This window comes from Melanaphis sacchari, unplaced genomic scaffold (assembly GCF_002803265.2).
Source record: "Melanaphis sacchari strain LSU unplaced genomic scaffold, SCAv2.0 Contig74_pilon_pilon, whole genome shotgun sequence".
In the NCBI taxonomy this organism is placed as follows: domain Eukaryota; kingdom Metazoa; phylum Arthropoda; class Insecta; order Hemiptera; family Aphididae; genus Melanaphis; species Melanaphis sacchari.
The window spans coordinates 929,968-1,074,146 of NW_020271531.1; the positions used below are offsets into that span (position 1 = coordinate 929,968).

The window sequence follows — 144,179 nt, forward strand, 5'->3', positions numbered from 1 at the left end:
GTCTCTGTCTTACTAACATACATCATAACAAATTTGGGTTCAGCAAAACATATTTTGTGATGTTAACTTTAATATTAAAGTAAATTTACCCATTATCAAATTTAAAGGTAAGAATATTATCTAGAAAATGACAAATACTCAATAAATCTAATATCAATAAAAAATTATATCATTTTCTAGATAATATTCTTACTTTTAAATTTTATATTATTTATTATTATTATAATTATGATAAATATTTAAATAAAAATAATTTAAAAGAACATAAATAAATAGTGAATTAAAATTTTAAATTAATTTTTTTTATTTCGTAATTCAAATTTAAAACAACAGTTTAGATAATTCACTACAACTCTTTCCAACAGTATGTATTACACTTTCTTTATCAATTTCAAAATTTCTTTCAATATTCATCAATAACAATGCTTCCATTGTTTTTTTGGAAAATAGTTTGTCTTAATTTTGTTTTGATATTTTTAATTTTTAAAATGTTCTTTTACAAGAAACATGGTATTCATTTTACAAGTACATGGTAACGTTAATATACATTTATATGCATAATATATATATATATTATAACAACCTGACTGAGTTTTAAACTATTTTATGTAATTTATTAAAGGCACGCCGTAAACAGTTATTATTAGGGTTCGGAATTTGTAGCAAATGCTTCTTTTGAGGGAAGTGTAATAGAAAGATAATTATTAATTATTATATATAAATACGTTTTGAATCGTTCAAACCAAACACGTTTGGTATAAGAAATAGAATTTAGTTTGAAGCGCAGGGGGGGCACTTCCCCCTGCACCACCCACACTACACTCATGAGTTATTACATGTTTTATTTACAATTATTGGATGAATCAACAAATGATGCTTAGTCTTGGTCTAAATCTAATTCATGTTTATAAATAGGAGGTTGAAACTCTTCAATTAAAAATATGAATGTGTCTTTAAAAGTCTTGGTAATAGAATTAAATTGTAAAGCGAATTGTTGTAATTCATATGATAGTATATTTCTATCAATAGTTGTTAGGTTAGGTTAGGTGAAAGTTTTAGTAATGCATTTGCAGATACTTCATTTTTTATAGAACTATAATTTTTTGGATCTAAACAAATGCAATCACTAAGTAATTTTCAAATAATTATAAATCGTTTATCTAAGCTATTTGCACAAATATCATATATATAATTAAAAGATTCAATTTTAAATCTATCAGTTAATGAAATATTTGGCCGTTCTTTTGTTGTGAACGAATCGTAGACACAAATCGATAAACAGTGTATTAAATAATATAATTTTAATATCATAATATTTTCTTGATAAAAGCAGCTGTCTACTTAACCTTATCGAGACCTAATATTAATTTATTTTATAAATTTAAAAATCAATAAAAAACCTTTAAAAATGTTACTAAAACATAGGTAATATATTTAATTTTAAAATATGAACATTAAGTCTGAGGACCCAAATTAGCCAAAGACCCAATCTGCGACTGTGAACCTGCGGTCCTAGCTAGTCCGACCCTGAACTTGTATGTCTCCATAAACCCTAACTAACCATGTAATTTAAGTTTGGGATGTACAGAAAACTCTCTTTTTGTTAATACATTTTATCTCACGCATTTACATGAATTATCTATCCATATCATTCCACCCCGTGTTTTAAAAACTTTAACCATAACATTCTGTTATTGTGCTGTCGAGTTTATAGTGTTAGATTATTTTATTAGAATATTGAGATATATGTATCGTATTCGTGACGATAACCATTTACCAACACTTCCAGAATTTGTTACACCGGGGTAAGTGATAACATTTTAATGTTAAATTATATTGATTCCTGTATATATTTTAATTTATACAATAGGATAGATGAGTCAACTGAAAATAATAAAGATTCTCCCGTAAGTCTACATCCAGTTAAGACAAGCACCTGATGAAAGAATAAGAGACTTGACTTTTCGCATGAGAACACTTTCGCGATAAATTAATATAGAATTTAGAGTAATGGTTATGCTGTTGCGTGATTGTGATTATAATCGCTGAATTCCGGAAGATGAGGCCATAGTAAGATTAAACACAAATTTAGAAAAAAAATTTTGAATAATATGAAAAGATTCACTAAAATCAGTTATTATTTCATTTTCATAGATATAGATGCTTTTATATGAATTATTGAGCTTCGAAAATAAATCTGTCGGCGTATCCAATATTATGTGATTATGCAAATATTGTATGCTCTTAGGAAAATTGAAGTGATAGAGTTTGAACAAATAAGATAAAACAGGCAAATTAATTGGATAATAATTGCGTTAACTACATTAAAATATTTAGGTTTTGACTTTGATTCCGTGCATTTTATATTAAATAGAATTTCTATCTAGCTTAATATCGTGAAAAATATTTAATAAAATAATATTATTATCGTTCAAATAAATATTTTCTTTATTATTAAAATTGAACAATTCTTCAAGTACCTGAGGTTTGTCAATAACGTAAGATTTATAGTTTGACGGTATCTATTTTTCAAAAGGTTTCATTGAATGGATATAATACGTAAACAGTAAACGTACAATGGTCATACGAAGATGTAATGTCTTTAGAAATTATAGGGCTTACATCAAGCCCATTTTGAATTTGACTCACTGTGCGTTCAACTGTTCCTACATGTGAGTACATTTTATTTTATATTATATTCTAAGAAATTTAATTAATTTTTATCAATATTTATTAAATTAAAGAAGTATTAGAGCTACTTATCGAGAAATCATCAAATGGTCATTTGGAGCCTGTTTATATTATGATAATGGAAACAGGAAATAATTGTAGAGTATTAGATTTATGTTTAGAATGTAAGATAGTGAAGAAATCATTTTAGAAAAATTATCATTTAATTAATAGTGCAAGGTAGTTCAGTATAATAAGCCGCAAATTTAATAGATGTGAACAAGAATGGTTGGGGTTTTATTGATTCCGCCGGCTATCGATTCCGCCTGATATTTGTATATATTGATTCCGCCGACTATCGACTCCACCGAACTTTTTTACATTTATTATCGTCAACTTTGAAAAAATATAATACAGTGAAGAATTAAAATATTATTGTATAATAATACAGTTGGTAAATTGCGTCCCGCAAAAAAGGTCATAGTTATATACTGTGTAAATTGCGGCTCGGGATATTCCGATTTCTGGTCGGTTGGTTAGGTTAGGTTAAATTATCTTTAATATTGATTGATAAGGATATCACTTGATACTTATATAATATTACTAGCCGCCAGTGTGCATTTGATCGAAATATTTTGCACGAGTTTTTACATTGGTCTACACTGTCTACAGTATTTACAGTATTTGTATTTTTTTTAAATTTAATAACAATTCTTAATGTAATTTACATAACAATGATAAATATTTAAGTAGGCAAATATATTAAAATATAACGGGATCGCAATTTACGTATGTATAAAATATACCCGGGCCGCAATTTACATAAAAAATTTGAAACGGGACGCAATTTACAGCGACCCCAATATACAAATAGGTACATATTGGAATTGTTTTCTTATCTTATATTTGGTTATTGAAAAGATTACTAATTAAGGTCACATTTAAAATTTTATTAAAATATTATTTAAACATTTTGTAACAGGCCACATGTGACCCGCGAGCTGCGGGATGGGCATCATTGTTCTAGAGAGTAGCATCAGTAGAAAAGGACTGATGAGAGATTAAAATGACGGCAAAATGGACCGAGAACCTAAAATAAAAAATGTATGTCTATAATAAACTCACATATTGCACTGAACTAAATTGGTGTTTAATTAAGTCGTATACGATAAATAGGTCGAAATATAAATTCTGTTATTTTTTTTTTTTTTTTTTTTTTATTATTTTAATTTAAGTCATTCCTAGCCAAGAGAAGGCTATCTATATCTAGAGATAATATATACAATTTTTACTTTTGGCATTTATAATAGGATAACGATAAAAAAAAAAATTAAGAAAAATAGATAATAAGATTATTAACAGTTAATTATGTACGTAGTATACCATATATGGAATAATGAAAAGTACAGGCTTAGCTTAAGTGTAAATCCCTGTCAATTTGTACATTGTGGAATGTCTTTGGTAGGTTTTCTAGGTTCAACTGATACAACGCAATGTAGTAGTCGATTTAAGGCATATATTTTTTTGGAAGCATTTGTCAGCAGAATTGTGACAATGGGTATAGAACACTTAAAACGGTTTTGTAAACGGGTTACGGATGTTACCTTAAAGTCAAGGTCTGATAGAGCTTCAAAAATTGACTTTTCTGAAATCGAGACTGGAAGATTTCTAATAATTAAAGATAATTGTTTGTCCATAGGAAATTGATAAGTATGGTATTGTATTTCTGTGTCATCGAATTTTTTTAGTGATGGATCTGTAATCGTCGATCGATGTTACATTTAATTTTAGTGCGTTTTTGGTGTGGTTAATTGTGAACTCGTCGGTAGTTATTGCGGATAATGATTTATAAAAGTTATCAAAGTCGGTTATATTATATACGTATATCGGCAGAATTTTTTGATTAATCTCGTCTTGTTGATTATCCTCACCTTCGCTGGAGGTGGTTAAGTCCATGTCAGAGTTGACGTTTGCGTTAAGTAGAGGAGAATAGCGATTTTTGGCTGTAACACAAGTAGAAAAGTAACAAGTAGAAAAGTTACTTGGGAGCCTCCTTCTTTTTGAGGTTCTGGAAGAAGTTTGGGTCCCAGAGGACCCAGCCCCGTTTCCGGGGGACATACGGATGTTGTTGATTTAATTGACGTGCGTGTATGGCGTAATAGTGAACTCGGAGAGACGTTAGACCTTGCGCGACGACTAAAATTCTGTTATTAATATATTTTGTTGAAATTATAACTAATTTTCTCGATTTAAAATGCAATTAATATTGAATTTCCGTTAAGTTAATAATTTTATAGATAGGTTTAAAGTCACATAATTGAATTCACTGAAGATATTTTATTTTTATTGATAATAATATCCACCATACATATAGGAGGCTTAGTACAGTAAGTATAATATAATATTATACTTATTAATTGATATTATTATTAAATATGTATAATTAATATTCATAAATAACAATACGATATAAAATTTATCATATATCTGTTCATAGTAAGATGAAGAGTATATATGTGGTTGAGACGGCATTTCAAAAATTAAAATACATTATTGAATAACCTACATTTAAAAATATTTTTTAAATATTAATAAGAGTAATGCAATCATCATTTTTCGTAAGTATTAATTTATCAATAAATTCAAATTTAACAGGTTATAGGTAATGATAGTACTCAACTATAACGAGGCACACTATTGACACCAATGTCACCTACTGTATAACACTACAGTTGTTACCTTCTATTCCCCTTTTTTAATATTAGAGTTAAAAATTCTCAGTTCGCAAACATCCTGCTCCAATTAACTTTAGTACCAGCTTTAGTGTATGTTTTTTATTTATAAAATGAATGAATTTGTCGTTTACCGCCATCTTTGTGAAAATTTGACTATTAGATTATTATAAATTACAAATGTGTATATAAATAAGTGCAATAATGTACATATTATATATATATAAACATTTTCATTGTTAAAAAATAGGTAAAAGCACAGAACGGACAAAATATTATGTGATAAACTCACAATAATTCTCTCAAAAAATGGTAGATATTGACTTCACCTAAATAAATAGTGTTGTTTTAGTTGGTTAAAAACTTGGCATAAATATCAAATACGCCTATAAATGACTCACTAACACTTTGAGAATTCACGTGTGTTTTTTTTTTTTTTTTTGTGAATATTTCTATATTAGAATATTAGATATTTGAATTGTTAGTTACTAAAATTCTTAAATACAAATTAAGATAAGTATCGTTTAGGTAGTATAAAATGTTATAGTGCTATTGAGTTGCATATTATTCCATAATATATTATTGGCATATATATTATAATATATAAGGTACCTCCTATAAGATATTAATGTATTATAATACACAGTTAATGCGAATTTAGATTTTCTAGAAAACACGTTTTGAAATGTAAATTACGTATGTACACACATGTGACGTAGGTATTAGGTGTGTACTTTGGTGTGTTTTTTTTCTAATATGTATGTGTACGTTTGGAGTTTTTATTTATTTTAGGTAAACTAGGTGACGCCTTCATAATAAAATTATTGTCCTTTCATAAAGCCACACGAGTGTTACTATATGGATTCTGCACTTAAACATTTCATTTGTATACCTACTGTGTAAAATTGTATGCAGATATTTTTATTTTTAAAATTCTTTTTACAATACCAATTTTTATATTAAACCGTATACACGAGTTTGATCCCGACTATAAGCTTATTATTCGAATTGGCTACATCGTAAAAAAACAATATATTGAAGCATACACGCGCGTGGTGCAGGGTGGGCGTGTGAAGCGTGTAAATAGTAAAAAAAAAAAACCCATATTGTTTATTGTCTGGTAAACATTGCGCATCGCGGTTGCCAAAAAAACTGTCGAGGCGCGTACATATTATTTTTAAACGTACGATGATGTATAATAATACCATAACATAATCGAAAATGTAGAGCTCGGCGCGCGCGCGTCACCGTCGCCGCCGTCGTCGCCGCCGCGCCGTGCCGAGATCGAGGATCGCGGCGGCCGCCGACACGAACGCCGGTGGAGCGGGTGACCCCATCGCGCGGCCGTCGTCGTGCAGCGCGGCGCGCGAAAAGGGTCTTTTCGTCGTCGGCTTTGATTTTATTTTTTTGGCGCGCGCTGACCATCTGCCATCCGCGGCGGCCACCGCCGTTTTACAGTCGGCCACCGTCGTCGCGCGGCTCAAGGTCGTCGTCGCCACGTCATTTACGTATTTTCGCCTCCTCCGCATCCGCGCCCACGTCTTTTTCCCACCACCGACCGGCCGCCGGCGGATGACTGCTCGACGCCGCCGCCGCCGCCGTGGCCGAGCCATTGCGGCGGTGTCACGTTTCCGAGACGCGTTTCGCTCGTGCGTTGTGTATCACCGCAACAGCTCTCGACGCCGCCGAGCGTGATTAGTGAAACGATCGCGTCCACCGCGGCGTTGCTTCGACCTGATATAATCATATCGCCGCGCGTGACGGAAGCACGGCGATCGCAGATTCCGCCGGTTATTATGCGTTGTGGTCGCGATGGAACAAGTGGTCGCGCTCGTTTACAACAACGGTCCGGAACTGCAGCAGCAACAACAGCAGCAGCGGCCGCCGAGTCCCGTCGTTGTTCCTCCGCTGCCTCCGCCGCCGCCGCCGCAGCAGCAGCAGCAACCGCCGAGGATGACGGAAGAAGAAGACGGCGAGGATCGCAGCAGCGCCGCGTTCTTCTGTAACACCGAGTACAGGTCTGTGCGTTTATTCATGTTGTATAACACGTACCCATCATATTAAATAGTATGTCATAAGAAGTGTGCAACGCTTTTCAAGTGTTTGGTGTGCAGAGTCCTACGGAACACCGAAGACCAATGGTGATCCGCAAGGACGAACACGTTTTGTGGGGAGGGTTTCGAAGAGCTTACGTTTCGACGAGTTTTTCGATAGCTATACTATTGTATAGCTTTAGTGGGTAATAGGTATACATACTCATATCTACTATGTTCGTTGTTAGAGACTTAATAAAAGTCAATACACGTCGTATTGTTATATAGTAATAATTTTAAAATAAGTGCTCACGGGGGACGATTTTAAACACTAATTCGGTTTCGAAAGTCGAAAGAAAACAGATAGGTAGGTAGGTATCATACAACGTAGGTATCCGTTTACAATTATACAGTTGTAGGTATACATACACCTTGACGACGATGACGACGACGTATACTTTATTAACCATAATATTATTATCATGTAAAAACAGTCAGGGACAAGTTGTTTAGTCAGTCACGACATTTTTGCCGTGTATTATTCTGACGTTGTTGCCGATATATTAAATTCACGACTTTCGGATCGTCCCACGCCGTATGCCAACCGCCGCGCAAGCTAGTCATTTGAACACATGTATATATGATGCCACGATGTGTTTCTATTTTTTTTCGATTTTATGCCCCCACCCAAAAATACTTAATAAAATCGCAACATAATATTTAAAATCTCATTCCAATAAAATAAAAGTATATCATATTATCTTTCGTACTACGCACACGACAGATAATTAATCATTTATTTTTTTTTATTTTGGTACGAATAAATAAAAATTATGCTTTTGTATATATTTTGACAGGATATGTTACATCAGTTCTATGCGTTAAAAGATTATATTTACTATACGATTTAATAATGGATATTAGTTTTTATCATTTATCCATCAGTACGATTAAGATCTGATCATCGTTATGCATGCCATCATATAGGTAAAAACATTTGGCTTAGATATGTTTTTTAGTTAACTAAAAATGTGCTTCGTATAGGAAATACTTATTTATTCATAAACGCTTAAATGGACAAAGATGTGTAAAATGTGCAAAAATAACTGAACATAAATGTAACAATGATTACTTTATATTATTAGAATAATAATATATTGCGATTTCGTGAGTCATTGTAATATTTTACAGAGGAAAATAGCAAATTTAAATATGTGGGTGTTGATGCATTAATAATTAATGCCATTTTGATTTAAAGATTGTCTACTATTAAAATAAAATTTAGCTTAAGGTGTTATAAAAAATAATACTCACAATAGTCAATGACTGTGTAAAGGTATTAGGTGTAGTTGATATCTATATAGGTACATTTGTTTCAAATTATAAATTTTTATTTTTTTAAATTTGGCTTCAATAGCAAATGGCCATTGTATATAGTTATATAACATATTTAAAAGGATAAAGTTTCATTATTATGTCAATACATCAATGGTTTAATTGATGTGAATATGATATATCATAAATTAAAAACTAACTATATTGGAAATCTGCAAGATAATTCATAATTACGCACGTAGCTTATAGTTTTGCCGTCTGTGTGCTACAAAAAATAAAGAAAAATTGTTATTTCGTATTGTTATTTCATGTATTAGTAGTATTTTTCAATATCGTTTGAGTTTTTTTAGTATATTTGTAATTTTTTTTTATTAACATGAGTTTTATTTTTTAATGGACTATTTTAGATTATGTAAAAATAAAATTAGTTACTTTAGCTATGTTTGTTTTTATAACACTGCGCTTTAAAAAAGAATATAGAAATGCAACTTGCATTACTGTCAGTCGTAGGTCATCAAAACCAGTGACCTAGCCAACATATTTTGTTAAATGTATGATTCTCTTGATATTTTCATAAAACTGTGTGATATTATAAATTGTATCATATAAATATTAAATGAATTACGGTTAAAATTATATGAAAATAACTTAAGTTTGAAAATTTGGTTTTATGAAAATTATATAAGCATATAAATATTAAATATACAGGAAAAAAGTTGATGTAAGTAGTAATAATGACAAACATAATATTATTACAAAAGAATAATTTAGTTATGTATGTTTTATTTATTTAATATAATTGTCGATTAAACGCATAAAATTCATCTTAGACAGCTAGGTATATAATTAAATGTATATTTTTGTATACACTTTTTTGAATAACACAACTTTTGTGTAATTTTTTCTTTGGCGTGTAAATTTACATATTTTTTAGCGTACAACAAAATAAATAATGTAAGAATATACTTGTAGAATGCATAAAAAATGAGAAACTATTAATTTTAAATTACTGTGGTGTTATAATTTATATATGTTATTAATGATTCATGAATTTTAGTCTAACACAATACATTATTATACAGTATATACGATTTAAGTCTAAATAATTTATAAGAAGAATTTCAAAAGTTATTAAACGTCAAACTTAAGCACATTTTTTTTTTGTAAGAACGTGATAATTACAACTTTTTATGATTTAGTTATCTGAATTACAAAATAAATTCTGTTGGTAATTTTTAGTAGAAATTGTTTTTATGAATATCCTGATTGGCTTAAATTTTATAGTTTAATTTAATGGTAAAATTTATCCATTTTGTCTACACTTTACACATACATAAATTATTATTAAATAGCTTAGTAAATAGATTTATTACATTAGGTTATGTTGATTAATAGAATTATTAATCAAAGTTAAAATAATATTTTTTTTAATCATGCTGGTATAGCTTTATCACTAATTTTCATAAATTATTATTTTTGTTTCCTAAATTAAAGCATTAAACAATTGATTGATGAAGTATTTGAGTACATTCATAACTAATATTAAATTATTTTGTTTGTTGAAATTAATAACATTATTAGATAAGATACGAGCATCTAGTATTCTAGTTCAACCAATAAGAAAAGCATATAGAAATATATTATATTCTTACAAACCTCATTTAAAAAATAAAAATAAAAATTATATTTTATGTAGCTAACTGGATATTATTTAAAATTAATTTTCTGAATATTATTTTAAATATAATATTTTTTTATTTATATTAAGTTTATAACTTACTGTTAATGCAAAAAATAAAATTTTGGAAATAGTTCAAAATTTGTCAATGTATGCAACGTTAATTAAATATAACATCTTTCTGCATATATATTATGCCATTAATATTTTAATGTTATGTTTTAAAACATCACATCATTAAAATGTGCACTTTGTATATTGTAGTACGTACAATAATACATATAACTTATATAAGTACATAGTAAACTTTACTTGTCTAGTTTTCTGTTGTTAATTACACTGAACAGATCATTTTGTGGCTTTTATTCAAATAATAGTGTTAAATTTATGTAAATTATAAGAAGTAGGTACAGGGTGTCCTCAGAGGGTTTACTAATATTTATACAATGAGATATATATGAATAAACCAGTATAATATACATGTATTATATTAGGTAAATACATTAAACATTGTTGTTATGACATACTATAATGCGTAGTTATTAACCAATAACTAGTTAGTTTTAACTTTTATAACTTACAATTATATATACGTAAGTAGTTATAATAATTTTTGTTTTACAGTTTTATCCATTACAATTATCAAACAAATAGTTATGTGCAATATGACGTCAAACCACAAAATGATATTACATTACAAGAAGGATTTCAGGACGATATATCTCAAAGTTCATTCAGTAATGACACTCCACCGGATCAATCGGATACCAAAAGACATTATTGCGAATTCACTGGGTGCAAAAGAACGTACAGCACCGTGGGAAATCTCCGTACTCATATGAAGACACATAAAGGTGTGTAATTATTAGTACTATGTAAACAAAATGTACTATTTACGCTTAATAGAAAATATTTTATTTAGCGATTACATAAACATATATAAAATTTATTACACACAGTATATTATAACATCAATAGTACGTGGTAATAAATGTTTATTAAAGTAAATTATTTTTAAATTTAGCATTCAATATTTCATTTTATAGATAATCAAAGATTGTATTTCATAAAATTATTATTTGCTTTATAGTAAAAAATAAAAAATAAAAACTTAATACTTTATTTAACTTAATTATATGATTATATAGTAAATTTTCAGTTTTTAGTTTTTATATATGATGATAGATATTAGTATTATCTCAGGTCTGGTATAGTAGAATTAATGGTAAAATATTGGCATGTATTTCTATACATTTTTTTTGTATCCATGTAATTTATTTAATCTCAAAAATTAATTTTCGTTAATTTTTTGCTGCCGTTTAATATATACACATATACATAATTAAATTATAAAATAACTAAAACTGAAAAATTAAATCAAAATTTTTTTTTTGACAACTTATATTAAATTTAAAAAGATACCTAACTAGTGTAATTATATTATCATATATTTTAACGAAAATATTCCATTTTTATACTTAAAATAGTTGGAAGAACAAGAACCTATTATTTTAATAATGTATGCTTTTTTAAGAAGTACAAAAATTAAAATGTGTTTAATTTATGTGATTATGCAGTACCGTTATAAACTATTAATTAAATTCCGATTGGTAGTTATACTTAGTATTAATCAAATTAAAAAGTATTGTGAATGAATGTTGAAGACATTAACCATATTTAGATAAAATAAGCCCAATCATCAGAATGATTTTTTCTAAACAATGTATTATTAAGGTTTAAATGTCTAATTAATTTTATTTTATACGTTAATTTATTACAATATGAACTGATTAATTATTTAATATTAGGTGAATACCGGTTCAAGTGTAATATAATTGACTGCGGTAAACCGTTTTTGACGTCGTATAGTTTGAAAATTCATGAACGTGTGCATACGAAACAAAAACCATTTGTCTGTACCAAGGAGGAATGTCAAAAAGCTTTTAACACCGTTTACAGGTAAAGATTTCGATTATCTTATTCAAGTTATTTCACTAATCTTTAAGAAAAATAACGGACCTACGGTTATTTGTAGTACAGGCTACGAGCTCATCAACGTTTGCACACTGGTGATACTTTCGACTGTATACAAGCAGGCTGTGGCAAGTGTTTTACGACTTTTAGTGATTTAAAGAAGCATTATAGAACACACACGCAAGAACGACCGTACAAGTAATATACAATATTATCAATTAATAAGCAATTACCACGTTGATTTTGACATCTTGTCAAGTGTCAACAACATAGGATTATTATTATTATCAGAAAAGAGTTTTTACTATATAAGTTTACACGATATTACCTACTATAATATTTTAATAATTAAAACATATGTAGAAAGCTATTAACAGCAATCTTGAACAAATTATGAGCATTTTATTTGTTTTATAACACGTATCCGGTTATTATCATTATTTTCAGATGCGCAGAAGAAGGTTGCGGTCGAGCGTTTACGGCCAGCCATCATCTAAAAACACACAAGCGGACGCATTCGGCTGACAAACTGTATACGTGCGACCGACCAAAATGCAACAAGTCGTTCCCAGGAAAGGCTAGTCTCAAAACGCACCAGCGAAGTCATGATATTTGGGACGATTCAGAGACTTTATCAGATTTCGCCGACGATTTGCTTCAGCATTTCGACAGTGAAACAAACAGCACGACTTCGGAATTCTTAAAATACCAAAGTACGCGCTTTTCGATTGTTTAAAATCAATGGCACAACTAGGATTGATTTTTATATGAATGAGTGAGTGAGAGACTGGAGTGGGGTGAGATAAAAATCTTATCTCAACAGGTGTTTGAGCTTATGAGTAAAATCTAGGTGGTAGTGTATTCGTCCTACATGAACGTAAATTTAATGACATCATAACCAAGTCGGGGTTACAACTTACAAGTTTGAATAATGTATTGTATAATTATAATATAAATTATGCAAATATGCGTGTTGAGTAGAACTTAAATTTCACATTTTCAGAGCATTGGGTTATCACCCCTCCCTTTTCCTCCCTTAAAAAGCCCTAGTTGCCTAACTGTTTAGAATATTATACACTATATTAACGAGTCAAGATTTAATATTATTGATGCGATTGTTGTTCGCAGGTCAACTAGTTATACCGCTGTCAAAGGCTAACATCGAAGCCCTAAAACAATGCGAAACGGCTGAGGTGGAGGTGGATGCATACCTTTCAGGCATTGCGATACGGACGTTCACGGGAGCGGGCCCGGATTCGAGCACGGCCACTGTTCAAAAGATGATCCTGGCCGAGCCGGACGACGGGATGCCGGTAAAGCTGTCGGTGGAATGCAATGTCGACGTGCAGAAGATTGGTCAGGACGCCAATGGTACGATCAGCCTGTGCGTGATGGACAACGGCGAGTTGATGTCCAGCCTACTAATGATGCCGATGATCAACGGCGCCAGTTACGAGACGGTGACGGAGGACGACTCGAGCCAGCCGCCAGTCATGTCCATAGCTACGGAAACGGTGCAGGAACTGCAGTTCGTCGACGAGCCCGTCCGGCAGACAGTGACGGCCGTCGAGCAGTCAGACGCCGAACCAGTGGGGACGGCCGTCGATCTCATACCGTTCGATGACATCTTAGTGTCCAAGCCGGACACGGATTTCGCGGTGTGCGAACCGCACCAAGGAGTCGCCGCGGACGAACCGCTGCAGGTGGCCGAAGAGTTCAGCGTCGAGGAACTCATACTCAGCTTGGCCGGCGACGCGAATCAGTGTCTCGACAGTTCGGTTGCTTCACTCATGGTAAGCCCGCAGCTGGAAGTGTTCGAGCCCACGTTTCCGGTACCGGCGCCCAGCCTCCCGCAACAGCAGGTGCACGAGTCCACTTTTTCGCCGGGCAGTAGCTGCACCGGTTCGGCCGCAATTTCTACTGCCACTGCCGCCACGACAATCGCCGGACATCCGGCCGCAGCGGCGTCTTGTTCGCTGACCGTGGCCTGCAACACTCGCAAACAGCTCAGAAAGGTGCTCGAACATAGACGGCCTGCAAGCATATCGCACTGAAGTCCTATGCGATACGCCGGAGACTAACGCACATGACGGTCGCTTAAACATTGTTTAGTGTTCCACGATCGGTGGCCCATTAATATGTGTTAGTAAACGATTAAATCAATAAATGTTTTATGCGACTTGGTGTAAACTACAATAGATGTTAAAAGTTAAAGTGCGATTATTTAAAACCGAGTAATGCTCGCTAGGAAAAGTACCGGTAATTTCTTACTACGAATTATATTTATTGTATATTTTTATTACTAAATTAATTTTATGTGGTTTTTTACTCGTTTATTATGTTTTTCATAGAATTGTCTAGAAAAAAAAATCTATATTCGAATTTTATGTATTTGGGACATCTGTTAGTCATAGAAAAGAAACATTTAGCCTATTACGTTACTCACTACGAATTCATATTTAATCTCTCAATATAGCATTTATTATTTAACTTTATTACATTCATTTCTCAACCTATTACATTTCTGTATTTTAACATGTAACAAGCTGTGATTCAATAATGATTATTTAGTACATTTTTTACTATATTCGTAATGACTTTACACATTTTTAGATAGTACATATGTATACGACTTAGTATTATTTTACCTATTCAACTACATATACGCAGTATATCTACAACATGCTAATATCTATAAGAAAGATTTTAGAGATAGGTAGACCAGGATAAGTTATATACATATTATAGGATAGGACTGATTGTTTGATATAATTTCACTCTAACACTCAATGAAATTAATGATTTACTTTACATAGGTACTATTGCATTTATAATCTAGTTTAATTTAAATATCATTTCTTTAGTATATATTATATCGTATTCATCATAGTTAGTAACGAAAATATAATATCTAAAAGATACGGTTCTGGGACACTATATTGAAATGACATAATACTATATTATAACTTTAACATATACTATATTATAACTTTAACATAATAATACTTTTATATTATAACTAGGTATGTATGATTTATTTTGAAAAACAACATGTTTGTGACGAGAAAAATTATTTTGTACTGTCAACTTTGTATGACTAACCATGTAATGATTATTTGATGTTTATTCATAAACTAAACTAAATGCAGTAAGTAATCAAAATCGGGACCGAGCTTACTATTATTTATAACCTCGAGTAGGCTTATTCTATTACAGTGCCAAATTATTTTTACCAGAACTATTTAACTCACGCAAAACGAAAGTGATACTTTAGTTTTGAACTCTTTATTTTTTTATTTTAATTATTGTTTAAAGTGAAAGTTTGTTATTTTTGTGTATTCATAAATGTATTTTTGTAGTCATACAAAATAATGTAATTTTGTTATACTGATATTTAATAGGTGTAGTCTACGTATTTTATTGTAGACGGATAATACCTCGCTCATTTAATTCATGTTTTTGTTTATACTTCATTTCAACATGTATATTTGTTGTTTTAAAATAAACAATATTGACTTACATTGAAAAAAAGCGTTTTATTTTATTTATTGTGATGTAGTATAAATAGAGTTTATGCACAAAATCGTAGGCATGAATTAATAACAAGTATTATTGACTACATATTATTACTTGGGTTGGTTTAAAGCCACTTGGGTGAGTTAATTATTTCTGAATATTTTTTTGAAGTATTCCTGTTGTCAATTAACTTTGAAGGATTGTACTGAAAAAAAAGTTAACAGTTATATGATACGCTTTAAATAGTAAATTTGATATGACTATAATAGGTATACTGTATTCGAGTACCGTCCATTATGCATATTGTAGTTATTGTAGGTCTTCTAATATAAAACTAAAAAATTGAAAATATTTAAGATACGATGCACAGGTACGTACTAAAAACTTTAGTTTGAATTGAAAATTAAAAATGTTTTGTTAATCTTTTGAACTTCAGAGTTTTTATGTAACATTAGATAACAACTGTTCTTTAAAAATAACTTTCATTTTTATGTACATACACGCGGGTAATATTATACGAGCGAATTCAGAGTAGAAACTATATAAGTAGCTTCGTTGTATAAACTTAAGCCGTTTTAGGAGTAATCTTCACTCTACAACATTAAATTAGCAATTAATATTTATTATAGAGCAAGATGTTCTTAAAAATAATAGTGTATTTAAAAACAACAACAAAAACTGAAAACACATAGTAGTTTATGCACTTCTATATAATATAATATTTCCGACTCGTATATATATGTATAGTAAATCGAACCAATGATAATATAATACATCGTAAATAATTAATGTTACAAATTATTTTTAAATAATATTTATTATATGTAGCATCGAAACAAATATATTATACGTATAATACTAATCGAATCAAATAGAATTAATCACGATTAAGTGACATACGTTACATGTCATATTATATTATACATTATAATATATTACAGGTACAGTATGTTGGCAAATATGTCATCTGCAGCGAAACACCTGGAATACATATTATTATTAAAATATTATTAATCATCCATTACGGAAAATGACATAAGAACGACGTTTATGTTCGCAGAACACATTTTTATTATGCATCATAAATTCATAAGGTATTAAGTTTTAAATATTTTCTATATAATATAATTGAATTTGGAAAGGGCGAGAAGAGTACAAAAACAAAAAAACAAAAATAAGAAACATATTAAAATAATTTTTTACCTACTTAAAGCTACATTGTTAACATAATAGTTGATAATAATTCGAAAAAACCGTATTCGTCGATAATTAATATCATAGAAAAATATATATTATCGATATATTAACAATAATATTATAAAATAAACAACGATATTATAATACGTATACGCAACGAGGCAATAACAATCGATATTTTAACATAAGATATCAATGATATCATATTAATTACATAAATTTTAAGTAGGTAAGGGTTGGCGTAGTGTGTGCGAATTATGGTGGAAATATAATTATACAAAGTCTTTCAGAGGGGCGGCAACCACGTCTTGGTCGCGGCCGGGAACAGATCTCTGAGCTGATCGTTGAGCTCTTCGTCCGGCACGGGCGACAGGCCGTCGCACGACCTGGCCACCTTCTTGCAGCATTTCAAGTACTCTCGAATCGTTTTGATGGCGGCCCGAGCCGAGCTCGTGTCGGACGGCGGCGACGACGCCGACCGGCGGGCGAACTGTTGCTGTTGTGGCGGCGGCGGCGGCGGCCGGATGCCGGTCCGCGATAACTGTCGCGGGGACGGCACGAACGGGAAAACCCGGACCCAGTCGCCCTCCGAGTCGACGGGCCTGCTCCAGTCTAGGCCGTTGCCCCAAATCGGCGACGAAAAAGGCGAGTTGCAAAGGTCGGCGGCCTCCGCCGCTTGGGCCGTGGTCGCGCCGCGCTGCTTGCCCGGGCCGTACAGTGTCGACTGCCGTGCAGACGATTGCGTCTGTGTGGTCGACGTCATCGCCGCCGCCGCACCGTCCTTCTTCGCGGCGTTGATGTTGTTGACGTGGTTGTTGTTGTTGCTGTTGTTGTTGGCGGCGGCGCTGTTGTTGTTGTTATTGTTCGTCTTGCGTTTCGACTTCCACTTTTCCGTGGCCGCGGCGGCCAACGCTGTCGGCCGTCCATCGCCGAACCGTGGCCCAGACGCCGACCTGCACGCCATCCGGAACAGTGACAGTCCGGTGTTGCACATCGGCAGCCCGAGTAGATCGAACATGTCGTGCAGCAACGGCTTTTTCACACGATTGTCCACGTCGCAATCGTTACCCAGAGCAGGACTGAGGTTCACCTGTAACATGCGTTTTTTAATAAAAAGTTTACCCGACATGATTGTCTAAACTCAATGTTATTACTTATGATTGACTTATATTCTTACAGGATTATATATATATATATATATATGCAGATATATTTTTTTGTTTCATAGTTAAAGTGAACAATGATGAAATAATATTAACGAAGGATGCGGGTCAAACTTAAGTTTTTTATAGACCTTGAACTTGAATTTTTTTCGAACTTTTGGACTTTTAATTAATTAACCATATTTTAAGTATAATAGTACTAAAATAATGTTAACATTTAAAAAATAAAAACTTTAAATTAATCTGCTGTTATTCTCGAACATTTTGAATTTGATTACCTATTCAAATTGAATTATTCGAGATGTTCAAATTCGATTTCTCGTGTTTTAAACTATTTGAGGTGCTTAAAATTTGAAGTGTTTGAATAACCCATTATTAATACTAAGTAGGTATATTTCAACATGGTTAACATACCTCTAGAAGCCAAGGCTTTAGATCAGAATCGACCAATATGTCAAAACCGTATAACTCGAAACAATTTGACGTGCTTGGTATGCTTGTACATTGGCTGGCCAACGTGAGGCTAACGAGAACTGATATCTTTTGCCACAATAGCCAATCATTGACTCCGGCTTGGCGTATGTGTTGTCGGAGCTGTTGGAACGTCCATTTGCATCCTGCACAAACGAAAAACGTGTGTTATATTATAATGATATGAACTAAAAAAATAACTGCGTTAGAAGTGGCTGTTTTTTCTTGATTGAAGCGTTATATTAAAATTTAAATTATAACTAATTGTTTCAGAAAAATGCATGCTTCAACTCTCCGCTAAAATATATAAATTAACTCCAATTTTTAGTGTAATAATTAAGTACCGAGTCCAATTTTTTCTTTGGTTTCCAAATAGTTTGGTCCTAGCTTGTTGATCGAACTATTAGTCAGGTGCGCAAAGTGGTTATCGAGATTATTCAGTGAATACTTGTCAGTACTGAATCGGGTTAGCCCCTCCCTGTAGATGTATATGGTGAGTGGATGGAAAGACGGCACTAGAACATATAGCCGCAAATCGTACTTGTATCCACCGATGAGCATAGGATTCTTCACGTACCTCTGGACCACGATGTTGGTGTCATAAACGAGTTCACCAATTTGCTGTGAACATATTAATATTATAATATTTCGTATACTATTAAAAAGTGGAAGTACTACAAATCAACGTTAAACAATTATATTATATTGTTTGTTGTGTTATCCATGATATTATTTTGATCTTGTTGCTTAATTTTCATATTATTATATTTTATGGATACGGAATAAGTCATTTTTGTATCAACTTTTCAATATAAATTATTAATGCATTATTGGTAGTATCTTCATAAATCAAAAATAGTATATTTTATACTATATATTATAATCTATTGTATTGTATACAATATATACGTACTATTACTATACAATATAAAAGAATATCCATTATGTTTATCTAAAATAATCTTCAAAACTATAAATTTTATTTTTACAATGACAGGGATTACAATACGTTATATGTAATGAGTACTTGTATTATTAATACTTTAGCCATACAGCTCATTTTTTTTTCTAGAATAAATATATTTTTATTATACACATAATACAACGCTTACCGAAATCAAAGATATTCCTTTTCCTTGACTTTGGCCAACAGGTTTGCATATCCAAATTGACTTTTCACCTACGTCGGTGTCGTGACTACATTCAGCAGCTAACTTTGTATATTCTAGTGGTAGATTGTAGGAGTCTGGGCTGATAGTTCATGAAAGGAGCAAAATCAAAAAAAAAAAAAAAATGAATAGTATTTAAATAGTATATTGACTCAAGAAAAAAAAAATTATTATAAATAAAAAATTATTTAAATACAGGACGGTTTTCGTGATGTGACAACATAACATAAGAAAAATACGCATTACACTATAGTCCGTAAATAGCTTTTAGTTTTCCTCCCTGATAGCACAATTTAGATAAAAATATATTATCAAGGGGCCAGCGACTTTCTAACCCTTTGTGATGGTAACAACCAGTCGTAAGTTTTATGACCGTTTAACATGTCACATAAAAATAAGATTGTACTATTGTGCTGTGTACAGAGGTCTAAAAAATAACGTGTATTATATATAATATTATATATGTTGTGTATGAAGAAATATATAAACAAACACCTGAATACAGATCGCGTGTGTAACATGTAGGGGATGATAATACTCACCCCTATCTGGGTAAATTTTCTCATTGAAGAAACCACCCTCACCTTTACATATATTAGGTAGTTAATGACTATGTTACCAGTGAAACCAATGGATACCAAAAACAAAACATTATTGCTATGATTTACTAATATATTATTATTGTATCTACTGTAACGGTGTTTTCTTTTATTTGTTAGATCTCTCAGAAATGCTTATAACCAATATGAATACATAATATCTAATTAAATAAAATTATACTTGATAATTAGCTGTGGACTTCTATATACCTACATACACTAAATATCTAAATGATCCTCAATTGAAAATTCTCTAATTTAATAAGTGATGATTATGATTCAATTTTAAAACATATTTAAATATAAACACATAGGTACATTCAGAAAACATTCAGTTCACAATACTCAATAATGTACCTAGTGTATAATTGGACATTAATATTATAATATAATGACCCACTTAATTTGTTTATGGAAACTTTGCACGTCAGTAGCTTTTAGTCACGACGTATTACAAAAGTGCTTGCATATTAATACTCTCGAGTAACTACTATGGTATTGTATGCTGCATACGCCATACAGTTTGTAGAATGCAGTATGTTAATATTTTATATAAATCTATTGCAGTTTATTTACCCAGGTACATACATTTTTATAGCTATAATAAGTTTTATATTTTCTTAACTTAAGTATAACCGCATAATTATAATATTATTTACAGAAGAAATAGTTAAAGATCTATTTCTTTTATTATTTTTAAATAAATAAATAAATTGTTCGCGAGTGAATTATTAATGCATAATAAGATTATTAACTATATTATATTATAATAAAATAATTTATTTTAATAACGTAGTTAAATGATATTGTGTTTATCTATCATTTATCTCATTTAAAATTATGAATAAAGTAATATTATACTAAGATGAAGTACCACCAAAAAAGCACCGTTGAAAAACCGTTTACATAATTTAATCATCAGGTTGATTATAAAAAAATAAATATTTTAAATAATAAATCATTAATTTGTGTCTTTTAAAAAATAAAATAAATAAATTTATAAAGCCAGAATAAAGCCTCATAAAAGAACTTATGACTTTTTACATAGTAAAGACTAAAAACCCATTGTGTATTAAACGATATAGTGTTTATTTATATGTTTAATATCGTACCACCCCATATAAAAACATAATATAACTTTATTATTTTATTTTTCAAAACACAAGGCATATCTCATATGCAATTTAAACACTTGCGTGCATACAATAATTGTATCTCATACTTACTACCTACCACCTACTTAACCTACCATATTGTACCTATATTATATTATTATATACTATTATGTTCTTAGTTTTTATTCTTTTTTATTATTGTTGCTTGTACTTTTGCCTCATACAAAACATTTCAATATTTTTTTATAAAAAATAAGCTATTTAAATGCTTATTACCTGAACCCAAATAGTGACGTGCCGAATACATTCTTCATACATTTTAGATACCGCCACAAGTTGTCTTTTCGACATAATGCTGATCCACTGGGTATATGATTGTTGAACTAATAGACAGCATAAGAAAAAAATACACCATTAGTTATTACGAATACGTACATTAACATTCAAGTATTGCGTTTAGTTTAAAATAATAATTTTATTCATGCTGAATCTATTGTAACCGTTATCTATAATTGTAGCCTAAGTGAAAACAATTATAAATGTACATATATTATCATACATAAATTTAAATCGATTATTATGAAATTGAATTCTAAGTGTAAGCTGCAATATGTTTATAATAACTATGCATATTTTTTATTCTCGTATATTCAAACTTTTGAAATATTTATAGATTGTTGAATTCAATGAAAATAAAATATACGCGATATTTAAAAGTGTATTGAATATAATATACTATTATTAATAAATTTTTTTTAATAATGATTTAATACAATTATTTACCTCTGAATTTTAAGAAAACTTTTTGTAAATTCTTTTGAACAAGAAAAAATATTATATTAATTACAATATTACATTATACATGCGTACTAGAATTATACTATAGTAATACTAGAATTTGATTTTTTAAAATACTAAATATTATTTTTTATTTTTATCATACTTTCACTTCATACAAACAAAAATATATACATCGTTTATAATATAAGGTAGAGATGTGTTTATATCGAATAGTAGGCAAGGTCTAGGTATCTGAAATAGTGGAAGGGGCTACATTTAAAAAAAAAAATACAAGGTAATACTTTAAGACTTTAGTATACAATTTAATAGATTACAGATAATATTAAAGATAAGATTTCATAATAATTTAATCAATTTTATTTATACTAAAAATTTATGAATTTAAAGATATATGAATTATTTATTAAATAAATAAATACTAAATATAAAACATTTACAAGGAGGGGGGAAATTTTTTAGACCCCTCCCCCAAAATCCACGTTTGCATACAAATACAAATTTTTTCGTTAAACTGAAAGTTGTGACGAGTTAAATAATAAAGAAAAAAAAATAGCGAATATACGATATGTATAATATCTAGCTATGTTCTTTATAATTTATATCAAAAAAAAATTAACCTAATTATAATTATTAGTATAGGGTACATTTAGGTATAATTGAATAACTTAGAAATAGGAATATTTTATTTTTTTTTTAGAATACGCGCATAAATGTGATGAACAATTGTTTAAAATTATTATCGCTACAGCGATATTAATACATTAATATACCATATAATTACGCGATCACGATGCACAAATAAGGTTTTACATTTTTTTTTTTTTTTGTACGAACGACATTATTACATAGTTAATTATACACACAATATAAGCGCAATATAAAACACCAAATTTAGTTTACAACTAAGAATTTCGGAGAAAAAAAAATCCTACGATCATGCCGTTTAATGATATTAGGTATGTCAATTAACTATCGTCAAGGAAGAATGAAGATTAATGTAAATTGGACTGTTAATATATATAGGATTACATTACAAGCAAATTAAAAAATCTGGACACTATGTACACATCGCCTGGCATTTTTGAGCAGTATGAATAATAACATTTACTGTATTTGATTGACGAGGCAATTTATTTAACAATTATTATTGTAAAATAACGTCTGATTCATGACGGACAACGTGAACGTCTTATAATGATCGAATTAAATACTATTAATTAGTATGTTTATACAACTTAATTATAGTGTCAAATTATATATGTATAATAATATAATATATAATATATCTTATTTTAATGTTTTTAATTTGCTTATATAATAAATATACAAAGATTATGTATTTATCATGTACCAATGTATTATGTAGTATGTTTATGATATGTTTATTTGTATATGTAATTTGAATATGAACAGAACCCGCATCGTTTAGTTTTTGGCGCAGAATCGTCAAAGACATCTGCGTTCAATCGATGCGTTAAAATAAATATATAAATATAGGTTCTGATGTTCACTCAGAATCAGGCCAACTTACGTGATCTTTGCGGACAATGTGTGGCAGCGAATAACGTTCACACACACCATATAAGAAATAATTAATTTATAAAAACACACACTTTTTATATCATATTATTCTGAACATACCTGCCATATTTTCTGCTGTTTATAGTGTGACAACGAGAATCCGGTCGATTTCCACCACAGGTTCCAATACTCGTCCGCCGGCACCGACCACGCGGAGTCGCCGCTCTTAGTTCCTTCGTATTCCTTCCAGCCACGTTCTTGGCACACCTGTGAGTGACAAAGCAAAATAAAAATATAACAATAAATACAATGAAAAAAAATTGTAAAAAAATATTATACAGGATAATTGAGTATAATCTGATTATTTATTGCACGTCCTGTGCAGTGTTTTCGCATTCCCCACGTTGTGGCGTGTAACCAGTAACTACTACTATCACCACTACCTCCACCACCACTCAATTAGACCCAATCGACTTCCGACCGACAGAAAATAAACACTGCGGTGCGTATATATCATACACGCAAACACCCTCCTGCTAACTTTTACATAATAATACACACTAATTGAAATGTTTAGACTGTAGTGCATTACCTCATCATCGTTATAATAATACATAGCTAGAAATACCTATAAATAATATTAATAATAATAGCAGTGACGTCAACAATCGGTGTTTTTTGCTAGTCGTATAAACACGTAGTAGCAGTGATAGGGGGGAAATCCATTCATTGTCGTTGGAATTAAAACATCATCGTAGAAAAAATATAAAGCAAGCAAACTTTCGGTATCATTACTATAATTTATATCAGAGCCGGTTTTACTTTTTCAGTACTTATTGGAAAAATATTATTTTAGCACTCCTCCTTCTGATCAAATTTTAATTTGACATCTCTTACGCGCCCTCTGATTTGGTGCCTTGTGCCAGCCCACGCATCAATCGTATCTAAATGTAGCCTTATTATATATATGACTCAGGATTTTAAGTAAATAAATGAATTAAGTAAATACATATTATATACACTTTTAATACTTAACTGACTTATTGAACAGTGAACTAATTAGACCACACCTTTTATTAATTATATATTATTATATAAAATATGCAATGTGCAATGTTATAATAAAAAAATTAATATATTCTTAAATAAAAAAATGTGGACAAGTTAACGCGTCTTTACAAGTGTATCCTGTACTGTTAGTTAGCTAGTGGCTCTAGTGATATTAATTATTTATAAATTATATGTGTGTGTTTATAATTTTGTATTTAAATTTTATTTACACTTGTTTTATAAAAATGTGACATTTTGTACGTAGAATTTAACAGTAAAGACAATACTGCACGGTCAGGCTTTGTTAAACGTGAAAATCAATTAATTATGATTGTACAAATATAAATATTTAACTATAGTAAATGAGTAATAGGTTTTAAAAACGATAGCCGCTGTATACAATAAACACACTAAAATAAAAGAAACATTTAAAATTATATATAATTACCTATATTTTATACTGCATAAGTACAAGTTTCAAATTGATAATACACTATTGATTATAATAATTATACAAAAATAGAACTTTTAATCAATGATAAATTATAATAATATTATAAACTATTATGAGAATCTTTAACATTTCGTAAAATTTCAAATCAAACAAATCGATAATCAATAATTTTGAATTATATATTTAACTTTTAACTTTAAAATAAATTGTAACACGATTTTTACTTATTACGATTATGCATTTGTGTTGTATATTATCATTGGAATATTATTATAAACTTATAGGATTTAAATTGCAAACTAATTTTAAATTAATTTGAATTTAGCTAGTAGGGAATATGTTTTACACATAATAATTACAGAATATGTACCATTTAAAAAAAATAAGGTAAATTATGTTGTGATAGATGGTTTGATTTTAAAAATTCTATAGCTTATACAGGAATATAACTACAATAGAAGTATAATAAGTGCACAATATATGATATATTTTAATATTTATGAGTATAATTATTAATTTTTTTTTTTATAAATATATATACTTTATAAATAATAATTAAGTTAACTATCTAATACATTTATATACAAAATTATATATTAAATTCTAATTTAACATTTTCCGTTATAATATAATATATGTCAGTTTCCATCAAATAATTTATAAGTATATAGTTAGTATAATAGAAGCATAAATTAAGTTAATTATATAATAGGCTTAAAATATGTTTCAAAAATCACTAAATTATACAGAAAATACAAAATTACTTTTCATTAAACTGATTTTTAATGATAATCCATTATATTATTTTATTGCACATAGTTTTTATTATACTGCTTAATATTCAAAAATGTATTAGGTAATTGTTCTTAACTTTTGTATTTGTTAATATAATTTAATACATATTATACTATTTTTAGTTACTGTGCTAAGGTGCTAAATTTAATATTTGAATTTTTCAACTATAAAAACAATACAATTAATTGAAATGTACAAAGTAAAAATGTAAAAATATATGAATAGGTACTAAATATGCGTTGAAAATAATTTAGAAATGAAAAATACAAGACGCAATGCTACTTAATAAACTAAATGTGTATTATGTGGCTTGTATATTTTTATTTTTTTGCTCGATGATTACAATTTTTCTATTTATAGTATATAACCATACACGTGGTCGATCTTAATTTAGTTTAAAAAAAATATGTTTTTTATTAAGTTTTTTTATCCTTGCTTGTGTATACGTAGTTTAAATGTACAAAAAGATATTGTTTTAGTCCAATCGACGATTTATTATTCAAAGCCACATTCGTATCTTATACCAAGGATAAATTTCCATTTATTGAAGTTGATTTAACAGTTAGATATAGGCTTTGTTTTTTCATATTAATTCTCTGTTGTAGCTTCATACGAAAATACGAAACCAAATGTTATATAATGAATAAGCCTTTTACAAATTTTTTAAATGACAAATTACGCCGGTCAAGGTTTATTCCACAGAAATGTTAACCAAATGTAGGGAACAATGTGCATGCCGTTCGTAAACAACAATCCAATAAGTTCCATTAATTATTTTTCTACTGAAGTAGTTATAACTTGCAAATATAGTAATTGCTATTACAATGTAATTAAGCTCGTGACATTTAATAAGAGAAAGAAACCTACAAGCAAATATATCGTTTGAATTTTCTTCAGAAAAATATTAGAACTAAATTAAAGAATAAAGCATTTGTTAAAAATTCAATGACAACGTATAATAGATGTATTATCGAGATAGAAGTTTTAGTGCGCTAAATTTCAAGTAGGTACCTATTTAGTTAATTTATTGTTTTTTGGGGCAACACCGAGGTTAGTGGAGCGTGGAAAAAATAACACTTCCAAACGCCAACGCCCTATGGATTTCCTATAAAATGGCCAACCGACTGAAAAATATTTTTAAAAAAGTAGGGGTTCCCAAAGGATAGATAGTATGTAATAAACGCTACCGAATTTTACCTGTATGAGCAGAACTGGGCCAGTGCCGTTTTCGTTGACTCGGAATATGAACGGTCGGTCTTCAGATCCAATGGATGACATATTATTGTTGATCTTCTGGAATCATGTAATTCTAATAATAATAAAACAGAACACATATCGGTATTCAAACATATATATTATATTAAATGAAAATAATGCAGTAGTGTATACGGCATACTGTATAACAGTATATTATTTATTAATTTGCAATAAGTATATAAATATATTGTTATATTGTAATTTGTTATAACTTGTAGGGAAATCATATTATAATTTATAATAACGAAACCTATGCGCGAATAACCGTTTCGGAGTTCGATCAACGGTGAAATGACCGGCTGGCTGACACTCGGACAGATGCACGGCGATGCGTGACGGTGAAAATCTTTGGTGGAAAAATAATAGTTGTAAAAAATAAAAATCATGTACGTTCTACGGATATAATATTTTAGCAAAGTTACTATATTATACTGTTATCAGTTATCTGTAGTAGCATAAATAGGCCAATGAAGGCAAAGTGACTGATTTAAGACTGTCAAGTCTAGAGGTGTGTTTCTTTACTGAATAATTTTTTTGGCTAATAGTAAAAATATTAATATGTTGAAAATTAAAAAGAAATCAATATTATGTTATATCATTATATTAGGTAATTAAAAATCTTGAAGAGTTAGTGTTACTGTCTTAAGTAATCTAATCGACATACCTATTTAATATTTAAAACTGTAATAAAAAATGCAATGAAAATATAATTAAGTTTAATGAGGAATAGGGTATATATGCAAGAATTCATATTTATTGTAAATTAAAAGAACTAAGTAAATAACTTAAAAATATTATTTTTATTTGTAGTTATATCCCGTTACTTTTACAAAACGATTCGAAATCAAGAACAATTTGAAGGCTGAAACTTTTTCTAGATCACTTGTCAAGATGTAATCGAAATCATCGATACTAATTAATTTTTACATAATATAAACCTTACTATTTAAAACTAAAAGAAAAAAGGAAAACTTGAAATATAGTGTTAGGCATTTTGCTTAATGAATAAACTATTCAAACCTTATCCAATTTTGGTTGAGTGGTTTGTAGAAAACGACTGTCAAAATTTGATGAATATAGTCTATAGGACACAATTATTACTTTAATCAAATCGAAAAATTATTCATTTTTTTAATACAGTTTATAATATTTAGGTATTAGATTTAAATCTATGGAATAAGTAATTAATTCATTTGACAGAATAAAACAAGATTAAAATTATAATAATATTTAGTATAACCTTGGACACAGCACTATATTTTATGACAAACATCAAACTTAGGAAAAGTATTTAAGTGTGTACTACAGATCTATAAAGATATGATTTTGATGTGGGTAGAGTAAATTTAACATCTTTTGTATATATTGTAATAAATAGTATATATTAATGTTTTATTCAGTTATATATATATCTCTGACTCTTTTATCTTCATTAATCATGTTTGTTTGCATGTTAACAGTATAGGTACCTACTTATTATTTGGTATGTATATTATATCAATTTATCGTAGCGATTCAATTAAAAGTCAACAGTTTGACAGGTTCAAAATCAAAACATAATGGCAGTAGTCGGTATGATTTAATTAAAAATAGATTTAAAAAATAATAGGTACTTATATTAATGTATATGTTAAAAACTAAAATATTATTTTCTAGAAAGAGTAAGTAAAAATAGGAAATAAAGTAATAATATTTATTCTTAATAGATATTTTTTAATGAAGTAAAATCGATTTTTATCAATGACATAATACGAAAAATGAATATTTTTACAAACAAAAAAAATAATATTTTACATGTTAGTTAAACATGCAATGTACTTGACTATAAAAAAATAATACACATAGATACGGCAACAATTCAAGAAAACACTCAAAGCTAAGTAAATTGTACAATATAGGTAAATACTTATTATCTTTTTACTATTATAAATAATTCCCGAGTATTTTTTTGTAGAAATTAATTTAGACAAAAAACATAAATGATTTTACACTTTAAACAATCTATTTAATTTTTAAATAAAATTGCAAAATCTTTATTCTCATAGTTAAATTAGATAAAAAAACATAAAAATAGTAATCTTAGTAATAATAGTAACTGGCAAAATTATTTCATGATAACATTAAATTTAATAAAATGTTAGTGATTAAAACTGTCAAAAAAAAAAAAAAAAAAAAAAAATGTATAAAAGTAACTCAATTTTATTTTTGTCGTAAAGAATTGTTTTTTTTTTATTTAACCATTATTAAAATATTTGAATTTTTAATAGAATATTATTAAGTTTGTAGAAAATTTACAACTAAAAACTTAAAAAGAATTGATCATTTTTTTATTTATTTGGCACTAAGTTACTTATACTTTATCTTTGTTATAATAGAATTAAATTCTACTTAAACATTTATTGTTAAATTTTAATATCATATTTATTTATAAGACTATTAATTTATTATCACTAAAATGAAAAAATCTATTTTAAATTAAAATAATATATTTTTAAATATAATAAGGATATTATATTATATTTTTTATTTATGAAATTGGAGAAGTTTTTCAAATATAGTAGATATTATTAAAGAGTTAGATTCAAATACATAGTATAATATTTTCAAATCCTTAAAAAGACGGCAATCTAATCTGACAGCACGTTAATACGTTGACATAAAACGAGCTCACATATTGTAGCAAACAGATCAATACAATCAACTTGGCGCAGCGTACGGATAGTGGATACATAGATTAAATCGCATCCAAAGAATATTCTTGTAAATTATAATTTACACCAAACTAATCGTCTGCAATGCGTAACCATTAATAGAAAAATATTTTGTTATACTTTTAAACAATAATTGTAGTTCATACAGTTTTTATAAATTAATGACTTAGTTAAAATAGAACAAGGATACATTTTTAATGTTGTATTAAGTTTATACCATTTATTACACAGTAGCACACCTATTGTGTTGGTGCGAAAGTAATTATTGTAAAATCCAATCAACAGTGATAATTAAAATTTAGTCGTAATTAACGTAGTGCAGGTATAATTATAGTATGACGTGATTTTAAGTAAGCGCAAGAAGATATATAATACGAAGAATGTAAAATGGGTCGCTTAAAAATATATAAGTGAGTAGAGAAGGTATACGTGTAAACGTTGTCGTTTGTTCGTCAACTCGAGTATGATAAACGATAATACATATAAATGTGGGTCATAAAAAAAACCAATGCCTATTATTTTTGAAGTCGGATAATATGGTTTAGTACTATAGTAGGTATGTTATAAATAAGTACGAAACACGAATGAACGTAATAACTGCAGCTATTGCCGCGGTGCCTAAACAATATTATTGGAACGGCATATGTAAATTTAAATTCAAAAAAAAAAAAAAAAAAGGGAAGAAAAACCAATAAATTCTTCACCTTCAACGACCAAGCTCGTGTTCCATAATTTGGGCAGTGTCTCACCGGGATATCCTGCGGACGAGTCTGCCGGCGACGACGATTATTGCTGTAGGTACTAGGTCTCACACGCAAATCGTCAACCGAACGGACATCGTCAGACCGAACCGAAAACAAAAACCGTTTCGCCCAAAATAATACCCATAAAGTACTACGCACGCAAACGGCGCTGGCGGACCGGACGGCGAGGCGCCTGCGACGGACGAAACGGATGGAGCGAACGAATGCGGTGTACGCGTGTGCGCGATGCGCCGCGTCGGCAACACGTGTGGCGACGGCGTCAGCGAACGCTGCCGATACCGACGGGCCCTGTTCGCGGTTCCGGCGGTATCGAGTGGTGTGCGCGCGCATAAGTAATAAGTATCGCTTGGCTGGCCGGGCGGAGCTGCCGGAACCGTTAAAAACGCGCGTTCCGGTCTCGCGGTCGCGGGTCCGCCGAGAAATCCCAGGCCCGATGGTTTCTCTATTAAATTGGCACCGACGACGTCCGCCCGGCGGCCCTCGCGGGTACGATGTATTACGTTGTCCCGGATAATGCTGTGTTATTGTAAAATAATATGATTTTTCTTTTTTTACTAGAGAGGGGATAGGAAATGTGTGCAAAAGTGTAAGTAAACCGATTTTTGCCGGCCGTATACCAGAAACAATATAGTGTTGCGAGATTGTAGGTCAAAAATAAGGTGCACTGATGTAGGGGAAATAAATATTTTCGAAAATTTAACGTTTTCCCGTAGAATGTGTAGGGAGCGGGAGGAAGAGAGTAGTGAATATTTCCTCAGCTCCACCGAAGATTTTTTTTATATTTTTTATATCCACTCTCAAGAGAACACCACATATCCTCATGACGAGTTGTTTTCATCTTTTAAATGTACAACGTAGCAAATATTTGATTGGTGAAGTTAAAACGTTTCCTGTGATCTATTGTTGGTTTTTTACCGTATTATAATTTTTAAGCGATTTATGAGTATTTTTATATTGTAATGTATAGGTAAGTGTATAACATATCCATAACTCGCTTAAAAATTAAAATATAGTAAATAACAAACGAGAGACACACAGATAATGTTCTCATATTGAAGTTCGATCATAATTCATAAGTCATTTCATTCTTATATTAAAGCTAACAAAATAAAATTAATTCTCCTTAACAAATTTACAATGTTCTACGTTTGTGAAATAGAGAAAATACATACGAATGTGGTTTTCTCTTGAGTCGCACAAATTTGTTTTGATTATTTTGGAAAAAATTATTTCAAAATTTGCATTTGAGGGCAGATGAAATGCATGTATATTTTATATGAAACTGCTTAGATGATAATTTCAGTTTTGTTCATAATGTGCAACATCAGTTGTGAATCCGGACGAAATCGCGTCCCGTGGTGTTGTTTCGATGCGTATAAATAATTTGAATCCCCGCACCGATTGGACCTATTTTGACCTGCCCCAGACAACTTATCATAACTTGTTACATCCGCCTTAATACAAGTCGATGGAGGAAATGGCGTTTGGCACTACAAAGGTCTTATTATTATTATTATTATTATACAACCTCTATGCTCATAATTGTATTTATTAATATTGATATGTATACGTTATAAGTATTTTAATTTATTGTACAAATATAGCTAATAAGTTAACTATCTTTATTATGAAATAAAGTTCCGGTTTGTGTCGAACTGTCTACATTGAATCAGCAAATATTATATTATACAATAACGCACGACGCACTCGGCTACGTTTAGATTCGAATATTTGACTATAACTAAGTTTTAAAGATAAAATCAGAAATAAAACATAAATAATCGGAAATGCAAAAATAAAATAAATGACAATAATAATATTATAATTTATCGTATTTTCTTCAATTATTATTATCTAGCCGTTACCATCGCCGCATTTAGGCCGTTTAATCCGATTTCGTTTAGCATATAAATATAGAATGCGTAGTACTTACGATTTGGGTCAAAACGCACAATCGAGTAGAAATAATAAATTACTTTACTTGTTTATAAAAAAAAAAAAGATTTTAAATTAAAATATAAATAGTTTTTATCATTTTAATTTTATATTTATATTATCGATGTTACCGTAGTAATTATAATATGAGTATAAAATAAATAATAGGCATTTAAATGTATATTATGTTTATGCATGTATTTTATTTTTCTGGTGTGATAGAAGTGGGGTAATGTCCTAGATTCAAATTTAATGAGTTGTGGGATTTAATGATGAATTTCTATAGTTTTATATGTCATTTAATTTAACATTTAAGTTTTAAGTTTTAAGTTTTTTAGTTTTTTACCTACTTCTAAAGGACAGGTCAGTCTATAAATAATATAATATTGTATAAGTTATAAAAACAATAAATCAAATTTTCATATGAACTAAAAAGCTTTTTAAAATCAATGTATATAATTATTTTAAATGATGAAGCTTTTTAGTAAAGAAACGCATGCTTTAATTTATTACTATTAATTAAATACTAATATGTTGTACACAATACATATACAATAGGTACATGATTTTTCATGAACTAAGTTAAATGTCTTGGCGTTTTAGGACTTTTAGGTACCTACCGATGGAGTAAAATGTCTAATGTGTAGATATCTAGTTATAATCTAGATAATTTCCAAAATATTTTAGATAATACATTAAATTTAATGTGGTAAAATTTAATAAAATTACCGTACAAGTATAATGATTATTAAGTAATATGGATAATATTATAATTGTTAACTATTGAGGTTAGAAAATCGATGGTTATGATATAAATAACATAAAAAAATAATTTGTTAGAGTAGTATCTGCCACTGTAAATAATATTGCGCACATCTATATTATGTTTTATGCATTATTAATAATTTGTTAAGAGTCCTTGGTGATTTAGAAATTGATAACTGGCTTAATTGTTAACTGTATTATTGTCTATCGAGTAATACTTGTAAACACACGTTATACTAAATTGTAATATTTTTATGAACCATATACCTATTCCGATTAATTAATGAATACGAATACACAATTTAGTTCGATTTAAAACAAAAGGTAATTCACATTTCATTTTAAGGACGTTTTGCCTGTCATGCGAGGTCACGAGTCACGACAGTCGTGCGTGGGACGCGACAAATACAAGACGGCCATGGGATAAGAAATGGCAGGTAAATTCAAAATATATTAATATGATAAAACTGTTATCTTTAGCAATGAATTCAAGATTGAATTCTACTGCAATTGATTTTTGCTATCATTGTGTTGATGTATATTATATACATTATATATTTATATAACATTATTAAGATTAAACGATTTAAACATTTTTTAATTTTTAAACAAAAATATGTAAGTAATCTGTAAATTATTTTTTTCTACAATTATTGTAGAGAGAACTTCTCTGAAAGGTGTAATATACTATTGCTAGCTAATTAAAATAGTCTCTCAGCGATGACAATTTTTTTAAACTTAATACTTAACTATGTGTATAAATCAATTAACAAAAAAAATATCTTACATATTTATTTATATTATATTATTATATTTTATTGTTAGTTTAGATTAAAGTTTAATAATGGAAACGAACTAAACACATTGCATCACTAAATGTGATATGACTGATATGATTTAAAATAACATCATTGGCAATTCATAAAAAACGCATAGATACGCACAATGTTAATCGAAAAGTAACTGTTATTATTTCCGTGACTTGGAGAATAAAAGTATATTATAATGTGAACGAATCACGACAAAAATTCACGTCACGTCATAAATATTGAGGCATATAACTATAATAGGACTAAGAGTTTCCGTTTGTAATACCTATATGTATTAAATCAATTCAAAACGGTTTACACAGAATAAACAAAATATTTCATTAAAATGCATAAAAAAATTATTTTAAGCTACTTTATAGTTTTTACTTTTATAGCTAGTTGAATAGGTAATAATATATTGCTATTTATTATTAACCAATGATCATTTATCTATTTTTATATAAGTTTATTTTTAAACAATAATGTTGTTTTATTGCATTAGTAAGTTATTATTTATGAGTACCTGTATGAAATTTTTAAATTTAATAAATTTTAGATAATATATTTATATATCTTATTCAGTATAAATAAAGTAATTTAACACAATATAGTATTTGTACCATCTATAAAGTAATATAATTTTAAGTTAATATTCACTAAAAAGTTAAATATATCCATAAGCTTTTTTGCGTAAAATAATAATTCGTATAAATCATAGAAGGCACGTTATTGTTGTTTACGAGCTAGTTATTATGTATTAATAACAATACTTATTTTTTAAACAAACAAATATTTTTAATAAATTGGTTACCATAATAATTATGAGAGAAATATTTATTTTTATATATTTTTTTATTGTTGGTTTTGAGGGCATATTTATTAAGAACCACGCAATTTATTATTATTATTATTTACTATACAAATTTCAATCAATGAATAAAATTATAAAAATAATTTAGTGGTTGCCGATTGGCCTATCATTATTTATTACAAATAACTATTAAAAACTGACATTCTTTTCAAATAATTTTGTATTATTTTAGAAAAGTTAAAAAAAAAAACTGATATATTAATTTAACGAATATTTATATTTTATTTATAATAATTAATAATATACAACGGGAAGACGAAAGAACCATAAAATTATACAAGAGAATCATATAAAGTACTAATTTTTAATACTCCATAGAAATAAATGATTAAATATTTAAATATGTGATTCACCATACATACTTACCCCGATTTGTTCTTAAACAATAAGTCTTTTTAAGTTTCGACTTTCAATTTCTAGGATATTTATACTTATACCATTCGAAGAATGTCAAATAATGATATCAATTCTTTTTTTTTAAATGAGCACCACTTTTTGTTCTGTAAATTTTTGAACAGATGGCTTTTTTTTTAATATTTAAGCATCTAACTTGAAATTTGAACAGGGAAGTTTTTAAATTATTTAATTTTGTGTATTTATATCTTATGTTAATAAACCTACGATAATTGATTTTGAAGACAAGGCTATTATGATGATTTAAAAATTAAAGTAATCAATTTAACTAATCTATTAACATTTTATAACTTGTAAAAATTATCTAAGTTATTAAGAATAATAAATATTATATTTAATGATACACTAATTTTATATTTTTATAAAATTATAATACAGAAACTACTAGTTTAAATTTTGATTTAGATATACTTAGGTATAGATATAGGTATATTAAAAAAAAAAAAAACATCTGCTTATATTTTACAATAAAACAAGGTAAGGTTAAGTTTTTTCATTTGAAAAAAGAAACGTGTTTCGTCACCAGATATTCCAAGTGGAAAAATGGAGGTGAACATACTAGATGTATCAGTATTATTGTGTATATCTATATCAAAAATATTTAAGTACGAGTATCTAAATAAAATTATAAAATTAAATTAAAAATGAAAACCAATATAGACAGTTTATAATTATAAAAAAAATTAAAACTAGTTGTTATTGGTAATTTGAAATCGGAATAAGTAAGTTATCTGCGATTTATGCAGCTATTTATAATCAATAATACGTATCTAGAGATGCGCATGTATAATTAAGGTTAGGTAAGATTTGGGGTAATTTGCGGAAAATTTAAAATTGATTTTTGATATCAAGAAGGAATAGTTAATTGCATAAAATAAAATATTGACTACAATGCACTCTAGAATGGTCAAAATGTCGAGGTTTAAAAACACTTGCACATATATTGAGTTTATTTTTAAACACATATTCAAATTTCAAACTATTTAAATGCATAAATTGATATATTATATTTGTGTATAAATCATAGTTAATGGTGGAATACCAAGTAATGTATACCTACACATTTCCCGAGAAATTGTATCCATGAATAATAACAAATTAATGTTATTTTTTTTTTTATAAAATTTGAAGTTCAATACATTAATAGGATAAAAAAGTATGTTTTGACCGCTGATCCTGCTGATCCACTGATCCGCCGCCGCCGTCGCCACCGGACCCTTCTGACCCGCCGCCGCAATCCCGATTCGCTCAACTTCTAACCTCGTTGGAGAAGATTCGAGCGGAATAAACCACGGAGGATACTGCGCACAATTGTCAATTGTCCGAATCTCGTGGGTACGAAGGGTCGAAATCATTAAACATTGGAGGCGATAAATTTGAAATGAGCATCACTTCAGATTCTATGAATAACTATAAAATAAAAATTAAATAAAAAAAAATTTAAAAATTTAAATTAAAAAAATAATTATTTCTACAAATGTTAAATTAAAGATTTACCTCTGGTGAGTTTTCTTCTTCTTTTAGTTCTTCGCTCCATCGTTGCGCCCAATGTTCGACTAATTGAGATGAAGCATACATATTTTTAAGTTGACTGATGAAACTCATGTCTTCTTTAGGAGTGGATCCAATAATTTTATCATCACTTAAATTTTTTATAAATGTGACCATTTCTTCGTTTGTTTTTGGCGGCGAATCAACTTTGGTGAATTCCCGATCAATATAATTACCGATCATCGCAAACTGATTTAAAACAACTGGTCGTATGATGGTTGACTTTCGAACGGCTGTTTTGATAATACACCATTCCAAATATTGCAATTTCATTAAATCTGTCCTATTTAGCAATACTCGACATCTGGCTTGTGTTTTTGATTCGATGACAAGCATATTTTCCCCTTGATACACCATACTATAGACAGCGAAATAATTTCGGTTTCCAGAAATAAATTTCGCTTATATTTTTGCGGTTGATCCAAAATAAACGACAGTATATTTCCCATCAGGGAAAATATACGTCTTAGAAAGTCGGCTGGCTTATTAATATACCGCGATGGTGTGATTATTTGCACTACGGTGTTGAATACGTCCGTAGGATCAAGTCCTACATTCAAAAACTTACGGCCGGTGAAGTCTAGTACCTATAAAATTACTGCAGTCGATGAGTTCTGCAGGCGGAGTCGGTGGCACGTATGTAAACTTCTTGTACACTGCAACCATTCTTTCAGTCGAACCAGCCATGATTACAAAAAATAATTTTTTTAAACACTTTTAAACACACTAAAATTTTTAAAGACGGACGAGTAAAAAATACGTGTACACTAGTTTAAGACAGTTGACGCACTAAACGGGTGCCGGCTCTTTCAGTCCGGTGACTGGAAATTAAATAGGTGGGAACATTTTTCAATATTAATGGATTTTGCTGGAATTGTAATTAATTAATTGAATAAGGAAATACCTACCAAAGAGTTGTAAGTATTCACGTGCATGCGATTAAATATTTAGTGGGTATTAAGAGTCTGCGACATTCTGGCGATTATTAAGCTATTAGACAGGTCAACAAAATAATTGTGATTTCTATACATTTCCGTGTTGGCAGATGTCTACCCCATTAAGCATCGATAGAAATTGTCATTTTACTAATATTGTTATTAATAGCTTTTCTATACATGTTCATGTTAGCGGATGTCTTAACGACTATCAATACAATATTCTATATAAATGTTAATGTCTTTCCAGTGGGAATGGGTTTTCTATACATTTTTATTATATATTATTTTCCAGGTATAAGTTGTTAAAATATTTTTATAATATACGTCTAAGTATACGGTAACGAAATAATATCATGCATATGATATGCGCGCGAAAAATAATAACTGATAACATATTATTTGATAACTAATAACGCTGCTCACGAGTCAGGAAGTTGGAGTCGGGAACGAAAAATGATAACATTTGTGATAACTGATTATGTTGCTCGTTATGTTGTCATATGCGTGTGCGCGAAAAAATATATCTCGGATACTTAGTGGACCCGACAGAGTCTGGATGGTGGTGAAGAGTGCTGCGAAGGGTGTGGGGCAGATAAATAAATAATTTATAACAATGATAACTGATATTGTGTGGCGGGATGTGGGGGTGGGGTGAATACGTCACACACGTAGCGGATCGGGCTGTGGCGGCGGTGGCGGCGACGGCGGATCAGCAGGATCAGCGGACAGAACATACTTTTTTATCCTACTGTGTGCAGTGTAGTACAATTCCATCAGAACAAGTCATGCAGATATCTATGTATACATTTGGGAACCTCATCATTTCTTGTCCGTCACCTCCCGAGGATTACGATCTGAGGGTGGCAAACGCACCATGGCGTGTTATCCATACCAATTATTTAAGTTCCTTAAAGGAATACTAACAAGTGCTAAAACTTTTTCCCATCTCATACTTATGAATGTAAATTGTTGACGATAAAAGTAAATGTTTTACATGTTGTATGATTTAATATGAAATAAATCTAACAAATAGAATGTCAAATAGTTATTAACTAAATTACATCAATTATTATACGGACTATCTAAATAAAAGTTAAACTTAAATTGTTTTTTTGTGTAGTTATTTTTTCTATCTACGTGATTTACAAGCATTAGCAACTTAATTTACTCAATTAATTATTAATATGTGCGGTATAATAACACTGATACCATCTTAACTCCCATTCGGATTATTTACCAATTTTAAATTAAGGCCATATACCTGGGAAATTGGCATACTGGTATACTACGCTATTTGTAATAATGTGAAACAATTAAGTGACGTACCTATTCTGAGTTTTATTTCAAGAGGAATAGGCCGATAAAAATAATAAATTATATCTATGTAATATGAATACATATTCGTATTAAAATAAAATATACTGACAAATTTAAAGAAAATAAATCACTACCTATAAAAATATAATATATTATTATATATTTCTATAGGATGATTTAAAAAATTTTAAATCAATTTTAGAAATATTGAATTTATAATTACCGGGTGATAATAAATAATAATAATTAATAATATCGCGTTAGTTAACTAAAATTTTTAACTTAAAATGATGTGTAAGTGTAACATCAATTTTTTTCATAAATGGCATTATATAATATGCTCTAATGGCTTACATTGGTACTGAAAATGTAAAAATAGCGTCACATAACTTGGAGGGGTGAACTTTTTTAATTTATTTGTGCATTGCTTTTGTTTCTTTATACTTAAGAGATTAAAGTTTGAATAGAGAACTTTTATTTGTGTTAGTGCACCTCTTTTTATTTTTTTAATAAAATTATAATTTAATTTATTATATATATATACACAATAAATCTGATAATGTATACATTTATTACAAAATGGTAGAAATTACAAAATTGATCATAATAAACAAAATTTGCAAATATTTTATGAAATATATTATATACATAGGTACAATAAACTTAATTATTGTTATATTATTCATAAAAAAATAAAATTTCTCTAAACCTATTTTTTTAAATTTATTAAACTGAGTATAATGATACGAATATCATTACTAGAGTCAACAATAATTCTACTCTGAAATAATGTCACAAAATTTTGTAATTTTATTTAATGGTTTAACATTATTAATTTATGACCTATTTTTAATGTTAAAATATAGTTGAGTAGATTAACAGTTAAAACCGGCGTCTTATGACTGTTTAGTTATAGTTTGCTACCAAATAAAGGGTATATACGATATACCTAGATAGCAGTATAATACTGACAGTTTAGGTATATTTTGATCTATTATTATTTATCGAGTAAAATTTTGATCTATTTCTTAGAAAAATAATAACGGATAAAATAATAGCAATATAGAAAAAAAATATTGTGATACAAATATAAAATTTTTAAAAATGTTTCCAGACATTTGGTGGGGGGGGGGATTCTATAGCCTTATTGACCATTTCCATAAATATGACCCTGATTTGCAGACTTGTAGTTAAATTGACTTAAAATGTGTTTTTAATATGGGTAATCATAGATTATAGATATATTTTTGTAGTTTACCTACGTGTGATGTAGTTTATAACCAGGTACCAAACATCTTTTACTTTTTTTTAAAAGTTAAGATTTATTTCTATCGTACAACTAATTATTTATAAACGGTATTATTAACTTATGAATTTACAAGCTAGATAATTTTTTGTTTCATTAAAAATTATAAGAAAAATTTAATATAAATTAATTTTGACGTGTATGTTCATTTTAAATTATCAATCACACATGTAATATTCTTTAGCACGTAGTTTTAATGTTATATAATAGTATTTTAAAAATTGAACGAACTATTAATATACACCGAATAATAGGTATTTTTAATTGTGATTCATAAGCATTTTATTTTTTCATTATATAGCTATTATATAACATTTTGCATACAATTAAACAACATTTACGTAAATTAGACCGATAGATAAATTATAAGTTATAACTATGTTAGTAATATTATAATTGAGATTATTTTATAGACCTTCGTAGCACATTCACATTTTTGAAAAATATAAAATTTGACTTACCTTAACTAGAATTTTATAAATTAGAATTGTACACAGTTAATATTTTGTAAATTTCAAAGGCATCACCTAAAATAAATTGTATTTTAATAAAATAATGTCTATATATAAAATTTAAAAAATGAAAGAGTATAAAGTTAAAATGGTTAGCAGAATTTGTTAACAGTTAATAATACGTATGTTGAACTGTGAATCCATATGAAAACTAAATAGCAAGTGGTATTTTTAGTGGCATTTAGTGCTATAGGTACCTACATAAATTTTATAATTTGACTCCAAATAAGTATACAATCGCATGTTATTGTTATGATATAACTTATATAATACGATAAATTACCTTGATTTATCTCAACAAAACTATTTTTAGTTGATGTATGTAGATAAAATGTACTTAATCATTGTTGGAAATTCCTTCAACAGCATTTAGATTAACAACATTGTAGTCGACTTAATCAGAAATAAAATAGTAATTTTTAAAACTTAATAGACTATAAATGTTGTACCTATTTTTTTTCTGTTTAAGAAGTCATCTAATTATTATTAACCACAATATTATAAACTATGATATTTTAGAGTCAATATAAATTCGGAATTACAGATCTTTCATTTATAAAAAAACATATACATTTACAAATTAACTAAACAAAATTTCAAATTTTTGTTTAAAAAATTGGCTATGATATTTGGTACTAAACACAGTATTTAAGTTTAAGAGTGTAGTTACAAATTAAATCAATTTTGAATTTTTTATTAGTGATTCTAGTGGGTTTTAAAATAATTATTTGTATTAATAAATTTAGAAAATTTTAAACTTTTAAAAATATTTTAGATTCATATTGTTAAAGATATACATAGAATTTTATCTTATGTACTTGGTATGCTTATTTAAATGATCATGAAATCTTGGTTTTTGTATAAGGTGACATCTACAAAATATTTGTGAAAAAGTTAATAATAATTATGTAATCTAATAAAATTATCATACTTTATAAATGTTTATATTATCATTTCCTTCATATGGTATACATTTTTAAATGTTTTGACCTTTTTTTGAGCTATTAAATTTATAGATATTTAACATTTTTAAATCCTAATTTAATTTTTTAGGCTTAGCAAAGTTTCATTTAAATTAGTATCATATATATTTAAAAAATATTAAGTATATATAAACATATTTCATTTATAAAAGTTCTTGAAAATTTGCCTGTGTTTTTTTATTTTAAATTTATAAAATATTCAGTTTTTATTGTTAAAGATTGACAATTTAATATAAGAGCCCTCATAAATAGTTCATATCGTAATCGTAAAATTATATAATCACAGATTTTTTTGGACATTTCTCATCAAGTTTATATTTAGAAAAGGAATGTGGACAAAAATTCAACATAGAATAATTAATAAAAAACTTAAAAACAATTGCATAAATAATCATATAATTCAACGTCTACATAATAATATTATATATATATTTAATAATAATTATACTTAGCACAAACTTCGACAAATTGATCGAATAATATTAAAAAATACATATCAAACAAATATCTAAGTATCATAATTTATAATTTATTATTGTCTTTAAGGGCACAATGTTTCAAATGGCAATAGCTTTTACACAAAAGTATAGTTCTTAGCAAAGTTTTATAATAGTTCAGCTATAATACAGTATATTGTAACTGCGCACCAATTAATTTTTTAATGTCTCTATATACTAAATTGACATTATTAATATAAATTTAATTTTAACAATAATAACAAATGTAAGCATAAGTAATTAATTCTATAGTGATAATTCATAAGTATATATTTAATAAGGTAGATAATAATAGTTTAGGATATGCAATAATATTATAATAACATTAAAATCTTACATTTGTAAGCTATTGAATGTATTTAAATAATAATAAAATAAATATATTCAACAAATTGGGTGATAATACTATAAACAATATTTATGAATATGAAATCTAAAAAGTGTGAAATTTGTTATAAGTGTCAAAGACTGATTCTCTAATGTCATTTTACTATATTACAGTATACACATTCGTAATTATTAATTGGGGATAGCAAATGTTGTTTATCAAAAATTAAGTTTGAATGTGATATGTTATATTTTAAATAGTTTTAAATGAAAATGGTTGTATACTTTATTGTGTATTTTACTTTGTGTAGATAGTTCAAAAATCTTTATCTAATGATTTTGTTTGTAAAAAAAAATATTAATCCAGAGTCAAATTGTCTAAATACAATACATTTATTTTCTATTCTATACTTTTAATGTATAGAAAACACACACACTAGCTAAAAACGTTATTACTCGTACGAACATATTATTTAAAAATAAAATTCTTAATAGAAAGTCAGTCTTTTACACTTTTGTCAATATTCACGTATTTTGATATAAATTTAAATAGCTGCGGAAAATGAAACTAAAGATAATACTAATTGTATGGATAATTATATAACACACACTCACTCCACTTATATAATTATGTAATATGTATCTATATTGTATAAATAAGGTAAACACATATATTTATGTTATTTTTTATTGTTATGAGTAAATTGAATATCGATATTAGGAATTTATTGTTTTCATAGGACCTTAAAAAAATAACATAATCATACTTAAATTATTAGAAAAAAAAATAATAATAATATATATGTATATATATATAAAATAACAATATGGTTTTGATACCTAATCAGTTGAAAAAAAAACTAACACACTGTAATGTTAAAAAATTATTTTTAATAGCCAACGTCATTCCCTCAATATTGTCCATATGGTAGTTACTTGTAACTTACTCATTTAAGCATTAACTGTTTGAATAGATATCACACCACCTGGTCCAGGCAATACAGATTGCTCCATGAGGAATGCGTCTACTTCTCTAGCTGCTTGACGTCCTTCAGATATTGCCCAAACTACTAATGACTGACCACGGCGGCAATCTAAATTAATAGTAAGAGTTGGTTATATTTCAATAATTGTATACAATTAATATTTATGTTTTAAATAAATTCATAAAAAAGTTGAATAAGTTTTATTCTTAAATTATTTATTTAAGTTACAAACCTCCAGCAGCAAATACTTTAGGAACGGATGTAGCATAACGACCAGAAGGTGTCTGATAATTAGATCTTGGATCAAGGGCTAATGATAATTCATTGACAATTGTACGTTCAGGACCAAGGAAACCCATCGCCAAAAGAACCATATCACATTTGAAAATCTAAATAATACATAGTTTTATTAAATAAATTAACTAATAGAAATTCTTAAAACAAAATTTTTAAATACCTGTTCAGAATCTGGTACTTCATCCATTTTCCACCGTCCAGCTTCGTCTTTAGTCCAATTCACTTTAACTGTTTTAATACCACTAACGTGACCATTACCATCATCAACAAACTCCTGCAAAATATTTTTTTTTGAATAAAAGGTCAAATTATTTTGATAAATTAATAAATGTTATAGATTACTGACCTTGCTCATGATGCAAAATTGCCTAGGGTCTCTGCCATACTTAATTTTAACTTCTTCATGACCATAATCTACTTTAAATACTCTAGGGTATTGTGGCCAAGGGTTATCTCGACTTCTAGTTGCTGGTGGCTCAGGAAGGATTTCAAATGATGTTATAGATCTTGCTCTCTAATATTATTTTATATTTGAGAAAAAGTAATTAATGTATGTCATTTATTAAATATTTAAATAGCAACAAACACTAACCTGTCTTAATGAAGTAGCAATACAATCGCAACCAGTATCACCACCACCAATCACTATTATATCTTTGTCTCTTGCTAACAGAGGTAAATCTGTTGGCCCACCTAGTTGTTTTTTTTGTGAAGATTCTAAGAAGTTCATAGCAAAGTAAATACCTTCTAGATGACGACCAGGTATTGGTAAATCTCTTGGCCATGTAGCACCAGTACATAATACAACGGCATCAAATTGATCCAAGAGCTCCTATCATAAATTATATTAATAATTTTTCTCAGTACTAATTATTAATGTATAGATTACTTTAGCTAAATAATCTTTTCCAACGCTGACATTTGTATGGAAAACCACTCCTTCATCTTCTAAAAGTTTGATTCGTCTTTGCACAACTTCTTTAGATAGTTTCATAGTTGGAATTCCATATTGTAATAATCCACCAACACGATCATTCCTCTCAAAAACTTTTACCAAATGTCCAGCCTAAAAAATTATTGATTGAATTCCATTTTTTTAGTTGTTAAAACATTAAGTATTAGAGTATTTAGTTATAATAATTTTTACCTTATTCAGTTGATGAGCAGTTGCTAGCCCTGATGGACCAGATCCAACAACAGCTACGGTTTTACCTGATCGAATCTTTGGTGGTTCAGGTTTAATCCAACCTTGTTCAAAAGCATGATCAATAATTGCACATTCTATGTTCTTAATAGTTACAGGAGGTTCATTAATACCCAAAACACATGCTCCTTCACAAGGAGCAGGACAAACACGTCCAGTAAATTCTAAATAAATACAAATTTAATAAATTTAATAACATACAACTATATCATTAAAAAATATCATCAATATGATTACCAGGGAAGTTATTAGTCTGTAAAAGTTGATTTAATGCTTCTTGCCAATTATTATTGAAAACTAGATCATTCCATTTTGGTATGATATTTCCCAAAGGACATCCATGTGAAGATTGACAGAATGGTACACCACATTCCATACATCTTGCAGCTTGAACTCTAAGTCCTTTCCTGACATGTTGGAAATTGTAAATTTCGTCCCAATCATTGAGTCTTTTTTCAGCAGGTCTATACATCATTGTTTCTCGTGAATATTTTACAAAACCTCGAGTTTTATCTAATATTTTTTCAAGTCTTTTTTTTTCAAAAGTTTGATCATTAATTGTTTCTTCAATGTCACGGACACTAGGCTCATTAACAGTTTCTATTGTATTTGTATGGCTTTGTGTTACTTTAGTTTCTTCAGCCAATTGTTTTAAAGCTCTTTGATATTCATAAGGGAATACTTTGATGAACTTGGAAGCGGAATGGGGCCAAGAATCTAATAATTTAGATGCAATAACTGATTCAGTTTTAAGAACAAATTCTTCTAAAAGAGATTGAACATAGTTTAGGTCTTCTTTGCGGTCAAGAGGAAGAAGTTCTACCATTTCTGTATTGCATTTGCTTTAAAATAAACATCAGACAAATATAAATATTTAAATTTTGAAAAAAAAGGTACTATAAATTATTTTTACCTTTTAAAAGATCCATCGACATCAAGAATATAAGCAATACCACCAGACATACCAGCAGCAAAATTACGTCCTGTTAGACCCAAAATTACTGCACAACCACCAGTCATATATTCACAACCATGATCACCAACTCCTTCAACAACTGTTATAGCACCAGAATTTCTGACTGAAAAACGTTCGGCTGCAATACCTCTGAAAAATGCTTTTCCACTAGTAGCTCCATACAAACAAACATTTCCAACTATTACATTGAGTTCAGACTGGAATGTTGACGATTTTGGTGGGAAAATCACTATTTCACCTCCAGAAAGACCCTAAAAATCACAAATTAGTATCTCTGAAGTAATGATATTTAATGAACATACTTTTCCAACATAATCATTAGCATCTCCTTCTAATGTAACATGTACTCCTTTAGTCATAAAAGCGCAGAAACTCTGTCCAGCAGAACCTTTCAATTTTATGTTTATACTATTATCTGGTAAACCTTCATCTCCATATTTCCTAAAATGAAACAAAATATTTAAGTTTACTTTGTTAATAGTTTATTTATAGATAATAAATATGAAACTTACATTGAGATATGGTAGCTTAGAGTTGAAATAAAAGCACGGCATTCATTATTAATGGTAAGTTCAATATTTACACTTTTTTGCAAACCATCTATTACTGGTTGTGCAGCAGTTAAAACAATATTGTCCATACGTTTTTCTAGTTGAAAGTCCTAAAAATAATACATTAGTAATGAAAGAAATAATACAAGTGAAATATATTTATTTATCTGTAATTATACTTGTGATTCTGATCCACCAATTATGTTAACACCAGGTCTCATATGCAAGGCATTACGTAGTACAGGACTAAGATTTAAAAACTTCGCTTTAGGGTTGTTGTTGCTATCTGTCATTTTGAGAAGGTCAGTACGTCCAATAAGATCTTGATACTTGGCAACACCAAGGTTAGCCATATGCTTTCGTACATCTTCAGCTAACATAAATAAGTAGTTGATAACATGTTCTGGTTTACCAGCAAATTTTTTTCTCAGAACAGGATCTTGAGTTGCAATGCCAACAGGACAAGTATTTAAATGGCATTTTCTCATCATGGTGCATCCTAGTACAATTAATGGTGCAGTACTCAAGCCAATTTCATCTGCACCCAACAAAGCAGCTACAATGACATCAAAACCTGTTCGTATTTGACCATCAGCTTGGACAACTACTCTGGATCTCAAGTTATTCAATACAAGAACTTGATGAGTTTCTGCTACACCAAGTTCCCAAGGAAGACCAGCATTTTTGATACCGGTCCATGAACTAGCTCCAGTACCGCCATCATGACCAGAAATTACAATGTGTTCAGCTTTTCCTTTAGCTACACCTGAAGCAACTACTCCTACACCAACTTCAGAAACTAATTTTACAGATATTCTTCCATTTGGATTAGCACACTTCAAATCATAAATAAGTTCAGCTAAATCTTCAATTGAATAGATATCATGATGAGGTGGTGGAGATATTAATCCTACACCTGGTACTGAATGTCTAGTGGCAGCAATATCTTTAGTCACTTTATAACCAGGCAATTCCCCTCCTTCACCAGGTTTAGCACCCTGAGCCATTTTAATTTGTATATCATCAGCGTGAGCTAAATATGAACTGGTCACACCAAATCGACCAGATGCTACTTGCTTAATAGCAGATCGTTTGTTATTCTCTGGATCTTGATTTAAATAGCGGTCAGCATTTTCACCTTAGTATTTATATGATAATTATAATACAATAACATAAATATAAATAAATAAATAAATAAATGAATACCTCCTTCTCCAGTATTTGATTTTCCTCCCAATTTATTCATGGCAATTGCTAAAGACGTATGTGCTTCAATAGAGATTGAACCAAGACTCATAGCACCTTAGTATAAAATAAATAAATAAAATCAATAGCCATTTTTTTAAAGTTTAATTATTAATATTTTACCTGTAGCAAATCTTTTTACAATATTAGCTGCTGGTTCAACTTCAGAAATATTTATTGATTTAGTGGTAGGAACTAATTCCAATTGACCTCTTAGGGTACAAGCACGTACACTTTCCATAGTTGATTCACAAAATTTATCATATGAATTTGTACTTTTGTTACTAGCTGCGTCCTACAAAATATTATGATCCATTATAGTATAGATACAAATAATATAAAATTGTTTATAAACTTACTTGTAGGTTAGCTATACTGATAGGGTCGTTTATGTGTTTTTCACCACCTGTACGCCAGTGGAAATAACCAGGATTCATCAAAACTAACATATCAGTGTTACGGGAAGAATAAGATAGGTAATGACGTTCATATGCTTCTTTGGCCAAACATTCAAAGTTGATACCACCAATACGGGACTGGGTGCCTTTGAAACACTTGTTTATTACTTCATCTGCCAAACCCACAGCCTCAAATATCTGAGCTCCTTTGTAAGATTGTAGTGTAGATATACCCATTTTTGCCATTACTTTAGAAATTCCTCTTTCCATTGCCTCGCAATAGTTCTAAAGATTTAATTAAAAATTATGAATATTAAATAAATTAAAATAATGTTTGATGCTAACCTCAAATAATATTTTATCAGTAAAAGATGAATCCAATACTCCTTCAGCACGTAAACTTTTTGCCATTTCAAATACTAGGTAAGGACATATACCATCAGCACCATAACCCAATAAAACACACATCTGGTGAACTTCTCTAGCTTCACCAGTCTCGACTATTAAACCAACTTTCATACGTAGTCTCTGATCAATCAAATGATGGTGTGTAGCTCCTAAGGCTAATAAAATACTAATAGGTATTCTGAAAAAAAAATCCACAAAGGTTTAGATTTTATTTTTATGCTTTTGTATTAATATTTTACCTTTCAGATCCAGCTGATCTATCTGACAATATAATGAGTTGATAGTTGCTATTAGCAGCTTCACTGGCTTCTTCACATATACGATCTAATGCTTTTGAAAAACCTGATGGCCCTTCTTCTTTATTAAATGTAACATCAATAACTTTTGTCTGTTAACATTTTTGTTATAATATACTGATTAATAATTAATATAGTTAAAATATGTATCAACATAATATATTCATTCAATGGTAGTATATTCAAGTATGTACCTAAATTTATTTAGAAAATTAATAATCTTAGTTTACCTTCCAGCCACGATGTACATTATTGCGTAGAACTTCTAGATCATAAAGTGATAGTATTGGGTTTGGTAAAAATAATCTATGACACTGTTTGGCACTTGGTATAAGAATATTGGCTTCAGGTCCAATTGGGCACATTAACGACATGACAATTTTTTCACGAAAAGGATCAATTGGTGGATTTGTTACTTGGGCAAATAACTGTTTGAAGTAAGAGTATATCAATGGTTGAAACAGAGATAGACAAGCAAGTGGAGCATCATTTCCCATAGAACCCAATGCTTCTTTCCTAAAATATTATAAGTAAGTACTTGTTAAGCTACTAAAATTTGTTTTATTTTAACGCACTTAGTTCTGATCATCGGAATAATCAACATGTTAATAGTTTCAATTGAGTAACTAAATAACAATAAACGTCTGTCTCCTCCCCAAATGCGAGTCATTTCTTGTTCTGGAATGTTTTCTCTAATTGTCTTTTTACGTTCGCCACTTATAAATTCTATTGATTTGGCACGCACTAAACCAAATCCTTTAGCAACAGCTTCTTCTCTCAAATCTTCAATAGTAATCTATAAATAGCATAAAATATATTATTTAACAAGAATATTTATGTTAAAAACAAAAAATTTGTAATTATATACAAACAAAATATTTAAAAAAAATATATACAAATGTCTTAACGCTATAAAAAAGTTGATAGGGGTAAGAAAATATTTTCAGTAGGTATGTTAATATAAAATTAGTAATATATATACATATTTATAATACATTAATCCATCACAGGAATAAAGTTAAGAATAAAAATATTATTAATCAATAGTGAATATTGATTAAAATACAGTAAATGTAAATAAAATCTTAGAAAACTAAATAGCTAGGCATTCTTATGAAATTCAGAATGGTAAGATGCGTAGGTTGCAGAAGCATAATTTTCAAACCTTTTATCAATACATATAACTCACCCTCTAAAGTCAGTACAGGAAACAATTTGCGGCATCGGATAAACAAACAAAATGTTTTATGATTTTAATTTTTTGTAAACAATAACTGTATTATTACATTTAAAAAATGATTGAAAAACATTATTTTTATATACCTGTTCTCTAAGCCAATCGGAATGTGGTCTACTCCTCGCTATATCCAATTTAAGTTGAACATCTTGTATGATGCGCTTCTCTTTGGTGTCGACTAACAACATACGACCCGGTTTCAAACGACTCTATAAGAAAATTATAATATTAAGTATGTGTATATTTTGTTCAATACAATATGAAACGAAAACAAAAAGGTAAATAAATAATTGTTGTCAGTTTTTTTTTACTTCACCTTCAGAGCTACATTGGCTGGATCTGTGTCGTACACTCCGACTTCAGATGCCATAACCATGATGTTATCTTTCAATACGTAGAACCGAGATGGTCTCAATCCGTTCCTAAATATCAAATTCATAATGAGTCCGGTGTTCAATTAAAAATCATAAAAAATTTACCTGTCCAGCAAAGCACCGACGTATCGTCCATCAGTAAACGTCAACAGTGCAGGACCATCCCAGGGTTCCATCGCGCATGCTGCCCAGTTGTAGAAGTCTCTTTTTTCGGAGGGCATAGTCTGATCGTTTTGCCAGGCCTCTGGGACCATGGTCATGACAGCTTCGGGTAACGAACACTCGCCCGCGTTAATCAGGAATTCCAAAACACAGTCGGCCGACCCAGAGTCTGATAGATTCGGTTCCACCACCGGGTATAGCTGTTTGATATCGTCAAAGTGCTTGCTTTCCATCACACCTTCCCGAGCAGTCATGAAGTTCACGTTACCGCGCACCGTGTTTATCTCACCGTTGTGCGCCAACACCCTAAAATGACGGAGAAGGAGACATATTATTAATTTATCATAATATTGAAATAAATCACGAAAACAATATTTTAGGTTTCATTTAATCATATATTTACCTCAGAGGGTGCGCTCTCTCCCAACTCGGGAAAGTGTTTGTCGAGAATCTGGTGTGAACGAGTGCTAAGTATGTTTCGTAATCCGGACTCTGTGAACGAGACAAAGACGAGTTATGACAGAATAATGATAGTAATACAATAATTATGGCGATTTTATGAAATCGAACGTTTCATAAAAACTGTGATATAATTAATAGATTTAATAAAAAAAAATGTATATATATATATATTTTTTATAATTTAATATAAGTATAATTATTTGATGGGAGTTCAATAATAATTCGTTTTCGTCGTTACGTATCTGAATATTTGATTTTAATCGAATTACCACCTACGATTGGCCGCACTTTATTATAGTCGTGTCAACCGATAAGTACATTCAACATATTATACGAAATATATTTCAAAGAATTTAAAACCTAGAATATTTTACACTAACATTTTTTACTCTCTATTGCTCTCGAGCCACTTCGGGCGTTCATTTAATTCGTCCGAACGAAACTTCATCGACCGCGGTCGGAGTTTTTATCGGAAGCGATGTTTGCAACACACTACGTGACGTTATGCATTGCATATACACGTTATAATGTTATGATTTTTATTACCTGTAAGTCGGTGAAGTACGCCCACAGCTGATCCGAAGTGAACTGGCCCTTGTACACGATAATGGTGTGCGACAGCGAGCAGATGTAAAACCTCCTGCCCGGCTTGGGTATAGTGTGCGTGGACCGCTTTCGGAGCGCGAACACGCGGCGCTTGAAGTCGTCCTCATTGTATTCGTCGGCCGCGTCCACCACGAACGCCTGGCGGATGAACGGCTCGCTGCTCCTGGCTACTTCGCCGATTTGATTGTTGCGCACTGGCACAGTCCTCCAACACAACACCTGCAATGATTGCCATAGCGCACCGCCGTGATCAGTTTGTGTACTTCGTAAATTGTCGTCATTCTATTGTATTGTAATATTTTATAATATGACTTCGTGCGCGGTTACCGCTGCGGCCGTTCGGGCGTTAAGAGCGAGTATATAACATAAAAATAATACACATTATGATGGATACCGCGGTTGTAGTTGATGTTGTTATAATGGTTATATTCAAAATAATAAGGGTATGGCGTATTGGATGATATGTATATGCATAATATATTTTGGTTTGGAGCGGTCGAGGACACTGAAAATAATGTGTTGAACTATACATTTTTAGTACTGTCGTCAAGTGGATAAAATAGGATGTCGGACGATGATAGTCGAGATGTATATTATATATATTATAAAGGATTGACATGCAAATATATCGTACATACCTACAGGTGATGGATTAACAACCGCCTGTAAGTTAATATACACGGTCCACAATACTTATATCACTATTAGTGCATGATATATTATAATAATACGTTTTTGTCTCAACAATATTTTTATATATATAATATAAAGGTTAATTATTTCTAGAATAGGTACAGTTTTGTAAATTGTCTATAGTCAAATTCAAATAATATTAAATAATATTCTATTGGTAATTCTATTCATATAATATAATATAAATGTTGTTGCGTTAAATATATAATATTATTATAAACTAATATTTATGCGATAGTGTTACATTTTTGCACTAAAAAAATAACTGGTATGTATCTTATAAATGTCTAATCGCTTATGTATTAAATTTAATGTTAAAATATTAAATTTAAATAATTTTAAAAGTAATTATAGAAAAACAAAATAAATAGGCAAGAATTAGGAATTTTTTGTGTTTTCCTTAAGTAGGTACCTATATTTAAAATTACATGAACAAGTAATAATACATATGATTCAAGTAACATTAATTATAATTATTTTTAAACATAATTTACATCAATATTGAACGATAAACAATGTTTTGAATAGTGTTACGAAGTTTTCTTATCCGTCAAAAGTTTCATAATATTTTAGTAAGTACCTATTGAAGTATGTCATTTTAATTTTAAAAAATCAATAAAATCGCAAAAACAAATCTATAATTTGGCACTTAAATTTATTTTTTATTGTGTAATATAACTTGATTATGATTTTTGTATAGTTTATAGTAGGTAAAAAAGTGTATATTATTGATAATCTCGTGTCTATCAGATTATAAAAGAACAAATAATTGCTTTACGTATTTTGCACGTGCACGATGATAAATTTATTTTTAGATGATGTTTAATATAGTGTATTTTTTTTTAAACGTAATACGTAACTATTTTTTTTATTTTAATAATATTTATAATTTTTTTTGTTTTTTATTTTAAGTTACAACACCATTTTAAGTGATGTTTAAAAAAATTTAAGACGTTTATAAGAATTTGAAATTTGAGAAAATGTTTGTATTGAATTAATAATACAAAAATTACTGCTTACGAGACTAATTTTAAAATTTTTAGTTGTTATTTTACTTTATACAATACTGGGAATAGATTTTCAGTCTTAGCAATCAATTTATACTGTTCCCTAAGTTTTTAGATACTCTTGTAATATAAAACATATATTCAATACATTTGTAATTATGAAATAAACATATTTGTTAATGGAAAATACAAATTGTAGGTACATTCAGAAGAAAAAAAATGGTTGTTTAAAAATTATTATAATTTATAGGCGTTATAGCAGCATAATTTTTGTGCATTGCAACAAAATTAATATAGTAACTATAGGTATCATAAGCGATCAAACTATAAAATTTAATATAATATTATCCTATATGTTTAAAATAAGAAAAAAAGATTAATTTTGCTGTAGACACATAATATTAACTGTATACATATATTTATATATACATATACACACATAATATATTATATGTATATATTTCTATTTATGCACACACACATATATATATATATAAATATATATATATATATATATGTATATATTAACTGTGATGTAAAAAAAAAAATAAAATAAAAAAAATAGACACAGATGATAAATTTACCGTACGACGATAGCGTGCAGTGGTTGTCTATCGATCGGAATCGGCTATTTTGTTTCTGTCGGTATTTGTATAATAGGTATTGATCAGGGCCGTTCTGCAATAAACAATATCATAACCTAGCTCACATATTCTCACACAAAATTGTTGTTAGGCTCACTTGTTGCGGATTGTCACACAAATGTGTTTAATTCGCTTTTACCACGTTTCGTTTTCACGCTATTTTTCTAAACATAATATTACGTATAGGTATTAAATAGGTGGACTGCAGCATTTTCCGAACGTAAACACAACATACAAACCAAACCTGCACCGTCGCGGCTATATACATACGCATTCTGGTATAAACCGCGTTAGACCGCATGTACCAAAACGTGTTCAGTATTTGCGCACGTTTGTTGCCCGTTTATTAAACGCGGTGCTAAAAATTATTATTCGATCGACTATCATAGTATAATATCATACATAATACATCATATTATTTAATGTATATTATATAAATACAAAATGACAAAATGTCACACACACGTTAAATAAACGCCGTGTGTCCATCGTCAAAATATTTTATTTTATAATTAAAATTATAATGTATGGATTGTACATCACTGTCAATGACTCACTTTGATTTTGCATTCTAAACCAATGGCTGCGAACATCTCTTCGCTCTCAGCATGGTGCGTCTTGTCCAAGTAAAACATGCCAGTCGCGTATTTGCCCTCTTCTGGCAAGTCTATATTTTCCTGTTCCCTGAAACATTACATAGATTTTGGTTTTATTATAAAAATACTAAATGGCAATTGCATTATATGTGTTACCAATATACCTAATAGTACAATATAGTCTGTTATTATAGTATAATAGTGTTGTATTTAATATTTTCTATGGGTTTGTGTCGATTGCCAAACCCGAATGAGTATAATAAACTTTAAATACCACTATTATATAAAATCTCGATCATAATTTCTGTTGGTTTATATTCTCATAAGGTGATTATTATTTTTCATAAATCATTGATTGCTTAGGTTACTATTTGCTATAACCCTATTGCTTTATAGGTAAATTATATTTAAATTTTTTTATTAATTTAAAATAAAATATATAAAAATTGGCACAGTTTTAACATATTATATACGATATACAAACACGAGAAGTAAAGTTACACAATTACGTAGAGTAGAACTCTATTTCAGTAAAGTAACAAAATGCTATAAACAACGGTTTGAACGATTGCGATAAAACGATGTTATATGTACGTATAACTACCTAATATATTGGCAATCCTATAGTTTAAAAAGCAAATATTAGATCGATTAATTACCCAAAAAGTATTTTTATAGTATTATTCAATTAACACATTTTTATTTAGAGAACCACAAAATTAATGATTGAATGAAATTATTCATGATTGAAATGATAAAATATACATTCTATTCATTACGTATTAATTGGATAATGTCCATCAATTTTGTATTAAATATTTTCGAGTAGACGTGAAGAAATAATGGAATAATAGATAATACATGTATTTCGTTGTAGAAAATGTAAATACCACATATTATAAGATATTGGTAAATTAAGTTTTCTATTATAATAGTTTTTTAAGCTAATATACATAATTTTGTATTTGAAAAATATATGTGAAACTGTGAAGGATCTTATTTCAAGCGTATTGAAATAATGAATGAGAGTTGGCAGATTTACATTTACATATAGCTTAAACAAACTTGAAAAGTTGAAATTGTAATGTCAATAGATAACGAAAAACCTACATTAATATATTGTATAATATTTAATATTTATTTTTTTAGATTCCAAGCATAATAACTGTTTGTTTTCAAATTACGTGCGTGTTTATATTTAAAAAAAAAAATTGACATCTAAATCTTTTATTGAAATTGTAAACAAGTTGAAAACAGTGAAAACTGAATACTTGTACCTACTATTCATAATAAGCAAGAAAATCAAATACTTAATTAATATATATTTATAAATCATTTTAAAAATTGCTTAAAAAAGAAATAAAGAGATCAAGCAAGTTGAATTTTTATTTTCAATGGTTTCTCTAACTATATATAATATAATTATTAATTTTAAAGAATAAAATAATATTCATATCACTTAAAGTATATTTAAAAACTTAAGGCAAAATATTATAAGTCTTCATACAGTTTTAATTTAGTATAATTTTAAAATGTGCTGTAAAATATCTAAAAGTGTCGTTATATTGATGGATGGGTATAATAATAAAATGTATAGATTCGATTATAGGTATAAGTCACGAGTTAAAATTATTCAGAGAAATATTATTGATTGCCTTGGGTAGTCTAAAAATATTGTTTAAATATTTGTATTTCATTAATTCGTTTTAAAAAATAGGTGGAAACTTTTTTTATTCTAGAATTTAAAAGCATCACTGTTGAGTGTTGAAACATAATATTCGGGTGAGAAAAAACGATATAAAATTTATGACACTTGGCGTACAACCAATATACATTGTACTAGACAACTAACAATATGGTTATTTAAATATGATTATAACATATTACCACTAAATCAATTTTAAAATTATCAGATTATAAAATAAGGTATATCAAATAATGTTTGTAGTGTAGCATTGTAGCTGTAAATAAATTCTAAATAAGTATAACACGCGATACACATTTAAAATATTAGCTAAAAGTGGGGTGGGGTACACGTATATGAATAATGTACATTACTAAAATGTAAGCGTGTTAGATAATTTTTCATGAGAAACATAGCATGTAAATGGTTAGTAAATAAATTCACCCGTACATAAGTTTCTATAGATGGAAATAAAATTAAATGTATTGATTTATGCAGTACTACTGAAGTGTATAATATATTAATATACAACACAACCTATCTACTATCTAGAATTATAATAATTTATAACATGAATAAAATTACGAAATAGTTTGGATAAACCATTTTGTTGAGTTAAGTATTTGTTAATTTTAACCGAGTTAAAGGGATTGGAAGCGTTGATTTTTCGTTTTTGTCTAACACACACGCAACACAGGATTAAAAATGTATATAATTTATAATTCCAATTTATCGATTGATGAAAGAAACGGATAAGAGTTCTAAAAACAGATTTTAATTAATCATCAAGTCTACTTGAAAGTAATAATTGTTCTTTTTTAATAACAAGTTTTTAGAGTTTAGGATAATAATATAAAAATGTGGGAAAGTCGATCTCAAGTTGACTTGACGATAAATTAAAATCTGTTATCAGAATTCTTATCGCTTCAACAAGTCTATAATCCTATGTAGCACGTGTGTTAGACAAAAACAAAAAATCATTGTTTTCAATTCCTTAGCATACTGCATTGAGACATTTATAAAAATAGATATTATTTCTAACATGATAACCCAGTGAAAGGAAAAAAAATGCTTTTAGTTTATATAGCAATTGTAAAAAGGCAAAAGATCACTAGGGAAACCGAGGCAACAATGGGTAGACAGAGTAAAAAAAGATCTTGCAATGTTGAATAAATCCTTAAGTAAAGAATTAGCTATAGATAAAGATAGAGAAGATTGATGGTTGCTACGAAAAATTTAAGTGACCTGTACTAAGACAAAAAATAAACACATTGTTAAAACAAATATAATACTCTATTGTATATGAAAATGTGTAAATAATGAGTACCTACTGTGTTAAATGTTACACTTATAATAAAATATTAATCACTAATAAATGGATAAATACTTTTTTTTAGTTATTAATTATAATTTATATCAATGCAGAATATTGTATTGAATTTTCGTAATTATATAATACATTTTCAAAGATTCAAAATAATACATAATGTGTCAAATTTATATCTTTAAGATATATTTGAATAATAATTAATATTTTTTTAATTATGAATAGCTTTATAGCATCATGTTCCGTAATAGTTTAAGATATTCTTTTGATAAACATTTAAGTTTTTAATTAGTTTTTTTCTTTTTATAAAACCAAAATTAAACATTTGACATAAGCATAGGTATTATCGTACATGTTTATATAATAATTAATCCCAAGTGAATAGATAAGATAGCAGAGGTATCATTAACTTTATGACTTTAATAGGTATTCATAATAAATTATCGATACTAATGTTGAATGAATTTATAGCGTATTTAAGTCTTGGATTTATCATCGCATCATTATTTTTTCTCTTATATAGTAATTTTAAGTATTTTTTATGGCCACGGCCTCTTCACCTCAGTAAATACGCGAACTGATATGGAATTCAATTGAAAAAAAATCCATATTCTATTTTTTGAATAACTTGGTGTAAAATAAATGGCAAACCTTAGTTCGTGGGCGTAAAAAGAGTGTGGTATGGCAGTCAGTACACCCGCTCCATCACCAGAATCGTTATCGCATGAGCATGCGCCTCGGTGGTTCATTCTCATGGCCAATTTTTGTGCATCACGAACAATCTGAAAAAAATAAACAGTCGAAATTAAAATTTTTTGATTTTATAAGATAAATTTAACCAATTTTAACATTTTAAAAGGTTTTTGCTAATAGAAATCGTTTTATACAAATAATAAATTTGTTGAATGTTGAACTATATTATACGTATATATGTATTGTATCCTAATATGTGTGTCCACATCCAACAAATCGTATAAATGATGTTTTAACACTATGTAATTAATAATTTATTTAAAATTTAAAGAGAAATAATGACTTGAAAGATAAACAATTAGGAATGATATTTATACGACTGATTGATGAAATTTGATATTTTGGAATAATTTTATCAGTGTAAAAACGTATTTATTTTATATAATACTGCAGAATCTTTGAAGTCAAGTAGTTATTATTTATTATGAGTTCCAAGAACTTAAAGGTGGAGACACTAATGTGCTCCGCCTTAAAATGTAATGCAAATCATTAATCAAATTAAAAAAAAAGGACTTAAATTGTATAACAATACTAATTTAATTTTTAAGCATTGATGTATTGAATCTTTATTTGTCATAGAAATATATAAAACATTAATTCTGTATCTAAGATTATAAATTATATAATAGTGCTTCCATGACGTGACCTTTAAACTAAATTATACATAACCTAACCTAAAAATTGTTGAGAGGTACACTGCTAACAGTATATAGAGATACGATGTACATACATCACAGTCATATAAATACTTGTAATTTGGGCATTAAACGTTGTTAGAGTAATTTATATTCTATATTTGACTTAAATGAAATTTTATAATTCGCACTATACGTAAAAATTAAAAATTAATTTATAGTTTTCAAATATTAGTAACTAAAAAGTCTTTATTTCATGTATATTTGATATATTATTAAACTTTATTTACTTTTACGGTAAATATAAACTATATTATTTCTTATTCAGTTACTCTTTATGAAATATTTTATTAATATTTTAGATTTTTGGAGTGTAGTGAAGACCGTCTGTTTTTTGAACGATCTTAAGCAAAGATAAAACACGCAAAATCACTAAAGATATAAATTGAGTTTGAATATCATCAACAACGGTAAAATGGATACAATAGGCCCAAAAAGTAAAAAGAAATTAGAAATTTAGATTACGAGTAGTTAGGTACCTATTATATCGTATTATTTATTATAGAACGTAGTGTAGAAAATTGTATATTATGTCTTAATTCTTAATTTATGTATAATAAATTCTTTTCATTCTAGTAAAATCGATATTTATTTAATCAGCGTGTTTGAGCGTACATTTACAGCACACGGATATAATGAATATATTATTATTCACAGTAAAAGGAAAAGGTCAACGTTATCAAGTGAAATTAATTTTATAATTTAAACTAATTGTCAATAGAAAAAAGTTAAGTTTTATCAACGAAATGTATTAAAAAATCCGTTAATCCAATACTCTTAACTAAAAGAACTAATAAGTTGGATATTACCAAAAACCGTGTGAAGATAATGTTTGTATGAGCTTTGTAATATTTAACGATGATTTACACTTGAAAAGGTAAGATAAAAAAACAATTGTCGATTTAACAACTGAATAAAAAAGATTATTAAATATTTAATGTACCTATTTATAATTTTCTCATAATAATATCAACATTTAAAATAATTAGTTGTATCTATATCGCGGCTGTGTTGGTGCACTACTAGTATAGGTATAGATTATACAATCTAAACTGAACAATATGTCAGTATAACTCTATATAATACTCATTATTCCGATATTTAAATTAAATATAAAAATATTAATTTTTATAAATTATAATATAATGCTATACATTTCATTAGATAATAATTATTGATTACAACATAAATAATTATATAATTATTATATTTTGTTAACTAAATATTAAACTAAATACTTTATCAATGGCTATTATTAATCGTTATTTAACTCATAATAATCGTAATAAAATTTTGACTTGAATGTAATTCTACTTATCTATTTTTAAATGAATAAAACATCATAAGAACCATACTTAAATTAATAATAATGTTTGATACCCAAAAAATGTACAAAATGTTACCTATATTAAACGCGTACATTTTAGATCATTAGAAATTAGAATAGTTAAGACGTAACCTCAGTATTGGGATATAAACATGAAACAAATACACTAAATATTAGTATAATTGTTCCATGTATATTATTGAGTTCATCAGTTTGATAAGAACATGACATTTTTAACCAGATATTTTATTTTTGTTTAAATCATTATTTTGTTGGTATTTTTAAGTTTCAATTAAACTCGATTTCAGATTTTAAATTTTGATTTAACTAAGTTGTTTATATAAAGATCAAGAACTAAAAAAAATAAATCAACAATTATACGTTTATTGTGATCTCTGAAACATATATAATTACATCTTGATCTTTCAACCAATTAAACTATTATGTCGTGTAGTTTTTACACTTTGGATAATTAATTTACAATTGATATTTCATAAAAACACTTATTCTGTCTCAATAGCAGATTATTTTTAATAGCTTAGTTGCACTTTTTCAAGTACGTAATTGACGAATATTCCACACGATTGGAATGTTATTTTACTAGCGGAATTATTTTACAGGAACTTACAATTTGGCGAAAGTTATATCCTTTAGTTATACCCTGTATTATAATTAACTAGATACCATACACGCGTAACGATTCAAGCATACAAAGCATACACGTCATGTTCAGTTAAATGGAATAATTTTATTGGCTTCTTGTCTCTCAAGATTAATTTAACCAATACTATTTTCTTAGGGGAAAATAATTGTATTGTGTTTGGTATAGTTTCATGAACAGCGCGTATGGATAAACATTATTCTTTTCATACCAATTATTTAATCTACTAGATAGAGCTGAAAAATTTAATAAATCGCAATGAAATAATACGTTCTATATTAATAGCAGTAAAGCGCATGGCCAGAAGAATTTCCTTTTTGTTCCCGGTAAAATAAATATTATCTTAGTCACGCTGATACTACGGTTTTCTTTTCGTTGTTTCTAGTATCTATACTGACATAATCGATTTTGTGTCAAAAACAATGAACGTGACTTGAACAAAATCTGGAATTTAAATAGCTTTTGGCGGAGATACTGATGGAATAGAGGATGTGGTGAGGTGAAAGGTGAAGAGCCACGACAACAATGGTTATCGTTATAACTTATAAATTATAATTTATAATAATTAATACTCAATAGCTAACGATCTGGTCCAACTATAGTTAAACTAGAATATACATATACATATATATATATATATATTATATATGTATTACAAAAGATTTTGAAGTGTTTTTTTCTTTCTTTTGTAATTTACTGTCACCATATATTTGTCACTGATTAAAAATTCAATAGAAAATGTATTATTTAACTCGGAGGAAACAAATGGTGGGCGGCTGCTGAATTAGTGGGTCAAGTGTAAAAAGATAGCGGGACGTGGAAAATCGTTGAGGCACCGCTGCCGCGAATCCATGGTAGCCGGTGAGGGAGGCGGACGACGAGGAGCGAAAACGCAGTTGGCAACGTTCGTGTTACGCCACGACTGCTGCCGATCGATCCACAAGTTTTCCGAATAAAAGTCAGTCAACGCGCGTTTGGATAATAAAGGTTGTTTTCTACAGATCTACCCCCTTAGCAGACCGAGCACCACCGTGCATACATCCTTAATTTTGATAAATTAATCACTGTGCTCTAGTGGTGGCCATCTAAAATCGCTATTTATTTTTAAAATTTAAAAATTAATAGGCTATACAATTAAAAATATTATTTGTTTAAATTAAAATAAATACAAAATGATAAGAATTAATTTTTTAACAATACAGATAATAATAACACCTTCACACAATTTGAAACATGACATTCAGTACAAGAACTATTTATAATAACCAAATCTAAGTTAGAAAAAAGTCATCGTTAATTCATACATAGGTATGTTATTTAAAATGCAATTTTTACAGATGTTTTATGATGTGCGCGAAAAGTGTAGTATGAAAATAAAATGCGTATTTTGTGTTTACATTGGTATAGAATAATATTGTGATAGGATAGCGGTACTACTTTCTGAGTGTTGAATAAAAGAAATGTTATAAAGAATAATTTAGTTATAATCAAATTCGCGGGATCACTACCAGACAAATAATTATTGACGATACGATAGACGTACAAATTGAGAAGATACTTGCCTCGAGAGTGTAATAATTATGATAAAACATTTATAATTTGCATAGCTTACAAAAATGTAAAGGTATTAGCATATAAATTATTTTTAAACATATCATGAAAACGCGTTTAGTTGTCAGATTTTAATATTTATTTTTAAGTAGGTACAAATAATTATTATAACTCTCTAGGTAACAGAGTATAGCCCTAACCGTAAAACAGTTGGCACCTTCGGGGGTTTAAACTCAGATTTCGCCTGTATAGACTATAACATAGCAAGCAAAATGTTAACCATGAATATTTTAAATGTGTACTACCTAGGTCATGGTCATAACTTCTTAACCTCCGGCCATCCCTAACCTGTTATTAAATTTTATAATTAAATAATATAAAGAACAGATATGAACAGACACAGTTGACAAATAAACTAATATAATTATCAGATGATGATGTGTATAGAATGTATAGATACTAGGTTACCTAAATTGTTTACTGTCTATAACGTTCATATGCATTAGTATAATACAATATGTTTACCATTAATTTGATTTAAAATTACATATGTAAGTTTGCTTATAAACAATGGTTTATAAACCTATTTAGTTTGAAGATAATTAAATTAGTTAAATAAAGAAGTTTGCTTTATAAATAAAAGATAATTTTCAGCATTTGATAAAAAAAAATGTTATTTTAAACATTTTAATTGTTTACTAATAGCCATAGAACCATTAAAAATCAATCTATCAAATACTAAAATACCTAACCTAACCGAACCAGTTATTTAAATTAAAATGTTATAATCAATCATTCAAATTCATGATTACAGACTAGATAGTTACGTTGTTTAAAAATTAAAAAAGAATTATTTTCGTTAATATTCAATTTAATAAATAATTAATACATCTTAAAAAGTAAAAAGTCTTTGTTTGTTGAGGTTGACATTGATTGTGCGTAATATACATATACATATAACTATATAGGTAGTAGGTACATACACACATAAAAATGATAAACAAGTATTATACTTGTAAATAATATACAACATATAAATGCCACACACCACACACATTTTCTCAAATATATTTTTAATAATTATAAAACAATATTTTATAATTATACAAAGAACAAATTAAAAAAACATCTTGAAGATTACAAAATCATATGTACCTATAGTGCACATGCAATTTGTTTTAAATAATATAAATTAACGTTATTTTATTCTATATAACATATAACATTTTTTATTATAATAAACTGACGTTCTTTAAAATATGTAAATACTCATTATTAGATTTCAAATGATTTGTTTAAAATACTTATTATCAATATAGACTATTATCTTATGTATTTGGGAGGTATAATTAACTTGTTTTGAAGAGGAATTAATTTTATTTTTAAATTTACAATAATTACTCAAGAAAATTATAAAATCTTTAAAGAAAATAATAAATCATACAATTAAATGCATCATGTTACTGTTATTAACGGGTAATGTACTGGTACAATTAATACATTTTTGTCATGAAAATTATTCATATTTATTATTTATTTGTGTATTTTTTTTTTTTAAGTTTGCAACATTGCGTGAACTAATATCAATTACATTTTAAAATTTACGATTTTATTTTTATTTTTTTTTTTTTGTAGAAAATAATGTCAATAATATTTCCTGTTATAGTCAAATAAATATTGACAGACGCAATTTTAGCATAATAGAAGGTACACTTATCACTCATTTATACAAATAATTCATTTTATGTTCAATATTAATTATTTCATATTTGTATGTATAGAAGTTGTTTTACTATGGAATGCTTTTTTATATTCATGTTTAATGATTAAACATTACTTAAATTATATATTATCCTGAAAACTTTATACAATACATAATAGTAATTAATGGATTAAATGGTATTAAAATACCTACCATTTACGATTTTAATTTTTAATTAATAATTGAATTGAAAACAAGACGGAGATTTAATGTTATTCAGATATCATCTTTTTTGTATTACAAATATGTAATTTATGTACACCGGATGACAGTTAAATTTATAAGTTATCAATGTATAATTCTTGATAATTTACAATAGGTACTAAAAAAAAAAAAAATTAATTAATTAAATTAATTCATAATTTTAGATTAACGACTGTAAATCATAATTATGACTATTATAATTAATGATTTCTAATAAATTATCATAAATTCTTTGCTTTTAAAGATAAATATAATTCAAACTATTTAAATCCACGAGGAGTATAATGTGAATAATACTTAATTTAAATTTTGTTTAGCGAATGTTTTAGTATTAGAACTATTAAACAAACTTCTTAATTTTAAATACGAACATAATATTATATGGAATGTTTTAGGAAATAAACGAATATATTAAAATTAGTTCTTATTTACTTATAATTATGTACATTTTTGTTAACTTTTGCAAATATTTAATATAATATATAAATACAAAAAATTGATAAGATTAAGAAATTAAATATTCCAGAATATCTTTTTAAGAAGCAACTAGTTTATTAAAATGAATTAAATTTATCTTATTTTATTAACCTCATGGACATAATGTGTTTATTTAAAAAAAAAAAAAAAAAAACATTAATGTAAGTATTATAAACATTATATTATTTATTAATAATTTTATTTTTGTTCTCAACAATAACTTTAAGTACTTATTTATCATAAACTAAATTAACCTACAGAGTTTTTTGTGTTTTTTTATTTGTAAACTTGAAATCCTTTCACTTAATAATTATACATTAAAATTTATGTCAATAGGGTATCTATACCTATTATGTAAAATAATGTTAAAATTAAAGGTTGTTTTGTAAAAATTTTTGAATTAATTTATGTAATATCAATATTTTTAACATGACAGGCGACGGCTAACAATTTACGATTAATATTTTCGGTATTTATCGTGTGTACCTACGTTTTTTAGAATTTATTAAAATGTATTAGAAAGTATAATACGTTATTGATACACACAGAGTAATTAATTGTTTCAATTCTTATACAGTATAATACTATTTAAAAATATTTAAAATTTATGTATTTTATATGATAATATTACATAAATACAACAGAAATATAAGGTTAGGTCATACTAATAATTTGTTATTTCAGTTTTTATTTATTATTATGGCCTAGGTATAATTAATAATTTTACTCAAAAGCCGTTGTATTAACCATTTACCTATTTAACTCAGAAAAAAAATAATTCAGAGTAATTTAATATTATTGATGTATAAATTATAGGTAATTATTCAAAATATGAACAACGAAACTCTCTCTAACTCAGAAAAATATCAAATACTGAATAACGATGAGAAAACTAAAAGTCAGAAAATCACTAGAATTGTGAAAAATATTTCAGTTAAGTTTGCGTGATGAAAGTTTTAAGTATTTTGTTGCGTTTTGTGGTGCAATAACAAAGGAAGAATATACTATATAAGATATAAAATACATATCGCAAATTACACATATTTAAATAAAATTGGCATTTTGAAATGTTTTATTTTCTAATGTAGATATTTAAATGGGTCTAGTCTTTAGTGCAAAAACTATTTTGATACTCAATAAACAGTTATTATATACGCTTTTCAATAATACATTTCTTAAACTTTATAAACACTTAAAAAAACTTACAAGTATTGTTTTTTTATATTTCTACTAACTTTAAAAAGTTGTTTGATTAAATAAGCAAAAAATTAAATTCTGCTAAGCAAAATATAGATTGAAAAAACGTTTAATTCATTGTGACATGACTGGACAATAACAATTAATACTTTTTCGGCCTATTATCATTTCGGTTAAAGACATAGGCAAGCGTGTTTATACACATAGGTACATTGTTCTGTTATAGAGGCAGGTTTGACGATATGAGCACGTCATGTATTGGCAACTAGATCGTTGAGTAAAACTCGGACAATTGAATTTTGAAATCGGGCCAACACACATAAATAGCCACATACGAAAATAGATGAGCTACACAAAAAAATAATAAAACAAATCAAATATCGTCATAATTTTTTGGTTTAAATTTTGATATTCCAAATAGGATAGTTGAATCATTGGAAAAATGGCAGCCAGTATCTATTATAAATTATAATTCACTGATATAATTAATGTCCACTTATATAATCAGTCTTGTCTTTTCTTCTCGTATTGTGGATGGCGAGAGGAGAGAGACAAGATTTAAGTCTCTTATGCAAATTTTTCAAAACCACTACCTACTACGTTTACTTTAATTGGAAAATGAGCCGTGGAATGAAGAAGGGGAACTTGATTTTTGTTAGTAATATAAGACGGCACCAGCTGTCTAGTTACGGAATGTGGAAAAAATACCAAATTAGAATAGGTTTGTTATGACATTTTATTTTGCAATCGTTTTTTAGTAGCTATTTTTTTATTTATTACACAAAATGTTAAAATACCAACTTAAATAAGTAAGATATGAATGAACAGACGTTAGAACCACGATGAAAATATTATATTGTTTGTTAGGTGTCAAACAAAGTTTAAGAAAATTATTTTGATGACGATGAAAATTGAAAGATACTTTTCCGCGAGTATACTCGTATATTAGCTAGGATCATATTCAGAATATTAAAATTTTATGTATTAAAGATAATTATAAATTATTTATTATATACTTATACTAAGTAAATAAAAATACGGATTTTAAATTTATAAGCTTATAAAAAATTAGGTTGAAATAATAAATCTATTGAACATTTAATAAAATATAAATCAATATTTCAGAAAACTGATATTTTATAAACATAACATTGTGCAATGTTTTCACATAACAAAATGGGTAGTTATTTCTATCTATATATCCCGTATACACCATAATACGCAATAAAATAGTTTAAATTCATATTCTACCAACATAGTAGTAAAATGTTTTAATAATTCAAAACAATGATACATATTTAGGTATTTACTACAAGGGGTGACGATTACTCGAAAATCATTTTTAAACTATTGGATTTGTTGTGTATCTGTCGAGACGAATTACTTAATTATAAATTATAGCAATAATTATAGTATTAGTTTCTTTTTTATAAGACTTGGAAATTGTTTGGTAGATATTATTAAAATTAATTGCTATGCCGAAATAATGACATTTTAAGTTTTGCATGAGCATTATATAATTTAAAAAAATCATAGGAGAATTTTAAAAATTACATTCAAAGACGCTTTGATGTAAGATCCTTACAATTAACGAACAAACTTTACATAAAAAAGGTGAAATTTAAAAACTGTAGTATTTAATTTTAAAAGATATACAATATACTTTAAATATTACAGATTTGAATAAGTTTACAGTAGGCAGGTAAATTAGCACTATTTGTGTGGCCAAGAACCTTCATATTTTAAATAAGAATAATAAAATAATAGAAAATATTTTTAATACTCCACAAATTATGTAACACGATATAATGTTGTACGTTACATGAATATTATAATAATAATATGATGATATTATTACTATAGAATAGTAAGTATTATAAATTATAATAAATACAATGTCAAAATATTGTAAAACTTTATCACTAAAACAATAACATTAATTATACACGCGGGTGTCAATAAACAAGTTTTTATACATTCATTATATTTTGTTTAGTTAACGCAATTGTTATTTAAAATTACGCGGATTTATTTTATACATTTTATTACATAACTTATTGGTTCCAACCAAACTTGTATTATGGTTTTCTGTAAGGTTAGTGTTTGGCTTACATTGGGGGGGGAGGTGTTTTATGTGTTCAAACACCCCTCGTAATATTTGGTTATTTGTATGATTATTTACTTATTCAATTTTAATGTTAATTGTTATATTATACTTATTAGGTATAATATTGCATTGTATTTATGAAAAATCGTCTAAAGCAAAATAAAAATTTAATATTAATAAATTGAAATTTTAATTTAATTTGAAAAAAAATAAAATTATACCTATTGTGTATTAGCATATTTTCTATTAGGTATATCTATTGTGTATTTCCTATATTTATTAAAAAAATTCTATTTGTTAATAACTGATTTTCAAAAACACCCCTCAAAACTTTTTTTCTATTTATGTCCCTGATCTCAGCTCGTCAATTGAGGTATTTACTTAAATAATTAAATTAAGTAAACTTAATTTTTAAACATATGTAATTCTTCATTTAAAAAAAAGAGATGGCAAAAAACAGTTAGGAATAAAAAAAATAAGGTACATCTCGTTTATTATTCATTTCATTAGCAAGTTTGCAAATTGTAGCAAATGTTAAAAATAAGAATTACCTATAGACAAACAAATTATTGTAATTATTTTTTTTTGATAATGTTGTTTTACAAAAGCGTATTAAATATTCAATTTTATTTTTTAATTTACTTAAAAATTATGATGTATTATTATAAATTTAAAAATTTAGTTATTAATTATTATAGTTATTAAATACATATAATTACATGTATAAATTTAATCATAATTATTTAATGTATCTATTATATTATTATGAAATCACTATGCATATAGTTATTACATGGTAGGTGTTTTTAATTAAAATATTTACAAGAAATTCTGGACAAAATTACGGGTAAAAAATGTGTATTATAATATATATATATATTTTATCAATTTAAAGTTTTTTTTGTCAATGAAGTTATATACGATCGTTATTTTTAATTAGGCTGGCAACTACAGGGAATTTGAATTTTTTTGATATGGATTTCGTGATTTTAACATAGCAATTGAACTCCTTTAATCTCTATTTTAAATAATTTTATAACGATTTAACTACGTACTAATAACAGACTATTAAGTAATAATAATATCATTATCATTTAAGTTTAATTTATTTGCACATGGTAGGAATTTAACTATTTGACGATTAATAAATATAATTACTAATAATATAATACAAAGTTTTATACAATAGAACTTATTGGCGACGATCAATGTAAACCAAAGGTCCGTATTAACAATATGATAAATATGGTTTACCGACACCTAATCGAAATGTTCAGGGACAAATCCAGTATCTACATTCTACAGCAGTTGCTAACATTGCAAGATAAATGTTAATATTTCTATTCATTTTTGGACATAGAAGATCAAAAATTATACCTAACACTGAAAAAAATTAAAATATATATGCCTATAATCTATATACTGAATTAACTTTGTACATGTCATAATCCATACACACATTTTTTATTGTACTTCTGTAGATCTATACCTATATGATTATGTGCTGATCAGTCATAGGTATACTGAGATACGGTGCTATTGGTAGTTGGTGGAAACTTACATAAATATTAATACCTAAACATTATCATACTTGTACACCATCGTTTTTTGTACATTCGATTTTGCGCTCAGAAAGTTGTTCAGAAATGTATACAAAAAAAGAAAATTTTATATCTAAAAAATAAAAAAATAATTTAGAAGTTAAAATTGTCCACCACATGTTGATATCTGCAGGTACGCATATAAATAGAAATTCGTTTACAACATGTGATACAACATAATTTGTATTTTTTTTTCACAAAATTTAGACGCCATCTCAGCGTTATATGATGTATGGTATTAACCACTGCATAAACCAGGTATTGAAATTTGGTTTATGAATGGTAGGAGGAGCAAGATGATACGGGAGATGGTAATTGGTACAAAAAGTCAAGGTCAGACTTAGACATTATCCTAGTCGCCATGACGACGCGAAATCGATATAGGATTGTTCCCGCAAACACGATTAAAACGCATAATATATTATTATTAATAATAAAATTGCATCGTCAATAAATCTATGAGTCTCCACCGCACGGAGCAACAGAAAAGTTTTGCAGAGGGGGGGGGGGATGAGTCGAGTGGCGGATTACTTTTGCCGCGGACAGGGTAGTAGGTAGGCGTGGTCGAAGTGACTGGTGGAGTTCGTCGATTCGTCCACTGCAGAGGAAACACGGCCGTCGCCGTCTGCGGTTGGACGACATCTACCGTATTGGCGGACAGTAACCCGTTACCGATGAGGATTATATTATAGGTCCCGCGATGTCCTCATCAGCGGCGATTCTGCCGACTCGATGGGTGATCGGGTGTAAAACTTAAAAACAACCCGCGGCCCGTATGCTTACCTTGTTGGTGCGCTTGCCGTCGATGGCCACGATGAATCCTACGCCGCACGCTTCCTTCTCCAGCTGCGGATCGTACAGACCGTCTTTTTGCGGACCGGTCCACGGGTCCTGCTCCGGCACCGGTTGTACCTGGTGCGCGGCCATGTCTGCTTGAGGGGTGGCGATGGTAACACCTGGAACAACGGGAGCGCAGACAGTTAGACGGGACGGTACGCGAATAGCGCACAGCCAATACGACTACGTACCCACAGACGAACGCGTGGCGTGCGGGTGGTGTCTGTCACGCGGAACACGTGCGCCGCGCTAGTTGGCCGCAGAGGTAGGTACACTACGCCGACCGGGCGGATCGGTCGAATCGGCGGCGGCGGGCTTTTGTTTTTTTACGCGATCGAAATGTACGACTTTTTCTCCTCCTGACGACAGACACGGTAAAACGATAAAATAATTACTATTACTACTACGGAGCACCGTGGTGTGATGTTATCGTCGAATCGGCGGCGGGCGACGAACGCGACACAACGATGACGGTGTGTGGGTGGCGAGTGAAAACTGTGACGTTATAATGTCGTTATTCGCAGCGCTACGGTGACAGATGGTTCAACGGTGCTATAATATTTTATGCTATTACAGTCGGGACGCGAAAAGGACGGCGGCGGTGGTGATGGTGGACTGACAACTCGTCGCGACGAGCTCGTGCACAAGACTGAAGCGTATCGTGTCGTACTGTCGTGGCGTGCTGTTACCGACGACGACGACGACGACGATGCGTTTGGGGGTATTATGGCACTGTCGCCGCGCAGACGATGGCGCTGCCGATTTCTTGTGTTATCGGAACGAACCGGCGCCGTGCGCATCGGCAACGGCGAAATCGACCGGTGCCGGTGTGTCGACTGTGGCGCGCGCAGAGCCGGCCGCCCATGCCCGCAGTGTTGCCCCGGTTTCCAGCGCGCAATTATCGGCACCGTTCGTCGTACAACTGTTCCCTTCCCGCAACCGTCGCCGACCGAACGATCGACCGACCACCCGTTATCACGTCTTCTCGTATTTCCTATGTGCGTAGTGCCCTTCGGTCAATTTATTTCTCCCTTCTGTTTAACGCGCGACTTCGATGTTTTTCCATGTTTAAAAACCGCCCGGACTCGCTTACGGCGGCGTACGCGGTCATCGTCAAAAGGCTCGATCGTTAAATCCCGAGCGTGATCAATTATTCGTTTTTACTTGATGTCCGATGTCCGTTTTTCCATACCTATCTATCTGTAACAATAACATAATAAATTATTATTGATAGCCAAACACGAATTTTACAGTTAATACCATTTCTCGGGAATTTCACAAAGCGGACAATAAACCCATTTCGGACAATTGAAATCGATTTTCGCGTGCAACATTACTTTCAAACACACTCACACTCGCACACTTTACGCTTGCCAACTTGACTACCGAATCACACTTTGAAATAATCATTTAGTAATAAAAATATCTGTACCAATCAATATTAAAATTATTATAATTTATTCTGCTAGGCGCATATGGTTATAGTTGGAAGTTTTATATTAAGCAATGTTACGCTTCTTCCTACCGCAATAATAATTATACGACCACGGTTAGAGATAAATATATCTTAGTTGTTCGTGTGATTATAAATGTTCTGGATCCTTGGCCAGCAAAGCATTCGGAGTTATCGTGGGTACGGTTTTCCTAGTTTGAATAGTCCTGTATTAAAATATCGTCTGCTACCACAGGCTTTACGTATTTTGATACGTTGCCAATGAATATTATATTATTATTTTTCTGTGCATTAAAAATCTAACGGCGTCGCTAATAAGTTTTATAAATATACTTTCTACGCGATCATCCTTAAAACGAGTTTATAACGTTAAAATATTATTAATATTTGTCAGTTTATTTATTTATTTTTTTTTTAATCGTTTCCACTGACTTTACTTGCCTATATATCAAACGGCTGTTAGATTTATATGCATGTATTTTGATTTTAAACACGTTTAAAGTCTTAATATTGTATTTTCTTGGTTGCGCTAAAACATCCGATGTCTGACCGCATTTATAACTACAAAAACGCTGAAATGGCTGTCCCATTTAAAAACTACAAACGAGTTATAGGTACTTGGTAATTTATAAGAGACTCTCGAAAACAAAAATAGTCTCAAGCTCATCAAACAATCGACACACTCAAGAATATAATACCATATTTAATACATTTATAAAGTACTATAATACTATTATTCTGGTTATAAATTAAGTTTCATTCTTTAATAATCCATCGGTAAAGATATTGTAAATTTATTGTTCAATTTACTTTTATATTTTCGAAGTATGTTGAATTTCTCATTTATATACGTACATTTGTACAAATTTGGTACTAAATGGATATTTTATGTAAATTGTATCTAGACGTATTTTGGAATAATGCTTTCATGGAAATATTATAAAAAGATATGATTTGACTTTTTTTTTTTGTCAAAAATTAATAAATACAGAGTATTTAAAATTTTACAGTAGGTAGATACTTAGGTGATTATTTTGAATAAAATATCGATAACATTATTAGATGTGTTATTAGTGTGTACATGATGTTATCATATAGTAAAACAAATGAGATTGTGAATATTAAATCTGCTGGCTGTAAACAACATTTTAAGTAGCTACTTATTAAACGTTATCTCAGATTATTTTACCAAGTTCGTAGATCAAATGGGACATTGATCGCGGTCCAATTGTCATATTATTGAAGTCAACAATTATTGTAATAATACATAATCAATAAATGATAACTCTTTATTTTTGGGATCAAATATAATTAATAGAATGAATGCAATCTAATTCGTGTATTTTCGTTTGTTGATCTAATATGACAAATAATTATTGTTAAATTTACCATAAATACTTATACGATTTTAATACTTAACCTACCCGTATAGTTTTTTTTGAAATTATGTAAAATAGATGAGAATAATTTATATGACTTATCCACGTTTACTTATACTAAATGATTAGTAGTTACTAATTTATATTTATCTCGATATTTCGATAGATAACTGGTAGATAAAAATTGTAAAACATAATATATTATTATACCGTAGATCACCAAAGTAAAAATTGTATATTTAATAATATCATCTGTTTTGACTGTTTTGAGTTTTAAAATGGAATATTTTTCATGACGTGCTGCATGTCTGTAAATTTTTGTTGGGAATTATAAGTTCGTGGGTGTGTATTATATACATACATCGAATACGGGCTTATTGAAATCCTAAACGACCCTCGAACAATGAGTCGAATCTGGTTTTTAGGGGGTAATGCGTATACTATATATAGTGTATATACCTGCCTGCCTAACCTAACTCATATATTATTATTCATGCGACAGCTCAGCGTGTTGTACTATACCTGCAGGTATATGCTTACAGAATAAAACCATTTTAATAAATAAAAATATTATCGGCCACATATATACATAGGTTAGGTACAAAATGTCATTCCTCATACTCAAGATATACCCAGCCCATCACGGCATAGTTGAAAGGGGGGACTTATACTCGCAATACGAATGCAGATGTCCTGGAATAATACGAATGTTCCCTGTTTTATACTACTCTAATATAATTTAATATTGTACTGTGTCCATAGACGGCGATATACAATTAAAAGATAGAAGGTAGATGTACAAATGAATGGATTCCATATCATATGTAAAATGTATAATATGTTTCATGTATCATCGTCCATCATTTTTTAAAAATTTAAACAGAAAAACAAATTTTATATACCTGATAACCATAACTCATTAATAATTTCCATCATAATTATATTTTTATGATAATTATTGAATAAAAGTTAATTAGTGCATATTATATTTATTGCATGTATTTATACATTATTTGTAAAAAGTAAAAATAATATAATTTGATTCATTAGCTAATAGGATAGGTATGCAAGTTAAACTAGATTAAGTAAAAAAAAAAAATAAATAGTTTTTATGCTATACTAGGATATTACATAGATTATATATATTATTATATATCTACTAGTTACTATCTACGAGCGTTTATGTAATATATAGTAGTAAATACAATGAATTTATTTGTGTATAGAATATTTGACATATTATTTTAAATATATATACTATATAAATAGGTACCTAATAATGGTTTTTTTTTTTTATTGATCTTATTTAAGCTCGGCAACTAAGGACATTAGCTGTGTATAGGAACAGTAGTTATTTTGCATAAGGTTTGGTTAGTAGGGTCGGAACACGTGGGTATACGTAATATGTGTGTGTGCCATAGATTCGTCACTAAGAACTCAGGTGGTCACCCATCTGAGAGCTAGCGACGCCGACCGATGCTTGACCTCGGAACACATTAGTGACTGAAGCCAACTACCGCGCCACACCAGGCTACTAATAATGTTTAAAGTGTATATTATACACGTTAAAACGTAAAACTTGCATCTTTAGTGCAGGATTAGCACAAAATTCATAATATTGTAGTTTGTAATAATTGTAATTATAAATAAAAATGAGATGTACCTATACTTTTTTATAAAAAATTAACATAGGTTACATGTTGTAACACATAGTTTTTAAACTATAAATTATCATATTAAAATTTTAGCATGTTAATATTAACATAACTTTTCAGCTCTAATTTAATACATTTTACTATCGATTGATATTTGATATTATAAACGAAAGGCCACTAATCTGTTATTATAATTCGTTTTTAACAATTAACATTTGATTTAAATTTTTACATAATGTTAAAATCGATCAATTTGTATTTAATTATAATTTTTAAATAATTAAATTTTGTTTTATGCAGTTTACACTGCGTCACCAATAAAGCGAATAATTGTTTTGGTGGAATAATTTAATACATTATCTTTTTTCTATTTCACTATATATTACAGTCATACTCACAACTTATAACATTAAATAATAATTATTACGAATTATAATATTAACAGATAAACCACAATGAGTAATGATCAAATTAATATTTTAGATAAACATTTATTTTATTGATATTATTTTGTTATCTTAATCGCTACGTGTTAGTGTGTAACAGATGTAAATCCGTACTGAATAATAAATTAAGCTCAGTATTCAAATGTTAATTTTTTATAAATTTAATTTTAAATTGATTATGCTAAGACTTTAGTAGATTATTTAAAATATGAACTAATTCATAGACATAAAATTGATTTAAGTTCATGAACTCTTTTATGAACTATTTACGAGTACATTCGACTTTTTTTTATAATTATCCAGTTTTATCATATTAGTATTAATAATACTAAATTTCATATTAATTAGGTATATTCTAAAGTATATTTAATGCTTAAATAGTCTTAATTAAAAATTACACTCATATTCATACAAGGAAATAAAAACCTATAGTGATAAAATTCGGAATAATTTGAATCAATATAATATGAACAAATTATTCTATAGATTAGGTTCTAAATAACACGAATAAACAATGAACAGTGTTAAAATAAATCATTGAACGTTCACAACTAAAAAGTAGAATTTTAGAATTCTTATAATTCTGTTGACATATGATTGTAATATGCTTTAAAAAAAATCTCAAAATATTTATCTTATTAATACGCTGAATATATACTTTATTTTAATTAAAATCTGTATGCATGTTTCAGTAAGAAACTTATGTATAGTAATAAATGTTTTCATTAAAATTTATAAATTTATGATATTTATATGAACCACTCATTAAATATTTTGAATATAATTACATTATTACGAATAAGTTATTGAAAAATGTATACAATAAAACAATATATATTCTTAAATATGAAATAAAGGTTAAATATTTTTTATTACTCAAACTATGTTTTTTTATGTAAAATAATTTTTTTGTAAGAATTCTGAAATGGATAAGTTGTCTACATTTTTCACCGTTGTTGAGTTGCTTTAAGTCAATACATATATATATAAACTTTATTTCTCTATTTTAAAACGCGATTTAGTCAAATAGATTTTATTTATTGCCTAATAAAATTTTTCTTAAATATTTAATTAAAAATATATTTTTATAATAAAATAAATATAAAAAGGCATTTATTTCATTTTGAACTTTGAACGAATGAATGAATTCATTTGTAGTTTGTACTCTGAAGTTTGCTTTTACAAATAATGTACATATTACCTACTATAAATTCCATAAAAATAGTGACCATATTATGTGAATTGTATGTTTGAATTTATCAACCATCATTTATTCAAATTGATCACTTGTTTGCAGTATTATTATTGTCCCGTAGGTGTATATATATATACTTTGTCGAAATAATATATAGACATAAACTGTTAAGTATAACATTATCAAAAAAAAAAAAAATATTACTTTAAAATATGTAATAATCATATTTATATTAATATGCATTAGTATTAAAAAGAATATTTATAGTTTATGGTTATAATTTGTAACACTAACATAATATTTACACGTGAACAAATTTCATATAAATACTTATAAAAATATTTTGAGAGTTTATAATACATAAAACTTCAATAATCTTTTTAATAAATATTTAATACATGCAATAATTTTAAATTGGGTAAAGACTATATAAAAAACTTTTTTGGTTGGGGTAAAAGCGAGAAAAAGAATATTTTTGGTATGTTATAATGTTTTTATGTTTTAGTTATATTAGACTTAAAAACTTAAAGAAAAAATATTTACTATGACAATTTTAGAATTGACGTGTTGAATGACAAATGAAACAAAGGTTTTGCTAAGAATATAATTTTTGTTATGGGTCAAATTAATTTAAAGCAATTATTATGAAAATATTTTTACAAAAATTAATTTTCATTTCTCAATAAGTAAGTAATAACTAGTATTTATATTTATTAAATTCTGTCATGATTCAATTTTAAACGTTCCAAAAATATATCGTTATATTATATTGTGTTAAGTTTAATATATAATACATAAAATAAGAGACTATCATAAATTATTTGATTATCTGATGTTCACAGTCACTTATAGAAAACCACATAAATTTTGTATGTCCTATCTTGATTAAAAAACACTCCAAGTTAACAAAACCTGCAGTTAGTCCATTAAATTAAATGTTTTTTCGTTTGTAAAGTGTTCTATATAAATTATCCCTGTGTAAATGGAACACGTCCGATACACAGAACACTCGCATTAATGAATATAAAAATAATATTATTATCCATAATCACTGTGATTGATGTAATCTACGGAAACTTACTTAAATTTTCCATATGCATACAAATATCTATATATCTGTATTCTGTATATTATAAAATGTATATGTTTAATATTTTAGCTATACGTTTAAGACAGTATATAAAACACATTATACATTTCAGTATCAGATCGAATCGATCGAACGCTGCGATAGAACTAGGATTCGTTAATAATAACAGTAATAATAATAGTAATAGTAATAATTACGATAATCGTGTGTAAATAACAATCGATGAGTTTTCACGGTATTCGGGCATAATTACACGTTACCCTATCTCCAAAATGGGCATGTGTGTTGTGTACAGCAATAATGATAATGAGCTTGCCAAAACCGACTGGTATAAATTAGCAATAATAATAATATTACATAAAGGGAAACCAGAACACTCCATATACGTACACGTTTCGATTTAGGTAAGTGAAGAGAAGGGGTTTGGTTTTCATTTGAATGAACAGATTAAAAAGATTTGTTTCCAATCTATTCGACGTATCGGTTGACGGGACAAGCATGTTTAAATTTCGTTTGTGTTGGTTTATATTATTTACACAGCTCAAGGTAAGTGCCGTCACACGATTAAAATGTATTATGTCTCGTTTATCCTGCGATAAATTTAGTTATTAAAGAGTCCTTTATTGTAATGAGGTTTGGTTTATGTGTTTATAAACTTTAGGATATGCGACTATCCAATGACTTAAACGATTATTCTCGAGTCACTGCGATGCGGTATTTGGCTGACGGCTCTCAATTACCATTATTATTGTCAGTAAGTTCTATAAACAAGTATAATGGACTGATACCGTTCAAAGATGTAAATGTTTCTACTATGTTTTATTATAAGCGTGGTTATAATCAATTGTTGATTTGACAATTTATCAATTTTGGATAATAATATACTTATTTATACTGTGAAATTCGATTGGCTATAATAGGGGTAACTATTTATTGATCATGCAGGATAGAACGGTGAATTTGGTTTACAATCAGAGACAACGCCACAGGAAAATTGTCTACTCGGATTGGTCGGATTGGAGTTCGTGTTCGGATAGATGTATTACAGTTAGAAAAAAGTTAGTATTGTAGTGTTCACGATTAGGTTATAGGAATGTTATTCTTATTTTTTGTACTCGAAGCATGTCATAAATATAAATTATTGAATAATATTTTTCCAATATGAAACATTTAGAATTTTCAACGAATATTAGGAATAAAAATAAATTTAAATAAATATCTATTATGAAAAATATTATGAATGTGGAGAAAATATATATAATAATAATATTATTAATATTATTCAAAAGTTTTCATGTAGGTACCTATAGGCGGCTCTACTGTTAGCTCCCCTTTTCACCAACCCATTACTGTCATCCCTCCCTCAAATTTACTTATTGTACAAATAGTATAGATTGTACATATCAATAAACGTTATTTTAATAAAAAAAAAAAAGTTTGGTGGTGAAAGGGGGGGGGGGGGGGGGGGGGGGGGGGGGTGATGATGCCACTAGTGGTACTCTCGCTCTGGTATCTTGCTTGTAACAAACTGTATTTAAGTAATTTGCATACAGCGCTTGTTCAGATATTGTTTAAGGTCGAACATTTGTGGATCGAACGTTATTACCGAATCATCATATTGTTTTATGACTGGTTCGAGATGCCTGGGGCTCGTGAAGAATTACTACAAACAGGTCAATTCAAGTATCTCGAACAAAGGTTATAAATTATTTTCATATAGCTGATATGTTTATTAATTGAATGACAATTTTGCATTGTAATTTTAGGTGATGAGTATGGTGTGTCCGTGAATTTTACATGTGGTGTTGATGTTGCTTCCGCTACTAATCTTGGTTACAAGACTCCTAGGTTTTTAATTAAAATAATGGGAGGTCAAGAATCTGGAAAATTTCATTGGCCTTGGCAAGTTGCAGTGTTAAATGGATTTCTGGTATGATGATTATAAAATAAATAATATCGTTCATATCATTCATTACATTAAGCGTTTTCACACTTTTAGGAAGTAATTTGTGGCGGTACCCTCATAGCTCCCGGTTGGGTGCTCACAGCTGCACACTGTTCTAGACAAAAATTATTCGTGGTGTTAAAAGAATACGATTTATCTGTGTATGAAGGCGATGAAGTCAGATTAAGGGTATGGAACTATGTTGTGTATATTGTATAAATAATGTATTATATGCAATATCCATAATATGTACAACATACATACTATTACACATTTTATAATAATAAATGGTATTTAGGATTTTTTAATAATTGCTGTATGAGAAATGAAGTAACAATAGTTATTTTTATAACAATTATAGGTTGATCGTATTATAATACATCCCAGATACAATCCAAATACAATTGATAATGATATGGCTTTGTTAAAATTACGTACCTTGGATTTAGTAACAGATGGTAGATTAAACTTGCAGCCAGCTTGTCTTCCGTCCTCTGATTTTCAACGGTGGAAACGGAAACCTAAAATGTGCGTAGTTATTGGATGGGGAAAAGTGAAATCGCAAGATTCTTATGGATCTAAAATACTTCGAGAAGCTAAGGTATGTAGTTTAATACTGTTTCTAAGTAGATAATAAAGTTAACTGCGAGTTAATATAGTATTAATAATTAATGGTTATCGTATCATTCGTATCAAAAAAGTAAACAACATTTGTGTATTGTGTTTCATACTTACATAAAGGTTTAGCTAAGTTATAAAGTATTTATATCTATCAATAACTGACAATATAAGTATTAAAAATATGTTATACTTGCTGAAAAAATGTAGTTGTTACAAAGTTTAATCGATTAAATTATTTCATAACTTTCACCATAGAATTTATAAAAAAAGGTTTAGAATTTAGATAATTGCTCATCAATCTAGCTGTAAATTTTTGTAATATTCAATCATCTCGCATGAGACATTTCCAAGTAATTTTTATGTTTAATTTATAAAAATATGTTTATGCATCATAGGTAAACAGTAATCATAGTTAAACAGCCCAGTTTTTATTTTAGGTATGAAAAGTATGAATAAAATGAATTACTGATCAGTGATCAGTAAGTTTTAAAAGATGATGAATTAGTATATATTTTGGTAGTTTTGGTTAGTTGTGATGAACCATTTTGAACAGTTGAGGTCGGCTCTTAAAATATTATGTTTTTTCTCAATTACCATATATTATATAATCCTTATTTTCAGATCTAAAGAATTATACTAAAAAAGGTAGGCAAGTTAGTAAACTTTTGCTGTACATTAGATATCGATAAGTCACTATAATATGGGTATATTAAATTTGAACTCAATGATATCTTATTTTACTTGAAAAATGATTCTGAGCGTAAATAATCTGTCAACATATGATGTCACTATGTATACTATAATGTAATATGTTTTTTTTTTTTTTTATATAGCTATTAAAGCTGTTTATATTATTTTTAGTATTACGGTAGGTTGATATATTTTTTCCTTGGATGATGTAGTATTTAATTATTATAATACTATATATTAATAACATATTATAAACATTTATATAACTCGAAATTTAATTTTATCTTTCTATAAATATCGTTTAATAGAAAATATAGATTCATAATTTAAATGCATATTATTAAAAAAAAAAAAAAAATGACTTAAAATGTTTCTAAAAAAATATTAACTTAATAAATTTATTAGATTTTTTGGTTTCAGTATGAAATATTTAAGCGTAATTTTGTATTAAGTTTTTAAGAATTTTGACCGAGTATAATTTTTTTATCAACAATTATAGAAAAAAAAAAATAAAAAAAAATGAAATATTTGTCATATACCGTTAAATAACTCAGAGTTAAAATATCTTGAACATTTTATCTGATAATTGAAATGAAAACATAAACATTTTGTGAACATTTCAAGTGTCTGCAGTTATTCGTTTTTGAGTTATCTACTCCAAAAATAAATTTAATTTTGTCAAAAAAGGGATTTGTGTAAAAATCTCCATGTTTTTCATAACTTTGTTTTTAGTTTTTCCCGATCATAACATATTAGGTACGATTATTGCTCTTAAGAAATTTTTACTTTTAATTCTCTCCTCTCCCCGAGGTACTAAATATTTACGACTTTCTTTCAGAAACCGTCCCCTCTCTCCATTTTTGAAAATCGAAGCATTTTTACTGCCCCAAAAAGTAATTCGATTTGATCAATTTAATTTGATTTAATTAGATATTCAGATGCATATGCTTAAAATATAAAAACTGTGATATATAACATATAAATATATAATACAGTATGTAATATTGACAATTATGTTATGTACGTATATTGCTGTCCGTAGGTTCCGATCGTTGGTCAGCGGACGTGTCGAGCTGCGTACAGGCGTTATCAGATCACCGACAATATGTTCTGCGCGGGGTACAGAGACGGTCGGTCTGACACATGTACGGGTGACTCGGGTGGGCCACTATTGTGCAACATCCGTGGCCGGTGGACTGTGGTGGGTATCACAAGTTTTGGCTACGGCTGTGGCCGGCACAGCAAGTACGGCATATACGCCAACGTGGCCAATCACGTGCAATGGATCACGTCCGTGATACAGACGTCCGGTTCAGTAACCCGACGATGACATCCAAAGGGACTTCCTTGAAGCAACTTTTTATGATAGTTACCCTACCTGATCTTTTCCGTCTATATTTTATTGTCTGCAATAGTATTGATGATGTTTTTTGTCGTGAAAATAATATTTATATATTATTATAATATTACGATTGAACGAGATGCCATTAAAACATTATTTTGATTGAAAAAACAGTCAATATTGTTTTTGAAATTGAATTCAATCATTTCCCCAATCGTTCGAGAATTTTACAGACATAAAAATCACCATGCAACTTACATTGTTTTAAGCCAGTTAGATATTTGTTTAGGATTGTATTGTTTTACTTAAGTTTTTAAAAGGATTAGAGTATAGGCAAATACACTTACACTTATACTATACTAAAACGGAGTAATCCATTTAACGTAAGAGTTGCAAGATAACACGAAAACACGTTTTTGAAAATATCTATTTTAAACGATTTTCAGTTGTCTCAAAACAACATAATTGGAAAACAATTATTATCTTACTATCATTTTATCTTTGTAAATGATAAAAACAATTAATATATTATAATATAGTTTTAAGAAAAACGTTGTTTTTTAATGACTTAAAATAATCTAAAAATTATTTTAAAAAACGTTGATAGGTTTAGAAATAATGAGTATCTTGTGTTAAATGTATCACTCGGTATACTATGAAATAATACTAATAGTTTTATTGTTTCACTCAACCTTTATTAAAAATTGATATATAATTTAGAATATAGAAATTAATTCACATGAAATTACCCAGATAATTATGATTTTACTCTATTTGATTCAGACATTATGAAATCACCTTGGTTAAATAATTCAATATCATTATAATGATTATTAATGGATTATCATGATTCATGTATAGACAGTGTATGGTATTAGTTTAGTAAAATGTTTCCTTATCTATAAATGTATATGTATAATTTCAATTGTTGTGCTAAAATAGTTATGTGGTAGCCTTTATCAATAGAACAAATAATAGTTTTTAATAAGACATACATTAATATAAAAGAGTTGATAAAAAAAATATTTAAGCTGCAATTATGTATAGCGTATTGCAATTAAATATTGATGTATGTACATAGTAATAATATAAAATTATAATTTTTTCTATTATAAATTTATTAAGTTAAATAAGAACTATTTTGACGTATCTTATTTTTATGTTGTATACGTTGATATTCATAGAACCTATTCACTTACTTAATACACTACAATAATTAATGATTACATGCATCAATATCAATTTTCTGCTTCCATTGAGAATTTTTATAATAATACTAGAACTGTAGTCCTTTTCCGAATACTGCCCCGATTCTGAGATAAGCGATGCAAATATTGATTTTGTAGTAACATGTGTAATTTTTGATGATGTTTATTATTATTCAACATCATTTATCACTTTTTGAAGTAGAAAAAATATGCATATATTTAATATTTATGGCTATTTTTCGATAAAAAATTGGTATTGTGGAGGTCATAAGTAAAAATTAATTTTTATAAAAATCAGAAAAACAAAAATAAAAAAATAATTGAAAAACTTGAGAAATTTATAAGAAATTTGTTTTTGACAAAATCAATTTAATTTTTTTTTTATAATTTAAAAAAGAAAAACAGTAGAGATTTACTTTCACAAAATATACATATTAGTTTTTCAAGAAATACAAATTTTAAAATAGTGTATCTATTTTTAAGTTACTTATAGTAATTTTAAATGCTTTATTTTAACTTTATTTAAATTTTCAATTTATCTAGTATAATGAGATTATTATTTATAAGCCAGAATCTTTGGAAATGTAATATATTTTTAGAATTTGTTGTTTTGAAAATAAATAGTCAGGATTGGTAATTAAGTGTAATCGTTTAAAATTTAAATTTTGACGAAATTAAATATTCAAACCGTAATAACGATTTGCTTCTACAAAAGATGTACGTTATTTTATTATAATTCAATACATATTATATGAAAAAGTTCAAAAAATTCCAACACTATTTATATTAATATTTTCTTTACACATTTTTGGACTAATTTTGAGTATTTTATTACAATTTAACCACAATACTGTCCATATTTTTCAAGGAATATCAATAGATACAATATTATAATAATTATTATATGCTTAATGTTTTTTTATAAAAATTGGTAAACCGCATTATGTATGTAGAAATATATAGTACTAATGTACTAATAGTAATATAATTAAATGATGAATTAATATCATTAGAAATAGATATTTATAGGTTTGTGCTCAGAGTTGTTTTCATATATATTAGATAATTATGATTTGTTATTTGATTCAAATTAAGCATATCTGTTTGCCTTACATAAATTGAATAAAAATATATACTTATTTTATAATGTATTTTACTTGTTTTAATTTTTAATTTTTTATGTATTTTGTAAGGTGATAAATAATTTGTTATAAATATTATAATACATATTTTATACTGAGCACTTTGGTATTTGATATAGATGTACATGTTTAAAATAGGGTATTATTTTATTTATAGTGTTTAGTTTGGTAGTTTTATGTGATCGTATTAAACATAATAAGAAAATAGATGGAACGTAAACTTAAGAATTATCTAATTTTATTATGTATTGTATACACATACATATATAAATCAGGGTAGTTGAGACTTGTAATACTTTAAAATAATTAAATTTGCTCTATAGTGTAAAATAAAAAAATTCAAAAATGCAAAGAAATAAACTTTAATGCATTTATCTATGTGCTCTATGTTAACATAATATATAATGCGAAACTACAGAATTGAAATAATTAAAACGAATTGTTACTTAGTTAAAAACTGTTTTATAACTAGGGTTAGGATTTATATGTAATAAAAAATGTTAATATATGTATTTGGCTTATTAAAAATATGCAATTAATATTATATACGCCAAAAAATATAAAATATACACTTAAAAAAATCATACGTTTTAAAATTAATTAAATAATATTCTTAACTATTCACGCTAATGAAATGTATTACACAAAACAAATTTTCAAAACTGAACGATCTTTTGTTAGACCTTAATATAAGCATAATCGTACCTTCAATAGGTATTTTTGAACAGCATCAATACATACTGTCGTATGCTAAAAACGTCTAGCAACGGAATATACCATAAAATATACATTTTTCACGTTTTACAGTCGAAATAGGCAATAATATTAATTTTATTCAAAATATGCAATAATACCTATATATGTATTTTGTCCAAAATATGCAAAATAAAATCACCACTGTTTATCTCATCTTAAGGTTATTCGCGGACATTACTTACAAAAGCAATAATCAGAAGTTGTAAAAAAAAATATACTGTTGCATATAAATTCAAGCCCTATTTATAAAACTTAACTGATGAATTAATATTTCCCTCCACATGCTCAACAACATGCAACTTGGATAATTTTTGTGTACAGTGATTTAAGCGCTTTTTACATTCGATTTATCATGTAAGGTGCTGTATCAGATAAAAAATTAACAAACGATAATCAGTTGGTATTTAAAAAAAAAATACCAATAATTTTATCCGAAAGCAATCACATAAAAATGTACAGAAATAATTTACTTAACATTTACCTTGGCATGTGTACAACAGCAAAGCGGCTGTAAAACAAAATGTTTGATGTGTAATCATAAATTACGGCGGCATTAATTGAAAAATACAAAAAAACTAGGAAGTATGAAAAAGAGCACTAACGTTTTTCGTTTATGAACTCCTTTAAGTATGAAATATATTTGTAGATTACCCTGCTGTAATTTCAAGTCTCAGTAAAAAAATATGCAAATGCTACTAGTTTTGAGTTTCTGAATTTTCCATTGTTATTTGTCTTACCTACATAAAAATAATTGTATTGGAATATTAAGTTTATGAAGTTTATTTTCATGTAGTGGTTAGTTTTTATTTTTAATATAAATACAAATTACTTCCGTTAAAATATTGTATGAAACGTTTTATTTATTTTCACGTTCGTCAAAACAAAAAAAAAAAAAAAAACATACATACATTTTACAATAATATAATAACTGTAATATGCTCCAACAATAGGCAGGCATCACACATTTTTGGTGAACATTTTGTTTATATGAAATTCATCACGCGAAGGGTTGACATTAAAAACATTATTATAACAATGTAACTATTCTAAAAATATATATTATACGTGTATAATATATATAAATATATATATATATATTATACATATACATTTTATAATACACATATATTATAATTTGTTACATAATGCAAAAGTTTACAAACACCAAAAACACCAACATTATCTATTTCGAGTATTTTTTTCATTTTGTCTTGGCGTTGTTATTTATTAATTATTTTTTATACAGAATAATATTTTATGTCCCTGAATTCTGATACAATCACAGTAAAAAACAAGTGTGCGACAACAATGCGCTTAATAAAAATTTTTAAAACTTAACACCATATTCCATTTAAACATAAAAAAAAAAATAAAACCATAAAATGTCTAAATATTTATTAAAAAAAAAAAAAAAAATATTGATAATGATAACATAAGTACTTTTTTATAAAATAAAATAGATCAAAAAACAAAGAGTGGAAATTATTAAATTTAATTGCTGAATATTTGGATACATTTTTTCGAAACTCATAATTTTGATCGTTTTGTGGAAGCAATAATAATTTTATTATTTTTATTATTTATTTATTTAATATTTTTAGTGAAAATCATAAGTTTAATCAGGTACGTAGCACAATTTTTTATTTTCACAAACGTGATTTGATATTAATACAAATTATGATTATTTTAATTTTTAATGTTCTGCATAGAGACAACTTAGAGAATAATGTTATATTGCTTAAAAATGAATAATAATAACTTTGGGTTAAATACGATATTTATTGTTTTAGGGTTATTGACTTATAATGCGTAAAATGTATCAGATGTGTGGTTTAATGTCAAATGTGGTGTGAGACGACAACGCGTAGAAATTGTTGATAACTTTTTTAAATTTTATTTCATTTATTGTCTGTAAGATCTGTTATTGAAGTGAGAGTTACCATAATAATTTATTGAGAGCACCTTTAAAGAGAGTTTATCTTTGTGAAAAAAAATCCGAATTTTGCATTAAAACATACCTACAGGACATTTTTTTTATAGAATAATTTCAACACGTAAAAAAGGTATTAATAGTGCTATTATTTTGAATCGAATTTTCGGCCAGTAGACATTTTTTTAAATAATCAGTTGTGAACACGCTATTGTGGAAATTAATTCGGCGCATAAGTCTAATTAGGCTTATGAGATAAATAAAACGTCGTATTATAACCGATGAGATTTTAGAGTATTGTAAAAACATGCATATTATATTGTCGTTACTGAGAGTTTGGCGAGTAAAACGTTGACTGACTTAAATCTAATTGTTATAATGCTGATCAATGGTTTCAGTATATTAATTATTGATTCATTTGATCTATATTTTGAGTATAATAAAGTAGAAGTTAAATTAAAACTGTCTGAAAAGCACACACTGAATTATCGGGTATACGTATTATAGTTACCATAAACAAATTATTTACACATATATAATATGAACGTTAACACTTCACACTCTAATTATACGTTTATATGGTTTAGATTATTTTTATTATTATAATTGTTATATAATATAATATTATCATATTGTTTTACGAAAATCATACGACATAGATACCATGCAATTTAAAATATACACATAAGTTATAAACTTGAAAATAAACAGTTGAAAACTTGATTGTTTCTTAAATTATTATTATTATTAATAACTTTAATTTATAATATATTTAATTAGTAATTTATGTATGTATTTATTTATTATTATTTTATTATTATTAATAGCAATTATTATGTGAAAGATAAAAATCTCACAGCGATATGATAACAAAACATCATGTTTGTATAATAAATCTTAAACTAATCACAAAACATACATTTCTTTGTAAAAACTAAATTTTTTTATTATTATTAGTGGTCTTCTTTTCAAAATGATTTTTTATTTATAGATAAGGCTCGACGTGGTCCCAATCAGACCTATGTCTGCTGAGCCTCTCGAATACAGTCTTTTCGATTTTGTACTCCCCGGTACCAGCTTGCTTACACAGTGTGCTCAGAATGTCTTGATTATCGACAGTTCGCGTAGGTAACACGATCTAAAACAATTATTTTTTTGAAATTTTGCTTAGGTACTATTTCTACACACAATAATATTTTATTTACATTTATGAGATCGTTGGGTGCAATTTTAACCAGATTAATATCTTTTTTCAGCCTTGTCATGATATGATGAAATTCTTCTTTGGCGTTGGTTTTTGTCTGGCTCTTATTGGTTGCCCATTTTATCATTGCCTGGAACTTTCGAATTTCAGACACTTCGAGTGGTCTACACATTATCTGCTGTACCAGTGACTCGGAAAGCGTAAGAAAATCACAGTGATTTAAAACCTAGACATATATCCACCGAGATAAAAATAAATTATATGTATATTATATATAGATAATACTATGGATATGTTAAAAAAAAATAAAAAAATACCCTTAATGCGTTTTGTTCGATGTAAGTAAATATCAAATTAACTAATTCCACTGCTGAATTGTACCTCCATACGTAATTTTCCAAACTGTTTAACATTAAGCATATCTGAAACCAATTTATAGTTATGATGGGTAAAGAAAATGCTCATTTAAGAAAAGTTTACTTACCACATCTACCCTTAAATGCTGTTTTGTATGATGGAAACACGCCTGTAAGAGTTCTGGCAAGTCATAGTGTTCAGCTGCACATATTAGCCCGGGGACATTAGCACAAGTGATTTTACAAGAGCTCGTATGTAAGTAATCCAGTAATATTCGAAATGTGTCGGGATCAAATTCGATGATTGAAAACTTATGAGCAAATACAGTTATTTATTTTATAAGAGAATAATTATTAGGCGAGTGGACATTTATTATTATTATATTACCTCGATTTGATTGAGTTTTGCTCGATCAATCTTGTCCCCTCCGTTATTTGGACAAACACTTACTTTAGGTACGGACAACTGAGCTAACCTTTCTTTCTCCTTTTCTTTGTCCTTTTCTTTTTCTTTATCTGAAAATTAAATATTTGTTAAAATTATTTCAGCACTTCAGACTTTAGCCGTATAAATCTATTTACGGCTGAAATCTTGAGAAGAAGCCCATTTCTTTTTATCATCAGCTGACAGATTTTGTTGTTTTCTTATTGACTTACTCCATCCAGCAGTAATCGTTCCTATTCTGGAAATAGCTCTTCGCATCATCGGGGAGCTAGGAACACTTTTGGCCCTTAAAAATGTTTTTATTAATATTTTTTTAAATTATTATTTGTGAATATTTTTATTGGAAAATGTAGCTAAATTTTAAGAATATACTAACCTTGGTGTTTCTATATCCGGAACTTGTAAAAAGTTACTACTTTTTGCTTTTTGGTGTTGTTGAGAAGGTAAACTAGGAAGACCTCGGGCTAATAGTTCAGCAACCGGCATTTGAGGAGATCCAAAACCGGTGGAAATGCCGTATAACATTTCTTGGAATACTCTGTTGGACATGACATAATATCAGATTAAAATTTTAATGTTTAAATTGTTTTAAATTACTTAAAAATGATCTTTTTAGCATGATACATACCGACTTCTTACACCTAAAATTGCTCGTACACCAATAAACTTCGTTTTCTGTTTACTTTGACCTACTAAAAATACTACATCAAACAAATGACCATTTATAGATGCATTTGATTCGGAGTTTATGAAGAATTTTGTAAAATCTTTAGCAAGAGTATCGTAGTCTTCAAATCGATCTCTAACCGAATCGAGTAATGGACTGGATGGCCTCATATGCCCTATTGGTCTCCATGAACCTCTCCTGAAAAATTTTATAGCAATGTTTAATACATTACAATAATGTTAGTAATATAACTTTTTCTTGCCTGTATGGTTTAGGTATTTGACCAGTCTCACAATGATTTTGTAAATTGGCAACAATATCTTCAAGCATTTGGCTACGAGTACGTTCTTGCATTCTAGCAAATTTTGGTGCTGAATAACTAGCTCGTTCGCCATTTACAATCTTTGTTAAGATCCATTCTCTAAACATATCCTTTTCTTCGAAAACCGATTGTTCCCAAAGATATGGTTTATAAGCCCCAACTTCATCTCTAGTTACAACAGATACCTTGGAAAAATATTTTTTAATGATAATATTCAATTCAATAACGGTTAATAATTTAATAATTTATTTACTTCGTATTTAGTCCTTTCTGTTTTTCTTCGAATTCTCGGACTTACTCTGACCAATATAAAAGTATGAAGGAAATGTGATTTTATACATGCTGGTGAAAATCGGGTATCATCAGCTTCAAGGAATACAACGCACACAATATCATTACCAATATGTCTTTTTCTTTGTAACTGTAAATGATAGAATATAATTTTTATAATTTTACAATTAATTTAAAAATGTTTTGAGTTGTAGATACTTTTTGTGCATCGTGTGCTTCATAGGGTAACATAGTTGAAACGTGAAACATTATTTCAATATTTCTCCAATTCGTATAAACAGAATGTGTCCCAGTCAAATCATGTACTGTATCTAATCCTCCTCGATACTTATCAAACCCTATAAAATATATAATAAATGAAGAAAATTATAATAATTATTTTTTGATTTGTTATCATACCACAAAGTCTTTTGGTCTCTCCTAAAAGTCCAAGGAATTCTTCAAATGCTAAGCTATTTTCATTGTTATCCAATATATCTTCTTCAGTGGTTTGGCCTTCTTTGACGTATATTACTCCAACTTTGAGTTCAGATTTCATGAATACTTGGTCTAATTTTAGAAGTTCATCGGCTGTGTCAGGTAATTGGCCAAGTACTAAGGGTGGATTTAAATTGATCTCTTTACCTAGAGATCTGACCACTTCCTCACGATTATAGCGATCGGCAAATACACAAGATGCTGGTATTAAGCCATGAACTGTGTAGCTGATTGCTCTGACCAATATCCTAGGTACAGAAAAAACAATATTAAATACATATATTTTTATTCAAATTTATTGATTAAAATGGAATATACCTAAATTGGTCTCGACCATTAATGGTTTCTTGTTTAAGACTTAAGATAATTGGGCCCAAATCTTCATCATTTGTGAAATAATTCCAATGTTCCTTTTGATAAAAGTACCTTTCAAATGTTTCTTGTTCTACAGAAGTTAATTCGAAACATCGATTTTTTTCCCACTGTTCCTCAATTGAAGTTTTTGGTCTGTAAAATAGTAAATTAATAGTTAATAAATATATCATTATATTCCCATTTAATTACAGCACCTGGATGGTGGCATAATGTAATCATCATCATATGGATAATATTCATCATCCTCTAGTAGCAAACTATCTGAACCCCGAGGCCGTCCATATCTATTTCCAAAATACTCTTGGGCACCATCTGCTCCATCTGAATTTGAGCCATTATTTAACTCACGTTCGTCAGATCCAGATTCTTCAACATATCCTGCTTCACTAGTGATTTTTTGGCGAGAACATTCTATCCAGTATCCGGGAGCTGGCTGAAAGTTATGAGGCCATTCCTCACAAATATCATCTATAAAAATAAAACATAAAAATAAAATATTATTATATATTGAAACAACTTTATTTTTAATTAAATTTTAATATGTTTTTTGTTCATAGGCTTAATATTTTTATACTTAAGTAGAACATTTTCTAGTGATTTATTCAATTACTCATAGTTAAACAGCAGGTATATTGACTAATATTCCTCGTAGTGACAGAATATTTCTGCTAAGAAGCTTAGGATATAAAGGCTTATATTGTTTTTATTTAATATTTTTCATTTAGTTGATTGCAAAGAAAATTTTGTACATTAGTTGGAAGAAAGTATTTTATTTTCAAAGTTTTTATTGTTGTTATTATTATTTCTGGATTTTAGTTAATTAGTGTTTTAATAATATAGGTAGAAGTTAAATTATTTAATAAAACCTATTTCTGTTAATGACTTTTGTTAAATTCATTATTTTTAATTTTAAAAGTGCAGATGGAAAACAATACAAAACGAATTTATTCTTTCTAAGTTGTTTTTGTACTATATAATTTGTATAAAAAACACAGAGTTCTATAAATATTTTGTAGATATAATAATATAAGTAATATCGTAAAATGATTCGTAAAGAAACAAATACATGTTAAACACATTAAAAGTAATATATACATTTTTCAAAAGTATTCTTGATATTATATTACAATTCATATTAATTGTTCGTATACGATTTATTTCCAAATTGTATTAGTATTGATATATTTACGATGCTTTAAACACTCTCCAATATCTTATAAGTAATTTTTATCATCATCAAGCATTCTTGCACAGAAAACAAATAATCTGTGATTAGATAAATTGGTTAAATTGATTACTATCAGATTTTCGATTTACCAAACATATCAAGTGGTCTTTAGCTGTTTTTGTCAGGTACAAATATTTGTAATACATAGCATTTGCTCATATTTACGTTTACAATCTCGGCCATGCATATTATGGATGTTGTATGTATGTATGTATTTATGTGCAGGGAAAGTAATAAAAAAAAAATAATTTCCGGCTCGGAAAAGCAGGTTCTATTACGTGCATGTGTCTTAAAGTTTAACATAGACGAATATTATCTTGTTTATGTATGTATATAGCTACTGACTTTATTAAAATATTTTAGTAATTCAATTACTAGCAATACACTGCCTTATAAGCAGTGAGCCAGAGATTGTAAAAAGTGGGTAGTTTTAATATATTTTCCTTATAAACACACCAGCTATCATAATAAAATGACTTATATGCCTATGAAATCCACTAAATAAATTGTTATTTTGATATTTATTTTATGAACTCGGTACAGGAGAAAATTGCATGTGTATATATTTTACTTATAAATAATGAAAAATATTAAGGTTAAATACGATAATATTATATCATAAAAAAGATGTTTTAATTATTATTATTATCATTCTAATGCTTTATATTTCTAAAATTAAAAATATGTGTAAATCATAATATAATAGCCTTTTAGACTAATACTTTTTTATACTATGTTTTTAAGAAAAACTATTGTAGTAAAAACTGTGACTTCTTATTTGGCAGATTTTATTTTACAAAAATTTAACGTAATAAAAAATAATAGGTATATAATAAAAAAATTAGTTTGATGATGTGATCGGTACGCACATAGAACGACAAATGCCGTCGCGAACTATATTTTAAGATGGGTAGTTATTATTTTATATTATTAAACATAAATATATACATCACTAAAAGTAGTCTATAACAGTGTTGTATTTTTAATGGTATATCATTTAAAGCGTATACGTGATAAATCTACACATATGCATTTATCGTATGAATTGAAAAATATAAATTTTATTATTGTTCCCTTTCAAAATCGTAAAAATTGTTTTCTGTTTATTTATTTTTCTGTTTTATTAGGTGTGTGTATATTCTGCTGCAGCCCTTATAGTTGAAGACAACCAATGTAGCACTGCTGCAGCTATATAATGAAATTGAAAAAATCTATATATATTATATTACACCAAAACCAAAGTATATGCTGGCAATTCGTTCGGCTCAACATAATCAGACCGGTCCATATTATATAAGAAATCGTTAGAATTCGGACTATCTGCCAATCACGACGGTTTGAATTTAGTCTGTACCATTTAGTCGGAAACTTTTGCTTATCTGCAAATAACAGTAAACTGGAACCTGGGTTGCATCTTCTATTACACCTTAATACACAATAAAAAGCCGAGAAAGACTGTGAAACTTTGGCGTGGGTACCTAGTTTATATAATATATCGTATAAGCGGTGTAATACAAGAAAAAATCTACGCAGTTATCTAAATTATGAAAGTAAAAATAGTAAAATAATAATAATAAAATCCAGAAATGTGAGCCAACTAAATCCAATCATCAGATAGCTGTAGTCGATAATTTTACAAAATTAGATATACTATTGGTTTTTGTTTTCCTGATGTATCAATATAATTTAATAAATAAATATATTTTGTTCGAGAAAAAAATATAAAATATGAACTAATTTTGCGTGATATCAATGCGTTAAATTAATTTTCGTTTTATAATAGTATATTAAATTATATAGACTATAACCAATGAAGTTTAACACAACTAGTAACTGTGAACAGTATCTATACATGGGTATATTTGCATATAATTTAAAATATTTTACAAATATGAATAGTATAGTACTATGATATAAAATGAATATTAATATACTAATAAGAACCTAAAGTTAAAATAATTAACTATATACTAGTTGTCTACCATTTGCAGATACTTAATTTGCAAGAAATTATACATTTGAAAATACTAATTTATATTAAACAATTTAATATGACATTTTAGTAAGTTCCGGGATCATAAACTAATTTTCATATTATATTAAATGTTACTTCTAATAATTAATGGGAAATGTAATTTTGAAAAATAAATGTGAATAATAAATACATAACATAAAAATTATATTATCAAAATATCAATAAGCATTGCCATTTAAGTATTTTTTTTATATTTTATATTTTAATCTTGTTTGAATATATTCCAATCATTTTAATGCAGGTAGGTACTTTATTTTATTTGTTTTACATGTTTATGTTTATTTACATTTATAAACATTTTGCAATGGTGTTTTTAAAATATATTTATGTGACATACCTAAACTTTTTTAGATAGTGAAAAGTTTTAAACTACTTTATTGTTTAAAGAAAATTGAAATAAAAATAAGTGTATGAAAAAAATATGTCATACGTGAATATTGTTGTTTTACCTACCTATTTTTAATTAAACATGTCATTTTGTTTCATGTTCAGAAATTAAAATTGATATAACATTCTGTATGATTTAAAAAATAAATGAAATAACTGATCCAGTTTATAAAGATGATACGTTCAGAATTCAGATAAGTCGTAAATAACAAAACGATTTAATAAACCACGATAAAATGATGAAAATTTATTTTTAATTTGATCAACTGGGATTCAAGAGATGCACATTTACTACATGGTTCAAAAAAAAATTTTATTAGACCACCGTAAGTATTTCATTTTGTAGTAATTGTATGTTTAAGAATTTTCATTTATATATCACATGTATTCACTCTAAAGCATAATGCATAATATTATACTTCAACAATTATTGGAATTTTAACTATTTATAATTCTGTGGTTAAAAATTATGGCAATAGGATTGTATAATAAATACTCTACAAGTCCACGATGAAAATGATCAATATAACACAAATATCGTATATATGCCAGCGATTTAAAGTTCGTTTACCTATGTATTGTAATGGAATATCAGAAAGTAGTAGAAATGACAGCTGGAAAATATGTTTGAATAAATTTTTAGATAAACAAGTCTAAATTTGTTAAAAATTTGGGTTGTTGTGTATCAACATTTACTGCAATAAGAACTAATTAGTAATATTAATAATATTAGTAAGAACTAATAAGTCTAAAACAATATAATATGATAAATAATATTATTTTTTAATGATTGCTTTTTTAAAATTTAAATTGTAAAATTTTATTCACTTGAGAAACCTAATGTTAACTTAAGAAACAATACTTAAATTATGGTTAAGATAATGATACTTTTGAGAGTAATTAATAATTACGGTTACCTATAATTTTAAATAGGTTATATACAAGAAGCATATGATGCAAATATCTTTATCATATTAATTATCGTTATTCATTAAGTATCGTATAGAATATAATTAAAAATTTCGTGTAATGTGCTGTTACTGTGATTCGACACTTAAAATCGATTAATAAGTAATAATAGTGTAATAAGTGTAAGTAGGTATAATGGCATAGAATTATATTGAGTCCAATAATTAAATCATGCTATGCATATAATAATACTTTGAATACAATTTTAATTCAGAATTTTTGTTTGTTCAAGATAGAAACGCTATTATAAAACAATGAAAAATAAAAACGCGTTTGTGACTCGAAAGACTGACAAAAAAAAAAAAAAACTTAATTAGAATAATAACAATATAGCCATTTAAATTATGACTGAAATGTCATCACTCATCGCATTAATGTTTATTATTTATATATAAATATAAATATATTAGCATAGCGTGTAACGTCTTATTTGTTACGGGTCATTAACAAAAATAACGATTTCCATATACGGGAATACTATATTGACGGTCCGACAATAATAAATGCCGGTGAAATGTTTATCGGCTCAACGAATTATTATGTTGTCCGGTCGTCGATTGGTTAGGGTTATCGAGGTTATAGATATTTTACGAAGCGTCAGTCTTAGTATAATTTCATAGTATAGTTTTGCAAAAAGGACGTTTTTTGAAGTGGGGGTTTGTTTACGAGGACCGTGTGCACACACGCATGTCATAATAAACATTTCTTGTATACTTCGTATTAATGTTATTATTTTGCGACATATAAATATAAGTCATGGGGGTCCGAGAAGAGAAATGAAGAAAAGTTATATCGCATAACCCGTGCAAATTGTTTATGGAATATTGCGGGAACGTCTAACGTATGGCGTGGAGCCATATAATATTATATATAGGCGTTTGTACCACCTATACAGTGTAAGTATATTGTACCTGGTATATGCATATTTTATTTTCTGGTGAACAACTTAAGAACGGTAGCTGCGCGAGGAAAAACGAAAACCGACGGGGGAACAGTACAAAATATAAATGAAAAATAAAATAAAAAGCGAACCCGACGAATTTATCGTGTAGTGTCGAAAAATATAAATTGAAATCGACCATCGTGCACCGGGGCCACCGCCACTGCCATTATTGAAATTCCTCACGCAGTTGTCGACGGTGGTAAGAAAAAGAATGGGGGAAAAAAATAAAAATAAAGAGGAGGAGGAAAAACTATAATATTAATACCGCCAGCACGTAGTTTTACTACTACTCGCGTATATAATATATGTGTGTGTATAAAATTTATTAATATTTCCATTTTCTATTGTCTTGTATGACGCGTGGCGGCGGCTTTAATGATACGATATTCGCGGAAAACCGTCCGGGAAAGTAGTCTCACGCACGTCGCAACATAATAATTAAATAATATTAATTTATAATTTTATGTCACACAAGTTTATTCCGATTGAAAACATACGGGTTACATTACTAGTGAGTCATGACTTTTATAATTTATTGTTTATATTATTATTATGTGTTTAAAAACACGTACTAAATATATATGTTACCCTGTGGCAACGACTCCGTAATTAACCGGCTGACCACTCTGAAACGAATGTCACCACATAACACGTGTTAAAGGAATTTTTCGCTACAACCGTTGATGAACTATTAGAAAAGTTGCAGAAGAAGTAAAACCTGCATTAAGTTCTTTTCTTAATATTTAATCAACAACTTGAACATGAATTGGTTTTATTAATATTTAGTAAAATATGAGGTTACTGTAGTTCCAAAACCAACTTGCTCTCCTTATATGTCTCCAAGTGATTTCTTTTTTTTTTCAAATTTCTTTTTTTTTCTTCAAATAAACACTAAAAGAATGTAATAAAAAAAATAAAAAAATAATGCCATAGATTATTATATGGTGACTTATCTCAAAAATATCATTCAAAGTACCTATCTGAAGTATATTTTTAAAAGTCGAAGAAACGATGGCTGTGGTGTACGTATTGCGTATCTATTGCCAAACCCTATAGAGTTCCAGTGGCATACACTACCCGGAAAAATTACTTTGATTGTGTTATTTAAAAAAAAATGTTGTGTAAATAACGATTAATTTGAAAAATAGGATTATATTTTATCACACCTAGTATTACTGTATACTTAAAGGATACGAATAGCATGCTTAAAAGGGCCTATGTAAATTATGAAATATTTTATGTTGATACTTAAATGACAATCTTACTTATCATTATTTACTTGATTTATTATGTATACTATCAAACAAATAATAAAATTAAAATGTAGAAAATTGTTAGTTGTTTAAGCTACTGACAGGTCCCAATTCTTAAGACTCTAAATGTGCTAGGGGAAATTTTGCTTTGATATTATTCTAATGCAATAAATAATTATCTAGAATAAAATAAATTTTTTTTCCTTAAATAATTATTTTACCAATGTAACATATTATTATTTTTTGTATAAAAATAATAATTCTTGAAATAGTTAATTTAAAAATAAGTAAACTTAAACTTAAAAAAAAAATATATTAAAAATTATTAAATTTAATATTTTTTTAAATTTTTAATACAATTTAAATATATAAATCGTCTAAGAGTTTCAAAATTTGTAATTAATATAAATGTATTTTTATTTTTATTTTTTTTTTTTTTTTGTTAATTTAAACTCTCCGTATACTAAATAATAAATATACATAATATTACGATAAGAAAAAATATAACGGATATAATGTACATTATTATTCTTATTGTAAGGGCCATGGTATATAAATCGGACAGGCTCTTTTAAGATGTCATGCAAATCAAACATTTTCTGCTACTGTGTTGATTTGTCGTCAAGGTGATAGAATATGAAATTCTGACGTAGGACATGTTATGTCATTTATTATTAATATGTCTACAACTATATTATCACAACAATAAAGTAGTTCATATTATATTAAAATTATTAATACGTTAAATATTAAATAATAACGAGGTATATATATATATATATATATATAGATTAACAATGGTAATAATACTGAATTATCGTCGGATTAGCGCGTTTTGTAATCCGGAAACAATACAATAATGATAATAACAAATACTTTTGGAATAACAGCCATTTTTATTGGCTTTAAAAAATAAATGTAATGGTATAAATGTTTGCCTATATAGCTATAAAACCGGAAATTTTTACCACATCGATTCGTTCGGTATTTAAATTCTGTTAAAACCTATTCGATTTTTTCCGTAATACCTTTTTAAAAAAAGTGGTATTATTAAACGATTTGCTAGGTTTAAAAGATGGTTTAGCGGCCAACGTACATAAAAATATTCTGTTTACCTCGATATTGTATTTAACGTATCTTAGCAACTTATATTTACAAATATATTTGTATGATATACTATACACGCACACCCACGAACAGTATACAATATACACATACTTTAATTATATTTGAATAATACAATTTTTCATATTATAACCTTATCGATCGTTTAGTCGAAAAATTAAAGCCTTTACCACAATTTATACCAACTTTAATTTCACCTCAATAGACACTAAGTGATTTATTTTAACATGCTTCCATTCTTATAAACTTCTTGTATTCGTAATTTATTTATCCCTACACCTACGAATAACCTTCGAATGTCACACATACGCTGACACATTCATGATATACAAGGTTTGTGATGTATATTCTTTTTTTTCTAAACTCGTGTATACATTACTTTATCTAACTGGAAATACAGTCCAATAGTGGCGTATAATCGTGGGAGAGGATGTGATAAGGCCCTTTAAAATTTATTGGATGCGATAATTTGTTTTGAAATTACTTTTTTTTTAGGCAGTTAAGGTCACCCAATTTCTAGATTAATTCTTCTCTTTCTCCCTTAAAAAAATGTATTTTTGAACTCCAATAGCCGAAGGTTATTAATATGTTATACCATATTAGATAACTCATTCAATTAATCACACACAATAGTGTCAAAATTTAAATTGCTTATTTATCATGATCTATTTAAAATTTTATTATTCCAAACAATGTGTTATACAATCAAACATATTTCTTTGAAACATAATCACGAATCATAGTGTAATTATTAAAAATAAATTATTCTACTTCACACTTAGTATAATATGATAATATAGTAGATACATACTATTTTAGTGACACTACACAATACTTACAAGTCGTGTTTAAATATTATTCAGTTATGAATAATTCAAAATGAAATATTGAACTAGTATTTTAAAGTTAGGTATACATAAATGCACGATTCTATAAGTGATTGCTCTGAAAAGATATTTATTTTTTTATGACTTAAAATGATTAATGAGATACATGACACTATGATATTTGTACACTTTATACATTGACTTGCAAAAACTTTATTATTTTATTATTATGTGATTAACCTAACAATAGTTGATAATTGTTTTGTATAGTGCTATATCTTACAGTATCATAGTATTATAAAATAATATTATTTATTTATTTACATTAAGGCTACGATAATAATTATTTTTACTTTTATAAATTTATTTTAGGTGTTATTATAAATTATAATCCATAAATATTTTTGATTTTATAGATGCGTATTTGTAACGGTTTAATAACGATTTTTGTTGTTTATTATAATGTACGTCACGTATTGACATTTTTTTTTCAGTAGAACAGTTTTATTAGGATAATTATTTATAATATCTATTTATAAAAGGTGTAGTAAATTTCTTTAAAAATCGATAACGGAAATTAAAAAATAATTACTGCAGTAAATCAGTTTTTACATGACAGTATTACATTATTAAGCTATTATAAAATTATTTTGAATGCAGAATATATTTTATTTTATTAACTTAAACCTTACACACACATAATGTATTTTTAAGAGTTTGTCGAAGAAAGGTCGATCGCTTTTATTTTGTTATGTAAACTTATTGACCGTTGGCCATTTTAAATAATGTTTATGGTGTTTTGCTTCATTACAAACATAATTAAGCCTTATGTTTTTTAGTTTTTCACCCTCTATATTATCCATACATATATACTATACTCTTGATCAACGATTATAGTTATAGTTCTATAATCAATTCGATTACATTTAAAATTGTGACACTATATTTTCATACGTATCACATTTATTTATAAAACTAAATTATATAAGCAATGCACAATAAATTAATTTACAAATTTTTATATTGTTGTTAAAAAATATTTTGATATTAAAATTTTGAATGAAAAATTAACGATGTGTAATTTAAAAATTGCTAAGAATTCATCATATGCATAATAGTACTATAATATTATATTCATTTTTATAGAAATTCAAAACAAAAATAAATGTATGTACATATCGAACATTTAAAAAAAGAAATTTTTTTCGGTTTCTTGTTTTAATTACAAAATAATACAAAATGTTTCACTTGGACAGATTATCATGTAACTCAATTAACATTATTATAACAAATTAGTTAACATAGAAAATTTATTCACATAACTGAAGTGTAAAATTATAAACTCTACGATTACATTATTACCTTATATTAATTGAACAATGGTAAAATAAAATTGGTATAATCATACACATGTTATGTAATTATTTTTATTGTATTTATAATTAACTATTGTTAAATAAAATTGAACAATAAGTCTTTGAATTAAAAATGTATAACTTATTACAAAATTAGTTTATATATTACACCAATAAATCAGTATATATTATATTTAGTTATATAATGTGATGCATTGAATAATTTTGCTGCTAATGTAAAAATATTTCTTAAATTATATATATATATATATATATATATATATATATATATATATATATATGTATTATGATGTTATAATGATAATTGTTTTTTGAGTTAGATAAATTGTTAACCACTAGACTGTTTTAACTAATATTGTGTTTGTTTTACTTTTAAATTGTTTTGATAGTTATGGATTATAACTAAAATATAAATATTAATTTATACGAAAATCAAACATAAAATAACTTTTTTATATACCTATTTTAAATAATATGTTTTAGATAGTTCAAAACAACTTAATACACTATCTTACGTGCTATCTTCATTTATTTTCTTCATAAAATATTTGATAATAGAGTTTACGATGTTTAATACTTTGTACTTTATGTACTATTCGAGTTAAAATTATAAGTAGATTATAATTTTAATATTTTTTATTTTAAATTCATTCAAAGACTATCATTTAAATTATTTAATGGGCAGCTGTCTCGAGTTAATGTTATTTTTTAAAAATATGAATTTTATTAAATGTTATCAAATAATAAAAATAATATTAGAATGAGAAACACTTAAATTATAATTTTTTTAATTTATTGCTATCATTTATATTATTTTAAAAGACTTTTCATTTTTGGAAATTAATTCTTTTAGGTACATTTTAAACCTTAAAGTATAAATAAGATTATTTGTTGTTCACATATATAAATGTCTTATATTTATAAAAACACCTAATCATTAATTTCACACAAAATTTAGTTGAAACATATAGAATGGAAAAAGTCATCTTTGATGATAATGAATCACACACAAGTGCACTTAAATCAACTAAAATTTAAAAAATAATAGCACTTAGTTTGAAACTTTTACAAAATATTACATAATAGTATATTATCTATTATATATGTATATACCATAATGTATATATATATATTTATATGAGCGCCATTTTTTCATTACGAAACTTATAAAATGTATAGAAGTGTCATATTACAGAAACAGCAAGTGACTTTCAAATATAGAAAAAGCTTTATACTCCCACCGTGATTTCTAAAAATATATTTTTAAATTTTTTTGACCATCATTACTGAAATACGTGGGGATAATTTCAGAATGAATAATGTTTTTAAATACTATCATATTAAATTTTGAATAGTTATAATATTTATTATAATTTAGACTATATATAATAATTAATATATTTGTTAAAAGTTAAAATAACATTTTTAGAATTAGATTTTATTAAACTATTATTAAGTATGTTCATAGATAAAAATGAAGTGGAGTAATACATAGTCAATCAAATATACGAAATAAATGATATTAGTTAATTGATTTTGTAGATAAAACCTAATATTGTTTATACTAAATATTTCTATGTTATATATCTCTATACATTTTCTTGTTATAAATTATAAAACATTATAACTCATTCCGATGTTTAATTTTATTTATAATAAAAATTATTTTATTTTTTATAACTTTTAGTAACCATATATATAAATATAAATTAAAAATAATAAAATATTTGATTTCCATTTACCAGAACAAAATTATTGTTTAAGCCAATCATTAAAAATGTTATTTTTTTTTAAATTATTGTGGATGAAGTACCATGAAAATGTTTATTGTAGTTTTGGCATGAACATAGATTAGTTAGTCATAGTATCTCTTTACTGTGTACATGAGTAATTCCAGAATCTAGGCACGTCAAAATTAATCTATACACTCTATTTCAAGTCTAATGGAGATTGATTTAATAGTTTCAGAGGCGATTAAAATTACAAATTTCGTTGAACAGGGGAATAGAAGGGCTACGTTTCGATTTGGCTAACTTTACGTAAAACTTAACTCGCATCTATGATGTGTATATTAAAAAATAATAATTAAAGATGGTCATTAAATGATTTTTACTTGAACACGATGTCAAATAAAGAAACTGAATTTTGCTCATATTACTTATCTTAGAATAACAATATCAATACCTAATATTATCTTTTAGTATATAAATGCTGAGTATAGGTAAAGACCAATAATTATTAACTTAACTATTTAGTAATTATTATTATATTATGCACGTCATAATTATTATATTATATATTTAAATGGACATTAATACAATGTCATAAATTTGTTAATACTCGTATTACATGTTTTTTTTTGTTGTGAACGTATAACCATTGAGTAAAATAACTATGAATAAAATATAACAAAACAATTTTACGTCATATATGTGTGATTATCTTTGAATTTTTGCGCTGTCAGTTGAAAACGGGACATATAAGTATGAATAATATCATCAATATGCTGTTACGCGTGAGAGAGGACGGTTCCTAGATCTAGTATTATACATTTATAACTTTGACGTACGGTTATTTGCATCTTCGTCTCATCGTGTATTGCCTTGTACTATGATCATGCCCCGTTGTTTGTTATTTACTGTACTTATATACATTTGATAATAGTTATACATATATACCATATTCAATACTCATTCACTTGTACAATATACTCATAAATATGCTTAAAAACACTCAGAACATGGCGTGTTTGATAAGTACAAATTAATGTGGAATAAATTTGCTTGAATAAAAAATAAAACTAATCGTTTATAAAACGAGATAGTGTTCGGGACGGATAGAGGTACCTCTACCGACGTCACGTCGGGCCGTTAACCAAAACACTGTCGGTCGGGTTTGCAGGAGATTTCGTGACGTTTTGTGGTGTCTGACACAATATCTGATGTGAGATTAAACGGGTTATGATACACAGCGGTAAAAACCGATTATGAGCTATTTTTATTTTAAGGGACTGACCAGAAGTTTAGGTTGCGGCGCCAGAAAGATGTTTATTTGCGAAAAAAGATTATCGTTAACCCGCGCGTAAATCTCATCATTTAAGTACAGTTCATCGACTGGAATAATTGAAATTTAAAAATAAATAAATAAATAAATAATAGCTAGTATTCACAGCGTGCTTTCAATAGCATCATACATCTGTATTGGATCGTTGTCAAAAGTCCATTATAAGTTATAACATTTTTTTTTTTTGAAAAAAGCTCTACTCACTATTTCAAAATATAATATTGTATTATTATTATTTTCTTCTCAACAATGTTTTTTTTTTTTACTTTCAAAAAGGGCAGAAATTATTCTTTTAGGTAAGCTTACGAGTCTATATTATTGAAAATAATATTATAAAACAAATATTTTTTCATTTTTACTACGTGATGATCATTGCAGCGTGCTGTTGTCGGACGTGAAAAATGAACGGACAAATAACGATAGTAGAAGTTCGTTAAATGAAAACAGTTATCCTAGGTTTAGAGAACGATGGCAAGGGAATGGTGGCAATGGGTGGCGGAGGTGATAAATTACGGATTGTGGAGGGACGACAAACCGCGATTACCTCGACCCCGTGAATGTGTGCCAAATTATTCGTTAGATAATGGCTGAAAACATAATATTACAGCTTAGATACTACATTATTTTTTCCTGATATCGTAGATCTCAGAAAATTTTATCAACACTCACTATTAGACGTGAGTAAACATAATCGAAGAGTGAACGCACACAATGGAAAACAAAACCCAGACAATATATATGGGACGTTAAAGCCCCGTGGAAATCTAAAACGTGTTTGGTTATATAGACACCCGGAGACATTTAAAAGTAAACATTGACTGCCAAGTAATTGATTTCTAAGTCCATACTAGATTTTTGAGCGTGCGTGTGTTTTATATTTTTCAACGATCACTAACGTCACCTTTTTGGTTACAATTTTCATTTAAAGTTATCAGTTCATGTTTGTAAAAGTACGAATTTTATTGAAGTTTAGATTTATATTTAACATATAATTTACTAGAATTCCTATCACTAAGTTTTGTTTGTTTCTTTAATTTATATAAAAGTAATTTTATATATTTTTTAAAATTATATAAATATTAGCACATTTTACCTTTTTTACCTATGTAATTTTTTTTTAATAATTCTTAGATTATTCAGATTAACGACAATAATTTAATCAAATAGTAAAAAAATCAAATTCAATGTAAATTTATGTTATTATTTAATACCAGTCAATATATATGTATTATTTAATACAACTAAATATGTGTTTTTTAGATACTTATATCGTTTTTTTTTTAATGGGTTTTTTATTAATAATCATACTAAATCTACAAATAATTATTTATAATGGTATTTTATTGGGTGGTATATTTTAGGTTTTTATGTTATATATTTTTTGAACTTATTTTTATGTTTATGTTTATTTTTATCGACATTGGAATGTTGTTAATTTAAGAGTATAATTGTTAAATAAGGTTGTTTTAATGAATTATATACAATCTAATTGGATGATTTAGAGCTTGTGGTAATTTTTAAAGTCATAGTGATCATAAATAGTAATTCATGGTTCTATGTTGAATACCATATATATATTTTTTTTTTTTAAAAACAAAACATAGCACATAGTACACTATTATAGAATAAGTTTTGCAAATGACATCGTTTCATAATTTAACTTATACCATAATCTTTGAATTTGATTATTTTATTATTAAATATATTGTAAGGATGTTCACGCTAATATTAAAATGTATCTTGTTCATTTGATATGAATTACACGAAGTACTTAGGTATATAGTTGCATGCCATTTTCACGGATGAACAAAATGTAATTAAATCGAAAACAAAATACCAGGAAGTAAAATATTAAGTATTTAGTACCTTATACGTATTTATATATTTACTCAGTACACTCGGATGTTGTTATTTTGAAGTTTTCATAGAGTATTAAAACGAAAATATTTATTCAGTATAAAAGTAACAACGAAAAAAAAGCAATGTACATTTAATGTACCTACTATTTTCAAAAGTTAAAACAAAATTGGATAGTATAATATTCTATGATGAATAACAAAAATAGAAATAAAGGAAAACATAATAGAAAAATACACTACTATAAAAAGGATAACAGATAGAAAAGGAAAATGTCATGTTAAAATGTAATAATGGGACAAATGAAATGAAGTTTATAAATATATATTTACTCACACACATACAAAGGTATAGGAATATATGTATATAAATTATGAAAGCTATCTCGTGTTCTTAAATAACATTTCGGATTTTAAAACGTCTGTAAAACAGGAATGGGGTATCAAGGTAAATTGTTAAACTAAGCTGGATATAAAATATACGTCACAACGTTATATTTTTAATTTAATTAATTATAAATATTATAAAAATAATTATTTGAATTGCTAAGAAAAATGAAGTCATTTATCAAGCGCCGTTACAAAAAAAAAAAAAAAAAAATTATAATAATTGTAACTGTCATAGTACACACAACTGAATTTCACAGAAAGTACAAAACCGATATGGAGTGTGATATCTCTATTTTCTATTGAAAATATTTCACAAGTTATTAACCGATATATTTTTTGGAATATTACATTGTGAAAAATGAAAAAGAGAGTACCATAGACCATTATAGTCATCGCACGCCAGAAAAAAAAAAGTAAAAATGGATATATTTATAAAAATAGTATATTGAACTACGTAAGTATCCATTACAAATATGAATGTAGTTTGAAACCGAAACTGCATTTATATATTTTTTTTACAAGAGGTACGTTCAATATAAACTATTTTCAAACTGAGAGCTACTGGAATACAAACCTGAAGAATTGGCTGGCATTTTTCACCCACATCAAATGATATGATCATAATATTATACGTAAGTGCTGATTTCCGTATTTGTTTTGCATACAGCTGCAGTGTAGCATAAATTTAATTTAATATCTTTAAAGTCTAAAAATTTTATTTTTGAATATTATCGAGTGAGACTTGTACATTAATAACGAGGTATAATATGTCGTTTAACAACTATTGTTTATTGTCCGTTGGTATCAAAACATGTTTATGTAGACATTATTTCTAAATAGATTTTAAGACTTAATTCACCATTCACGATATTAACTTTGGTTTGCGAAATAATGTTAATCATGTTGGCATCATCATAAATATAAAGATGATTTCAAAATGGGGCAGATCAAATAAAGATATGAAAGGAATATTTCTATGTATATCCTATGAAAGCTAATTTGAATATTATAATTAAAACTATTTAAATTATTTTGATTTAGAAATTGGTGTAATTAATATTATTATATGTTTATTTTAATACCTTTGCGTTTAAAACTTTTCAGTAGTACATAAACCATCATAAAATGAGTATCATACAATTTGAAATGTTATTTTCCAATTGTTAGATTTGAAAGGCTTCGTAGTTTGTGTGAAATAAAATATAATATGTCTATAGTGGGTACTAAAAACTAATTATTTTAAACACTTTTATGGCTGTAAAGTTTTCATGAAAAATATTTTATGTTTAAAAATTTTTAAAAAGATTTAAAGAAAAAATATATGTATATGTGGTAATTACTAATTATTTTTTAACAAGAATTTATAGATATCTGACATGTTTAAACGACAAAAGTTTGATAAACATTATACAATTTACTATTCAATTATATTTTATAAGTTATGTTAAATATGTGCGTTGAAGCTACATAATTTAATAATTGTTGAATATTTATTTAAAATCTCATTTTGCGACTAAAAAAAATAATGGAAAAATACTACCTATACTTTTTTTATAGATAATGGGAATACATTAAAATTCTTTTTGGTATATTTTTTTTATTGATAATGGTATGTTATTTTGATTTTAGAAGAGCTTTTTATTTTAAAAATATACAAAAAAGTTTTGTTTCATCCATCAATTTATTCCTTTACAAATTCTCCCTCAAGACTGAATTGAAGTAGTATTCAAAAATTTAAATTTTTACAGAAGATATTTAAGATACCCTGGTACTAATAAAAATGTTTCTAATTTAATTTTAAAAGAAATTGTTTGTAAACGTGTTTATTTTTACAAAAAAGATGAACTCATTTCCCATAAAATTTATAACATTGCATAGATTTTATATTTATTTAAAATATATTTCTACACTTTGTTAGCTATTGAAGAAAGTTCATAATTTAATTGATTCTCATTGACCAATTTTACAGTTTTATTAATGGGGAATTTAAGAAATACTTAAAATAACTAAAATGAACACATGTAATGGGAAAAAAGTTTATGGGAATTCCAAAGTCACTCGATAAAGTAACGGAGTGGTATAAACATGGCCATTAATAAGATTTGATAAAAACTTTAAATAACTCTAATTCCTTCTATTATTTAGTTTCGACAAATTGAGGCGCTGTGTTACATCGTTGCATACTATTATACTAATGTCATACCGATAAATAAAATACTCTCGTGGACATGTAAAATAAAGGAGCTAAATTTCAAAAATGTGCATTAAACTCTTTCAAGCTAACGACTATCGTTTAGTATTAAAGTGTGTTTAGGTCACAGATGACCAATTCATACTCCATACAATCCCGAGAAAATCGGGAAAATGATCAATAATCGTTCTTTAAAGAAAATTGAATTAAAAATAATATTAAATTATTTAATAAAATTGTATAAATGAAAATTAATCTATTAGATACAATAAATTAAAACCTGATTATTTTTATTTCCATATTTTTATAAGTTTTTAATTTATTTCAAAATGTATTTATTATGTTAGAGAATGCAAGCTGACAATTGAAACAGTTAAGTATATTTTAAAGTTAGTTTTTATAAGTCAATCAGTAACTATCATCTTCAAGTCTCTGTATTTACTTCTGGGTATTTATGAAAGATATTTTTTTGTATTAAAACGTGTTAAAATTTAAAAATTTTAATGTCACATACTTGAGAAATTCACTTTGAAATAAGTATCAATGTTTTACAGGAATTCTGTTGATAGTGTTGAACAGATCATAATAATATTATAGAACTAGAAGTCGTAGTAGAAATTAATATTTAATTAATAATAATAATAATAATAATAATAATAATAATAATAATAAAATGCTTTTAGTTAAATAAATAAGTATCTTAGTTGAATAACTAAACAAATATGTACTTATTAGATTATTATTACATTAGGGTTTAGTTGGCTTACTCTACTGAAAATAGATTTTATTCGAAGAAAAATCCACATTCCGTTCGGACCATTTTCCTAATATTATAATACTATGTGAGTTTCTAGGGGAGAATGTTAAAAATATTTAAACCAATAAATACTATCAACCCAGAATCCCTAGAATATATCCTTATTTCCATGAATTGTTGACACTGGTCCATCACGAACATTCAAATTCATATCACGCCGTAGTGTATACAGTCTCGTCGTATAATATTATAATATTGTACTATATAATTAACCACACATTGTGCTAGTTGACCGTCTACGGCGTCATCGATTATGCAGACGTAGACCTTCGTCCTCTTGCAGATTTCTTGCGTATACCTATCCTTACACAGCCATTAAACTGCGTAATATTATGTCCGTTAAAATATACCAGTCTGTTGTTCTCATTGGCAGGTGATTTACATTTAGGTCAGTTTTCAAAGCGGTTGTTCAACATTCTATAACACGAGCAAATCTTTACGACCTATATAAAACCTATCATTACAATACTTATATAGATATATAAAATAATAAGAATGACGTTTAACGGGCTCGTTGGAAAACAGTACAAAAGCGTTTTTACTGTAATTCGTTAAATGTTTTTTTAGTAAACGAAAATTACATAAATTACAATTTTACTGTTGAACTATTAAAAATAACACAAGCAACTGAATACGATGATAAAAAAAAAAAGAAAAAAAAGCAATTTAACATTAATGCCGTTAATTGTTAGTATAATAGTATTATTATACTCAGGTCAACTGTCAATAAGTGGTACACTCCGTTCAGAAGGATATTGCGTTTTTATTTTCAAGGAATGAAGCATTGGTTTATTTTATAAAATTTCCTGTGTAATTTTGTTGATGGCCTATATAATATATATATATTATTCAATATCTAACTGAATCTGAGATTATAAATTACCAGTAACAACGTTTGTGATATTAATACAGTCAAGTTAGAATACCTAATATCAATAAATCATAATTGTAATTGAACTTTCATGATAATATTATGATATAAATTCATACATTTACAAATTACAAATATAATGGTGTTAAACAAATAATTATTTTTTTTTTCTAAGATATGTTTTTCATCTATTTCTAATGTAAATATATTCTTATATGGTCGTAATAAATGTAAATTATTCGGTTAGGTTGTCCCAAAAGTATAGTATATACATATATATATATATACATAAATAATCAACTATTAGAGATTTTCTTTGAATATGATTGTTTTTTTTTTTTTTTTTAGTAGAAATATAGTGCATATAAAAACATATGATATATGTGAACCCTAAGGACTTACAGTGTAACTAGGTACATAATCTTTCAATAAACTTTATACAATTCTAAAAATAACAAGAGAGAAATAATAGATCATATTATTTCAAAATATTGTTTGTTGTGTTTTATTAGTTTTTGAAATTCTTAATTCTTATTGACTTCAAATATCACGTAATAGAACTATATACGAGTATAAAGACATTGTCTTCAATTAAAATATAATTTTAAATTTAAACCATACATTGTTTATCACTTATTATAATTAATGAATAATAAGGATGTATTGAAGTTATTTTTAATAAATAATTATTCATTTCTAAAAATTATTCGAATATGATACAGTTTACAAATAATGAGTTCTTAAAAATAACTAATGAATATTAACGAATAATTTCAAAAACTAAAAAATAAATTTAACGAAATAAAGTGTAGATTAGAAAAATATTTACCGAATGGTTAAAGAATTTTGTATTTCTTTTACATACTTACAACAATCGAATATCAGTTATATGAAAAAAAAAAAATCAATGAAAAGTAACAATAAAATAAAACTGTAAGTCACACAATACTCGTGTAGTCATGTGTTTGTCATTTTAATAAAAATAATAATAAAAATGTATCGTATTTCTATACAATATATGTATATATTATAATATGTTGTGTGTATATCGAGATTTATTTACGTTTGAAATACAATACTTGCAACTGTCTTGTTTACTATCATTATCGTACCTTATAAATAAAATATTGACGTTCAAGGTCCAAATCCAGATTTTACATATTGGAAATATATATCTAGCAATTGAATGGTGATTATACTATACATAATTTAGAATTATAATAATTGTTTATATTGTTATAGAATAAATTATATTGTGTCGTATAAGTATAACTATTAATATCTACTAAACTCACATTATTATATTGATACGAAACAAGATTGATTGTCACGGACCGATTTGCCGAATACAAACAATGTGAAGGTTTTATATTACTATACAGAACGGTTTGGATTCTAGCGATTATAATAATAATAATAATGTACAAACGATCCGCTCGGATCGTTTTCATCGTGTAAAATGAAACTCTTGAGCACCAGAAGACTTATCTTTATCCCGGACATGGAGGTATCCGTGAAATGTCCTTCCAGGTAATCTATTTGGAAAAGTTAACAAATTGTTGCAGTAGTACATAATTTTTGGAGACGTGTTATTTTTATACCAAATTCATCAAGTTATTTTTTTTCTATTCGATCGACGGGGATACGGTGCAGACATTTATATTCCTAATATTATATTCTGTTGAAACCAGATCCCTGGATGTGTAATGATTCCGATGAACGCACTTATATATTATGATGATGATAACGATACTACTAATATTACACTACTATAACTTTTACTAAATATTACTACTACTAATAACAATAATATAGATCTAAGTACGACTATTGAAATAAAATATTAGAGAGATATTTCGAAAGACTTAAAATCGTTAAAATAATAATCTCGATTGATGTAACCAAAGGCTATACATCGAAGGCGTCAGCGAGTATTCCAGTATATACGTATAATATTATTATTATTATTACTATTATTATTCGTCCTATGCGTTATAGTTTATAATATAATGTAGGAATTAGTCTTGTGTTTATTCAATTATTACACAAAACGTTGGCAGTCGTCTATAAAATATAATTTGTACCGACTTACACAGGTGCAATATGATTATAAATGAATAGTGCACGAATAGATATCTAATTTGCGAACAGTTGATAAACTGTTAAATGCGTTTTATCAAGCCTTATTTATTAATTATATAAGCTTGATATTAGATTTAATTTATACGTGTTTAAAAATCTAAGTTGACCTCATTTTTATTTTTTATTTATATATGTATATATATTATGCATTTATGCCTACCAATACGTTTTAAAATATCCCCATTTTTATTTGGTTTAATGATTTTATTCAGTAACACACAACGATTTTCTTTATTAAACTTTATTAAACTTTATTAAACTAAACTGAATATTTTGTAAAAATAATGTTTTAAACATTAAAAATGAGATTTCATAAAAAGTAATAACGAAGAAATATTATAATTGTTTTAATGAATGTTGACTACCTACCATTGTAGTGTTTTATTACAAAATAAAACAGTAATATAAATACTTGAATTTTTTTGTTTTTGAAACTTTTGACTATCGATGTTTTTAACTCATAAAGTATATTCATCATAGACCATACTGATTAATATAATTGAAATCAAAAAAGGTTGATAAGTGAGTACCGTTTGCTGTACATTCAATGCCGAGTGGGTTGCTATTATGGGTATATTAAATTCGAATTCAATGATAAATTATTGTATAAAAAAATAATTTCAAGCAGAAACGGTTTGTCAACTGTCAGCCCATAATATTATTAAGTATATATCGTGATTTTTGTTTTTTTTTTATATAATAGCTATTAAAGCCATTTATTTTACTTTAAGTAATACAAATTATGATAGGTCGATATAATTTTTTCTCGGATAATGTAGTATTTAATTGTCATAATCATGTATATTTATAACATATTATATTTATACATACAACTTGAAATATAATTTATCTATCTTCCTGGAAAGTTTTTAAAAATATATTGGACTTTTGTTTTTTAATATGTCCATACAGATATAAAACAACTGATATGGAATCTTATATTAAATTTTCAAGAACTTTGACTTAACAAATAATTGTTTATCGACATTTGTAAAAAAAAAAATTTAATATAGAAAATTTTACATATAAATAGTTTTAAATGAGTTAAAATTTAAGTATTTGTGGTTATTCGTTTTCGAAATACAACAAAAAAAAAAAAATAAAAAAAAAATATCGTTTGTTTTTAATAATAATTATTATATTAAATTAGAAAATAAAACACTTATAAGAAACCTTGTATTAAAATTTTAAGCGTTTTTACTCATCAATAAATTTATTAATAGATAAAAAAAATACCAAAAAAAGGAAACATTTCAACTGTCTCTTATTTGAGTTCAAATAAGTCGAAATATTTTAAAAATTACACAATATATAAAGAATGATAATATAAATACTTACTGAAAATTTAAAGTATCTGTGAGATTTTTTGTTCTTGAATTGTTTCAAAATAAAGAAATCAATTTAGTCAAAATCTGGTTTAGAGTGTTAATTCTTGGTTTTTCCCCTTAATTTTTTGTTTGTAGTTTCCGTTTATAAAATAATAGTGGGAGTTTTTAATTTTAACCTTTCTAAAGTACATTTAAATTTTTTATCCAAAACTACCCTCAAAGAAGTTGTAAATCAAAGCATTTTATCAACAACTTACTACTTAGCGTGTACTCATAACAAAAAAATAAAATAAAAACACATCGTTGTAAAATTAATTCATCGCTTCGCTTAGAATCTAAAATATGTGTTGCTAATTGATACCTAATATTGGATTTTTCAAAAAAAAATATATGATTTAAAATAACCTACCTAATTTTGATATTGATATTGAACTAAAAGAGTATTATATATAAGATTATTTTTTTAAATAACATTCACAGTTAAAGTTAATTTAATTAAAATAAAATAACAATATAAACAATATCGTTGTTGAGCTCTGTCCATTAATAAACCGATATTGTTTTAAAGGTATATGCAATATCCAATTTTCTATTGTGATCAAACAATATTCCAATATTCACAATGGAATATAATACATTTTACCCGTAAACACTAATCATATTAAAACAAATTTCGTAGAAACGAACGGGGTTAGTGTACACCATTTACGTGCAGTGCTTTATATACTTACATTATCAATATGAAAACTCACCGCATTGTTAGATTTAGTCAAGGCCAATCATCGTTTTCTAAAATATTTCTTTAGGCAATCATTCTAACATTTCAACCAGTCATTTACCTTGAGTAGAATATAAAATTTAAAAATTTCAATAGTAGTTGATAAATTTATTAAATTTATCACAACCGTTTGATGAACAAATAAGTTAGATCTTATTGGTTTTGATTTAGTTTGTAATGGGACGTGATTGAATTGTTATATTATTATGTAGGCAATAAAATCACTTAGAGAAGCGTACACACAACAATGATTGTGGCATTCAAGAAACGTACTTAAATATAAGCACTTAGTTAACCAGAGAGTTATGATGTTTTTGGATTGACTATAGGCTATAGCCAGTTTAAGATGAGAATAAGGTAACTTTTTAAAACAATCGGCGTACTATGCTCTGTAGGATTTATAGTTTTAGTTAGAATAAGACTGATAGAAGTTAAGATTAGTGAAGAATAGGGCAAGGACAGAACAACCATAACTTTTTTGTGATGATATTTATATATATATACACATATATTTCTATAGTATATTGTATTTCATTGCGTAGCAGAAAAGCAGTAGTGTAACTTTAATATTTGAATTCAAATTTGAACATTTAAAATTCTCTCCTCATCTAATCAAGATATAAAGAGACTTTGGGGGTCTATTTGCTGAAATTATATTATATACTATTTTTCTTGAATTCTATTACATGTTATATTATATATATATATCGTTTTATGAAGACTATAACTATTAGGTAGTTTAATATAATAGATAGTTAATTTATTATTTTGAGTGAAATAGTCACAAAATTCAAAATTTGAATTTTTTTTCACTTTTTCTATTTGTAAAACACGCGTAGATACTTCAAAGTTTATGATAAAAATTTTGAATGTCTAGTTATTAATCAACATATGAAGATTGAATTGGTGACAGATTATTCATATTTATTTTATTGCAGTATAGGTTTATAAAATTAAAATGTAATTTAATTGTGTTTTGAATCATTAAAATAAATTTAAAACAGTATAATTTTTTTTAAGAAAAACATACTTTAGGTCCCTAGAATCTGGTATCGTGAGCTACTGGGTCTTTGATCGTTCTTGATTACACCACTACAACGTAGTATGGACTTGACCTCTCAATTTGTGAATCTGTCTCCATTATTTTATAGAGGGTATATTAAATCTTATGTTTTTGAAGATAGTCCCTGTGAAATTGATGCCTTTTTAGATTCAGATGGTAGATAAACCTGAGTGATACTGTCAGCTGTGCTCAAGAGGTGCATGTGAAATGTATAAATGACCATGATTTAGACGAACTATTTTTCTTTCATGAATTACCTATACATGTTTATATTTATAAAAAATACAGTAGGTATGTATTATATACAATAATTAATTTATTGCAAAAATTAAAATTAAAATTTTTGTGACAATAACATTATAATGAGGCATTTTTTAAAAACATCATACCTTCTTTGGTAATCCTACTTACGTAAATAAAACAATTAGATACATAGTCAATGTTATTTAGTTTGAAATTTGAATGATAAATAACAATAATAATATCGTATATATTTGCTTATAAAATACTATTCACAAACGAACAAGATTTTTAGATTAAAATATTATAAAAGTAAAAACTTCATACAAACTAAATCGTTTAAAACTGCATATTGTAGTATATTTTTGGTATGTTAATGTATAAACTATCTATATATTATACTTAGTTTGTTGTAGACAATTAAGTTTTTGATTGTTTTGTGCTGAACGTCGAAAGTCGACTGATAAACTGTAATTTGCTTATAGTTCAGAACAAGGGGAAGGATATATTGGTTTTATAATGTTATTTGTTTTCAAAAAAAAAATAATAATAATAATAATAATACTTTTCAAGCAATAAAAAAGTTAGAAAAAAGTTTAATGCAATAGTACATTATTGTACATAGATTGGATGGTAAATGAACTGTGTCCAAAATGAAAAGTCTCATAAAATTTTAATTGGGCCTGGAACTTTCGAAAAAACGAATTATAAGCAATCAACAGTGTTTTGAATGAATACGCTTGATCATATTTGTGATAATTAATAGTAACCATAGCAGTTCAAGGTTTGTTTGGAATATTTTTTCAGATGCAATGATTTATCATCGGTTTCAAACTTAAAGTAACCCGTGACGCGCGTGTGCGAATCTGACTTTTTTTTTTCTCGTCACTAATCCCCTTCTTTGTGCGGGTCGCACAAAGACATTTTTCACGAGAAGAGGACGGTTTCTTTTACCCAGTCTTCTGCCGAAACCTCAGCCGTGAATCACCATTATACGTATACATGTAATATTGCTGCGGGCAACAGGACACGCATTGATTGGCATTGTCGGCAACCTGCAAGCGTGCAGTCGGCGTATACAGTGTACACGTATATTTGGTAGGTAACTATGGTTTTAATCAAAGTGTCGAGTTTCGCCACGTCTGTCCTATGGTCCGTGGTTGGTTGTAACACGCGCGCTGTAGTTGTAACCGCGCACGTTAGGGTCATATTCCGCACCATAAAATAATCTCATCGCGTCGCTGCTGCCTTTGCACAAGCGTACATTAATAATAAATAATCACCAATAACAGTGACACACTATAGAGTGCTAAGTAAAGCGATCGCATTGTTTTGGCACACTTGTATAACCGAATAATATATCGAATAGTGTGTGTATAGATCGCGTTAAGTGTCGGCACCATAGGTACAATTAAAGGGTGCCTATAGAGTAATTTTTAGGGTAGGGACAAAATTAAAGTAGGTTCTGAAACTTATCTAAAGTATATATAGAGGTACTAGGTTGATTTTTCTTGAATGCGATCGTGGAAGAAAGGGTATGCAATTAAATGAACAATTACTAAAATTAGTTAGCAGTGCCGGATCTAGGATGTTTGACGCCCGGGGTAATAAAAGCGTAGCGCCTTTGGATAGAGCTATGCGGTGTGCTGGATGTCAACAAACATAAGATAAAATTTTTAAATACAAAACAAAAAGTATGTTTTATATTTCAAATATTTTCATTAAATCATTGTCATGAATGTTATATAACAAAATCGTCATGTTTAAATAAAATCGATTACTCGACAATTTTGTATACCTATTCGTACAGCGTACTTCAGAATTAAAACAATATACAATTATCGTGAGTCATCGAATTGGGTTTTCCCTGAAAACAAATAATAACTGATAAAGACTTAGGAACTATTTAAAAGACATTAACTTTGGACAAAAAAAGTTTGAAGATAAATATTATAATATTAATTTTTTAAATAACTAATGTGTAATATTTTTTTCTTGATGGAAGTGTGGAAATATGTTATAGTTTATACATAATATTTTTTAAATATTTTATGTTCATAGATTTTTTATTTTTTATAAGCTTGAGAACGCATTTATACCAACATCGCTTTAGGCTAGGATACCCACTCCCCCCTTAGATTCGGTATTGCTAGTCAGTGATGAGTAATAAACTATTAGTATTGAGGTGAGAAACAATTATAAACTTGAAACAATTTACTATTTAGTGCCCATATCCACAATTTTCTAAACTTAAGTTGCAAAAACTGAAAAATAAAACATTGAAAATTTCTATTTAAAAATAAAAATAAAAACAGGCATACATCAGTTTGAATATAATCGAAAATTAAAAAGCTTATTTAATACATTTTTTTTTAGCATTTTATAATTTTTCAAAAGGAGAACATGTCTCTCCCTCAGAATATTGTGATTTATATCATTCTAAGGTAGAAAGCATTATAAATATCAATAGAATTAGATAGCCAAGGCTAGGAACATCTTATCTTGTCTTAAAAAAAAAAAAAAAAAAAGGTAGAAAGTAATAATGTATAATAAAAAAATATAATTTTTGTCATAATCAGTTGTAGTCAAAATCGTTTAAAATACAACAAATAATAACTAATGACAATTGTACTGGTTGTCAGGATGTAGCTCGCTCTTATTTGTATTAGTATTTACTATTTATTAGTATTATTTTTATGTTTGGTTGTAATAAATCAGAGAATTCTGATCCTTTTGAAGTCAAAGTACATGTTATTTTTAATGTAATAGTATTTTATAACTATCTACGGACAACCGATATCAAACAATATTTGTAAATATTGATGGTTTTATGATTACCTTTAAAAAAATTAATTTAAGTTTAAAAATTGTAATAACTTACTAAAAATTGATGGTTTAGTGAACAATCACGGTTCCACAAATTGTCTATTTCAGGACGTATTTAAAATTGAATAATATTATCATAATAAGAGTACATAAAAAAATTAAATTTTAAATTGCTTACGGTGGCGCAACGATGATATGAATTATTTAAATCCAGCTAGTATTTCGATAAAAGGATTATCGAGACGAATCTTAACACGTTTTTTTAGGTCACCGGTGGTAACGATAATATGAATCCCTGCTACTGTATTTCTCTGCGATAATAATTATATTTAATAGCATTCACGGTACAAAAACAACGAGAGATGAAACGAATGATATATTTTACGGATCCACCTTATACCATGGTAATATTTTTGACCTGGAGACGACGGTTTCTTGGCTTATTATTGTTGCGTTGTTTGCGCTGTTATATCTGATCGTAACGTTCAGGTTCAAGTAATTTCAAGCATTGTATTATTTTTTTTTAATATTAACAAGTATGATAAGAATTATTAGACTTAAACCACTTACGCGTTTTGTTGAAACAGTGATACAGTTACTCAAGATGCGCGGTTTTTGTTTTCACATTTAGGTAAGAAGTTATTGTAATATTATAATATGAGTAATTGTGTGACAAACAACAATACGAAACTTAACTAATGATAAATTTAAGAAAACCGAAATACGTGTATTTAAAATTGTACTTTCGTAGTGGTTAAGTGGGTAAACACAATGACATTACAACATACTGTCACGTAGACTATAGTAACTAATAATTATTAAATACTAATCTTTTAATATACAATTTTATAGACATCGTTCTTTTTAAATCTTGTTTTTGTTTTTTCTCTTTAAATTTCTGGATGCTTAATTCTACCTTTCCGAAATATTTGTGTATTATTTATTATTATTATTATTATTATTTAAGAAAACCATAAAAGTTTCCAATACCTACTTTTGAAAAAAAGTTTCGATATTTGATGTAACGGTTTTTACTGAATTGTTTTTTTATATAAGTTAAAAATCGAAAAAATCGATGATATTTAATATTTTAGAAAGGTTAAAAACATTTTTTTATGTTGTTACAAGAAAATAAATATAATATATAATTATTTTTCTTTGACATAAATCGATGCTATTGGGTGTAGAAGAGCTTTTATATGGGAAATATTGTACACTTTTTAAAAATTCAACGAATTAATAATTAAACGTTTATTATAAATATTAAAAATGGTGTGTTTGTTATTTTATATATTTTTTTCTTAGTATTTTATTAGAAGTTTTGGTGAGATTTTAAAATAAAATCAATTCTATAGCTTAAAGATTAGTAAAATCATTCAATAATAATTGTGGAATCTATATATATTTTTTTTTTTTAAAGAATATTTTCAATCTGTATTATATACAATATTATAATATTTGTGAAAAAAGTTCTATGAACAGAACGACTTGAATGAATGAAATACCCAATAATACGTCCTCTTCAAAGTTAAAATTTTAATATTAAATATATATTATATTTTTTTATGGGATTATTTATTTACCAGGAAGGATGGTTTAATCATTAGCTGAATAACAGAATGCATTTGAATACGACTGATGTTAATTTTTATGTATTATTATAACTATCTATTTTATTAATATAATTGCTGCAGTTAAGAGCTTAACAACTAATTAATAAATTTATTAACTTAATACCTTAATAATAATAATAATAATAATAATAAATAAACGTTTTAGTTTAATTTTAGAAGTCGTTTGATCTATTATATTCATTAGTATTTGTTCAAAGCATCATTTCAAAGTAAAAAACAATGAATAGGCTTAGGTATATTATTTTAAAAACTTTTCTAATGTCACATCAGTTGTTGTCAAATAGATAAGAATAATATATTAAGTTGGTTTATAGTATAAAACAAGTCATAAATTCACGTTTTGTTACTAATCTTTAAAAATTAGATTGTCTTTTGAACATATATACAAATAAATTAATGTAACCAATAATGCAATTATTACATGAGGATTTTGGTAGGTATACTACCTGAACTATTATAGAACTATAGAAGTATGTTTAATTACTACTTTAAATAGTGGCCTTTTCGTAGTTTTGATTATAATTTGTTTTTATGTATAGTATTTATAAAATGAAAATGAAGAATAAAACAATTGATATATTATACGTCATATACGAGTATATTTGATGGAGATACTAATTTTATTGTTTTAATAAATATAGTTTTAAGCAATTTAAGTATAAGTTTTATTAGAGCATATAGTTGTACATCTATATTATAATATATGGGGGTTTATTTTATTATTATTATGATTTGTTTCAATAATTGTTATTAAATCATCGATTAAGGGTTAAGGTGTATGTTTTATACATACTATGTCTATAGTATAGGCGTATAATATGATACAATTTATACCTCCAACATAATATATGTTTTTCTCTTTAGGTTTTTTTTTGCAAAATCGATTTTATATAATTAAGTATAAAATATATATACGTTATCATAATACATTTTTATTTATGTTCGATAAAAAAAAGAGACTGAATCAGGAAATATAATATTTTGTTTGATATTTTTTTTTATTTTTGGACACAAAAATAATACTGTAGCATTACTCTCATAAAATATACAAATAATTATGTTTATTTTGAAGCTCTGGTTTGATGAATTTATTAAATTTCAGATGGTAGAATTGAGTAAATAGATAGGGAAAATTATTATTTTTCTAAAAGATAATTTAAAATTTGATTCAATTAAAATATTAATAGAATTATTTTTTTTATTACATAAAAATATAAAATATGTTATATTTACAATACGTGTTATTAATTAAAAAAAATCTCTTTTCACACATAATTTGCAATAAATAAATTTATTTATTTTTTGTCAGAATCATCAGCGTAAGCTGACTATTGTTTAATATTTCTATGTGGTATATATGTTACGGCTAGAGTCCAAAATATGGCTAAAGTGCACATTATCCAGATATTGTGCACTCTAGCCATATTGGTAGGATAAAGTAAACACTTAACATTTGAAATCATAGTTTTGTACAAATTACCCGGCTAAAGTAACTTAAGCCATTGTGTTATGACATATAAGTTAAAAATTAAATATTGATAAACTAAATTTGATGCAATATTAAATTTATTTTTATTAGATATTATTAACACTATTTATTAGATAACATTTTTTATGTTACTATTTATTTGAACATAGTAAACTTTGATGACATTTTGAATTGCATAAAATTCCCGATGCTTTGCATTTGCATTTATTTGTTTTGCAATTTGATTTACACACACAACGTTGATAACCCTGACCACCTAACAATGACATATTTTTTACCATCAATCAATGGCTAATGTTCAAAATGCTAGGTTAATATAGGAATACCATGTAGTTTATTAACATGTAATTATTAACATATATTAATTAATTTTATTGAAATTAAATATAATTACATTAGCCATAACACGATGACTAAAGTTACTTTAGCCGGGTAATTTATACAAAACTTTGATTTTAAATGTTAAGTGTTTACTTTATCCAACCAGTATGGCTAGAGTGCACAATATCCGGATAATGTGCACTTTAGCTATATTTCGGACTCAAGCCGTAACATATATCTACAATAGCAACTGTTACCTATTTTATAACCATAATTAAATTAGAACCAATTTTGTAAGTCATAACCAATGTGAACATTTAAACATTCAGAAAGTAATCATTAAACAATATTTAATTTGAATACATGTTTATTTCTTAAATTTAGTCTTCATAAAAATAATTTAAAATTATTAATATATAATAATAATAATAAAAAAATATTACAATCATTTATAAATATGTTTATTTCTGCGATAAAAAAAATATTATATTAAAAATAGGTGTAATGAAAATAAAAACACAGAATTTGTAAAATATAATATACACACGCTGAATTGTCTGCCGTCGTCACGAGTAAGTCCGCTCACTGTAAGGTTGAACACCAAACAATAAGCCTGAGGCTTGGTGCTCAAACTTAAAGTGGGCGGCCGTACCCATTGAATTTCATTGGTCTATACAGGATTGTCTGCGATCAGATTTGGTGATGCTAAAGTTGTGTTCCGGTACCCAGTGGTTAAACGCGTTTCGTTTGTTTGACAAACAATACACAAGTAGATGATAGGTTGATGTATAATAATTATTACTACGAAATAGTTATAATTTGGATTTAACTTGTATTTTACATAAAAGTAAATTATCTCTAATATTATAGTCTAATAATTAACAACTTATAAAAGTATAATGATACAAATAATAAAAACATTTTTAATATATATTTGAAAGAATATTTTAAATATTTTATTAAACGTTCCGTTTCTAAAATATTTGTGACGTTCAATTAATTGGTTTGACTGAATTTGGTTCTAAAAATATTTAATAACTTTTAACCCTTGACCTTACAGAGTATAGATACGTTTCACGATTGAATAACAATTTTTTTTTTTTTTAATTGTTTGTAATTAAAATACAATATTATAATACGTTCATAATTATTAGCTAACTGTGAATGGGTCTTAAAACAAAAATATATCTATTGATTAAAATTATAGTTCTAAATAAAAATTTTAAACTATCAAATATAACATTTTTGAAAATTACAATATAAAGTAAATAGCCATAAAGACATTATACAAATGTATAACGTTAATAATAAAAATAAAAATTGGAAATATTTATTGCATAATTTAAGTTTATTATAGATATTTTAGTTTTACTTTTTATTCAGATACCAAATAGTTTGATGATATTTATTTAGAATTTAATTTTATTTGAATTCATAATAATGCATATAAATATGCTAATATGTAAAATAATATCAATTTAAAAAAATATGTGTACATATATATATTTAAGAGATCATATAATATAAAGTGTAAACTAATGTAAAAAAGATTATTATTTTAGATGGATAAAGGATAAAGGAACAAAAAGTGCTAAATAAAATTTAGGTTAATTTAACCTTTCATTAAAATAATAATTGAGTAATCACTTAAGGGACTGATTTTTCGATTTTTTTTTTTTAATTAAACAGGTAATAATTTTTTATTAGTGAATCACAGCTCGAGGTCAAAGACTAAAATTAACTAAAAAAATATAAATTTAAATTCATCAATATTTTAATGATTGCTTTCACATAATTAAGTTTATGTGTTTGACAACTAATAAATTAAATATTTGATGACTATAAAATATAGTGATATCACCCACGAAAAAACAAACTTCTTTAACATCACATAGGCAACGAATATTTATAAAGTAATAATTATATACCAACATTTAATATTTTATAATTTATAATATATATAGCTGAACATGAGTATTATCAGGCACCTTCCAAATTAATTTGGTATAATTCATAAAATAATATTATGGAAATTAATTTTTTTCCATCTGAATTCCTTATTATATTCTGCCGTATTAGGCCTTTAACTGCAGTATAGTAGTTTTATTTACGCCGTGTTTAGTGGTAGAGATATTTATGAGATATACTTAAATAAAAGAAAATAAGTGCACTGTTTGCATAACATTTTGTTTATAGTTTTTAAAGGTGAAAACATAATTTGTCTACTGAAGTTTTCTTTTCTTGCCTACTTTATTTTCTGTCTTATTTTTCACAGCACATAAATAACTTTACTCTAAAAGTTTTCTCATCCAAATACTACTGTACCACCACATAACACTCATCCTCAATTAACCTCGTCTTGAACTTCAGTCTTGACAAGTCATAACTATTTATGTGTTGAACACACACTTCATTCATACTTAGTGTTTGGAAATTTCATGAAATATAAAATTTTGAAATACTTTCATTTTTATAATAACCCTTTAGCGAGCATAACGCGAATAATAATTCAATAAACTGATTTTTTTTTTAACTTTGATGAAATTTATAATTTTAGTTGGTGAATTAAAAATGTTTAATGTCATAAATAATGTACAAATGTAAAAACACATTTACATAAAGTATAGTCGGAAGAATACTAAATAATTATGATATGAAATAAAATAGGTAACAAAAATATAAGTAGAATCATTCAAATATACTCGTATCATTTATATATCAAAAATGTTTATACTTTTATTTTTGACTGATAAATATAACTTGATAAATTGTAAATTTATTGCACAAATCATAAAATATATAATATTAGAATATAATATAATAAATAGTAAAAAATATTATACTTCTTAAACTAATATGTATTATGTATTTATGTATTTAGTGAAAAAAAATAATAACATGATTCAAATTAAAATATCCAATATCCTTTTATTTATCTGCTAATATTACACTAAATATTGCTTTATAATTTATAAAATAACTTTAAATATTTAAATAAATTTAAAAAATAAGCTACAGACATAATAATTTTATGTTATATGTAATTTTAATTGATTTTAATTGATATTTTATAATTATTTTGTAATACTGATTAGTGTAGTTAACTAAATTATAAATGTATAAATGATAAAGTGTATCAAAAAATAGATTATTGGTTTTTAATCAGTATATTTCTAAAAACGCCAAAAATATAATACCTTTTTATCAATTATGTGTAATTTTCTTCTGTAAAATAATATTCAAACCTTAAACATTACTCTCATTTTAGTATTTTATATTAAGTTAATTTAAATCGACATTGCGTTTTTTTACTGAACTAAGCATATACGTTCAAAGAAAGTTAAAGAACTAATCACGATGTTAATGGTTAACGGTCGTATTCGCTAATGTAATACATTCAATTGGTTTTCGGTTGCTTAAACAGACATTGGAGCTTTTTGATCGAAAAGTGTTAGTCCGATTTACTTAGAACTTTAAAATGTATATTTAAATGATTTGTATGTACCTCATATTAATATACACGATTAAATTAAAATAACATTATTAACCTTAGTTCATTTTTGAGCAGAAATTGTATAGCATAACACAATAATTATTTCTCAAATAAATGAAAGTATTTATGATGAATACAAGATTTTGTAATTATATTCTTGTAAAAATTGTACGGGAATTAAAGATATGATTTTTTCAAAACTGATTAGCTTCAAAATCATGTAAATAACTAAATATTACAATTAGTTAATATTATTATTTATATTCATAAGTCACGACGATTTTATTTATTAAATATTATAAATCGGTATTTGGTAATTTAACAATGACATGCAATCATTTTTTTTTTTTATTATGTGTAATTATTAAACAAATTTCTATGACATAATGTGTCTGCAAATGTTCAATCTCAAGCGTTTATTTCATTGCCACGTCACAAACGGTTCGAAATTATTAGTGATTATTTCATCACTAAATAATAATAGAATAAATTATATCAAATTTATCGACGACAGTTAGACGAATTCCTGTTAATTAAAAATATATATTTATATGTGTTATTATCATTTAAATATAGAAGTGAAAAATTGCTTTGGAATATACCTTCTGCATGGGAGTAAACGCAGTGAAATGTAATATTTTATTCGGTTGACATATTATGAATTTATCATTTTTTAGTTTATAAAATTTATAAAAGTTAGAATGTTTCTGTTCAAAAGGCATTTAAGTATTAATTTTGCATATTGGTAATCACATTTAGTGTTCGGTAAAAGTCACAATCAAGAATTGAATTATTGAATCGAATAAAATTTGAATTAAAGTATGCTTATGTATCGAAACAGTGACGGAATGCTAAACAGCAATCGTTCAGTTGTTTTTGAAATAAAAATTTCGATGTAAAAATTATCGCTTTCAAACTATCTCCGTGCCACTGGTTACTCTATCATAATACAAATAAAAAGATCGGCACTCGTTGAACGTGATACGTGAATATTTTGACCATGCATCGCGCCAGACCCCGACAATAATCCGGAATTATGTATATTTTTGTACGTTGATGTCGTTCGTATCAGATATTTGCATAAATATAACACCCGGTACCCGTATTAATGGTAACCTAATGCCTATTTTTTACTGGTCAAATGTAAAAAAAAAATAATTACAATAGAATACCGATTGGATTAACCCTACCAATGCATATTATTGCACACTGCTGGCAACAATGTTTTTTTAATGGTATAAAATAGTTAAAATAATATTAATATAACTCACAATTAAAAATTAGAAAGGAAAATTTCACCTTTAAATAGCTTTTCAAAACATAAGTTATCAATTTAGAGTATGAATAGTGGTTCCGCCATAGAATATTTGTATCGCGGTGATTCATAGAGCTCGTCGCCAATTAACTAATAAGAATAAACGCAGGACTACTAGTAAATGCAGTAAAAGTTTTTGCTGGCTTATTTAATACATTTTTTTTTCATACCTACTGTACAAATATAACGATATTTATTTTAGCTTTTATATGATTATAATTAATATGATATTCACAAAGCATACACATTAAAATCAATAAGTAATGAATACGTACTTATAAATTATAATACACTCTTTTTGTATATTTTAGTTTTTATTTATAATGTATTTTAGGTGTATTATTATAGAGATGATAAAATTGGTAGTTTTACTATAATATTAAGTGTCATTTAAAAATCGTTACGACGAAAATAAATATATTTCTACTTTTAAATTTTTAACTATGTATTTATATCATATATATATATATAAATTCGTTGTTAGGTTATCGAAAGAATCAAACGTTAAATAGTATGATAGACCGAAATAGAAGCGTACTTAAATATTGTTAACAAATAGTGAATTTCTGCAATTTTTTAATTCAACCCTCTATCAACCTATGAAAAATATTGGTAATTTTTTTATAGTTAATCTTCATAATTATTTTTAAAAAACTCTTGTTTTCTTATATATTTTATAATTAACTAGATAATCCTATTTTATTCTATCAAATTATTGTAAAATTAAAATAAATATTTCATAAATCGTGATTTATTTTTATGTCTTTTGTTGGTATACCATGTAACTATGTACCTACCTACCATGTATTTTTGCTTAAACTAAACGCAATTTACACATTACATTTATTTTTAAATTAATGGAGTAGGTAAATGGTATATTATAATATTTAGCCGTATAGGTAGTCCGTTAATATTATATTTATTTAGTTATTCGAAGATCAACTGGTAGTTTAAAGTCATATACATCGATCGAATAAGATTTGAACATAAATTTCTGAATATCTCATATACTATTTCATTAATAACTCGACATTCAAGAATTCTATTTTAATTAATTGTTTGGATTTATTATATTCTATATGGATGAGAACCCGTTTCCCAGGTTTTAGTAATTGATTTATAAAGTTGTTTATATCCATATATTTCATGTTGGAAAATCAAATACTTTAGGATTTTTTTTTAATCTACGATGTTGAAAATTGGTTTATGCGCAGTCACAATCCTAATGAATTCTTACAATTAATTAAATAATAAAAAAAATATCATACACTTATTATTTTTTCAAACAGAATAAATTTCTATTACTATTTAAATTACATTTGAATAAAATATCTTTACTATAATTAGTATCAATTTTAATGAAATATTTGATATCTTACTCATATAGTTTATTATACGCATTAAGTGAAACAGATTACCTAACACAATAAAATTATAGTTTTTATTTTTAAATCAAAGTTTTGAATAATCAATAAATTGAATATTCTATTATTATAAGGGTCTAAACAATTGGTAATATAAAATTATAATTTTATTCGCATTCGAATTTACGTACACTATACACACTGATTTTAGTGCTGCCGAACTCGGTATCCTGCTGACAAAAATATTTGATTGATTGAGCGTTACTATCGAACCTATATATTGTATAAATTGTATAAATCGGTACATAAAAAAAAAAAAATATATATAAATCAAAAATTCATACGATTCAAAGGACGTCTATGCTGTTTTAAACTCTAGGTATTTAAATTATACCAAATAAAATAACATTATAAATTTACAAAATGTAGAAGAAAATGAAATATTTTGCTTAATGTAGATATCATCTGCTACTGCCGCTGCTATATCATATGAATAATTATAAAATCTGCTGCTATTGTAACATTATACACTGTGGTCTATGACGGTATGTATTAAATCAAAATTATTTGGAAATACTTATTATATATCTATGTGAGTAATGGTGTTATGTTTTTCATGTATGCAGTATACATAATGGCGTGTCAACAAACAGAACATTATTATAATGCCGACACGCGTTGAGTAAACAAAGTTGTGCGGTGGTGTTTATAAAAACCGGGACGGACGTTTTGTAAAATGTATGCTTTCGGGTAAGATACGTAATAAATTCTCACGGAGTTTAGTACAAAAACTTCGAAGTATAAAAAAAAAAAAAATATAGATAAAAATGAAACAAATATCGAAAAAATTTTCGAATGAGACTTTCCTGTCGCAAATACCCTCGGCCGTGAAGCGTAATCACAAAAGTATTACCCATCACAGTTTCGCGATCGACGTGGCTTTATTGAACTAACGTTATTAAGATACGTGCTATGAAATCTAAACGCGACGACAAGGGACAAAAAAAGCCATTATTGCTCAGACATAATAAGGACGTAATGTATATTTATTTTAGTTCAAATCGAATGCCATATATATATATATATACGTATTATATATGCATTAAATTAAAATACGTTTCGACGGTTATTTTACTTTTATATAAGTGTCTCCGTTTTCCACTACTGATAATAATATTTTCCATTATTTTGTTAGTCGAGTGACACGGACACTCAAGATTAAGATGTTTGCGTTTTCTCTAGTATTGTTTGCGATTGAATGATTACTATCTATTGACATTTTACACGGACTCGAAGCTATATTTGACTGCAATGAATAAAATTACCTCTGGACGTGGAATGGTTTAGTATTTATGATATCGCATTAATATTGATATTATAAAATTTGGCTTACTATTTTTATTTATGTTCATATAATATAAAAAATTATTTAGATTTTTTGCAAATATTATTAAGTTACTTGTATAGAAATATAACACTACTAAGCCAGATTTAATATGGTGTTTTTGATATTAAGATTGTTTTTATAAATAACCAAATAAAGCTATCGTCATATATATTACATTTTATATAATACAAGTAACTTATTAAGTCGATTGGCAAAATATGACTCTTGAGAAAAATTATTACTAAAAAAAATGTAGTTTTCCTAAAATATTATTACAGTATTTTATCAATATATTGTATAATAGATATGTATATTATACTAATGAGGAAAAACAATTTATTTTTAAATCTTAGAAGTTTTTACTTTATTATTGTAGTATTAATTTATATACCTATACACTATTTTTTTTTTATTAAATAAACTTAGCTAATATCGTAAGTTATTGATCTTATATTGTATCTAATGGAAAATTATTAATTGAATAATTTTAAGAATAGGTGGATTCATTATAAAATATTACATATTTGATTTTATAAATACATTCTTCAAAATCCTATAATAACTACAATCATATAGTCTGATTAAGTTGTTATGATTGTTCATAAATAGTTTCGACCATTACAGTATCTTTTATTTAATGTTTTTAATTTTTAATAGATCACTATTTAATAAAATATTCAATATATTTATTATTATTTATTAGAATATAATAAATATGATTATAAAAATAATTGTATCTATTTATATATTTTTTTATTGATAGTTGTAAGTACTGTTATTTTTTGTATAATATATTTTGTGTACTATAATTTTGTTATGAAATATAGTTTTCAATGGTTACCACTAACTTAAAATATTAAGTAATGGTTATTGTGAAAACCTGCAATTTTAACTATTATGTCGGTAATTGATTATAGCTTAAGGTAGTTTAAAAAATTGATAATAGGTAACCGAGAACTTTGATAACGGTTTTAAGTCCTGCAAAAATTAGTGTATGAATGTATGTATTTTTATAGAAAATAAACCACTAAAAATCAATTAAATTAATTATAAACTAACTAAAATAATAGAGTTTTAAACTCTAAAGAGGAAATATTACATTTTGAGAAGATTAAAAAAGTTTACTTTACTATACACAGATATTTAAAAATTCTAAAAATATAAGAAACCAGATAAAACTTAAAGTTTACATTTTTGCATAAAATATAAATCAAACTCGGCATAAACGAAATAAAAATTATAATATAAACAATAAAATATATTGATTAATTCCAACTATATAATTGAAAAATGTTTTAAAAATAAAAACTTGAATAATAAATATAAAGAGTATTACGATTAGTAAATTGAGTTGCAATTATAAGTTTTTTGATGTTTAGTATATATGTGATCATTGATGAGATTCAATATTAGATAGGGGAGAAGGGCAACATTTTTTTTAGAGGTCTAAAAATATAATAATATACAAGGTTTCTCGTCCGCTATTGTTCATAAAACAATTTATTTAAATTATCGAATACACATAAACCATATTTTTTTTTTTTTAGTATTTTTAAATTACCATAAAATTAAATATTAAAAGAAAAATAACGGTATTTTTTGATATTTTAATTATTATATTTAAAAAATATTCATCATAGAGTCTTGAAACTGTTTACCATCATTACGCATAATATTATAATTTTCTACGAATAATGAAATTTCAAAATATTTATATTAGTTTTAAGTTCTTTATCCTACAAACTAATTTACGATACGTCAAAATTTACTAATATGCTTTTTTTAAAAAAAAAAATACGATTAATAAACTCATAAATTTCAGTGGCCTACTCAATGACAAGGTAAATTCCTATTTGATTTCGATAAGGCTTTAATGGGTTATAAATATACATGACATGTCCATAGATAATATACATATATAATAAGGATTATACGCACATTATAGGCTCGACACATAATAATCGATGATAATAAATAGAGTGTCACCTTTCGTCGTCTACCACGAATAGTAAATATGCATAATATAGAGTAATATTCTCAATGATGTAAAAGTGTAAACTGGAAGTTGCTGCTAATTATCAGATATTCGGAAATATTTTGCGTGTTTAAAAATAATATGATAAAATTAATTTAATTGTAGTCACACAATTTGTAGACCAAAGAATATAGAATTTATTGAAAATTTTTTATAAATAAGGCTTATGATGCGTGAGAGGGGAAGAGTAAAAACTCTATATCACTCCAGCTACGCCACCGACAAGTATAATAATTACAATTATGATTTTATTCAAAAAATAATAGATAAAAAAAGAAACTGTAATGATAATTTATAATTTATAATAAAATATAACATCGTTACTGGTTAAAAATAAATTGTTTAAATAATATCGGAATAAACCAATTTTCTGTTAAAAACGTAAGGATTAAAATATACTTATTAATGAGTAAGTCAACAAGGACGTTTAACAATTTGTTGTTTGCAAGCTTTATTATTACAAATCATATGTTATATACATACAAAACTCTGTACACGTTTAAATATAATGATCTAACGATATTATTGTATTGTTGATTGGACAATAAAACATAATATTGTATGATATTAATAGGTCGATTATTTATTGTATACCACGTGCCGCTTATACATGTAACGTTGTGATATGATGCCTTTATGACTATATAATGTAGAAGCTGTGGAAAATTAACTCTAATTGCTGTTTCAAATGACAAATAATACTACATATTACAATATTATTGATGGGTTGCTCAAGAGAACGATGACACACAATAATATTATACAATATGTATACATGCCTGTGAAGCGTTTACAATATTCGCAGTGTTTAAGCACAGACACAAATGTTTTAATGTTTTAGAGTGTTTGTATAATACACAAAATAAATAATTTGTAGTGAATTTTTTTTTTATTTATTTATTCACTTTTTTTTATGATAAAACGGAATGTTTTATTAGGATAAATGTAAATCAAAATGTAGATTTATAAATCGCAACATATTTTATATAAAACGCAATATTATGGTATATAATTAATATATAGGTATTAAATATATATTCAGTAACGTTTTATTAGGAAAAACTTGCATACAACCGTATAAAATATCAATAATTGAGTTGTAGAAATAAAAATATTTTATAAGCAAGTCAGTTGATAAATTAAAATTGTTTTATAAATTATTTGACACGAACAAATTTCAATGTTCTTACTTTCAGCGTACCTATAAGCATATTCTGAAAATCCATTACATACATTAAAAATCTCCCATTTAATTTAGCTAACAAACAATTATATTTTTAAAGGTATAATTATATAAACCAATTTAATATAAACAATAATTGTATTGTTAGTTGTTACAATTAATAACCGATGATATATATAATAAATAATTTCCATTGCTTAATAAACTAATAAACTGACTAACCCGTATCGATTTTTGAGGCTTGACTATTAATATTCTTTACATATTTTATTAACAAACATCGATGTTTAGTTGGTATCCAAATTTTTCGGTTTATTAAAGTTAACTGATAAGTAATCCAAATTTCAGTAAAATTGTCAAAACTATTTTTTTTTTTAAATTAAAAATTATGCGAAGCAAATATATAATTATAAATCTTACAAAATGTACAAGATGCGTCGAATAGTATGATAGATTTATTTTAAAATAACAAATAATACACCATTTTTAAAGGGATGGAATTTAAATACTTTTATTTTTATATGGCATCAAAAATTAACTATGATTAAAAAAAAAAAAATAAACAAATTTATTCGTATTGTTATCTAGTCATACCTAAGTAAGTACCTAGCCACATGACTTATGAAAATCACGTGTAACAGCGTTTACGATGAATTTCTAAATTTCAAAGTCATATTTTCAAGATTAATTTTGAAAAGTCTATGTTATAATATAATATTATCAAAGTTTAAGGACATTATTTAATTATGTAGTTTGTCGATAGTTTTTTTTTTTATTTAATTTTATTTTTTATAACAATTGAATTTGTTTGTAAAACTCAAAACCGGGGATTTAAAAGGAATTTAATTTTTAACTCTAGTCGAGTGTTTCGTTTGTTCGTTTTCTACTGAGAAACAATACTCGACGCGTGCGGTGTTGATACAGCATTTCCCGGACAGCAAAAGAATGAGTCCTGACCAAAATTGCAAATATAAGAACAATGGAAAGTTCATGGGCGTTTTTACGAGAAGTTTCAAAATAAATCACTCAACGCAGTCATGGGATGAAATCTTTCGTAGTGCGGTGGAGGTCGCATAATATCACCGGCTCGTGATAATGTTTACTGTCACTTTCGCGGACCACCACTGTAATAATATTATTATGGCGTTCAAAATATGTTCAATCATTATTATTATAGGGATAATTTGTGTCAACACCTCGATGGCTAGGCAAGACGTTACGCGAGTAGTTTGTTAAATTAAATAAAATTTATTAAAAGGTTCGACAAATGCTAATAATAATAATAATAATAATAAATATATCGTAAAAGATTTAATGCACACATGTTATTAAATTACCAGCAGATTATTGTGTATACGTGTGATTTTTAGAAAGAAAGAGAGAGAGAAAGAGAGAGAGAGAGAGAAAGAGAGTCTATTACGAGATTGATTTGTTATACACATTTAACAGGGCTAGACTGTCGTGGAGTAGTAAAATACACATATGTTTGTGTATGATCAGTTGGTCATAAAACGAGAGTGGACGTGGATTTTACGGACAACGTGGGCATGCTGTGACCGTTAAAAAACTTATTTAGACCATTTGGTCGTAAAAGCTCGGTTTCAAGACGTATCATTATTATTATGGTTACGGGTATAAAATTGTACGCGAATTCGTTTGCCATTTTTAATAAGTTTTATCCACAAACGTGTAATAATATAATTAATGTATATAATATATAAATGCCTGAGAATTAAGTTGATACAAACAATTATTGGCCTACTTAATATCCTTAGATAAATATAAATGTAATCAATTTATGTTTTGTTGGAAATCAGTATAGTATGCCTATATCCTACGGATAATGTATATGTTTATTATTTTGAGCATTCAACAAGCCGCTTTAATTTTTGTTTTTTTATTTTACAAATTTATTTTAATCCAGCACAGAAATTTAACCACTGGTGTGCACTCGATATACTATACGATGTCGTGCGTGTGGTTGTATTCATATTAATAATAGTATTAATAAATTATATAACACAGATTTTACCGACACATCAAGTGTTAGCAACTTTACAAATGTCCTCCTTAATAATATTATTATTATTATCATGACGGAGACGACAACGATCATTTAACGATACGAAAGACCTGACAACACATAACACTTAATGTCGTGCGTGTCGTCGTCGGTGCCCTTCGACATAACGTGCAAGGTTTTTTTTCTGAAAATTCCTCATTGCACATTGTTATTGAAAAAATGTCGCAATAATTAATTCATCGAATCCCAAAATAGTTCTTTGGAATTTCTTAGCGCCACGCTTACTACTATACTATATATTTATTGTTATATACGAGTTTATTGTCTCTGTCGACATGTGTGTTTAAAAAGTAGATAGCAAAAGTTTTTTTCAACTATTTACAAGTTGTAAAACAATATTTTGATATGACGTACGTATGTAAATTATATTTTCAATAGAATAGTATTATACTGAGTGTCTTTTTGTCGTTGACCACTTAATAGATTTTTTCAAATTTGAATCTTTTGAAAAACAAAATATTATAACTGTAAGTATTATTTACTGTACTTTTATTAAATCAGTTAAAATTATTCTTTGGTTTGTTAGACTCGCAAAAAGAAGAAAGTTATCGGGTTGATAAAACAAAAATATGATTATGGACACTTGTATTAAAAATGAAAAAGATATGTAATTGTCGTTAGTTAGTTAGCACCTAACTGTTAGACTACGGAATAAATGTAATTTGTACAAAATAATTTCATTTTACTCGGGTGGGTAATGTACAAAGGCAAATATTTTGATACTGTAGCAGCATGCTTTATTTACTACCGATTAGCTGCTAAGTGTTGTATACAAATGACCAAAAAATATAATATATTTTTGTTTTACAAGTACAGCATACACACACATTAAATAATCTTGTAAAATGACAAGAATTTTTGTTTTGTTAAAATTAAATATTTAAACCTTACAAGTCACGAACTGGCGATTTAATTTAATTTAACTGAGATTGAGTTTATGGATTGTTAAATTTAAAAAAAAAAAAAAAAACATAAAACACATTAAAACGATTATAATTTAAGTGATCAATTTTGAAATTAAATTTGTATTACCTATATGATAATGTATACCTACTATGGGTTCCTGAGACAATTTTATTAATGAAAACTTACAAAACTACTGACTCATGTCTATATGTACTTTAATAATCACTTGTAAAGTCGGTTATAAAATCATGCAAAAATTCATCACATAATATGTAATTTAACAATGTAAAATTCATATTATATTTTTACTTTGAAAAGAAATTTTTTGATGAGTTGTTTACTAATCAAGTTCTTTCTGCTTTATTGATTTTAAAGAAAAAAATATTAATCATTGAATATATTAAAAATATTGTAATATTTGAAGGTATAAGACTGTAAGCTAGCGGGCTTGGAGGTTGCTATCATTAGTTAGAACTTATAAAAATTATAAATTACTACAACAATTCACAAATATTCATTTAAAATCAAAAATATGATTATTTGATAATATACCTAATAATGTTATAAATGTTATTATTGTTATTATTTATAAATATTTTAAAATAATAGTTAAACCAATTTTTTTTACTTAAATTTATTGTTAAGTCTTGACAAAATCTATTAAACCGTCTTTTCTAAGATAGAAAAAGTTTTCTCCATCGTCAATACATTTATTTATTTGATATTTAAAATGTATTAATTCAAAGACAAAGATACATTTTTAACTTTTATTTTATATTTTAATGTTGTCAAAATGCCTTCAAATTTACATAATTATTATTGTCGGTACTATACTTTTTTGTTTTTATATTTTAGTCAGTAAAATATATCCAGACTAAAATTTTATATTTGATTATATATTATAATATAAGTTTTATATTATGTTTAATTTGCATTAAATGTTTAACATATCATTTTTTCGTTGATTGAAATACTCACCTACATTTATATCTATTTTAAACAACATTTTAATACACACTAATAAGTATAACTCGTACCTAAGAAAATAAACAATACATTAATGTCACTTGAAGCCTTAAATAGAAGTGTAGGAAAAACTCAATTTTCATGTATTTTTAAAATAACAAATTATTTAGTATTAAAAATAATTTTAACTCACTTGATTAAATATGAAAAAGAAAACAATGTTATATACATTTTTATTTTAAATGAGTTAGTAACATATTTTTTTTGTTTGATTTGAAGTGTCTTTATCTTTGTCTTTAAACATAATAATATATTTATTATTATTTGATGATTTATATATATATATATATATATATATTTATTATATTTTTAAGAAATTAAAATTGAGAAATGAAGTTACAGAGATACTCTGAAATTAGATAAAATAAGTTAATTTACTATTTTCATATCAAAAATATTACATAAAATACGTTGCAATACGTTTTTTATTTATTTACAATAGTTAATAGTATAATTATTATAAGCGCTATAAAATCGGATAGGGTTATTTAAATGTCTATATAATTCAATAATGTTTATGTTGCAAAAATGTATAGATATAAATTGATAATTTTATTTCATATTTTAATGTATTAAAGTATAATTTTAAATGGTTCTCTAGTTAAATTAAATACAGGAACATTAAGATTAAATTTTACAACATAATTGGGATAACAGTAAATTCTTATATAATTTTCACAGTTATTGTTATGCAGAATTTAAATATATTTGAGTTCTATAGATAATAAATAAAGTATATATTTATATTAAATTATTAAAATAATTATTAACAAGGTACTGACTTTTTATCGGAGTGATATAATTAATTATTGAATTTAAATAATAATATATTATGAACAAAAAAGTATTATTCACAGTTAATACTGTTGGTACTTAATCATTATCCAAGTTAATTAACCCTTAGTTTATCGCCTGCATTACTTGAGATTGTTTTACTTTTGCATTATTAGTAATTCTCAAACTAGGTAAATTGCTTATTTTTTTATTTTTTTTTCAACTCGTTAAGTTAGTGTAAGTTAAATAAAAGTTAAAAGTTACTTTTTCAATTTTAATTTGTAAAAGTTACAAGTCAAATAGAATAAAATAACTTAATTTAATTAATTTTTTTTTTTTTACTGAATATCTATAATTCACGTCAAAGCACAATAAATATATTTGACAAAAATATAAACAAAAAGAAAATAATGTATAGTAAAAGAATATATATATATATATATATATAGGAATTAATAACAGAAAAGGAGGTCATTCAAAAATAGACCCAACAAAGTATTAACAGAGGTCATTAATTTTTTAAGAGATCAGGACACCAACGTGGTTATAGGTTAAGTATGGCAACGTCTCATTAAACTTCAAACTGAATTATCTGGTTAAGTTATATTTTTGAGAGATTTGCAATTTATATGTTTTTTAAAATTTATATTTTTATAGATTTTTTTTAAATATATATTTAAATATTTATATTATTTTTTTTTTAATACGCAAATAGTTAACTCAATACGTCGATAGTTTATGCTATTTAGAATTTACAGCATACAATAACAATTAGAAATAATAATAAGTACAGAACAAAATATATTTAAAATCTATTAGGTCTATATTAAAAAAAAACTAATTTATCAATACTATAAAATTAATTACTGATAAGTAATTGCATTTATGAAACGACAAATTTTAAATCGTTAAGTAAGAAGTTTCTTTAAAATAAAACAATTCGTCATGAAACTTAGTTAAAAGTAACTTAACTGTAACTTTTTAACTTTTTAATGCTCAGCTATGATAATTCTAATTACAGAACATAATATATGAATACAAAATAAAGTTGATGGACATCTCTAAAAGTGAACAGATGTAAACGTACTAAGTGATTAAAATACTTGAATATATGTATATATATATATATATATATATATATATTATTATTCAAGTTCGATCAAGTTCAAAGTCTTTCGAAGAAGTTTTTTATTTTGCAATTCTAATATACCCTAGAGATATTTCTGAAAGTGTTTGTCTTAAATAATGTTTGTGAATAAGTTGCATTTCAACCATAAACTTGATATATATATATTTATATACTTTATATGAATGTGTACCCGTAGCATGTCAGGATTAATACATTTAGTATAGTTCCTGAATGTCACTGATGTTAAGTCAATTTTCTGATTACTTAATCTCCAATTATAGGGTGGCTACAAAAATTTAATCAGTATTGGCCTAATAACACTCAGTTACAATATTTCTAAATCTAATCTACAAGATTATTTTCGTCAAGATCATAACAAAAATCAATATCCATAAGTAATCTCAGTCATAGTTATAAGGTAGTTTTATTTGAGTATTTACAATACCACCAATACCTAAAAGTTAAGAGCACCGAATTAAACTGATAGTCGAGTTTAAAACAAAAGTTACTTTTAAATCCAGACATATTTTGGCGTTGTAACACTCTCACGATCACGGTTGTCATATGTTGCATTACATTCAGCGTTAGTGTAGAAAAGATAATATACAGTTATTTTGAAATTCGTATGATATACTTTTTCAGGCTTATATACTTTAAACTAAATGAACAAAATTAATGTGAAACGTACAAAATAACGCATGTGCGTGTACACACACATATACATACGTTTAACGTGTTACTTTTAATTTTACAGTATTAATTATTAGTACATGTTATAACAATGAAATGCATTGTTAATGATACTCTGTCGACTGTAATTTGTAATCATTGCTTCTTTAATAGTTTTTGTGAAATAAGTTGGTCATTTGTTTTGTTCAAATCATAAATAAATAAAGTTGATAATGATCTGTAAGTTTAATATTGATAATATGATATACAACATACGTCATCATTACTACCTAGTCCAAGTCTATTTTATTGTATCTCTAGATATTATAGTAATTTCAAATATGTCACTTGAAGCTATGTTTATTTCATTATAGGTATTAATCATATACAAGTACGAGATGTCTTAATCGCATCAACCGTATGGTAGACACGTTATTATTTTAACCAATGTAAATTTATTTTGATTTCCAATTATTGACTATCCATTATAGGTATTGAAGTTTTGAAAAATTTAACACTGAAAATTAATGGTTGGTAAAAATACATGAATATTTTACTAGATAAAATGATTTATTTTATGCACGTGATTTTACCAAACTCGTATTTATAAGAACATATATGTATCAAAAATAGATGGCGCCGAATCGCGAGTGCGGATAACGACGATGCGGCAAATCGAAATCCGACCAGAAACGCTCTAATATATTAATATATTATTTAGCTAGCGAAGCGCTTCGACCACTAGTGAATATAAATATTATCGTCTCTGTTCATATAAATTATTATACATTATTTAATAGATACGTACGCGCCGGCATTTGCCTGCTCGGTTACATTTCGTATAGATCATTAAAGTTTAACGTTTATAAGAGCTCGAATGAGGGAGGGTCACAAGTGTAGTTACAGTCATCATAGCAATAAAATCGTAATATTCTATTGTACAGGTACCGTGGTACATACATACGACATAATTATACGCAACACGGTCGTAACTTAACCCTCTGCAGCGAGAACAGCCGCGTTGGAAAATCAAAGGGGAGCGTCCGGGTCTCGCCGTGTGCGCACTACAGTAACGTTATGACACGCATTCGCACTGGATTATGCGAAAATATACAATAATAATACGACGTGCGTCGAATTTCAACACCTCGAGTTCAAATGTGTGTATAAGGATGTTAATAATGACAGTGACGACGACGATAATAATAATATTATAATAATGTATTGCCATATTGTTATCGTCACGTCGCCGACTATCCGCGAAGTAAGTCAAGTTGGTCGGCTGCTGCTGTTGCCATATCTACCCGGTGGCAAACGGACGACGGAAATGCGTCAGAAGACATCCTAATTCGCCCTAAGTTCCGGTAAATTTATATAATATGTTTGCACACGCGTGCGCGTGTGTGTATTGGTTTTATACCCGCGCACAGACACTGCTGCGGCGCGCGTGCGAGGGTCGCGTGGAAAGCGAACAACACTGTACGAACGACGCCGCCGGCTCGAGCAAATTGAATTTTGCCGTGTTCGCCGAACGTAACTCTTCGAGTGTAATGACACGATGGCGGCGGGGGACTTTGAAGTGGCCTCGCGTGACTTAGACAACACCGAGTGACAGCTTTTCGTTAGAGCTTTTTTTCTTTCTTTCTCTTCTTGTTTTATCATTATTATTATTATTTTATTATTTCATTTTATTTTATTTTATTTTTTTCGCCACGTTTTGTCCTACGTTATCGAAAGACACTCTTTTGCTCTTTGTTTTTGTTTTATATACCACTCCATGAGGTATCGTGCTCAAATTGTTCTCTCTCTTTTTTTCCTCAGTAAAACGATCTGATTCAATAACGGATATTTAGAAAATTTCATACCACCTCTTATATAATTTAGAGTGAATAGAATTACCGGAGAAAAAGAAATCATTATTCGAACCATGTTATTGAATTAGTATGACATATATAGCTTATTTAACGTGTCTTCGTTTTGAGTATCATGATTCTATATACGACTGCGAATGCATTCTTATTTGAAAATTTTTTTCATTATTGGATTAATATATATTACAATTATTTACCAAGGTATTAAATGCGACTTGTATCATAATAATTAATTATAATTATTAAAAATTTAATTTTTATTCGCGTACCTATGATGCAATTAAGTATACACCATATATTATAATTCGTTGTATTTTTAACAATACACTAATCAAATTGCAAAAAATTTAAAATTTAATTAATAGGCACATTTTAATTGTCTAACACCTATGTAAATCGCTGGAGGATATGCTTTAATTTTTAATATAAATACAATTAAACGCTTACCTCCACATGCCTGCGGTGGCAACGGAAATATTAATGTCGTAGAGCTTTTCCTTCTGGCCACAGCACAACCTAACGATTGTGGCTTAAAACTGCGAAGTTGTTGCATGAAATCCGAGCACTCCATCAAAGCCACGTCGGCGAAGTGTAAATCACACAGTATGTGATTCTTGAACCTCCTGGCCCGTTTCTGGTTCGGGCCGGTAAGGTTCATTCCACACGAGTTGCAACGCAAACATTCTTCGTGGTAATGCTTGTTATCATACAACAAAGAAGTCTCTATTAAGAAAAACAAAAACAACCGAATTAAATTAAGACTTTAAGCCGATAAAACTCACACACATGATCATAAGTATTTAAAATAATGGCATAATATATTATGAGAGTATATGCATTGTTCTTTTTAATATTTTTCGCAACTCTACTCCATTTACGGAGGTATTTGGGCGGTCGTTTATACATACTAAAACGTAGCTTTATCATACGACAGTTGCATGACTATATTATTATAGTCATATTTTAACAATTATTATCTCTATTTATTTGCGTTAAATACATTTACACCTATATTGTACCTAACGTTAAAAATTAGATGATCGAATGAATTATTATCATAAGCTAGAGGTTCTATACTGAAATCAAATATATCATTACTAGGACTAGGGACTTTTAATAGTTTACATGTTTTTCAATAATCATTCAAGGACATAGTCAAGTAATATAGAGATTTGTTTCGTAGTACTAGAAGATTAAAGAAATCATTTTTATTTTGCATATTTTATATACTTTGCATATTTTGCATAT

General features: G+C 27.1%; 5 protein-coding genes and 1 pseudogene across 12 annotated transcripts in view; 2 read left to right on the forward strand and 4 right to left on the reverse strand.

Annotated features, from left to right (window-relative positions):
* Window positions 1–6,830: 6,830 nt before the first annotated feature.
* LOC112601096 (zinc finger protein 76-like) lies at window positions 6,831–15,224 on the forward strand. The gene is made up of 6 exons (XM_025348523.1): window positions 6,831–7,420; window positions 11,073–11,302; window positions 12,257–12,407; window positions 12,489–12,620; window positions 12,870–13,135; window positions 13,551–15,224. Exons 1-6 carry the CDS (start codon window positions 7,215–7,217, stop codon window positions 14,474–14,476), a joined length of 1,911 nt encoding a protein of 636 aa, XP_025204308.1. The 5' UTR covers window positions 6,831–7,214; the 3' UTR covers window positions 14,477–15,224.
* Window positions 15,225–17,076: 1,852 nt separating this feature from the next.
* Window positions 17,077–41,408, reverse strand: LOC112601080 (probable tubulin polyglutamylase TTLL2). Of its 6 annotated transcripts, none has more exons than XM_025348504.1 (8): window positions 41,373–41,408; window positions 27,471–27,566; window positions 24,095–24,241; window positions 21,929–22,035; window positions 19,882–20,020; window positions 19,114–19,390; window positions 18,713–18,915; window positions 17,077–18,225 (listed from the first exon to the last, which is right to left on the reverse strand). In XM_025348504.1, the coding sequence occupies exons 2-8, from the start codon at window positions 27,549–27,551 to the stop codon at window positions 17,422–17,424; spliced, it is 1,758 nt and encodes a 585-aa protein (XP_025204289.1). In that variant the 5' UTR covers window positions 27,552–27,566; window positions 41,373–41,408; the 3' UTR covers window positions 17,077–17,421. The 6 variants fall into 6 exon arrangements, with proteins under 6 accessions (XP_025204289.1, XP_025204290.1, XP_025204293.1 ...); XM_025348505.1 differs by having other exon boundaries at window positions 27,471–27,582; window positions 41,373–41,405; XM_025348508.1 differs by having other exon boundaries at window positions 27,471–27,563; window positions 41,373–41,393.
* LOC112601081 lies at window positions 36,511–38,037 on the reverse strand (annotated as a pseudogene).
* Window positions 41,409–44,088: 2,680 nt separating the features above from the next.
* LOC112601093 (putative glutamate synthase [NADPH]) lies at window positions 44,089–72,302 on the reverse strand. 2 transcript variants are annotated; one of them, XM_025348520.1, is made up of 29 exons: window positions 71,747–72,302; window positions 71,502–71,674; window positions 59,035–59,165; window positions 55,334–55,460; window positions 52,373–52,651; window positions 51,768–51,856; window positions 51,308–51,670; window positions 51,145–51,250; window positions 50,915–51,037; window positions 50,781–50,783; window positions 50,167–50,387; window positions 49,822–50,107; window positions 49,535–49,683; window positions 49,233–49,473; window positions 48,849–49,172; window positions 48,613–48,784; window positions 48,451–48,546; window positions 47,424–48,382; window positions 47,206–47,354; window positions 46,996–47,134; window positions 46,631–46,944; window positions 45,955–46,559; window positions 45,661–45,881; window positions 45,403–45,579; window positions 45,106–45,345; window positions 44,860–45,027; window positions 44,674–44,787; window positions 44,449–44,605; window positions 44,089–44,324 (listed from the first exon to the last, which is right to left on the reverse strand). In XM_025348520.1, the coding sequence occupies exons 2-29, from the start codon at window positions 71,643–71,645 to the stop codon at window positions 44,182–44,184; spliced, it is 6,240 nt and encodes a 2,079-aa protein (XP_025204305.1). In that variant the 5' UTR covers window positions 71,646–71,674; window positions 71,747–72,302; the 3' UTR covers window positions 44,089–44,181. The 2 variants fall into 2 exon arrangements, with proteins under 2 accessions (XP_025204305.1, XP_025204306.1); XM_025348521.1 differs by lacking the exon at window positions 50,781–50,783.
* A 6,206-nt stretch (window positions 72,303–78,508) lies between these two features.
* On the forward strand, window positions 78,509–83,772 carry LOC112601053 (trypsin-like). The gene is made up of 8 exons (XM_025348463.1): window positions 78,509–79,319; window positions 79,435–79,527; window positions 79,719–79,831; window positions 80,338–80,471; window positions 80,540–80,703; window positions 80,773–80,907; window positions 81,080–81,319; window positions 83,072–83,772. The coding sequence occupies exons 1-8, from the start codon at window positions 79,212–79,214 to the stop codon at window positions 83,357–83,359; spliced, it is 1,275 nt and encodes a 424-aa protein (XP_025204248.1). The 5' UTR covers window positions 78,509–79,211; the 3' UTR covers window positions 83,360–83,772.
* Window positions 83,773–89,211: 5,439 nt separating this feature from the next.
* LOC112601038 overlaps window positions 89,212–144,179 on the reverse strand; it is a 256,787-nt gene continuing 201,819 nt past the window's right edge. Inside the window, exons 11-25 of one of the 2 annotated variants that reach the window (XM_025348438.1) lie at window positions 143,379–143,654; window positions 92,739–93,012; window positions 92,488–92,676; window positions 92,092–92,417; window positions 91,891–92,030; window positions 91,655–91,822; window positions 91,342–91,586; window positions 91,041–91,277; window positions 90,789–90,950; window positions 90,550–90,698; window positions 90,356–90,483; window positions 90,096–90,278; window positions 89,929–90,033; window positions 89,613–89,837; window positions 89,212–89,545 (exon numbers count right to left, since the gene is read on the reverse strand). In XM_025348438.1, coding sequence (XP_025204223.1) covers window positions 89,393–89,545; window positions 89,613–89,837; window positions 89,929–90,033; window positions 90,096–90,278; window positions 90,356–90,483; window positions 90,550–90,698; window positions 90,789–90,950; window positions 91,041–91,277; window positions 91,342–91,586; window positions 91,655–91,822; window positions 91,891–92,030; window positions 92,092–92,417; window positions 92,488–92,676; window positions 92,739–93,012; window positions 143,379–143,654 — 2,960 coding nt within the window. In that variant the 3' untranslated portion in view covers window positions 89,212–89,392. The remainder of the gene's footprint in view (window positions 89,546–89,612; window positions 89,838–89,928; window positions 90,034–90,095; window positions 90,279–90,355; window positions 90,484–90,549; window positions 90,699–90,788; window positions 90,951–91,040; window positions 91,278–91,341; window positions 91,587–91,654; window positions 91,823–91,890; window positions 92,031–92,091; window positions 92,418–92,487; window positions 92,677–92,738; window positions 93,013–143,378; window positions 143,655–144,179) is intronic. The other variant, XM_025348437.1, reaches the window with a different exon arrangement.

What these genes read in the sequence shown, in the direction of transcription:
- LOC112601096 (XM_025348523.1), top strand. Translation starts at nt 7,215, where the DNA reads ATGGAACAAGTGGTCGCGCTCGTTTACAACAACGGTCCGGAACTGCAG. An exon ending in TCATATGAAGACACATAAAG is followed by an intron (nt 11,303 to 12,256) that starts GTGTGTAATTAT and finishes ATTTAATATTAG; the next exon opens with GTGAATACCGGTTCAAGTGT. An exon ending in ACGCAAGAACGACCGTACAA is followed by an intron (nt 12,621 to 12,869) that starts GTAATATACAAT and finishes CATTATTTTCAG; the next exon opens with ATGCGCAGAAGAAGGTTGCG.
- LOC112601093 (XM_025348520.1), bottom strand. Translation starts at nt 71,645, where the DNA reads ATGGCCGCGCACCAGGTACAACCGGTGCCGGAGCAGGACCCGTGGACC. An exon ending in TGTAAAAAGATTTGCTACAG is followed by an intron (nt 48,547 to 48,612) that starts GTAAAATATTAA and finishes TTTTATACTAAG; the next exon opens with GTGCTATGAGTCTTGGTTCA. An exon ending in GAAAAGATTATTTAGCTAAA is followed by an intron (nt 45,346 to 45,402) that starts GTAATCTATACA and finishes AATTTATGATAG; the next exon opens with GAGCTCTTGGATCAATTTGA.
- LOC112601080 (XM_025348504.1), bottom strand. Translation starts at nt 27,551, where the DNA reads ATGTCATCCATTGGATCTGAAGACCGACCGTTCATATTCCGAGTCAAC. An exon ending in ACGTCACTATTTGGGTTCAG is followed by an intron (nt 20,021 to 21,928) that starts GTAATAAGCATT and finishes ATGAACTATCAG; the next exon opens with CCCAGACTCCTACAATCTAC. An exon ending in AAGGAATATCTTTGATTTCG is followed by an intron (nt 19,391 to 19,881) that starts GTAAGCGTTGTA and finishes ATATGTTCACAG; the next exon opens with CAAATTGGTGAACTCGTTTA.
- LOC112601053 (XM_025348463.1), top strand. Translation starts at nt 79,212, where the DNA reads ATGAACAGATTAAAAAGATTTGTTTCCAATCTATTCGACGTATCGGTT. An exon ending in AATTACCATTATTATTGTCA is followed by an intron (nt 79,528 to 79,718) that starts GTAAGTTCTATA and finishes TTGATCATGCAG; the next exon opens with GATAGAACGGTGAATTTGGT. An exon ending in CAGTGTTAAATGGATTTCTG is followed by an intron (nt 80,704 to 80,772) that starts GTATGATGATTA and finishes TCACACTTTTAG; the next exon opens with GAAGTAATTTGTGGCGGTAC.